Source organism: Candoia aspera, chromosome 3 (genome assembly GCF_035149785.1).
Source record: "Candoia aspera isolate rCanAsp1 chromosome 3, rCanAsp1.hap2, whole genome shotgun sequence".
NCBI lineage: Eukaryota > Metazoa > Chordata > Lepidosauria > Squamata > Boidae > Candoia > Candoia aspera.
The window spans coordinates 176,071,356-176,215,534 of NC_086155.1; the positions used below are offsets into that span (position 1 = coordinate 176,071,356).

General features: G+C 35.9%; 1 protein-coding gene across 1 annotated transcript; it reads right to left on the minus strand.

Moving 5' to 3' along the window:
* Positions 1-13,676: 13,676 nt before the first annotated feature.
* Positions 13,677-107,816, minus strand: EYA1 (EYA transcriptional coactivator and phosphatase 1). The gene is made up of 19 exons (XM_063299380.1): positions 107,615-107,816; positions 102,608-102,657; positions 100,991-101,118; positions 99,381-99,443; positions 91,031-91,108; positions 87,987-88,056; positions 87,567-87,712; positions 84,375-84,512; positions 76,145-76,227; positions 74,136-74,322; positions 68,705-68,841; positions 67,716-67,799; positions 52,572-52,661; positions 27,487-27,545; positions 27,137-27,297; positions 26,836-26,950; positions 24,792-24,913; positions 23,953-24,053; positions 13,677-17,032 (listed from the first exon to the last, which is right to left on the minus strand). The coding sequence occupies exons 3-19, from the start codon at positions 101,112-101,114 to the stop codon at positions 16,952-16,954; spliced, it is 1,839 nt and encodes a 612-aa protein (XP_063155450.1). The 5' UTR covers positions 101,115-101,118; positions 102,608-102,657; positions 107,615-107,816; the 3' UTR covers positions 13,677-16,951.
* Positions 107,817-144,179: the final 36,363 nt, after the last annotated feature.

Consider the following 144,179-nt stretch of genomic DNA (forward strand, 5'->3'; position numbering starts at 1 on the left):
TGTAAAAGTACATTGGGGGGAAAAAGTACAGTGCCAAAAGAAAAAGAAATATATACTGATCTTTGCTTAACAAACTGAATGAATTAATGTAATTAATGGAAGAGGCCTAGACATAGAAGATTAATGTTCTAGACATATATTTGGAAAATGTCTTTCTCGTTCTTCATGGAGTGATGAATATTACATTCACAGACAATCTACAAAGAGCGACTTCTCAGTGGTGTTCCCTCCATTTCCGAAATGCTGTTTTCAAGGAGGCTTGCCTAGCATTTATTTTTGGCACCCAATGAAATGGCTTTAGACTCCTAAGCCATTCAATGATTTAATATTGTAATACAGGGTTTCTCAACCAGGGTTCTGTGGAACCCTATGGTTCTGCAAGAGGTCACTAGGGGTTCCCTGGGAGATCATGATTGATTTAAAAAATTATTCAAATTCAGGCAACTTCACATTAAAGAGGTAAGTTTCATTCTTTATTTTTAATTTAAGAACACAGTTAATGCATATTTACAGGGCTTACAAACAAATATAATAATTTTGTAACTTTTGGCCAATATTTGAGCCTGAATGTACAGTGGTTCACAGAGGCCTGAAAAATATTTCAAGGGTTCCTCCAGGGTCAAAAAGTTGAGAAAGGCTACTGTAATATTTTAACATTTGCTCTGCAGTAGACATTTTAATTGATCTTTTCCTTTATTTATGGTATGCTGTTTTGGTGTAAATTTTAATTTTAAATTATACTTTTAGAATATGGTAAATCACACTGGTAAAGCTTGCTTTGAACAATTTTAAATGAATAAACATGTTTTTGAAAAGTATTCTACACTTTAATCATTTATATTTTATTATCCATATTAAAAATTCATCTCCTGGACATTTACCAAAATGGTTATTCTGGGTGTTCAGCTACAAGCCTAGGGAGCTTCTTGTAAAAGTTTTAGTTATCACATTAAATGAAACATCAATTATCTTTTTATAGGGGCATCAGTTTATAAAGCCTTTCTCCTGGGTTTTAAGGGTAAAGGTAAAGGTTTCCCTTGACGTAAAGTCCAGTCGTGTCCGACTCTAGGGGGCGGTGCTCATCTCCGTTTCAAAGCCTTGGAGCCGGCGTTGTCCATAGGACACTTCCGGGTCATGTGGCCAGCATGACTCACGGAACGCCGTTACCTTCCCGCCGAAGCGGTACCAATTAATCTACTCACATTTGCATGTTTTCGAACTGCTTGGTGTGCAGGAGCTGGGACGACCAACGGGAGCTCACCCCGCCGTGCAGTTTCGAACCGCCGACCTTCCGATCGACAGCTCAGCGGTTTAACCCGCAGCGCCACCGCGTCCCTGGGTTTTAAAAGGATAATAAAAGTGACTGGTAATAGAGAATTAGATTCTTTATATGATGGTGTTCAGTTAGTGCTGGGAATGTGCCTTGCAGTTTTCTAAGTAGAAAAAAAATATGTTTATTTGGTTTGGTTTTTCAGCACCACTCTAAGTAAACGAGGTAGTACCAGAGCAAGATTAAAGCTATACGTCCATTAGCAGTGTCTCCCCCAACTTGACTCTCACCAGATCTGTGGAGCTATAATTCCTGAAATTTCCAGCCAGGATGGCCACTAGCCATGATGGTTGGAGGATTATGGGAACTGTAGTTCAGCACCTCTGTATTTGTATCATTGTATTTATCTGTAGTTCAGCACCACCACCATACAGAGGACGGCTGATCTTGTAGACATTCATGATGCGTTTTGATGACTGTGTATTTCATATGTTGTTTAAGCTGATATGTGCATATGAGCCAGCATGTTGTTAAAAGTTAAGCAAATATCTTTAGTTTTGAGGCATAATTTTAGTGCTGCGAATGCATGTAAATCAGATAGAAAAGATAAAAAGATAGTGAATATATAAGAACACGACGTGTTTTTTTTAATTAGAACATAGTTTTCCTCTTCTACTGATTTAGAAATACCTTAGGAAACAGAATAATGTATATATGTGTGTTTTAAGGGCACTTATCCTGAGAGTTCTGCTAGTTTAACACATGAAATATATTTATAAGAATTTTTTAATGAGGTGGTCAAAGGAAAGATCATCTTGTATATAATTTAAGAATGGCTAAAAAAGGAAGGTTTTTCAAAACCATGTTGTTAAGCACGAATGGAATTTTATTTGAGCCTCTATTGTTTGTTTAAATGTATGATGTTTTCAAATGAAAGTTTGAATGATAATACAGTACAAGAAAATGATTTCATAAACTCTGATCTGGTCAAGAAAAAAGTAACCAAAATCGTCCTAAATGCATAATGCACTTAGTAAGAAAAAGCAATTTAAAACAGAAAAGGGTTTGAAAGAAGTCTGCATGAGTTCAAACTAGAGTATTTCAGTGATCTTGTATTTTCCCAAATAATGTATATACTGTAGCTCTCTACCACTGCACAAGGACTCTGACCTAGCTCCGGAGCTGAGAAGGGGGAAATTGACAAAACTCTTATATTTTCACCTCACCAAGGCAAGCCAGTAGTTGAGTGCAAAACTACATGGTCTGGTAAGACAACATTCTACTGTTCTTTAGAATACACAGTTCTGATCATTCAGAGGCAGGCCATCATTTTCCAGAAGTGGTATTCCCAAACAGGATGTGATTTATGTTTTTCCAGATGGAACCTGGTCCTGAACTGAGCCTGCTAGGGCAGTCTGAAGCTGAGGAATGGGCAGAGGATGAGCGTGCGCTCCTGCAAGTGGATGGAGACAGACCATCCACAAACGGTGCAGAGCTTCACCATTGCAAAAACAATGACTGCATTATTTGCAATTTGGATCAGTGTTGATAGTGTCTCAGGTATTAGTCAGTAGTTTAGAGACCCAAGTTGCTTATAAATTGGCATAGTACAGTACGTTTGTGTGGAAGTACTCACGTTTTATTCCTAAGATGGTTTTTAGGATGAGTTTCCTGCCCATGGCTATAGTACTGAAATGTTATCCATACATTTGCATCTAAATTTGATTCATTTCAATGTACTGTAATTTAAACTGTAGACATTGCCTGATATAAGCATTTGGTATTCGCTTGCATATTAGTTCTTGTTTTGCTGAATGCTTGATTTCAACCTTTCTATCACATCCTCTTCAGCAAAGGATCGTTACCTTGTCGTGGTGCTGGAGTTTGAGCACCTCAGTGATGCCATGAGCTAAACCATGAAGGGCCACCCAAGACGGGAAGGTCATGACAGAGAGGTCAGACTAAATGCGATCCCTGGGGAAGGTAATGGCAACCCACCCCAGTATTCTGTCGTGAAAACTAAATGGATCAGTACAACCAGAGATATGTTGGTATACCATCGGAAGATGAGACCCCCAGGTCGGAAGATGGTCAAAATGCTACTGGGGAGGAACAGAGGATGAGCTCAACTAGCCCCAGACGTGATGACGCAGCTAGCTCAAAGCCGAAAGGACAGCTAGCGGCCGACGGTGCTGGTGGTGAACGGCGAATCCGATGTTCTAAGGATCAACACACCATTGGAACCTGGAATGTAAGATCTATGAGCCAGGGCAAATTGGATGTAGTTATTGGTGAGATGTCAAGATTAAAGATAGACATTCTGGGCGTCAGTGAACTGAAATGGACTGGAATGGGCCACTTCACATCAAATGACCACCAGATCTACTACTGTGGACAAGAGGACCACAGAAGAAATGGAGTAGCCTTCATAATTAATAGTAAAGTGGCTAAAGCAGTGCGTGGATACAATCCAAAAAACGACAGAATGATCTCAATTCGAATTCAGGGCAAGCCATCTAACATCACAGTGATCCAAATATACGCCCCAACCACAGATGCTGAAGAAGCTGAAGTAGAGCAGTTCTATGAGGATCTGCAGCACCTACTGGACAACACGCCTAAAAGAGATGTTATTTTCATCACGGGAGACTGGAATGCTAAGGTGGACAGTCAAATGAATCCTGGAATTACAGGTAAGCATGGCCTGGGAGAACAAAACGAAGCAGGACATAGGCTGATAGAATTTTGCCAAGACTACTCAATGTGCATAACAAACACTCTCTTCCAGCAACCTAAGAGACGGCTTTATACATGGACTTCCCCAGAGGGACAACACTGAAACCAGATTGACTACATCCTTTGCAGCCAAAGGTGGTGGACATCTATACAGTCGGTAAAAACAAGACCTGGAGCTGACTGTAGTTCAGATCACGAACTTCTTCTTTCACAATTTAGGATCAGACTAAAGAGATTAGCGAAGACCCACAGATCAGCTAGATATGAGCTCACTAATATTCCTAAGGAATATGCAGTGGAGGTGAAGAATAGATTTAAGGGACTGGACTTAGTAGATAGGGTCCCAGAAGAACTATGGACAGTAGTCCGCAACATTGTTCAAGAGGCGGCAACAAAATACATCCCAAAGAAAGAGAAAACCAAGAAGGCAAAATGGCTGTCTGCTGAGACACTAGAAGTAGCCCAAGAAAGAAGGAAAGCAAAAGGCAACAGTGATAGGGGGAGATATGCCCAATTAAATGCAAAATTCCAGAGGTTAGCCAGAAGAGACAAGGAATTATTTTTAAACAAACAATGGAAAAAGCCAGGGAGTTTCAGAAAAACATCTATTTCTGTTTTCTTGACTATTCTAAAGCCTTTGATTGTGTGGACCATAACAAACTGTGGCAAGTTCTTAGTGGTATGGGGATACCAAGTCATCTTGTATGCCTCCTGAAGAATCTGTATAACGACCAAGTAGCAACAGTAAGAACAGACCACGGAACAACGGACTGGTTTAAGATTGGGAAAGGAGTACGGCAGGGCTGTATCCTCTCACCCTACCTATTCAACCTGTACGCAGAACACATCATGCGACATGCTGGGCTTGAGGAATCCAAGGCTGGAGTTAAAATTGCTGGAAGAAACATTAACAATCTCAGATATGCAGATGATACCACTTTGATGGCTGAAAGTGAAGAGGAACTGAGGAGCCTTATGATGAAGGTGAAAGAAGAAAACGCAAAAGCTGGCTTGCAGCTAAACCTAAAAAAAACCAAGATTATGACAACCACCTTGATTGATAACTGACAAATAGAGGGAGAAAATGTAGAAGCAGTGAAAGACTTTGTATTTCTAGGTGCGATGATTACTGCAGATGCTGACTGCAGTCAAATCAGAAGACGCTTAATCCTGGGGAGAAGAGCAATGACAAATCTCAATAAAATAGTTAAGAGCAGAGACATCACACTGACAACAAAGGTCCGCATAGTTAAAGCAATGGTGTTCCCCGTAGTAACATATGGCTGTGAGAGCTGGACCATAAGGAAGGCTGAGAGAAGGAAGATCGATGCTTTTGAACTGTGGTGTTGGAGGAAAATTCTGAGAGTGCCTTGGACTGCAAGAAGATCCAACCAGTCCATCCTCCAGGAAATAAAGCCAGACTGCTCACTTGAGGGAATGATACTAAAGGCAAAACTGAAATACTTTGGCCATGTAATGAGAAGACAGGACACCCTGGAGAAGATGCTGATGCTAGGGAGAGTGGAGGGCAAAAGGAAGAGGGGCCGACCAAGGGCAAGATGGATGGATGATATTCTAGAGGTGACGGACTCGTCCCTGGGGGAGCTGGGGGTGTTGACGACTGACAGGAAGCTCTGGCGTGGGCTGGTCCATGAAGTCACGAAGAGTCAGAAGCGACTAAACGAATAAACAACAACAACAACATCACATCCTACAATGTAATTTGATTTAATTTTTAAATGAATATTGGATTTCAGGTAGAAGATTTCTCTTCTGTGATCATTTGCAAGTAGAAATTGCAAGTGTCACCTGCTCTTTGACATGCTTTCCCTGGCCAATACTGAGGAGCACTTACTATTACATTGGTTTGGCCTTCTGAGAAGGCCTATCTTTTCATTAAGCTCTTTGTTTTCTCCCACCTGTTTTTAATGGATACACTTTATAAGAATGTACATGTTTTGAAGGTGATTTGGAAGAAATGCTTCGGACATTGTGCAAAAATCCTCTGCTATTAATTAAACAGCCTGTCTTTCTTCAAGCTTCTGTGAGAGCTAAAAAAAAAGAAAGATGTGGCTGCTTTAAGAGTTCCATTAACTTTAATGAGTTCATTTCTTAAGATGCTGGTATGTTCTTTCATGTTCACATGGAAGCTTAAAAAAGGACTGGCTGCTTTACTAATAGCAGGTACTGCTCTAATTCCAAATAATTGTCAAACCGTGCGCAGATATATTGCTTTACATGTACTACTTTATTTTACTCTTATTATTGTTTAGAAATTTGATTGTAAACCCCTTTGAAGCAGTTTATGGAAAATAGTATATAAATGATTTAAATAAATAGAAAAATATAATAAAGTGTTTCTTGGGCAATAGGAGTTTGGTTTTTTTCCCCATGCAACAGAACACTCACCTAAAATGAGAATTGATACTATAAAACTGCTTTACCCTATAAAATTCTGTTTTAACTTTACAATATTATCTCTATGTCTCCCTTGACTTAAATCTCCTTGGTTCAACAACCTAATCTATATTCTAAATATTTTTCAGTACAGTATTGACATTTGATACAATAGGAATGTAATGCTTTAGTCTGTTTGCAGTAATACCTTTTGTTCCATTCTAGCTGCATATGAATTAGAATACCTGAAATGAACAGGAACAATCTTTAACTCTGGATGTTTTCCAAAGCAGCTCAAACGCTGTTTTATCTGGCTCAATATAAATCCTAAACTTTAGAACTTGTGTGACTGGCAGGATTTTAAGCTCTAAAATGGTCCATGGTCAGTTTTTTTCCCTGAACCATGAGAGTTATGCTCAAAACATGCTGGCCAACAGAAACTGTTCTACAGGATATGCAGCCTTAATTCTTAGACTGTGGCTTTCTGCAGTATTTGTTTGTGGTATTCTTTCCGAAGAGTATAAGGACATGGTATTCGTAAGCCTTTAGTTTTCGGGTGATAATCCTCCTGAGTGCATGGTTTTGTAAATACAGATGGCAAACCAATTAGTGATGTCTTTATATAAATATGGATTTGTTATGTAAAAAGTTATCCAACTTTTTTTTTAATCGTTATGAAAGTTATAATTGGGATCCATTCATTCATTTGTTGGCTCACAACCATTACCACCAGCTACAATCAAAGCTACGTCATTACAGCTGGGTTCCTATGCTGAACTAAGTCACAATGTTATTTCCTTTGTTTTGGCACTGATTATCTGAATCCAGTCAACATGTGGAGCGTGAATGCTCCACCATTGAAGTGACATATCTGGGCATTAGAAAGGCATTTTGGCTAACATGAAACAAGTTATGTCCATTACTGTATGAGAATATCACATTAAAGCATAATTTAACCCTGGTTTGTTTAAAACTGACTGGGTTTGCACAACATGCTAAACCACAGTTAAAAACCATAATGGGTATATGCATTATGTTAAACCCAGGATAAAGAAGCCACTTGTCTTACCACAGTGAGTGCACTGAACCTATAAAACCAGTGGTTTCAAGTTCAGTATTAGAAACAGTTTAAGGTACAAACAGTTGAAAGATCTTACTTTTGTGGTTTGTGAGCTAAAGAGAAGTTCATAGTATTTTGCTGATTTTTATAGGCATTATTAAGTCATTTTGTTTTTTCTGGCAATATGGATCCAGAAAAGCTATTTATTGTTTGAAATAGAAGTGGCTGAAGCTTCCTTCCTTCCTTCCTTCCTTCCTTCCTTCCTTCCTTCCTTCCTTCCTTCCTTCCTTCCTTCCTTCCTTCCTTCCTTCCTTCCTTCCTTCCTTTCTTTCTTTCTTTCTTTCTTTCTTTCTTTCTTTCTCTTTTTCAAATTTCTATTACTGCCCATCTCTCCCAAAAAGGGAACTCTGGGCGGTTTACAATAAAATCAAGAGTTAAAAGCATATAAATTACAATATAATAACCAATAAATAAAAGTAAAATAGATATAAAATCCAGGAGGCGAAGATCTTATTTGTTGGGGAGAGATCTGCGATACTAGCCACTCCCAAGTAGAACTGTTGCTCCTCCCACCCCAGGCGAGGTGGCAGAACCAGGTCCTGCACTGTGAGCATATATAGTGAGTATACAGATATATGATTCACACTATATATTAATATATTAATAAAAGAATACAGTGATATTTCAATGACTGTACAAGTGGATATTTTATGGATTGCATCCAAACTTAGTCAAATTAGAACTGTTCCATCATTCAGTTCCTGCTGAGTCTTCATGAACCATTTCTTTAAAAAAATGTCTGTCAGGGACTTGTGGGGGAGGTACGGCAAACTGAAGATGGCTCTGTGAAAGCAGAGCCAACGGGCGTGACAAAGAGCAAGGAACCAATGAGTGGACCAGTTCCTTGGAACCTCTTTGGATAAGAAGAGGACAGGAGATCACCCACATGTGCTCCAGATGGCTGCTCCTCACAAGGAGACTGCAGGACAGCAGTTTTCTGTGGGTTTGAGTGCCAGGAGTTGAAGGGATTAGCCATCTTGCTCACAACCATGGTGGAGTCTTTTAAAGGACACTAAGTTCGCAAACCTCATTTTTTTGGAAATTGCCTATTAACCATTTAAAATCTTTTAGAGACCTTTGGAACAACAAGTTTGAAAAGTTTTCATTGGGTGAGTTTAGCTTCAACTCTGAACGAAAGAAAATTTAATGATAAGCGTAAGAATGTAAAGAATCTGAAATAAACATAAAAAAGCCAAATAAGATTTTGATCTTAGAAAGTTATAAACAGACTAAGGGTCCAGATAAATTTGGAATATTGAAACTTTTACAATAAGACTTTGGAATTAATTATAAAGAACAACAGCTTATCATGGGAAATAGATCTGTTTTGGTTTTTGGAAGACATAACAGAGATAAGCAATTTCATGATTTAAAAATTGGACACTAGAGGGGACTAAAGATTTTAGGTAGAGGGATAAAGAATGCAAGCCTATAAAATGCAAAACATTGTAACAATGAAAATACTGCAGGAGACTTTTGAAGAATGGAGTCAGAAATTAGTAGCCACAATATCAACGTCAGTAATGATGTCTGCTTCTATAGGAAGACTATGTCCAAAAGATGTTATTGAAGAAATGACAGATGGAGAACAAATTTTATCTGACAAGATAGAGATGGTATCAAAAGTAGATTTACAACTGACCAGCCAAAAAAATGACTTGGAAAAGGATATTTCATTGGATGTACAAAGGAAATTGGCTGATGTTTTAAAACTGAAAAGGGAAATACAAATGATAAGCCAAGAGACTGACCTAGACAATTTTTTGCTATTGGATTTACAAAAGAGGCTTGTTAAAGCCTTGAAGAACTTTGTGCTATGTGACAAAGAAGAAATAAAGAGAAATCAATTCCTACCACAATATTTGAAAGAACTAAAGATTAAGACTTTTAGAAGTAAAAGGAAGGAATATAAAGTTGATTTATTTGATCAAGTTTAAAACAAAATATGTTGTTACTTCTAGCAACCCTTTATGGAGTTTCTGCTGACACCAGGACTGATGCCTTATGGATTTATCTATAGATAAGGGATGGGATATGGGATGAAGAGATTATTGTTTGTAACCATAGAGGGGGGTGAGTCACTAAATTTGTTTATATTGTGTTGAAGGTTGGAAGTCACTTCTTTATATATTTCTTTTCTCCTTATTTATTATATTCTTACTTTTTCTTTCCCGTTTCCCTTATTCCCTATTCCTTCCTTCCTTCCTTTCTCGTCCTTTGTCCTTTGTCTTCTCTTTAAGTTTAGTTTGTATTAGATTTTACTATTATAATCAAAATTCTTAATAAAATTATATATATTAAAATGTCTGTCAGTAACTGCTTCTTTGAGTTCCTGTAAGCTCATGCTTCTGCCACAGTGATAGTTATCTAATCATGTTGTTTTTCATTGGCTTCTTTCTTGGTCCCCTTTGATTTTTCCAAACCCAGGAAGATGACTCTTGCTTTGTATTAAATGTCCAAAGTACTTAAGCTGTAGCTTCATTATTTGTTGTGGTTTACCAGTTAAAAGCCTTAGAATAATAACAATAACAATAACAATAATAAAACTGAAACAAAAATAGTAGAAACCTTTTGGAATTTAGTTGCCTTTTCCATTATCTGTTCAATGTTAGTAATATGGTTTCAGATCCATCTGCCTCTTCTGAATCCAGCTCCTTGATCTGGCAGTTCTTGTACTATATATTTGAAATGTGGATTGCAAAATCTTTCTTTGGCATTATTTTACTAACCTATGAGACAAGTTATGAACATTCTTTAGTATCACCCTTTTTGATACTGGAGTATAAATGGATCTTTTCCAGTCCTTTGGCCATTGCTGGGTTTTCCATACCTACTTACAAACCACATGCCACACTTTTAAGTGTAGCATTTTGTAAGATTTTAAATAGTTCTGCTGGTATTTCATCCAATCCTGCAGCTTTGATTCAAGTATAATTTTTTTAGGGGCCATTTAACTTTACTTTCCAGGACGTCTGGCTCTACTTCAGTTATTAAGCCTTTTATACATAATCTCAATTTGGGGATCTTTTTTGTACAGTTTTTCCATGTACAGTATTTGTGTACTTTCTTATTTGTATCTTTATCCAAGACCTCTTTGCCTTCTTCGTCTTACTGTGTATCATGCCATCTTTGAATAAAGGTTTCCCTTGACACCTGTAATTTTCTTAAAGAAGTATATTGTCCCTTCCCACTTGAGTGTTATCCTCATCTTCTTTGCATTGCTTATTTAGATAGAACTTCTTTCTTGTCTTGCCCTTATGTGGAACTTACTGTTTAGTTTGGGAAATTTGTCTCTTTGTCCACTTTTCTTCAGCTATTGTCAGAATGTTCACAGATAGCTGTTTCCCCTTTCCCTCCACATTTCAGGTTATTTTTGTTTGCTTTAATAATGCCACAAATTTCAGTTCAGTTCTTCTTTATCAAATTTACCTTCACTGTATAATCAGATTGAATATTGCAGAGATTCTGTTTTGTCAGTCTTATGATTTTGTTTACTCTAGTTTAAGTTGTAATTTTGCAATGACTTTGTGATCTGAGCCGCAGTCAGCACTAGATTTTGCTAACTGAATCTTGCTTCCAGAATATAGAGAATTCAATTTCAATGTTATTTATCTGGTGATGTCTATGTGTCCAGATGTCTTTGAGATTGTTAGAGGAATTCATTTGTTATAACCATTGAATTTTCTTGGCATAAATTTATTAGTCTGTCTCCTGCTTTGTTTCAGAACCAAGGCCAAATATTCCTGTTATTCCAGATGCTATTTTACTTCCAGCTTTAACATTCTAGTCTCTTACAAATAGTAGGGCACTTTTTTCTGGTATTATGTCAACAGGATGTTGCAAGTCGTCATAGAAGTGTTCCACTTCCTCTGCATTTGTAGTTACAGCATAGATTGGGATCACTGTAATACTGGTTGATTGGCTTGGTTTGGACTTGAATGAGATCATTCTATCATATTTTGGTTTATATCTTCACCTTTTTGTTAAGAACGACTATTCAATTTCTTCTATGTTTTTCTTGTCCTCAGCGTATCTTGATGTTCTTCTGATATGAAGTGACCCACTTTGGTCCTTTGCTGTTCACTGATTCCAAAAATGTCAGTGTTCTGTCTTGATAATTTGCTCTAACAGCATCACATTTATCTTGGCCCCTGGTTCTGACATTTTATGTCAGAATTTTTGTCCACATATCCTGCAGCATTTATGCATCCTGCAACTTTCATTTTGGTTCTGGGTATATTAGTAGCTGACATCCTTTCTGCTTTAACCCAGTGTACCCGGTGCTACTTATACTTACTCTCTGCTCTTCCTCAATAGTTTTTTGGATACCTTCATCCTGGGGCTCATCTGTAATATCATGATGACATTGTCTTGGTTGTGCATATCCATTTAGTATTCATAGTAGAATACTGGGATCAGTTGCTATTTCATTTTCTAGTGAATATTTTGCTGATAATTTGTTTATGACCTCCCTGTCATAGGTTACCATTCGCAGTCTTGCAGGTATAGCTCATGATGTCATGGGACATGCAAGCCCGCTTCACCAATACAAGGTAATAGTCTATGATGGGGCTTAAATATGCCAATTGAAATCAGTAGGGTTGTCCTATTGGTTTTAATACATCTGATCTGGGTGTGACTTAGTTTGGATTCAGTCCAATGTACTTTTCTCTTGATATATATCAAGATGAACATATACACTTGAGCAGCTGCTTGAAGCATATTTGTTCACAAGCACAAATGTCACTCAGAAAAAAAAGTTGTATATATCAATAGAAAGTATGCCCCTTTCTACAAACATAAATAGTAAAATATTTACATTCTTTGTATCTAATCTGCATCATGTTGGTACTTCTTTCCTCTGAAACCCATCAGTTTTGACCCATATATTTTGTCGAACAGGGTGTTTATTTGAATATATGCAATTAGAAGTGAAGGGGTGAGTTTCTGATATTCAAATAGTAAATAATTATTAATATTTTAAATATTTAAATATTAATGTATTGGGCAAAATATAAATATAACTCCAAGTTATTATGCATTTTGTATGAATATTAAGGTGAAGGGTTGAGTTTATGGTATTAAAATAAAATTGTAAATAGATAAAATTAATGTTCCTTGCAAAATACAATGTCAAATGTTTTTAGAGAGGTACCATTTACTAAACAGATTGTAGGTTTGTCAACTTCTAGTAGAAAAATTATACTAGGAAACAGACAATGGGATTGTGATCCCACTGATTCTTCTGGACTTCTCAATACCTTACAAGCCAAGGTTATCAATGAAGACATAACTTCAGTCGATTATTCACTGAAGTGGAGAACTTTGTGAACCAGTCAGCTCTGGTTTGCTCCTTTGAATGGGACTGTCCTCCCCTGAAAAGGTTGGCTTCATCTGTGACTAGATTTGTTCATCAAGCTATCTCAAAACTAAACATATTACATTATGGTTTAGTGCAATGGGGACACATATTTGAAGATAGTTCAGAAATGTAAATCAATATGAAGAAAGGTGATTATATTACCTGATTTTTTTTAAAGTCCTAGATAATAAACCTATGCAATGCTTTAGATTTGATAGCTGCAAAAGCTGCCACATGTTCCCAGTAAAAGATGTGCCTGCTTTAAAGAGTTTATTTATTTAATGGGCCGCCCAACTCCTGTATGACTCTTTAGCTTACAGCTAAAAAAAGCCTTCAACGTGTAAAATGAATACAACAGATCAGAAGAGCAAAACACAAAGACAAACCAAAACAGATAAAAACAAACCAAAAAAGAGGTGCAAAAAAGAGAATCTCTTGCAGAGTTCCAGATAGCTGCTATGTTCCCTTATGTTCCCAAGGACCTTTTTGAAACTGAATCCCAGCCTGGCAAAACATTCCAAAATACTTTGAAAATCTAAGGACGTGTCTTCTTTTAAGTGAGTTGTTTCCACTGCCCTCGCACCTGCACTTGAGTTCTTTGGTTCTTTGAGGCCTGATCCCATGACATTTCATCATATAGCCTTCTATAGCAGTAACTTTGGGGAATTCTCTACCAAGAGACAGACCCATAGAACTTACTACTGGATTTCTGAAAACTGGCAAAACTAAGATATTGTATGTTAAGGGATGGAAGAATTCAAATACATTCAAAATGGCTACAATATGTCACAAATCAATTTTATTAATTTAAACGCAAAATGAATGGAGGAAAGTTTCTGTACATAATGGTTGACACAACACACTTTTTGTACAATAAGGCCCAGACAAACTTTTTAGTCAGCATATAGACTACCCCCACAAAAAGGGAGGGGGGAGGGGAGGAAAAGGACTCCATTCCTATTTTGCTTAAAACAAAAAACCAGCCCCTGCAATTAAAGGACTTACGTGTCTGCTTAACCACAGCTTTTAAGTAGTCCTTGTACTGGCTTGCTTTTGGTAGATCAAGTTACTGAAGGTGAAGGGCTGTACTTATAATCAAATAGTTTGAAATAAGCCACAAAATAATGTAAACTGTAGCAGCAATATGCATCCTCCACGAAAAGGGAGTTGCCCTAATAAGGCTGTGCGAAGCTTTGATTCAAGGGTTCTGTTTGAGGGCAAATCATTAAATTCAATCAAACTTTCGCATAGGAACCTATCTGGATTTATTCAACTAAACCTACAGATCATGGATTTGAATTTTTAAATCAAATTGCAAGTTCAAGTTGGATCTTGGCTGAATCACACACCCCTATTGCCTAACAGCTACTTTGTTGCTACAAGCTGGCTTAAAAGCTGGTTTAGTCCACAAAAATAAAAATTGAGAAAATATAACTAAAATATGTATTTCTAAGGAAGCCAGCAGTACCTAGTATTAAAACTTAGGCCAAGAATTTAGACTCATGCATGTTTTGGTTAACAAGGGCTTTGTTTAACCATGGTTATAAACATGGAGGGTCACAGGGGATTACATATATTTTCTCAACCTGTGCAAATTTCTCCTTCTCATTTATCAAGGATTTATCAATCCTGATTAAATGTGAAAACACACTGGTGTTGGTATAATATAGTAGGAAATAATTTTTTGAGGAAGATACAGGATGCATTTGTTATTAACTCTGGTCAAGAAAGCCACACTGATTTATCTAAACCAGCTCAAAATAAAACTGTCAGGATTGTCACAGTTTAGTAAGAAAGGGTAGAATTAATTGAACAATTACAAACAATGAAAACGAAATTGGCAGTAACTATTTTACTGTGTCCATTGCCAGCAACGGACCAATACAAAAATCTGATTCTTAGTGTGACACTTTAAAATTAACGATGTACCAGACATTTGCCATTTTTAATTTCATTTCAGGCTGTGGGTTTACAAACAAAATTATTTCACAATGCTTGATTTTTCTAAAGTTTACAAATTTTAAGAAATACGCATTGCCATTTTTTCAATCTATTCTATAGCTTCTTATTTGGAGTAAACCACCATGTGGCTTGGGAGATATTGTGCCCTCACAGTAGAGTTAGGAAAGGTTTGGGGTTTCTGTTTCAGAGCTGCCCATCTTAAAACTCTTTAACTCCCACTGTGCATGGCCTTTTCCATAGCAGGTATTAATGAGATTTAGACTGAAATAGTTGACATGCTTACTTTGGAATTAAGCCCATTGAATTTGGTACTGGCAAGATATAGAAGATGGCTGTTAAAGTGTTTTAAATTTTTTTGCAACAAAGTAACTATTTTAAAAAGAGCAAGACTAATTTCTATAGTCAGAATGTATTGACTGAATCCAAAAAGCGTTCCCTGTTATACCTTAAGATAAAGTGGTTGATCTCATATTTAACTTTTGAGTGCATAAACATCTTTTTTATTCTATTAAATCATGACACATTACATGAGGCTTTTTTTTTAGTTCTCTATATTTCTGACAAAAAGAATAGATTATTACTCCACATTCAATATTTGCACAAGAAGACAATGACTTGAATGCAGAATATTTTTTCACTGGCAGAATTCTAGCAATATTGCTCCTGACGGTAAAAATAGAAGTAGGGAGAGGCAATTTTTGTCACTATCTCCTTCTCCTAAAGTATTGTTCTGGAACATCTCCCAATCCTTTGGAACAGATTTCTGGGGGTTGAAGAATAATTTCAATAAAATTTATTTCATCCACTAGGAGGATTCTTCTATTGTATCAACATCCTTCCATGGACAGAAACTGTTCAGTTTATGATTCAACCCAGTTAAATAAAGGAGCAGAACACTGTGCTCAGTTTGCAAGCAGTACTAATACATATGCTTCATATCAGTTAGGAATACATTTTCATGTTTAAACTGCTACTTTTCTTGGTAAAGTACACCGAAACAGTGGCAAATCAAGCCTCCATATGCAAGTACTTTAAATGAAAAGTGACAATTTAACCATGCAAATCTTTCTCACCTGATATGAATGAAGTATATTTTGCACTTGAACCTATGCGTTCAAGTACAAAATATAAATGAGAGGACAGCCTATTATAGGCAAGGTAAAAATAGGGAGTTGATACTGTGATATAACAGATTTGCAAAGAAAAAAAACGAAAAGAATGAATAAAAAGTGATTCCTTATTGACACTTGACAACCATGGTTTTGGTCTTGACAAATGATCTTAAAAATTTCAATTTACACATTATACACAATACTTTTATAAGGCACAGCACAATAGTTTGTGCACATACTGCCTCATACTTCACCAAAAATCCATTACTACCGTTCAATAATATTTGCCTAAACAATATGTAAAACATTGTCCATTCGTTAGAAATTTACACAAAAACATTCTTCCTGTACACGATTGTCTCAGTGATGTACCTATTTGCTTAAATTATACATACTTCAATCTACTTTGCAATGTGCTAAGACCAAAATCTTTTTGTGATCAGAAGGCAATGACTTGTTATAGCCTTCCCATTTATTGTACATATCCACATTTAAATGATGTCAAAACAGAATCTGTTCATAAATAAGTAAAGATTTACAGATTACCCTGGATCTGAGGAAAAAAGCAAGAAAAAGAAGTAAACCTTTAAAAATGTGTCCATGGTTTTTTTTTTTTAAGTTCAGTCTTAGTTGTGCAATCAGGTTTGCTGTATTTAAGATGTGTTCATACCACATTGGAGATTCTAGAAATCACAAGGCATTTCCCAGTCTCTTCACAGGTATGAACATTCAAATGTAGTGAATATGGTAAGAAGACATTGCTAAAACATTCTCATCATGGCTTGTTCTCATTGGATTCACAGTACTAGAATGAACAGCTGTTTCTGAAGAAAAAGATGTGCTCCTCCATTTACTGAAAGGGCAAAGGTTAAGACCAGTTGCAGCTGTACATCAACATGATGAAATCACAAAATTCTGTAGGCCAGTGCCGAAACAAGACTCAGGAACACCATCCATGGATGTGAGGGAGGTTCTGAGGTTACAAAGTGCTACTATAAGTACTCCAGTTCCAAGGCATGATGAAGCGCCATAAGGTCAGAGTGGCTTGAGATCCTCCAGAATGGCATGGCATGCTGTGAGGAATACAAACACATTGTAGAGAGACAATGTTACATGTTGTTTTATTATTGCAGCAGTATACTGGAGACCAAGTCAACAAGAATGCAAGAACACTGTCAAAAATTATCAAGCCCATAAGAAATGCATTGTTAAATATAAGCAAAGAAAAACATGAAAAGGCAGACCACACTGAGACCGAGTATGTAAAATGATTGCAAGCTTACTGTGCTGAAGGCCCTTCTATTTTACTTTTTTTTGCAAGCATTATTAGAAATATAGCTCCAAATGGATTCCATTAGGATAATGCTTTCTATTAAGAATTCTAGCTTTTGACAAACACAGATGCTGAGCCTAACAATGGAGCCAGGTACCCCTGTGGCCAGTACATCAAAGCTGCGATGCCTAAGGCTGTCTTTCTACCCTCTAATTCAGTAACACTTGAGAAAAGGAATAGAGGACGTCCAATATAAAGAATTATGCATTTACTCTGAAGTGTGAAGTACAATGAACTATCCCTCCAATGTAAAGTCATACTAGGATAATAATTTGCTTTGTACTTCATTATATATTCCAATTCAGGACTAACGTTTTGAGATTCCTTTGTTAAGTGACTCTCAGTCATACCTAGCATTTCTCTCATGTTTCAGAATACAACGATCTCAATAATAAATATGAAGTGCTTCCATTAAAAAAATGCTGAAACATCTTAGGGTGGGGGTGCATAAAGAGTTTCTCAAGGGATACCCAATAAAGACATTATAATGCCAACAATATATTTAAATGCACTAATTCTTGTCACTTGTACCAGTGTATAAAACAACAAAATAATATTTATAGTTGGAATCCAAAGAATAAATTACTAAGTGTTGCTATTTACAGTGTGCGTACGTGTGTGTGTGTGATTTTAAGCCACATCACTTTACACTCCATTTAAATTCCACTCCAGAAGTTTCCATGACTATCACAACCAAACATAAAATGAGTATGGGTTGAAATAAGAAGATGGGATAAATAACCACTATTGTTCATATGGAAATCCATGTGCAGCCCTGGGAATCCTAGCAAAGTTATTACTTCATCAAATTCCTAAAAATACAACTTACTGTTTCTTTACCTCAACCATTAATTTCTTAGACTGGTAATCTATTAAAATCCCCATCAATATGTAACTCTTTATTAAGAATAGTCTAATTTCAGAAGCAATTTGGAAACACTTTTTCACAGTAGGCAGGTAGGCCATTTTGTTAAACAAGCAGTACAAATAAGAACAAAATAGAGATTCATTTGGTCAGAGTACAGTGATTAATGCATTGTTCATTACCAGAACATTTTCTTTCAGTCTTTCTGTTGACAAATAAGTAGACTAAGAAAAAATAATATTATGCTGCTAAATTATGTTTAACATAATCCTTTCCTATTGCTTCATAATATATTGACATTGGTAATGTTAACCTTCCAACAGGTTTCCTATATATAATATTTTAAAGATAAATGCATAAATGTTCTTCTATTACTAAATGAGGAAAAGAACTGAACCTATTCCAAACATGACATATAAACGAATTAGAGACATGAACAATATGAAAACACAAACATTATTAAGACTGTTCTTCAGTTCAACACAAACCTGATCTCAGAGCAGACTGGTTAACATGAAGTAACATTTAACTCACTTAGGACAGTCATCTATAATGTATCTTGTGTCAGATTCAAAATCCTCCACACCTCCATCTACTAAATTTTTAGCATCAGCAATTTATTTGAATGGAATATTAGGAATGAATATAGTTAGCAAAACCAGTCTTCATGGCACCTGTCAGCCCCACTAGGTTAGTCCAGGCCAGAAAATGAACCCCACAGGAAGACCAGAACTACCCTTTATTGAGATTGGCTATAATCATGGAATCTTGCAAGTCTAATTGTGCTGTTCTTCCTCCTCCTCCTTATACTCCAGTGAATCAGGAGAGTGCTTGCCTGAGCTGCTTCCAATATTATTACTGTTTCCCAGAACTTAGAGAATGTTTCAGCCCCCTTTGCTTAGCTAATGGTTCTTGTATATTTCTGTCAAGATCATTTGCCTGATTCTCTACAGCACCTCATACCTCCCATATCAGTAGCAGATCTTACATACTACAACTCACAAAAAGAAACTCCAACTCAAAATAACTTTATTTCTATAAATGAAGAATCCCAATATTGCAATTTGGGAAAGGCTAAGCAAATAACTAAGCATTATGATAAATATTAGTAATATTTGGATGTAGTCATTTTCTGGCATGGTAAGCACACCATAGATAAAGTTCATATATCATGTTTCTCACCTGCATCAATTCTGTGAATTAGTCCAGATAGGTTTTCTCATTTATTATTACAACATAGCCAAATATTTTAATTATCCAATTGCCATATACCAATCTTGTACACAGTACTGATTCCGAATACCATTCATCTACTCTCCAATACCTCCTAGGCTCTGTGCCATAATATTTTAACAGCATACTTGAGCTAGTTTATTGGCAGGAGAGATGACACTAGACACATCCAGTTGAAGAGCAGCTGGCAAGATAGCTGCTTGTTTTTTGACTGTCAGCTGGTGGTCAGGGTGGAACTCTGACTTGACCACTTAAGCCAAATAGCAACTGGGATTGAATAAAATTAGTTTGTGCAGTATGTAAGAGTACCTCACTTAAATCCTTTTATTTTAGTTTGGGTTCTGACTATTCATACAGCAACAGAAGGAACATTTGCAATTCTTTAGTTATATAACACCAGCCGTGTGCTGTACATGTGTTATAAACAGTGCTGCCCTGGCTCCAGCAAACATCGCCCTGCAATTTCATCCAGGCTTAGGTCAAAAAGAATAGAGAAGGTGCATTTGCTATGATGGGCAAAGAGCCAGCACAGTTTGTTCCTCCCCAAAAGATCAGGGAGAACTGGATGAAAATCTCCCTGCTGGCAGCCTTGGGAGCAACAGATCCACAGGGTGTCCTTTATTATTCTGGCTTGAGAAAAAACCACAATTGAGACTTTTACATTTAAGGCATATAAATATAGTCACAGACAGCCTGAAAAGTAGTATTTTTGAGGTGAGGTAAGAATCTGAATGGTCACAGACTCAGGAGGATGTTTTTCTTAGGCATGAATACATATGGTTACCAAATTCATTGTTGATATAATCCCATTTAATTCACTGTTGTTTTGCCAGGAGAAAATGTGGCTGCTGCCTTGTGTCCTAGGCTGGAATTCCTTCCGGCAACAAAGAACACATGAAAGCAATGCCTCCCGAGGCTGATTCATATTATTTATTTATTTCACAAGCGTAATAGCTTTCTTAGCTTGCCATCCTATATCCAGTTACATGAGAAAAAGCTTCACTGAACTGCTGAGAAAACATGATCAGGATTGCACTGCAAGTTGTACTTTACATGAGGGCCACTTTAAAAAACTGCTTATTTAAATATTGGCACCAATTTAAATGCATAGTTCTTTTACCAAAGTGTATTTCTCTATCATCAAAATGCAAAAGAAACACTGTTTAGATTAAATATAGAAATGGATTACAAGCTAAATATTTGATTTTAAAATTTATACGTTAAGGCTTAAAAATAAGGTGATTTCCACCAGTTCTTCTCCAACAATTTTTTCCCTGAAAAGTAGCTATAGCAGCTGCAACCGGAAGGAGAAGATATCAGGTGTTGCTTTAACAACTTACTCCTTTCTTCATTAAAGCTTTTCTACTTAAAATTACTCCAACCAACTTTCTAATGAAGAAAAAGATGTAAGTATTTATTAAATCTCTTAGGTGAAAAGCAGCATGGGAATGCATTTAAGAATCAGACGTGCTAGACCAAGAAGGGGTAAGAAGTTATGCAAAGAATTCAAAACCTGTAATGATCTGAGCTCAAAACAGCCATTTTGACTGTTCTAAAATTGAAACAAAGCACTTATGTTCTTCATTATATTCTGACAAATATTTTCTTTCAAATGGCATTGTTTTAAGCATTCCTGGCTGTTTTAAGCACTGAGATTTTACTTCTGTTTAATGGTTTGTGACTGGATGTCTAGCCTAACTTTTGAGGGGAGAGATGGGCAGTGGCAAAAATTTGAATAAATAAATAAACAAATATGGCAGTAGGAATGGTTCCTGCCAGGCTTAGGCTGGGTAGGCTGATGAAGGTGAAGATTTATTATTACTATTAAAGTTTGGACACTACCCAACTCCAACTGACTCTTGGCGGTTCACAATTAAAAACATAAAAACATAAAAACCAAAACCAAGATGGGATCCAGGAACAATATACAGATAGAAAACAAAAATAACAAATACACCCAAGGGGCCCTATCTATCTCAACCCAAGGCCTGAGAAAAGCACCGGGTCTTCAAGGCTTTACAGAATGCCAACAGAATAGGAGCAATGTGGATTTCTGGGAGGATCTCATTCCAAGTCTTTTAAATAAAACCAACCAACCATGGGAGATAGGCTGTCCTTCAAGTAACTGCAGCGCTTTATAGATAATAACTAGCACCTGGAATTGCATCTGCAAGCAAAGTGGCAACCAGTGCAGTTTGTGGAGTAGAGGTGTCCCATGGGCATACCAAGGCATGCCCATCACTGCCTGCATGTTCTGGACCAGCTGAAGCTTCTAAGTGGTTTTCAAGGGCAGTCCCACACAGAGTGTATTACAGTAGTTGAGCCTGACTAGAGCAGGAATGACCATATGAAGAACCACCCAGTCCAGGAAAGGGCACAACAGGTCAGTCTTGGTAGGATTGAGTCGGAGTTGGTTCCTTTCCCCATCCAGGCCTGCTCAGCCTCTATGTGTCTGTATTTTTTGCATGCTTTTATGCTTTACTATAGTTGAGTTTAAGAATGTATTTAAATTTTCAGTGAGATCTATGCTGGTTTGGATTGATTTGAATGTGGACATTGTGCAAGCTCCTGTGTTCTGATCCTGTTGAACTTCATGGAGTCTTTAAATACAGATTTTGATGGTTTGTAGATCCTTGGGCAGTGGAGCTTATTTTTAAAATTTTTGGGTGCTGCTATAAAATTAACATTATTGCTCATGCAAGAGTAAAACATCAACATTAGAATTTTTGCAATTGTAATATGCAAACTGACACACAAGGAACAGAATGAAAGCTTTTGTGTATATTTTGCATGTGACTATGCAAGCTGTAAAATCAAATGTTGTTTGAAATTTTATGTGTGTTTGTGTGTGTGTGTGTATTGATTATGTGCCACCAAATCATTTTCAACTACTAGCAACCACAAATAGATTTTCTCCATGAGTGTATCCATGTGTGTGAATGTGTGTGTGTGTATGTATGTGTGTATATATAAAAATAAAATGAGGTGGTAATCCATGCTGACTGCTGTCTGCTACCCAAGCTACATTAAAAAATAGCCAGAAATCCCCACAGAAAACAAATGTTTCCCATCTTGTGCACACCTGTGATAAAGAAGTTTTTCTTCCCTCACTATCTTCTGCTCCAGGCATCAGCCACTATGGCTGCTTTTCAGGAAAATTAGAGAGAGAGTTTCAGAGAAGACAAATATGTACATTACCTGTGATAGCTTGGTCCTAAGAGAGAATGAAAGAAACTGTTCAGTGCAGTATGACTAAAACATCATAATTTTCAAAGGAGGGAAGCATAATAGACTGCATACTAGTTCACCACTACAAATGCATAGTCCTTGGAACAAGCATGAAGCCACCTGTATGTGTACGTGTGTGTGTGTGTGTGTGTATTATATATAGGCTGACCATATTTCCTTGAGACAAAAACGGGACATTGGGATGGCAAAATGGGACAGGGTTAAAAACAGGACATTGGGATGGCAAAACAGGGCAGGGCTGGGTGACAGGCTGGGTCAGCAGGCAGGAACGTCTGCAGTTTTCTTGGGCTGGGAATCTTTGGATTCCTTTGTTTGTGAGAGGTAAGGCTGGGCTGGAGAGTCTAGTGAACGGATGTCCCTGACAAGCCATTCCTCCTCTGGCTGTGCTTTTACGTTCTTTTCTTCCCACCGTTTCAAGGCAGGAGCCAATTGGCTCACCCTTTGATCACCGCCTATCAGCTCATCCTGTTTTTTTCTTTTTAGGTTTCCTGCCGGGTTGAGCTTTGCAGCTTTTTTCCTGCCGTTTCCGCTGAGCTCCCCCTCCTTCCACTCAGTCAGACTGCATTCTGACAGTTTCGTGGGAACTTTCAAATTTTTAAGTAAGGTTTTTAAGAAAACCGGACAAAATGGACATTTATATTAAAACGACGGGGTGGTCTGGAAATGTTAAAAAAAGGGACTGTCCTGTTCAAAATGGGGCGTATGGTCAGCCTATATATGTATGTATGTGTGTGTGTGTGTATATTTTATATGAAAGCAGGAAATGTTGATCTTTGGTAAAAGTTTTTATTTGATCTTGAGGTTGATTGTTAACATACAAGTTCATATTATTTGTAAGACTGACTAGTTCACAAGTTCTGAGTGGTTAAAAAAAAGGCACTACTTTGACTAGGTCTTCTAAGTGGCCAAAATGTTATTTGAGGCAACATATTAATTTGGGGGAGGGGTTTGGTGATTTCTTTTAAAATCTTCGGAGAAATGATTTTCATGTTCTAATTTTGGCTTGTAAGTGTAAAGCTTCCTTATTTTATTTACAAGGTTTATTTATTTACTAGGGTTATGAGTTGAATAAACTTAAAATCAACGATCATGTATAAAGGTGTAAGTTATACTAAGCATGATGGGACCTACTTCTGAGGAAGTATATATAACAACTTTTCTGACTTGATAGCTTCCGGATGTATTGGACTGTCCTTCCAATCAGCCCCAGTCACTATGGCCATGCTGAGGGGAGATGATGAAGACTTTAATTAAAATGATGTATAATTTATTTGAATAAATTATATAAGATTTTTAAAATCTTGTGTCATTACCTTCTTTGCTCCTTGTTCTTCTTCCACACCATCTCCTATGACAACATAAACTACTTTTCTTCCAAATCTTTGAATTATGCGCTCAAAACAGCTTTCTTTTCCTGGAAAGTTCAAGCATATCATCAAGCCCCAATTTGGGAAAGAATACTGCAGTTTATTTTGGTTGAGAAACCAATAAAATGGTTAGACACATTTGCTTTATAATGTGAAATAATTATTCCCAGAACTCCTGTATGTATTAGGTTAAATTCATTTAACTTGACACTAAAATAATTATCATTAAGGATACAAGTGGGCAACTGAAATAAATTTTCATATAGCAAAACCATAGATAATAAATGAAAGCATAACAAAAATTTAATGATCCGGGTCAGAATTATCCATGCTTATCAATAATGATTAGTTCTAAAGAATTATATAATCAATTTCAAGTGCTCAACAAGATTTGGGATTTGGAACTTGAATGGTATGTTCTCAAGGTACATGAGAAAGCAATACTTTTGAAAATAAAAGATCCATCAAAGTTGTTTTCAACATGGCATAAGTGGTTGACTGGTAAAAGAAAAACAAGTCTTAAGGGGGTAGAAAAGTAATTTATGGCTAAACCTGAAGTTGCTCTTAACACATGGCCTATGTATGGACATAGATTTAAATTAACTTTAATGCTTCCTACTATTAAAACAGGGTAGTGACATTCAGTCACAGCAAATTCTGCAACACAAAGGAATATACAATTATATTTCTGCATTAGTCAAAGAGATACTGAAGGTTAATCATTATCGCAGCTCATTTAAAATTAGGACATCAAATAACAGATTCCATTCACTGTAAACACTCACCTATTTTTGTTGCGCTGTAAATATTTTCTATTGGAAATACCACACCCAAACCATATAGCAAGACTTTGGCAAGAGCTGGGATAAGCTGAGTAGTTGTCACTAAAATATTGACACAATTTGTCCTAGAAGAAAGTAAAGAAGTATTTTATGATAATCAAACAAATACTGCCACGCTATAAGCAAATTATTATTTTCATTTTAAAACCAGGAAGGGAAATTTAGGTCTACAATTAAGGCTAGGAAGAGTTCATAGATGGAGAATTGGTATTCATATGCAAGTCCAGTGTACAACAACTAGGGTTCTCTAGTTCCTGCTCTTACCTGAGTTCTTAAGAGGATAGATACTTGGATATATTGTAAACCGCCCAGAGTTGCTCTTTGAGTGAGATGGGCGGTGACTAAATTTGAAATATAAACAAATATAAAATAAATACATAAGACAGACCACCAGTGATGGATATATAAAGGTAGGGATTGTTCTCAAGAATTGATGGAGAAGACTGAATCCACTATGGTATTAATGCAGATTCTATATGTGTATTACAGCATTGCCCCCCCTTCAAAAGATACCATGAGGAGGCTTCTTCTATTTCAGTGTAGGGACACATTCTTTACAATGGCCTAGGGCAGAGGGTCTCATCAGGTGGCACTGGGGGAATGCAAGAGTCTCGATGGGGGCAGGTATACTTGCTGTTCTGGAAATCCCAGTTTTCCATATCACAGAAATACTGTGCCCCAGTACTGAACATTTTGTAGTTGGTTGGAATATTACAAGTTGGACACTTGCTGTGGAATGCAGAACTTAGTGCTACCTGGTAGGAACTAGGAAACTGGATCAGGACTGGGAAGGGGCTATGTGACTGAGCAGAGTGGTAAGACTGGGGTCATACATTCTTTATCCAAGAGAAGGAGGAAGATGAGGAATGCTATCTAGGAAGAAAGAAGTAGATATGTCTATATGCCAACTACCTGCTGTGAAACTCATATAGGCCCAAAGATCACACTGGAACCCTATTTGGAACTTGGACTCCAGCAGATGATTCCAACTGTTAGCAGGTAGGATAGAATGGTGGAAGGAAAGCTTGAAAGTCTGTGAACATTCTTAGTCTGTCTTTTCCCCATCTTGGCAGGCAGTGGAGGGCTTATATATAGGGCTTAACAGACAGAAGAGGAGCTTTTTGAGCTCTAGCTGTAATCATGTAGATGTTCTTCTCTGAAAGAAGAGATCTCTTTTTTTCTGTCAAGGTGAGACCTAGGTTCTTTACTGAACTGCTTGGTGGGACATAATATACCAAAGGTTGAGAATTCCTGTCCTTATGTCCCATGTTTCACATGCATGGGAGGTAGCACTCATGTTTTCTCCTCTTCTGTCCTTGGCAAAGGCTACATTGGATGAGCAGCCATGCTACTGGTGTGGCAATTATGTTTCTCTGACTTTCGTTAATTATAGTTTAGAACTGCTCTGTATTCCTCATACGATAGAAACTAAACAGTTACAGTATATGATGCAGTGCAGTAGAAAAAGTGGGAGTGACAATTTATGAAATATATGGATGAAAAGATAGTAATTGGCTAAATCTACCTTATAGGGCTATTAATTGTGAGGAAAAAATGCATGTGGGGAAGTGCTCTGTATACCACCTTGAATTTTAGGGAAAAGACAGGCTATAAACATAAGAAATAAATCTAATGAATTAAGAGTTAAATTTTATTGCCACCATGCTTGGGATGTGGAAAAAGGATTCTATATTATCAGTTAAATGGAAAACTTTCTCTTCATCTGTCATCACTATCAACCTATCTACTATAGTATGATGCTATAGGAGGAAAAATGAAACAATTCATGTCCATTTTTATAATAACATTGCATATCAATTGACCATTTTTTAAAATGCCACATTTTAGAAAGCTATAATTTAAATTAAAATAGCTATTCCTAGCAGTGCATGATGTATTAATTATAACCCACAGAATATTGGAAAATATATATTTACATTATAGCTTTGGTTAGTCTGCATTACTACCCCATGTGAAATCTACTTACCTAGAGTGAATTAGCGTGAGTGCTTTCAGTGCAAGTGTTAACCACGAATCTGTAAGGGCTTCAATTTCTGCTCTAAGCTGCAACCAAGCTTCTCTCTTTGCTGGGCCCAGAAGACCTGTCGGGGGATGAGTGAGGGAGAACAAGCACTGTAGCATTTGCATTTCAACTATAACCTCTTACCATGTTTTATAGTTCTATAGAATTTACAGTTATAAGTAGGTGGGCAAACATAACCATGTTCAAAAACCTCACACAGCAATGAGACAGTAATTACATGGGAAGTGATACGATGGGTACTTGCCTCCAACATTATTTTTGTAGGTGTTATAGATTTCTTTTACTCTTCGGTATCGGAAAGCTAGTTTTCTCATCCAGTCTACTCCTCCACGCACCCCTGTTGCTAAGCATAGGTTAGCACTGGTAGCTGCTGCAGGGAACCCATCTGTCCCGAAGTTATAGGTGCTGTTTCGGTTGTAAGAAAGTTTTAAAAATTATCAGACTGTTCAAGATAAATATAACTGAATATTATACTGGTAATTTAGATGATTTGAAAAAGAACAGAAATAACAGTATCTAGAAGTCATTATAAACAAACAAACAATCAAACATCTCTCATTTTTCAATCACTGTTTTCTATCAGTTTAGATTTACCTTAAATCCTGGCCATTATCATCTGATGAAACATCATCAATATGAACTTGGTCACATTCCTGTAATGGGGGAAAAATCCACCATATTTACTTTGATTTGCCAGCTGCAATACAACAAATGCTAATAATTTTCAGGGCATGCAAATCAAAAATCATATTTACTTTTTTATATTGCTATAACTGAATTGATATAAATTATTTTAGATACTATTCTTAGAATTTATAAAAAAAGCTGCATTTGGAAGGAACGTTGTTAAAATAATTATCATGTACATTCTTATACATTTTCAGCTGCCTTCAAGTTTTAGCTATTCCAAAGGGTTTTCAGGCAGTGTGTACGTATAACTGGAACCAGACTTTTTGGTAAATGTAACTTATTAGAAAAATTAAATCTGATGCTAACCACCAATGAAACTATGACCTCTGATTGCTGTTGAGCCACACACTAATACAGCCTGAGGCCAATGTTTTAGAAAAGTGCAGACAAAAAAGAAAAAGTTATTTGTTTTCCACTGTTTCTGCCTCTTCTGGAAAGTGCAAACCCAGAGGAAACTCTTTAAACACTTTAAAGATTTACAGAATGCACTATTTTACTCCTTGAAGCCACTGCACTGAACAAGCCCTTCATACTTATAAGTTGGTTTATCTGCCCAGAACTGGGCAAATGAATATACATTGTTTATCTCAACATTAAATAACAGAATTACTACTACTGTTAGTATTGATATTTTACTGCTGGCATTTATAAATAAAACACTTTTCAGAATTGTGTTTAAACTAAATCCACAGTCTATAGCTCATTCGTTTTAAAAGTCTCCACTGCGTTTCTTAATGTGAATACCAATAGCAAAGATGATCCATTTGTACAGCCCTAATACTCCAGAGCTGCATATTTCTGTGTTACTGGTTCTCTCTGAACAAATTTTTCACTCTCTCTATGGGCTTGGAGGGAGGGAGGGGAGCTAGAAGTGGAAAGAAACTCAAAACAGCTGTTCTCTAACAGAATTAAAATCATGACCCCTAACCTTTTTTCTAAAACATCTATTTCTCAGCCAACCCTCTCCCAGCAAGCAGTGAGTTCCAAGGAGGAAAAGACTTTGACCCTATGACCTTCTTCCCCTCTCCTGAGGTCAACAACCTCAGATAAGAAAAAAACGAAGAATGGCCTCACATGATGACTATGTGTGTAAGTCTTTTAAAGAGAGAAAACACAGGCTGCCTTTAGAATAGCTGAAACAGCATTAGGACCTAAATCCTGAATGGGAAGGATGAGAAAAGAGAGGTTGGATTAAACAAAACAAAACAAAACAAAACTGCTACAATCTGTTTGAAGTTTAGTGAAATCGAAGGCACACACTTAAAAAAATAAAATACAATAAAAATAATTATTTTTAAAATTGCATATTTTTCATATGAAGTTTGTTTCTACAATTCCCTAGATTTATTCTGATTAAAAGTGGATTTTATACCTAGATGGAACAGAAATCCGAACAAAACAGAAGAACGAAACTTCCACTGTCCATGACGTTTCTCAGTTTCATGCCAACAACTCTGCACTGAATTAACAGTGTATTTAATGCAGATACATTTCCATCACCAATAAAATTAACGGAAGTACAACTGCTTGCCATTTACTTGTGTGCATTCATGAATGTGTGCACAAACACATATACACACTTTGCTTATTTATCTTAATTTACATTCAAATTTGGAAGCAGAATAGTTATTTTGGATAAAAACAATATTACTGGGAAAGCCGAAAACAACAAAACAAAGTCAATATAAAAAGTTCAAGGATCAAGTTTCTTTCATTGATATTTTCAGGACCTTTCAAGTGAAGAACAACAATAGGAAACAATTCTATTACCTACAACAGAATCAGCATTTTCTGGAAAAGGAGAAAAATACTGAGTTAAATTCAGATTCCTTCTGCAAAAGGAAGGGGCTTTAGATCCAGTAGTGCTTCAAGGGAAAGAAACGGGATGCGGTACAGCTTTATCCATTTCCTCCTTATCCTTGGAGCTTCTGGATTACATCCTACACTGTTTTGGACAGCTCTTAAAATCTCCAAGGAAAGGTTCTTTCCCCTGAAGCAAATGAAAGAAGAAAGGTGACTCAAGACCAAAATTGGCAAAGGACTATGGATTCAACCCTACCTTTGAGAAACTACAATTATTGTTTTTAAAGATACTTGCTATCTATGTTATAACCTTTATTATCATCATTATTTTTATTTATTGTAATTATTACTATTTTAATTCTTATCTCATTTTTTTTACAATGAGTGAAACTAATCATAGCAAATACTACATTCCTTGGGAAACAGTTACAAATAGCTTATTTTTTTTTAGCTCCTTATGTAGGTTATGTCTGCCACTAAACCCAAATTTTCTAAGCCCTGTTGTAATAGTAAACAAAATGTTCCATGTCAAGATAGATAGGTAGGTAGATAGATTTTTAAAAAGTGTAACTAAAATAAGACGTTTCTCAGCAACAAAACATTCCACTACTTGCTACTTAATGAATGTGAGATTTTTAGAAATGTTCTTTGACTGAACTTCAGGTGTTGAATGAGAACAGGCAAGTGGGATGCATTACTGGAGCACTGTTTTGGGTAGGAGGGTAATCTTGATGGCAGGGGAAGAAATTGTAGGAAAAACAATTCAGAACAAACATACATAAAGAAGGCTGAAAGAAGAATGATCGTGACAGAAAAGATGAGAAAATGGAAAGAGAAACCATTGCAAGTTGAGAAGACAAAGGGGAAAAATCCAAGTAGAGAAATTAGTCAGAGGATCAATGTTTAGCATCCACTACAAAAGACAGGTAGGAAACAAAGCTTATTTTACTCTGGTGGGATGATGAATAAATAAATAGAGAAATAATCACATAGCAAATTCAACTGGCAGAATCCAATTAGCCCTTAATTCTTCATTAATCCATTGTACCTATTCTCTAAACATCCTGTGTTTGTTTTTTGTCTTCCAAGGTTTTTTTTTTTTAATAGAAAGAGGTATTTCAAGTATTGTTCAGTACCTAAGTTAGGTATAATTAACTTTCAATAGGTTTCAAGACTTAATTTCTGAAAACCTTAATTTGCTGAACTGGGATAATTGAGATTTGATTCAAATTCAGAGGACTGACAACTAGATAATTCTTTTATTTTCATTAGTATACTTTTGGAAATTGACTTACTGACAATTTGAAAGGCTCTCAGAAAATTCTGATACATTTTAAATTAACCAAACACATTTTTAAAAGGAACTAAACAACAATAAAAGCATGTAAGTACAACTTTTGGAGATAATTTATGTAAAAAAAGCTGTGTGCATATTTACAATTAGAGCAAATAACAACACTTTAACATAAATAACTTAGACTATGCATCTAGAACCCTAAACAGAGAAAAAAATTAGTATCTAAGAAAAATGTGAAACTTTTGTAAGAACGCAACTATCTCTTGTTTTTATGTATGACTCCTATGCCATGGCAAGTATTTTTTACAATCCAATATTCTGGCTTTAGACTATGTTCATACATTATGCTAAGCCACGGTCATTTAACTATGATTTGCTAAATTGACAACTGGCTGCATTCACAGAGCATATTAAGGCTAAACTTAACCAAACCATAATATTCCACTAAAACTAAGCTACAGCATGAGGTAGACAGTAACAGAAACCAACACAGTGACCCTTTGTAAAAACTGATGGAGACCTAGTTTGAATGAATAAAAGGTATCACTAATTGATGTCCCAAACTGAAGTTAGTGAGTAGATAAAAGAAAGGGCAATGATGCTGATAGCAGGGCCTGTAAACTAAAAATGGGCAAAAGCAGATGCAAAATGTGTCAATAAGCAGGCAGGTGGTTATTGCTCTTGACAAGTGCCTATGCATGTTGGTCTCCAGAGACCTTACTTCCTTTGTATACAACATTTGTTTCCTTAGTAACTAGATAGCATTTATCTCTAAATTACATTACATGGATGGATGGATGGATGGATGGAAGGAAGGAAGGACGGACGGACTTTGCAAGAGTCGAATGAACTAATTATACAAAATACTCAATTACAGTATACAGGTCTTGCATTTTTACTAATTTAAAATAAATGTTAAATGTTATCCAAATATTTGCTTATAGATATATGTTAAATACAAAACAGGAAGTGGCAAATTCATAGCTGGCTTTCTCATGAAAGTGAGATCATATTGTGCATATAGTTACATCATTTTATTATTTTCTTCAAAGGTGTAGTGAATCAGGAATACAAACTCTGTTTTATTCTTCAACATGCTTTAGGAAAACAATGCAATAAACTTGTAACAGTGAATCTTCTTACTTCCAAAAGTATGTCATCTGATTTGATTAAATTATAAAATGTGCTTGAAATAAATAAAAAAATTAAAATAAATGTAAAGCAAAGTCATTCTCAATCACAGTGAAAAACACATAAAGGCACTAAACAACTTTATACTTGATTAAAAGGGACAATACGAATAATATTATCTATAAATCCTCTTCTGAGAATTGGAAATCATTACAGACTACAGATCCAAACATGCTGATTATAGCTAAAACGCAGCCCTGTGTTTGCTTAATCTTTCTAATTTACCATGAGAAAACTAACACCATGCTGTCAACTAATTGTTTCAGTGATTTGCTTTACAAAGTAAAATGAGCTGAGAGGGAAATACTCCATCAAAACTAGCTCTTTTCCTCTATCCTTTACACATCACAGTGCCCTTTGAGACTTGCTGGACATTGGCCAACTCACAGGAAATGATCAGTGGATTCTCTGTTCCCCTCCTATCTGTCATTATGCAATTATCTTGCCTGTTTCATTTTTCTCTACTGAACGAACAGTAGAGAAATGTGGTCCAAGTATGTGTGAGAACAAGTTGTTAAAATTGCAAAATTTACATGTCTGCAAAAGCTCTACTCAGTCAAAAAATAGCACCTTAATTTCAGAATACTTTAAAATGTTCATTTAAAAAAAGAGCTCCTAATTTTTGTTTCCCAAATATGAATATACCATAATCATTTATCAAACCTACTAGAATAAAAGTTTCAAGAAAATCCATCTCATCTCCAACTGAAACAACATCAAGTATGTGAAATGATGTACAGTTTACTCCATTCCTTTCCAGTTTTATTTTTCCTTTGTTGTCTTGCCTGACACATTTGAAAGGTGTAATTCTATGGGTATGTATTTTGTAGTTAATATATGTTTTCTAAATTGCATGGCATTTTCATCTGATAAAAACTGTATTTTCCTGCTCCAGAAAGTATACCCATTTCTGTATAATGCCTATTTATTGACACACTAGTGATTGATATTATTTTGCTATTATACATTAATTTCACCTCAAAAGTGAATGTACTATTTATAATATACTTTTGTATATGGTTATTTTTGCAAGGATTAAATGTATTTTATTGCACCTCTAAATTTTTTGTTACCCTGGAAACATATATATATATATATATATATATATATATATATATATTTTTCCTATCAGTAAATATAGAGGTACTATGTACAAGTTCATACTGCAATTAAAAGTTGGTCCAAAGTATTGGGCTGCAATCTAAATTGACCTAATAAATAAATAGCATATACTGAATCTCATGCTGGCAGCAAGGTAAAAGAAACAGATGCATAAATAAAGAAGAGGAGCATTTCTAGTTCAGGCACGTGGTTAGAAGGTATAAAATGTAAAACCTATTTTGCAAAATAAATTAGAAAAATTAAATATTTAAATATATATTTAAAAATTCAGTTCTTATAAGCAGTCATACAAAAATAAGTTTGCAAAAATATGTATCTTTATATGCAAGCATGATGCCAATCCATGAAAAAAATACTCTGGAAAAAAAAACCCTCTTATCTTTTTTTCAGACCTGTGCCCACTGCCTCGCAGTTGTGAACAATAAAAGCTTAAATGCTTTTGTGAACTGCATAACCCATCATCACAAATTTCTTCTTCAGATACAACATAAAACCATGTGAAAAAGGAGTGACTATAGTTTTCAGTTCCTCACTACTGGCACCCAATTGGTGAACCTGTCATCTTTGTCTGGACTGTACTTTGTGACCATTTTCCCACAATAATTATTCTGTTCAGAGAGTAGAAAAAAAGTACAGATTACCTGTGGGATAGGCACAAGATACAGAGAACAAAGAGAGCTCTTGAAATCCATTTCATTCCATTTGACAATTTGTGGATTAACAGTTAAGGAATTAAAACTGACCTTGAAGAATTTCCTTTTAAAAACAATGGAATGGACTTACACAACTTACATTCCTACAAAAGAAATAACAACAACCAACCCTGTTAGGATAAAGACTAAGGTGAAAATCAATTATATATTCCTGAGAGTGGAAATTAAATTACAGGAAAAGGCCTGATTTTCTGTTTCTGAAATCTGAACATGCATGCTCATACACACATACATACTTCATATAATATAGAAGATATTTAGATTAAGAATGATCACCCAGTAAACTAATTTCTTTATACTATATATTAAATATGAAGCCAGTATTTTGTGTATATATTGATGATTTTTATGCAGTAAAAATTTAATTCTGCTCTAATACGAAAATTATATGCACACAAAGAAAAATTAAGATGCGCTGGTAAATCAGAATTATTCATGCTTATGTGACAATGAGGGCATTCTGAAATACAGTAGTCTATCATTCCAGCTTAGCTTTTCCTGTCAGTAGACACTGCTAACAAGCCAGATGGCTCTGTTCATGTTCATTGTGATGCATGAATCAAAAATATGCCAAAGTCAGAAGTAATGATTCTTGCCCTTTTATTCTTATTCTGAGAAGAAAAATGAAAGAGATCTCATAATGACAATTCTTTTTTATAACGATTTTATTAAGTTTCAAGCAAAGATAAAAGCTCCAGAAAAAAAGAAAACTACAAATAAAAAAATAAAAAAATAAAAAAGTGTAGAAACACAAGAGAAAATTTTTCAAAATTACAAAAAGAGGTGACTTCTGACTTTTATCAGCAAGGATATACAACAATTTTCCATAATCAATCCCTTATCATTAAACCAAAATCACATTCCTATAAAACATTCCATTGGCACATTATAAAAATCACTAAATACAGTTGCTCCCTCCCCTTATATTAAAAGGAAAAAAAAATAAACCTCCTGATCAACTTCCCCCAAAGATAACATTTATTTAATTATTTCCTTCCTACTACTACTCTATACATTCCTGTCTATAATAAAGATCAAACTAAAACATATAAATTGCCACTGCACTTGATAATACAACAATTTTAATAATCTTAATCATATTAAACCCCAAACCAGACATTTATTATTTTTTATTATACCTTAATAATCTTAATTCAAATTGTTAAAGATAAATGAAATCAGCCAAACCCTAAAAGCAATCCAGACAAATATTCTTAAAACCTTATCCCACTTCAAAATAAACCAGAACATTTACATATCCCCACAATGTGCACAGAGCTCTTTTATTTAAAAAATCGAACAGCCCAAATGCCCCCTCAAAAACTCCAACTTCTCTTCAGGAGACGTACATAATAACCCCTTCTTTTCCATGATGTTCCATCAGAAGATCAATTTCACTTATGGCTTGCAACTCGATCTCTCTTTTCAATTTCTTCAACTCGACTATCTGATCTTCATCCAGCATTTCAACAGAAGTCCTGATCTCACTCTTAGAAGAAACATTTCTGTCGCTGTTAAATTTCTCAGTTTCATCCACGACATCCCCAACCAGATGACACATTTTAGACCTTCTATTTTCCACAATGTCCTGAATGCCTTACATAAAAACTTGGTAGGAATCAGAAAGAATCTGTTTAAAATCTCGGTGGAAGTCAGAGAAAGTTTGTTTAAAATCCTCCATGTTTCCCGCAGTAGATTATGGCACCCCCCAGGAGCTTAACCACGGAAAGTCGAAGATATGAAAGAATTTGTTTACACAAGCAAAAGTGAGATAGCAGACAGCTCCCCAGGGAAAGTAGAAGCAGAAAACTGAAAGTTCAAAACAGCTGATTCAACATGTAGGAAAATGCTAATATGCTAATATCTTCAAATTTAGTACAAAAATAGTAACAGGGAGACAATTATTTACTCTAAATCCTCCTTAATATTTGGATGGAAAACAAAGTCCAAAACTTTAAAAGAAAGTTTTTTAAAAAAATCGATCCCAAAAATAATGATAAGCACCAAGAGAACCCACTTCTCCTTGCTGCAGAAAGCCTCTCTTAGGGTATGTGTACTTAAAAGAAATATAAATTGGGTGATTTAGAAATGGGGTGACCGGTCTTAGTCTCCCTTTAAGGCTACAGCACGGCTTGGAAGTGGTGACATTCCAGCCTCCTGGCTAGCAATTACCAGGCGAGCATGAACGCTGTTTGAGTTCTGGCTGCGAGCAGCCGTCCAGGGGACAGATGGGGTGATTCCAGGTGTTTTCCTTTTTCTAGAAAAACACTCCTGGGCTTCAGGAAAAACCTGCCTGAGCCCGAAAAAACTGCCACGTTGTCAGTTCTGCCAGCTGTTCAGTCCACCATATTCCCACTGGAAGTCTCATAAGACAATTCTGACAGATGCTTGGGCTTGTTAGTATTGGTCACCAGTCAAAAGTGCTAAGTAGGCCCAATGGAACAATGCATACCAATAGACTATCCATTCTTGGGTAATCCATAATTCTTCAGAATTCTACATTAGCAAGGAGTGTGAATACTTTCACTGTTGTGTTTAATATTCCTGGAACTTCTTAAGCTCTTAGCAGTGATACAGGCAGCTTGTTTTAACAATAGGTTTAAATTGTGAATCAGAGTTCACATATTATTTTATTAGCCAGGAGATGCCAAATTATAATTTTCACTCACACTTTTGAAAAGTATTTTTCTTGTGAAATTGTTCAAGGAAAAAAATCAGATGCAACCAACTTGAAGGTTAAAATTAGTTTCTCTATTTTTTTTAGACAGTAAACATAGATTTTTTCCTCAACATACGTAAATATTGATAGCAATCCTATATATTCTAATCTACATAAATAATCACACTGAATAAAATGTATTGTATTTCAAAATAATGTATAGAACTAATCATCACTATTGTTGAACTCAGTTTTTGTTTTGTGTTTTACAAGAAGCTCAAACTGAGTTTAAAATGATAACAGAAACTAGCTAACAGAGTTTTAAATACATTTAATTACAGGTGACAATATTTCAGGAGTGCACATTTTAAATTCTATACAATTCCTGCAATTAGTATAATTGCAAAATACCAATTACAGAATTCTTGGCAGGCCACAGAAAAGTTACTATTCTGTGGACAGCCATATACTGAGAATTACACTAGATGCAGTGCTGGAAAAGTAAGCAGGATAAAGTCATGACTAAAGAAATACAGGTAGTCTTCACTTAACGATCACACTTGGGACCAGCATCTCTGTCGCTAAGGAAAGTGGTTGTTAAGTGAGACATCACGTGACCATGACAGGCTTACGACCTCATTTCCGCTATGGTAATTACGTGAGACACCATGTGACCATGACTTGCAATTTTACTGCTGGCTTCTCCAGTGACTGCTTTTTGGAAGCCAGCTGTGAAGCACGCAAATGGCAATCACGTGACCGTGGGATGCTGCAACAACTATAAACACCCACCAGTTGTGAAGTGCCTGAATATCGATCATGTGACCACGGGACAATGTGAAGATCCTAAGTGTGAGGACCGGCTGTAAAGTTACTTTTTCAGTGCATCGTAACTTCGAATGGTTGCTAAACAGGACAGTCATTAAGTGAGGACACCTGTAGAACTTTCTTTGAAGAAAGTATGTACAGAATATGTTTTCACTCTTTGTGGAAAGAAGTATGTTGTAACACTGTATTATTTCCAATTTATGTGGTAAGTTCCTTTCTTCTATTATCCTTCTGTTTCTCTATCAATGGATTTTATAGTTGTTTCTGACCTCAAGTTATTAATTTCTGCTTCACAAACATTTTTTCCTGCTTTTTCATAGTTTCATAGAGCATATTAGCTAAAGTATGAATTAAAAAATCCCTTTACTTACTATACAGTCAAATATGAAGACACTTTAACAAGTTATAAATGCAATGCAATTGGAAAAATATATTGACTTTATTTAATGTTCAAATGACAAAAAGAATCCATGGACAATATTGTTCAGAATCTTAATAAACACAATGTACAAACTTAAATTTCTGGAGCATCATTTATACCTAAAAATGTCATCCAAAGGGTAATGCAAAATATAGTCTTCTGCATTCCACTTGCTTGTAGAACAGGACTGTAGATCAGTACCAGGAATTTTAGATACTGTTTCATAATTTTTGCTTTTGACAAAACAATGGCTCCACTTTTTTATATTTAGCTTCTTTGTATTTTAGGCCAAACCTTTTTTAAAAAACTGTTTATATTCATGTTGATAGTGATAGAAATCTTTTGTTTTTATGTGCCTGCAAAAATACATTTTTCAGCTGCAGAGGTATCATAAAATCAATTTAAAAAACAGATCAAGAAAGCACTTTCATTTTATTTCAATAATATTATATCAAAAATTAACTCACTATTTTAGCGTTTTTTTTTTAGGAGGGGGGGATTTAATGACACAGGTCAAGAAGCTTAAAGCTATAAAATACTTAAAAAGGGAGAGAGAAAGAGAAAGAAGCCATTGCTTCTTCATACCTTCATCATGTGCAGTCTGACATCTTCTTGTCCCAGGCACTATCCATGTCAATCTGCAATTCTTCAATTTGAATGCCTGCTGGTATATACCTTAATATAGAATTATCCTTATAGCAGTGGCCCATTTATGTAAAAAATTAGGACTTGATAGGTACCAAGATACCCCTTTTTGTTTCCTTTAAGCAGGCATATATAGAACATTTTTATTCCTTTCTACTTTTTATGAAATTTAACTCATTTGAGATTTTTAGTTCTGATTTTCAATTCTTTTCAAACTACTTTCAATGTTACATGTTTTAAAATACATAAATAATTTAGGTACTTTTTTACTATAAACCCTCTTGTAAAAGTTTTTCACATAAAGCAATGTATAAACTATATATTTAATCTTAGCATACTTAAAATTTGAAAAAATATAGGACACAAAGGGATTTCTGAATAAACAGACACACATGCAAAACACTTCCTCTACTCTTACCTTCCCACTATTACCAAATGCAGATTTCATCATATCTAGTAAAAGCTTTTAATCTTTTTTTCTCTCTCTTTGACTGTGCCTCAATAATAGTTCTAATCCTTCTGATGTACGAAGAAATGGAAATTCCCACTACAAAACATAAAATGCCCTGCAATATTTGAAACCTTTGTCCTGAGAATGCTGATCCTTACTCAAGTTCATCCCCTCTTCATACTGCTGCCCTCAAATTTCAAGTTGAAATCTAGCAAAGTTGAATAATTGACTCATATCTAATAATCCATCCGGGGGTCTGTCTATTCAGTTGTTGACAGAACTTTAATCAGCAGATGTTTACCTAGATTACTTTATTCAGCAGCAGTGGTAGATCAAAAGCAAACTGCTGCTAAATCTGATCAATGTGACTATCAGGTAACAAGTCCGGATGGTAGCATCTCCTTGAATACCAGACTTTTGTGTGGTTATGGGGCACTATTAACTATGGTAGCTTTATCCAGTAGTCCTTGTATAGCTGTTTTTTTCCCCCTAATGTTACTGTCTTCTGGGAATACAGAACAAGTAATGGCTTATCTACCTCTTTCATTATTATGCTAATGTCACCAATCTCTGCCTAGTCAGAGCCAACTAAGGGCTTTTGGGTGTGTGTGTGGAAGTTTACTTCAGACTTGCAATTATCTCTTCATTCAACTGGCCTGTAAAAAACCTGGCCTCCCTAGCTCAGAATGCACTGTGTACTTTTTCCACAAGATCCAAAATAGGAGCAGCTGCAGGAGTCAATTTACCCCAGAAAGAAAAGTCTTTAAGAACCAGTACCTTAGTCTGCTCTTTTATCCTCCCTTCCTACTCTTTTCCTTTTATGTTGCAGCTTTCAGATGATAAAGGACAGAAGTTGTCTTATTGATCCTTATAAGGTGATCTAGAATTCTTCAGGGATGAAGACAAATCACTCATAGATGCCCATCCAATTGTTTTACAAGCACCTTTAAAAGTGATTATGTGAAGGAATGTGTTCCTGAAGGAGGGGTTGATGTGGTGGCATTCAGTGCTGCTGCTGATTCCCAGGACGGAGGGAACACATTCCAGGCTGATAAGAGGGCTCACAGTCTAAGGAGTCTTGGCAGGGGGTCAAAGAGAGTCAGGGTAGCCCCGCCCTAGACTCTCCTGGGTTATTTCCCTGTAGGTTAGTTAGGATAGCTTTAGTCTGGCAAGATTCTCTCTATATGGTGAGGACAATAAAGAACTAGAGTGCAGAGTACACTGATTCAGCGTCGTTCTTGGTCCAGTCCCAACAGATTTTAAAGTTTTTAAAGTCTGTATTTTTTTCATCATTTTAATATGCACCTTTCCTATCGTCATTAGTACTATCCTGTTATAACTCTTTGCCTCTTTAAACTTTCATTCATCTTGTAATCTTACTAAGAGCATATAGTCCAAAGGAACTATTCATACTTACATAAAATATAATGTTGCCATAAAGAAGTACATTCCAATAATGTCAACATTTTTTTTACTGATGGCAGACTATGAAAACTAGCACTTAACAAAACTTTTATCCCTTGCTTATTTTAATACATTGGCTTTAGAAATCAAACCATTAAGTGTTACAAATAATCCATTTCCAGAATTATAATGCTGATCTTAGAGTAAACATGGTATTTTATTGGCAGTAAGAACTGAAAATGACATATCTTACACCATAATTATTTTGTAATGATTTGAAAGATAGGCAAAACAATTTATTTTTACAGTAATTCTGGATTCAATGTTTTGTTTCTACGCCATGAATCTAAGCTTTGAACAGATGGTTCTCATTCACTGCAATCTAAAATCCACATAAAATCATGCACATTCATAGTGACAGGAAAAAATGAGCATCCCACGCAAGTTATTCTTCCAACTGTGGGAATGTTCATATACAAATAACCCTCCCAGAGAGGAGCATAGAAGAAATTGTATTTATATGAGCATATTTAATATTAGGGCCTGCTGATACGGGCAAATAATAATAATAAATAAGCCTTATTCCAGGAGGAATAAGTGTTTCACACATTAAAATGACCAAAATAACAGCTGACTTTGATAATCCACATTCTTTATTGAATAATAACAAATCGTGGAAGAATGCCATTCTTCTGAACAAGTTGTTAGGGTTATAGCATAACAATTTTTGTGATCTCATTTGATATCTTAACTATAGTTCCAGGTTGAGAAAATAACAACAGCTTTAGCCAGAGGCAGTGTGGTTGAAGATGGTTGCCGACAAACTGGAAAGAATTCTAAGAATTATGGAGATAATATAAACTGAAAAAGGTAACAGAAAAAGCTGTAACATACTAGCTATTTTAAGCCTAGTACCTTTATCTTGGACTAAGAACAAATGGACAAAACCCTAGATTGGAGACAAGGAACTCACAATTGTAGACTATATAAAAACTTCCATTTTTCTTTTTATTTTTTTGCAACAATTATAATCTACTGGAAAAGTTCAGTGGGCTTATCTTTCAAAGTCTAGGTTTGTGACTTTGGACCATTTATTAAGAGTCCATTCAGGAAGTATAATCATAGAGTATCTTTAAACAATAGGTTGTTCACACATTCAGATCTATCCCCACTCCCAAATAACATTTGACTTACAAAATAAAATTAAGTACTCCTTTAAGTTTCTGAGTTTTCTAATTTAGTCCATCCCACCTAGATCATTTTTGCTTGATGGTTTTTAGAAGTGGTTTTATAATGCTATGTTTAGTCCAGGCTTGCTGATTTCAGAACGTTTTAAGATATCAGAAGCATGATGGGCATTTGCAGGGGGTGTCATGGCATAAAGGATAACAGGAGCCTAACTATATTATCATGCAAATACTATGACCTACATCCTTGTGTCAGACATGAGAGTAACATTTGACTGATAATATCACCATGTCCATGTCATTTTTGTCTCATCATTGTTGTGGATGCAGTTGAACAAAGATTTTCCTAACTTATTTCCTCTACTGTTTATATTTACTTTTCAAAGGTTTACTTGACTTTTCCATTAAAATATTCAGGGTGGCTTAAAGTATAGTAACAAGATAGCCATAGTATTACTACCTTAAAAAAAAAAAGTGGGGGGACCACAATTCATAAATATTTCAGGTCAAAGAGAGCAAGATCCAGTTCTCTCAGCAGGAAGTTCCAGAAATTAAGTGTGGCTATTCAGACTTGCCATCTCCCCTATCATTACCAAACGTAGCCCATATGCTGATAGGATGTAAAGGAAAGTCCCTGCAGAAATCCTTAATGGGACAAACGGTTTTATAACGGTAAACTTTTCAGCTTTTCCAGTTTCAAGGATGCTTAATGCTTTAAAAGTTGCATAGAACCATTTTAATTGATCCTGAAAATGAACTGAAGTCAGTGGAGCTAGAGTTTTATAAGCTCCCAATATCCAGTTTCTGTCAACAGCTTAGAAAAATGTTTTGGAGCAGGTGAATTTTCAGACACCTGTCAAAGACAGTACCATGCAAAGCACCTGGCAGCAGTACAATTATGATGTAACTGCACCACCTGGAAATTAGGCCTGTTAAGAAACTGAAGACACTGAGTTTTATATGCCACTCTAACAAAAAAGGTAAAAAGCTCATGTATAAGATGAAATTGGATAAAGGTACTCTGGCCATGACTGCTGCCTGAATGTTCAAAACTCAGATTCAGAGTTAAGCTCTGTAGCAATACTGTACCATACTGTAAATCTGTGTTAATACAGTAACACCTAATCCAAGGAAAGTTACATTCTTATGTCAGAATCAGTAGTTTTATCAGCCAGGGGCACCTATCTGCTTTATGGATTACACTCCAATTTGTTTACTCTAATCAGTCCAACCTCAAAGAGTTCAGCACAGAAAGCACAGAATTGCTATTATGATGATGAAACGATTTCCCAAATACCTTAGTTACTTGATCAGGGCATAAAGGAAAAAACAGCATTAGGGGACTGGTTAGAAATAGTTGGAGACCCTATACAGTAGACAAATAATCAGTGTCAGCATGAGTCACTCATCACTATCTTCTGAAACTATTTTTCTAGGAATGATTACAACCAGACGAACAAGTTATACATTAAAATACTTAATAATAAGTTGTGAATATTGAAAAAAATAAACTGATGAATTTGTATTTTATTTTTCCCCTCTGAGATATGTTATACTGAGATAATTTCTTAAATATAAGCCTAATACTCTATATTCTACATTGTTTCAACATGCATTTTAAGATAACCACAGAAACTTCTCTGCAGGAAGAGTTTCCTAAAAAAGGGTTTTAAACCAAAGAATGCAAAAGACGCAGAAATTTGACAAGCAAGAGAATCTTTTTCTTTACATTAAATTATAAAATTTATCTTAATGTCTTTTATTTCTGCAATAGAATGCATATTTTATCTATACATGCACAGGCACACCCACCACACTATTCCTTTCAAGCAACACAGTGATTAATTTAATGTAGATACTCACAGTAGAAAAATAAATAAGACAAACAAGCAATTTAATGGACATAAGCAAGTGTCTCATTCTGATTTAATAATAAAACTTTGCTTTCTAAATATTTTTATATTAAAAAGATATATCATGACCAGCTCTTAGATCATGAACTGCAACACTGTGAACTGTATTTATCTTTTAATCTACTTTTGAAACACTACAATTAAGGTAATTATACCTTTATCAATAAGACATTGGAACAGAAATCCCAGTAATGTCATTAACACTACTGAGCATACTAGTAAGACCATAAAAATAAGAAATCCATAAATTTAAACTTCTAGATAGAGTATATATAATTTCACCCTAAATTATAATCAATATCAACACACAATTATTCTAAAAAAATTGTCATTTCAAGATTCTCTAATTAAACTGATGACGTTAAAAGAGTTTCCTAACTAAATTGCTGAATCTTTTTTTTGCCTTTAAATGAGCATCAGACCTAAAAAAGTTATATATGATATTTTAATTAATCTTAAATACACTTTCACATTAAAATACAATTTGTGAGTAACAGTGAATTCTCTTTTCCAATATTTCTTCCTATATCTTCTGAATATTTTATACACGAATGAAACTCAGATTGTTCCTTTATAACATTCTTAAAATATAAGGATATTCTAAAAGCTGTGAAACTGGAGCTAATTCTCAAAGTCTGAATTACATCACTCATTCTTTCTGTTAACCAATGCTCAGATAATTTTATATTACCTAAGTATCAAAAAATAAATATATACTTTACTTCCTTTCATAATGTGTATGGAAATGAAAAGTTGTATGGACCCAACAAAAATGAAGATATTAGTTAAAAATAATTTTAAATGCGTACTTAGGAATAGCTTAATTAATTTTTAACATACAAGTAAAACTGAATATGAATCAAAGCTAGAAGAAATTTAAATATTTCTTTTTAAACTGTAAATGAACTTGTTTGTTGATGTCTGTTGATCTAAGCACTGAACCTTTATTGAAACCATGTTTTTAAAAATCAAATTCTTTCTACTCCTTGAATTCTGGATTCAAAATGAAATATGTCAGGGGCTCCAAATGCCTTCTTTCTTTCCATTTCCATACCTGTTAAATGCAACGAGGGTACTGCTATTTTAAAGATTTTTATTCTAGTTTTCAAAACTACAGACACATGAATCAAACGAAGGCTTAACATTTGGTCATACTTCAGGTCATAACAACATTAACTGCCTAGCATCATTTGTACTGCTTGTAGTGCAGCATGCTATTTATTTATTTATTTCTCACATTTCTTCATGGCCCATCTCAGCAAGCGACTCTGGGTGGTTTACAATCAAATTAAGATAATAAAGGATTAAAATATCATAAAAACAGATTCATTATAAAAATAAAAATATAAAATCCAAGATGGTGAAACAACAGCCTCAATAAAATTTCCCAGGTCCTCATCATGGTACCAACCACCCGCATGATTGACTATCCCCCCCCCCCCGCCCAAGTGAGGTGGCACAGCCAAGTCTTGACTCCGTTTTGGAATGCCAGGAGTGTGGGGGCCTGCCTCAACTCTGGCGGTAACTTATTCCACAGGGCAGGGGCCACAGCAGAGAAGGCCTCTTCCTGGACCCTGCCAATCGACAATCTCTCATGGACAGGTTTCATAGCATGCCCTCTCTGCCTGACAGGGGGGGACGGGTCGATGCAATGGGGGTGAGGCAGTCCCTCAGGTAACCTGGACCCATGCCATGCCATGTAGGGCTTTAAAGGTGATAACCAACACCTTGAATTGGACCCAGAAGCAAACTGGCACCCAATGCAGCTTGCGCAGCAAAGGTGTTATATGTGCCACCCTTTGGGGTTCGTGTGGCTGTAGCTTCCAGATGCTCTTCAAGGGTAGCCCCATGTAGAGAGCATTGCAATAGTCTATATGGAAGATGACTAGGGCAGGAATGACTGACTGGAGGGCCTCCTGATCCAGGAAGGGGTGTAGCTGGTGCACAACACGAAGTTGGGCAAAGGCTCCCCTGGCCATGGCTGCCGCCTGCTCTTCGAGCAGGAGTTGTGAGTCCAGGAGAACCCCCAGGTTCTGCACTGGATCTGTTGGGGGCAGTGCAACCCCATCCAAAACCAAAGATGGTTAAGTTCCTGGATACCAAGGAGCCCCCAACCCAACCCACAGCCACTCTGTCTTACCAGGTTCAGCTGAAGCCTGTTGTTCCCCATCCAGACCCGTACAGATGCCAGGTACTGAGAGAGAGTGGTCACAGCATCACTTAGATCATCCAGGATGGAGATGTACACTTGAGTATCGTCAGCATATTGATGATACCTCATCCCATGGTGACAGATGATCTCACCCAGGGTTTCATGTAGATGTTAAAAAGGAGCAGAGAGAGTACCAAACCCTGCGGCACCCCACAAAGGAGGGGCTGTGGCTGGATCTCTTGCTCCCTGTCAACCAACTGGCACTGGCCCCAGAGGAAGGAGGTGAACTAGCACAAAACTGTGCCACCCACACCCAACTCCCTAAGCTGACCCAAAAGGATACCATGGTCAATGGTATCAAAAGCTGCTGAGAGGTCAAGAAGAGCCAGGATGGATGCACTGCCCCCATCCTGCTTCTGCCAGAGATCATCCAAAAGTGCGACCAAAGCTGTTTCCATCCCATATCTGGGCCTGAAACCTGACTGAAAAGGGTCCAGATAATCCGTTTCATTCAGGATCCTCTGGAGGTGCAACACCACCGCTTTCTCAACCACCTTCCCTAAAAAGAGGACGTGGGAGACTGGATGAAAATTGTCCAGCACGGTGGGATCCAGTGATGATTACTTGAGGAGGGGGTGCACCAGTGACTCTTTAAAGGCAGCTGGAAACACCCCCTCCCCCAAGGATGAATTCAGAATCTCCTGGACCCACCCACACGTCACCTCCTGAGCTGCCTTCACCAGCCTGGAGGGACAAAGATCTAATTGACAAGGAATAGAATAGAGTAGAGTAGAGTAGAGTAGAGTAGAGTAGAGTAGAGTAGAGTAGAGTAGAGTAGAGTAGAGTAGAGTAGAGTAGAATGGAATGGAATGGAATGGAATGGAATTTTATTGTCATTTCACTATACACCAAAGCGTACATTAAAATGAAATTTTGTTGCAATTGGCTCGAGCAATAAAATAAGAATACCATAATTACTATAATATGTAATATATATTCTTTACCCATTCCACTCCTCTAATCTTTATCCGTAATAAATATCAGTCCTACACACAGCATATGTACCCAAGGAGTGAGAAGGGATTATTAAGAGTTCAGGGGTCTAATAGCCCAGGGGACAAATGTATTACCTAATCTGGGTGTTCTACATTGAATGCAGCAGAACCTTTTCCCAGAGAGTAACGAGGAGAAAAAGCCATAATGGGGGTGGAAGGGGTCACTAAGCGTGCATGTGCTATATCCTGAATGAGAGGAAGTGAAATCCCAATTATCTTCTCTGCTGCTGTCACCACCCTCTGCACAGGCTTCTTATCCGAGGAACCTCAACCTCCAAACCAGATAGAAATACAGTTGGTCAATATACTCTCTTGAGTGCCTCTATAGAAAGTAAGAAGGATGGGAGGAGGAAGATGTGCTTTCCTCATCCAGCACAAAAAATACAAATGCTGCTGTGCTCGTTTTACCAAGGATGCAGTATTAAGAGACCAAGTCAGACTATTTGTTATCTGCACCCCCAGATACCTGATGTTACTAACTGACTCTACCCTATGCCATTAATGAAGAGTGGTGTCTGGCTGGGCCATTTCTTTCTAAAGTCGATAATAATCTCCTTGTTTTTTTCAACATTTAGAACCAGGCTGTTTATATTACACCAATCCACCAAACCCTTCACCTCCTCCCTATAAGCCCAATCACTGTCATCCCTGATATGAGCTATAATATTGAAAATGCTTCTTAAAATTAATAGGCTCAATTCTAGCTGTTACAGAACACTGAAAGATAGTAATTCACGATGTGAACATTTTTATAGTCTGAAACAAATCTTTCAAATTAATTGTGTTGAACCAGCATATAAATTTAGAAATAAACAGAATATCTAGTATGTGTCCCACAGATGGATCTTACATATTTTTTATAAGAGTTTTTAATAATTTACAACAGCATTTACTTCAAAGCACATTTGTATAGCTTTGGAGACCAATTATTTTTCTGCTTCTCAATGGTTACCTATCTGAATTTTCCATTAAATATGCCTACAATATACAGGTAGTCCTCATTTAGTGACTGCCTTATACAGTGACTGTTCAAAGTTATGATAGTGATGAAAAAGTAGCTTCATGTGCAATCCTCTCATTTATGACCCTGACAGGTCGGTAAAGCAAAAGAAAGCTGAAGTAAGATCATAAGCACAGTGGTGGTTTCACTTAGTGACTGCTTCACTTAACAATCAAGTTGCTGGTCTCAATTGTGGTTGCTAAATGAAAACTACCTGTACTTTATTAATACTGAATTTACTGTGTGTGGTACATTTATTTATATAAATTATATGTGGCTCTGTTTCTATATCTTTCTGCCAATATCTGTGAAAGTATAATATATTTCCCACATCCTCTGCATACCATATGTCCTGTGTCATGTGTATGGTATAAAGGAAAAATTATTTGCAAAAATATACAAACAACAGTTGCATAACTGAGTTTATTCTTACTTTTGTTATGTTATGATTTATGACAGTTTTTTTTAAAATGGGACTTACTTTCAAGTAAAATCAAGTATGAATGGTCTATAAAAAGCATGGACTAGAAGCTGGGAAGCCATGATTTCCTGTCCTGCCAAATGGGTGCATTTGGGCCATTCATATCCTCTCAGCCCTAGAAAGGCACCTATGGCAAACCACTTCCAAAATGTTGCCAAGAAAACTGCATGGACTTCTCCACATAATTGCTAGGAATCAAAACTGACTCAAAGGCATGAGCACATACATGCACACAAAGTATTTTAAGGACTAAGTCATATTACGTTAAAACTTAACTCAGTGAGAAAGTGTTTACCCACTGCCAATGTATTCAGCATATCTGTCTGTTCCATCATAATTCAAAACACAAATATTGGTGTGTAGAAACCTCATAGATATAATAGTGTTTTTTCAAGACTGTAGGATATTACAGAGAAATCATTTAGATTAAAAAAAACACACACAAAATACGATATTGCTGCAATTGCACTTGTGCCACACTATTTCTTTAGGAGTTTAATGCAGAGTTACAACTATTTTTGGAGAGATACGTATATACAAAACTCAGAAGCCATATGTTTGTATCAACTTGCTGTCACTATTTGAGAGTGTAGGTGTGCAGACCTAGTAGATTTGTTTGCTATTTCCACAAACCTTCAGGCACAATACCAACTGTGTGTGAAGTTCAAATCAGAAACATTTACAAGTTGGCTAGTGAAGAAAAGAGAGGAAGGAAAGGGATAAATTATTTTTAGGATGATAAGGAGCATTTCAGCTCATGTCATACCATACCAACTAAAATGCCTTGTGCAGATAATGAGCCTCTAGCTGAAACCAGCATGGATGTATATGGATTGATACTGTTCTTACCCATTACAGTTAACAAACCAAAAGGTCAGATATATTGTATTGCCAGCCCATACATAATTCAGTGCTTTCAGACAGCCAAATAAGCTGATGCTGAAAACACCACAGGAGCTACAGTGTTTATTCATTGCTGCTTGGCGTTCAGTTTATCTATAACAAAAGAAACTTACGGCCTTACCACTGGTCTACTCCAGAAAAAAAAAGTAGGTGCCAAAGGTCAGCAAGATCCAGAGCCAAAGGCATCACACTACTAAACTTACAAAGGTTCATCTACTACTGATTAAATGAAAAGAGACTCAAAGCTCAATGCAGAGGGGAAACAAAACTTTTTAAAGGTTTCAAAGTCTCAGATAACTGCCCTGCCATTGTTTTACATTTTTTCATGCCTCTACACTTCCTGGTTCTGCCTGAGACCAGATGTGCCAAAATACTCTAATAAAGAGTGTTGTCAAAACTCAGCAGGAAGCAGGAAACTCAGGTAATCTTGTAAGCAGAAATAAAATTCTCAAATTTAAAACATCTGCATATATTTTCATTAGAACTAACTTCTCTAGAATAGCCACTTTGCCTGCCCGCCCGCCCGCCCGCCCATCCATCCATCCATCCATCCATCCATCCATCCATCCATCCACCCCTCTTATGAATAAAACTAGCATAACATGTCTGCAATTTCAATTATTTATTACAACATGCTGTTTTTCCAAAGCTATATTAAACAGTGTTTCTGTGATTGTTGTGCTGGCCACATGACGCGGAAGTGACCTTAGACAACGCTGGCTCTTTGGCCATGGAAATGGAGATGAGCACTGCCCCCTAGTGTGTCATTACACACAAATAAATGGGAATCTTTACCTTACTTTATATTAAAGGGTAGGTGCAATAAAAGTGCCACATCTTTTTACTGTTTTCAACACAATGTGGACCAGGTTAGATAGGTGGCATAGAGAAATTATTTCCTCTGCCCTATTTATGTTCAAAACTATGGAACAGGGATAGCCTGTTTTTTTGGGCGGGAGGGGTTGTTGAAATACAACATAAAAGAAGACCACTGGATCAAACAAAAGGCCTCTGTAATCCAGCATTCTGTGTCATATAGCCAACGAGATGGCTTTCAATGGCATTTAAGCAGAACATAAAGCCACAGCTCTATCCTAATGTTCATCCCTACCATGTTGCCTCTGAACTTATTGGCTGCAGTTACAGCCAGCCATTATGATTAATAAGGACTAATACTTCTACTTTTCATGAATCTGTTGAGCTTATGCTAAAGTCAACTAAACTAGTGACTATTACCACACTTACATGTAGTGAAACCTATAGGTTTTCTTGCTTATCTGAAACATTACAAAATATTACTCCTTGAGATATACCCTAATTAAAAGGAATAGCATGACCCACAGCACTATTTCAGACATGTTCATTTGGGATCATATTCCTTCATGCTATATCAGAAATTGCTTTTTGAAAGATCCCTCAGTTTCAAAACCAATTTGCTGGGTCAAGTGAGGAACTACTGCTCAAAAAATTAAAATTTAAAAGTCACACTTGTTACACAGTGGAGTTGCTCAAATCTCTGGAATGTTGACATTTAACAATTAAATTAAGAAATTTATGGTCAATTTTCATTAACTTCAATTATAATGATATGTAATTATAAGAAACATACTGTATGTATGTTCCATCATGACTGGGAAAAACTATAAGCTATTGGACACAGGATCAAGATAGAATACTCTTTGGGCTTGGGCTAAACTTGGGCTAAATTATATATAATCGGAAAACAGAAACAGAATCCCATATATGCCCTTCGTCAAGTTATCTTGTATCCAAACGTTAAATATATTTAATATGAAATTGCCTTACTGGCAACACTTGAAAATATATTTATTTTACACATTTAAGATACAAAGGAATAATTTTCTTATGGTAACTTGCCAATGTATCAGTGAGTAGTTTTTTCACAGATAAAATAGAAAAATAGGACAGATGTTTGAGAAACCACATTTAAGGGTTGTTATACACTAATTTTAAGTAATATCAGCTCATCTATTAAATAAGGTGCATTTTGTTAGATTTTGAGAAAAGGAAACATCAGGAAATATTTAAAGGCCAATTGCTGCCAGTTAACTTTGATCAACAAAAGCTGTATGTGAATCTTCAGGATTCTTTTGCCTGCCTAGAATAACATATATTTATACTTTCTAACAAACAATACTGTGATGATTAATGCTTATTGGCAATCCTCCCCAAGCTTGCTTAGCGGTTCAGTTTTAAATAAACAGTTGCCTTTATTATGACGGAAGCAAAGTCTGACTTTTTAATCTATGTTTGAAATTTTATGAAAATATCAAAAACTCTGTCATTCCATTGTTCAATGAAAGAAACCCACCTGAGTAGAAACTACTCTTTATAACCAAGGGAATTTTTTTTTTAAGTATCAGGACCAAAGATTTTAGGCTTTTGATATGGTTCTATGAAGTTTGACATTACAACTAACTGCTAGAATTTCCTATAGTTCATGCAAAAGGCCTATTTATATTTATTATTTACATAAACAGTGTGAGTTGAAACAGTGTGAGCTTAAATCATCGCTTACTATAAAGGTATGATTGGTGTCATATGACTCAGGTGTCATTGTGTTGTTATTGTGATATTGTTATTTGTTATTATTTGTTCTTGTTTTGTTGGTTTTTTAATCTTGTGTTTGCTGCCCAGATTTGCAGTTGTGAGATGGATGGCTATATAAATCAATATAATAAATAAAATATATTTTATAGCAAAATACATCACCCAGGAGATGCATGACTAATAAAAATAGAATAGTATAGTCTAATGGTATTGGAGAAGACACAAACTCTAGAAATAATAGGCAATTAATATGTAGTATTACTGAATTCACTTAATTTCAACACAATTTCTCACTCTGATTTGTAATAGAACAAATGATCTATTTAAGTAATTATTAAGAAGATAGTGTGCTTTTATACTCAATAACTATCATATAGGATTATATTTAATATTTGAAATTTAGTCTAATATTAGAAATTGGTAACATCTTAACAATACTAAAGGAAACTATGATGACCATTAAAATTTCCAACAAGTTTTTCAGGTCTTATAAGCACTAAGCACAGAAGTAACAAATGATAATTTATATTTTTAAGAGAATATATATTCATACAACAGTAGATAAAGCTTAAGTTTCTTTAAATGGATAATACAATTTGTTGGATGCGTTGGGTAAAGATTATGAGGCAGAGGACTTATCACTTCCTAAATTTGGAGGCCCCTATCTTCCTTCACATTGATATCCCATGATAGAAAATGAATATGGAAGGTCCAGTTTAGCACATGTACCATATGGATATAGCTTTGTAGGCCCCATCCATGAATACATTACAGGAACAAAGTATATAAACATTGGAGGGAAGGAATTATTTGTGGAGAGACATCAACATCAAGGGATAGAAGAATTGTACCTATCTCAACCTATGCTGTCACCCTAGAGTTCAATGGACAACTACTTGAAGCCAGTGGTAAAAGGCTGACTAGATAACGGGTGGCAGCACCTAAAATATTAGTTAGCTACACCTGATTGTCCTTAGCTGATCTTGAAAAACTAAGCAGACAGGAGACTACCATGAAATCAATGTAAATAAGCTGATGAAGAAGGACTCCAGAGCACCAATCATTTTGCCAGTGTAAGTCCTCTCTTATGGAACAGAACTTCCATTGAAAGTAGTGGTCACTCAGCCATTTTTTAGCCTACAAAATCAAAACTTTCAAAAAGTCTGTGTCCCATTCGAATAATAATTACTTACTTCTAAATCATTAAAGAATAGATGTGTGTCTGCCAAGTTGAAAATCATCTCCTCCATCCTTAGTCCCAGTGAAACAGAAGTAGGGGGGTCCTCAAAAAAGAAAAGAAACAAAGAAAAAAATTAGACTTATTAGAGAAAAGAAGCTAAATTGCTATGGTTAAAAAAACGCCTTCAGGGGGAGGAGGACTTTTATGGGCCCAAAACAGTGTTCTAGGAAGCATTTTCAATTACAAATTATACAACAAAAATAATAAAAAGATAAATAATAAAACAACTACCATATACTATGGCAATAAGGAAAAGCAACAAATCATTAGAGATAAAATTCATAGTTTAATACCTAGGGATATAAAAATGTATTTCCCTGGTTCTGAAATTAAATTAGAGTAGGCTCATGCCAAGCATCACTAGGAATAGTATTCATGACAGGCTTTGTCCACCATAGCTGTGATGAAAATGTAGTTATTTATGTTTACTAGGAAGTATACCTTATGGAGTTCAATCAAACTGATTCTCAAATATGTATAATAAGCTCTACTGAATTTAGGGATATCTACTTTTGAGGAGACATATATAATGTGCCTCAGCAGTTTGCAGCACACAGCCTACTTTGGCTGTGTTCAGAAGCTAAACTGGATTCATCATCCCTGGTTAGAACCTGAATGGAGGACCACCAGGGAAACTGGAAACAACACTGTAGAAGAAAACAATGGCAAACAACTTCTCTAACACTGCCAAGATAACAGCAAGGATGTAGTCACCTGGAGTCAATCTCAGCTTGACAGTGTCTTTATCATTATATAATGTTATTTTGTTTGTACATTAACACATTGTGTGTATATATTATCTCTTATATCACATAGTTAAAACTAAAGGATGGTGGTAAGAACTAATCCGACGTATGGTTATGGATGGGAGAGTGAGGACCAAGTAGTTTACCGAGTGAACAGCTGAAGGTGGAAAGGAATGGGGGAATACCTCACTCAGTGCAGTCCAACTAAGCAAGAACTCTACCTTGGTTACAGGAGAGATTCTATGCTTCTTACAAAGATTTCCGCTTAATTTTATAGATTCTTGCCCATACTGCAGTTTGCAGTAGCTCAGGAATGTTACATCAAGCTGAGAAAAAGTATGTTTTTATAGCAAGTAGTGATACATTGTATATTAATTCTTAAAGATTTTTGTTCATAAATGCAGAAGAGGGAATCCAAGTATCATGGAAAGCTAAACTATAGGAAAGCATGAATAGTGTTACTAATCTTTCACTGGATTTTCCATTGGAGGGGAAAATGAAAAGCTATGTTTTTCAGACTCTTATCCCTAAGGGTTGCATAGTGCTGGACAGCAGAAAAAAAAAAGATTACAGGAAGCTGGGGATGGGTAAGGTAGAAAGATCTGACAGTATTTTCAGCAACATTATAGGAATATAAAGAGGAGCTCATGATAGTTATGCAGTGCAAGTATATCCTATTTTAAAAATAGATACAGAGTCCAGTTGCATCTTCAAATCTAACCAACGTTATTGGGGTATGAGTTTCACAAGCAGCATCTGATAAAATGAGCTGTTGCTTGCAAAAGCTTATATTCCATTAAAGTTAGTTAACTCTTGAAGATGCTACAGGACTCTGTCTATTTTTGGTCCCAGAGACAAATATGGATCTTCCCCATCCATATTTTGAAAAATACATTTTCTTTATAGAAGTTTTTCCAAATATCTAAGCCTGTTCCATTAATTATTTATAACACCTGATCCTGATAATTTGTGAGCACTGAGGGGCTGTCCACGACCAAAACCAGTAAAGAATGTAAGGATATTTCCTTGCAATTTTTGAATGCTGCTTTCAAGTTATTTATGGAGAAATGCTGTTCTTTCAAAAGGCAAGAGAGACAGCAACATAGCAAAATGCAGTGCAATCAACTATAAAGTAGCAGTATGTTTCTTTAAAACTCTTGCAGCGACAAATCCTGTTTGAGTATAACCTATGTAATTAGTGCCCTTGCCTGTGAAAGGGGCATGGAGTGTTTTATCTCTAGAAGGGAGTAGAAATTATTTAAAACTTGTTCAAGTCAGATCCATCCCATTGTTTCTGATTAGTCCTACAATTCTGAATAGAAATTAATTAAATTACATTACTAACTGTTGTGCTAAGTAGGATTGCTAACATTTTCATACTGTAATATCTTTGGGTCAAAAATGGTGTTGGAAGATGTATGGGAACAAAATTATATAAAGCAAAACTCAAAAGATGACAAGACAGCTGCATATTGCTTAGTTCCAAAGCTCAAAATAACAAGTCCAAGATTACCTTTTTAAGAGAAATGGTAAACTATTTAAACATTTTTATATGAATAAGTTTTAAAGAAAAATATCAGGTCCAGAATTTAAAAACATACATCACTGCATCTGTTGAGTACAATACCAGTGTGTGGATTTATCATTTATTTATTTAAATAATTTATATGGTTGCCATCTCACAACAGTGACTCTGGGCAGCGTACAAAGATTAAAAACTCAACAACTGCAGAGGACTAAAGTTCATAGGGTTAATAAGCATCTTAGACAAAGCTATAGTGTTGAAATGAAAAAGCTACAGCAGCCAGTCAAGCTTGGGACTAAACAAAGTTGAAAAATTTAAAGTATGCTGCCTTAACTTAAGATATGGTGAACCATGATGAAAAAAAAAGTTGTAGATTTTATATATTTGCCCTAAGAAAGCTTTGTTTTATATTCTATTTTATCTTATTCATTATTTTAGAATTCTTGAGGTAAAGTATTACAGAATTTTCTCAGACAAATGGACATCTGGACATTTATGTAACAGTTCAGGACTGTATTATTGTTTTAGAATCTTCATGAAAATGACAAAAATATATACTGTGATATATATTGTATTGTATTTATTATATTAGTGGTCAGAGGCACCACACTTACAACATAACAGACTTTAGAACAATCATACTATATTTATTTTCTTGAAAGACTGGCCTCTAAAACAAGAGTCGTTACAGCTTTAAAAAGAAGCCACTATTGTACAACTTCCTTGTGGACACCTGACTAACAGATGCTTCCATATGCAAACCTTTAAAGATACTGAAACTCTAATTATGCAGGGTAACAGCTTATGTAGAAGTCTGTATGATCTCATATTACTACTCAATGTATGAATACTGCCTCCTTTTCAGGCATGCCCTCACTTCCTGTTAAAATATAAGAACGAATGAGGTCATTATATTTTTAATTGGGTAGGCCAATACAAAACTCATCTGGAAGCTCTAAAGTTGGAAACTGATTTTGTAGAGATTGTTACGTCAGAAACATATTTTATCTAAGAAGCCTTAAGATACAGAAAGTTTCAAGGCCTCTTGTTTGGGACCACACACATGGCAAGGGTTGTTACTCTTCTATATGCTATTTCCTGGCACAAATAGGAGTTGCAAACTATGAGTTTTGTTCACTTATATATGCATACATGGAGACTTCTCACACATGGGAGAAATTTTATCTGTACTGGAAAGAGTCAAAGAGGTAATTATTTTATTACATCTGAAGATGACGATGGAATAGAAACCAAAAGCAAAAGTTGAAGGGAACTACACTTTTATTTTCTTGGATTAAATCCCAATGAATTCAGTGAGAAAGCAAAAAAGCCATTACACTAAAATAAATATTGTGCATCAGCCCTTTCAGGATATTTTAAGCCAATATAAATGCACTACTGCCCAATCCAGATTAGGATTACCACACATGGGGATGAGGAAGACTATTCTTTCATTGTAGCCTCCCTTTTTGAGAAACCCCCTCCCCCTACAGAGCCTTGTTTGACTTCTAAATAAAGTACATAGTGGTGAGCCGCATTTAATTTAAACTTTTCAGCTGATTATGGCTGTATTGACATACCATCCCAAAATGTAAATGAGCCTTTAGAATAATAATAACAACAAAAGCAACAACAACCTATTTCTCAGTACCTTGAAATAATCAGCATACATAAAAGCAGTTTCCTATCTTACATTATTGAAACACAGTTTAGATTACATAGCTTCACAATGAAGATTAAGACAGTCTCAGAAGAAACTATCAAAAAGAAATGTATGACAATCATTTACACACTAATTCAATATAATAGAGTAAAACTAAAAAGTAGAAGATATAGGAAGGTATAGGACTGAGGATCTGGGAAACAATACCTTAAAACAAATATACTTTGGATTATTAATTATTGTATTTCAATGTTATGTTCAAGTTTAAGAGACTTTTAGAGTGTGTCAGTTGATAAATAGTGTAAATATTGCAGATTTAGAATATATCTGAACACAGTGATGTGCAAGCATCTAGATTGTACAGAATTGAACAGATATGCCTCTGAATAATGTGCCTGAGAAATTCTGGGGCCAATCTAAATTATACTTAAGTGATGTAAAGTAAGCTAGTTGAAATGCTAGCTATTCATAGACTGTCTTGCAACTAGCTTTTTTACACAGTGGGATGATTAAAAACAGGTAGTTACTACCTGTTCTTAAGGTTCTATCCCATTATTTTGCTCAATATTTAAACTTAGCAAATTATAAACAAGTAAAAGGGAAAAGCAATCTACATAAATTCCTATTTGTAAGCTTTTAAGAGACAACTACTGGCTGTTGTTGAATTAAAACAAATACTAGACACATAAATCTAATTGAGAAAGGAAATCTTACATTCATAACTTCTGATTCCACTGGTGAACAAAACTTTTAATCCTGAATTCTTGTCTAAATCTAACGTATTGTCTACAAGATTAAATTATTCCCATTTCTCCTATATCACAGAGTGACAGAACCCTATTATTATGGTTAATATCAGTTCTCCACTACAGACTCTCCTATATACTAGAATAGAAATTTTAGCTTCATTACATTTAGAGCTGACTGTGTTTTAACCCTCTGCAAGTCTCTTTGCTCTCCTAGACCCTGCGTAAAGGACAAATGTCCTGACAGAGAATCTAAAGAATAAATAGCACAACCAATTTTTAAGCTTGTATACTTGAACACAAGTACAATAGTGACTAGAATTGGAATATGGACTGAGTTGAGATAATTGAAATCTTTTTATTTCTTACTTTAATTCATTTCTGAATAATTACTGCAAAATTAAATGTTTTTTAAAAGTGCCATGATCCATTTAAAAAGTGCCATTTATGAATATAAATTGTATATTTATTAGGATCTATTAGCATTTTTAATAAGGGATTGCCAAAATGAGGTACAAATTTCAACTGAATTATAACCAGCTTAGTTAAAAAGCAAATACCAATATGCTAAACTACATATCCTACACACACACACACACACGTGTCTTCTTAAAATCCTAGCTGCCTTTGTTTTCTGGTGAAGTAGAAGTTGGAAAACAGGAAAGTTCAGTTTTTGTGCCTGCCTCAGCTTATTTTCCAGTTAGCTGGAAAGCCAGAATTGAATACTTCTATGAAAGAAGTTGGGTTTTTTCCTTCTTTTTATGTACCATGTTATGACATACATCTCTTACAATTAAATCAAAGAAAAAAAATAACTCTTCATATGAACACTACAAAACTTCAAATGACACTGAGCTGTTGAACCATAATTGCCACTACATGAACAAGCTATCAGAATTTTAGTTAAGTACATACACTTTATTTATTTACTATCCTGCCTTTATTATTTTTATAAATAACTCAAGGTGGCGAACATACCTAATACTTCTTCCTCCTCCTATTTTCCCCACAACAACAACCTTGTGAGGTGAGCTGGGCTGAGAGAGAGTGACTGGCCCAAGGTCACCCAGCCAGCTTTCATGCCTAAGGCGGGACTAGAACTCACAATCTCCTGGTTTCTAGCCCGTTGCCTTAACCACTAGACCAAACTGGCTCTCTTTTAATGTTCTTCTGCACAGTGATTTCCTATCTTTTTCTTGATCTAAAACAAAGTAGTTACCATTTAATCTAAACTGGCAAACAATGGGTTTTCCGTTTGAAGAATTAAAAATCATAATTTGACAATGAGAATAGGAAAGAGTCAATATGTAAGCCTGACATTCATTTACATAATGCCAATACATAACCTGATGTTATATTTGAATCATCTTATTTTTTCTACTTTCCTATTCTTGCTTCATGTTTTGCAGGAATAATTTGGGCTCCAAAGAAACAGTCATCAGGCAGGAGGCACTGTCCAGTTCACAATGCATCCCAGCTGCTCATGGGTGAACTTAATAAGTGGTAAACCAATAGCCAGTCACAAATGCACAGAAGCATCTCTGTTTGCTTATTTATTTATTTACTTTTCAAATTTCTATCACCACCCATCTCTCCCGAAAAGGGGACTCTGGGAGGTTATTCAAAGAACATATCCCACCACTTCTATACTTCCTTTTTAGTGCAATATCTACACAGCTGTTAATTACTTGTTCTATGTGATCCATATTCAAGGTAGAGCTTACAGAAAAACTGTTTTTCACCAGCATTCAAATTATATACTTTATTCCTGAGAAAATATAATTCTCTCCTCTGAAAAAATATAATTCTCTCCTCCACAGCTTTTACAGGTAGTCCTCACTTAATGACCGTTCATTTAACGATGGTCCAAAGTTATGATGGTCTCGGAAAAAGCGCTTTACAACTTGTATTCACACTTATGACCGTTGGAAAACATTGCACCACCCCCACAGTCATGTGGTCGCAATTCAGGCACTTGGTAGCTAATTCACATTTACGACCAGTTGCAGCATCCTGCGGTCACATGATTCTGATTTGCGAACTTTTTTGCCTGTTTCTGGCAAAAAATGTCCATTGGGGAAGCTGGATTTTCTTGACAACCATCATAAAATGGTCATAAAATTGGGTCTGGTCACATGGTGACTCACTTAATGACCATACTACTTAACAACCAGTTTTCCAGTCCTGATTGTGGTCGTTAAGTAAGGACCACTTATACTGCTATCACGATTAGTGTGCTAAAACTGACTGAATGAGTTTCATAAATAACTCTTCGTTCATGTCCGTATCAGTAATGACATCCAATATTGTGCAAGCAGCCTTCTGTTAATGTAGGCTTGCTACTCCAGAATCTTTTCTTTGCCTCCCCCCCGCCAGCTTTATCCAAGGCTATTGCTGAAAAATCTGTGTAAAATTTATTCCATTTTGAGATAGGAAACTCATGAATCCTATAATGTAAATCCTATAATATACAGGATTAATATATTAAAGCAATTCACAAAGTAAAATCAGCTGCAAACACATTAATTCATCATCCCAGTAGCTGCTAGTATTCCCAAAAAATAAACAAATCAAAATAACAATGCAAGTTAAGTAATACCTTCAGCAAACAAATCCTTCTGCAAAATTTTCATTTCAGCCTTCTGCACTCTCCCCACATCTGTATCAGTTGATTTCTCACTTATCCTCAGCAATTATGAGTAGCAGGAACCCATAGAAAAGGAATCTGTTCCACTAATCACTGCTGTACCATTGAAGGAACTTTTTCTCATGTAATAAATACATAAAAAATGATCAGAGCCACTGCATATAACCTACTTTGTAAATATATTTCTCATCTTACTCAGGTCTGGTGTGTGTGTGTGTGTGTGTGTGTATACAGAGAGAGAGAGAGAGAGAGATATTTTATTTTTCTGTTAGTATGAGCAAACTTATACTTTTATGGAAGTAAACTATGATCAAATTGACCCTCAAAAAGTGAATGTATCTGAGAATAAGATACAAGTTTGAGCCATGTCATATTTCCCTTCCCGCTTGTAGATACTGTAACTTTATTACTTTATTCCCCCTTGATTAATGGCAGAATATCAATTAGGTAAGATATAATAAATAGTAAACCTGATTTTATAAAAAGTAAAAAAGAAGCTGAATCCATGTAACGTCTTATGTGACCAGTATTATATTGTATCTATACCATAAGCTAGCTTTTAGTGTACAACAACTATGCTGAATACAATAAACTACTGCATAGATTTCTACTCTAGTAAAAAAAAGAGGACAGCAACTGCATCTTACACCAAGTTAATTTTTACTTGTGCCTCCTACTTCAGGCCATACACATCTGTGCCATTTTTTACAGAGATGCAACCCTAAATTGGATCATTTGTTATTTGTCTGAATTTCATTTCTACGGGTAGTCCTCAGTTACTGACCATTTGTTCAGTGACCGTTCCAAGTTACAACAGTCCTGAAAAAATAGCTTTACGGCTCATTTACAACCCTTGTAGCGTCCCTCAGTTGTGATCACCATTACAGCCAGTACGCATTGTTTTGTGCCTGACCTGTTTTTTTTTCTTCCACACCTTGCAGAGCAGAGAGACTGGAAAGGGATTTCAAGAGAGTAAGGTGTTTGCTCTTTTACAGATCGAAAACAAAGTGATTGCACCAGCAGCCTGGGGCTGGGAGCTGCAGGTGTCCTACACAAACAGCTTACAGTACTTTCTTGAAATCTCTTCCTCTCCAATCTCTTCATTTTGCAAGGAGAGTGGGGAGAAAAAAAAGCAAGTGGTTTCTGTAGACAAATCTCTCCTTTGCCTGACCCTTTCCCGCTGCTGGTGTGATTGCATTACTCTGACCTGCCCCCCTAGAGGGATTGGAGAAAAAGGGATTTCAAGAAAGTAAACTGCGTAGCATGCCTGCAGCTCCCAGCCCCAGGCTGTGGTGTGATCTTATTGCTTTCGATGTGTACAAGACAGTAAGCAGGCACTTGAGCATTCCAAAGGGTGGGGAAGTAGTTAGGAGGCAAACAAAAGCCAAAGGTGTGAAACTGAGTAATCTTGTCTAGCTGGAAAGCACACTCGTGGCCATGTGATTTCCCACTTAGCGACTGCTTCGCTTAGCAGTGGAGTCACTGGTACCTATTAGGGTTGTTAAGCGAGGACTACCTGTACTGAGCATGCTGAATTTTTTTTTTTCATTCATGGAAGAATTAAATTACCTAAAAAGAACTGTGATCATATGAAAGTTACCTATAACAGGTAGCCCCACTAAGTCCTGCTATGTTGTTGTGGTGTGTGTGTGTGTGTTTCTGGAAGGGGTAAACAAAGAACATCAGGAGTGTACACCAAGGATATATATTCCCAACAGAATGACCAATGCATGAAGATCATCCCAGCTACCCAGTTAAAGCAAGCAGGAACCTATGTTGGGCAGCAGCGATATAGGAAGATGCTAGAAGCAGATGGTCACTTTAGTGATAATGGCAAAGGGATCATTTCATATGGCATGGGAGAAACCAACAGTAAACCACTCCTGTATTTTACCAAGAAAACCACGTGGACAGAAAACAGAGTGATTGATTATACAGTGTTGATTGATAGGCCAATAAGTCTGGATGGGACTCAAAATGCTATTGAGGAAATGCTGAGGATCTTTCAGCATACTAAGTGATATTTATGATGAGAGGAGATTAAAGCCTTTGGGATGTCTACTTGCTGATATTTTCATGCAGGAAAAGAAAATCTGAAGCTTTAAAGACAGAATTACAGTGGTAACATGGAGCTTTGAAAGAATAAACATGGGAAAGCTCAACACAACGAAAGTTGAAATGAACTGACTACGCGTTGACACTTTAGCCATCAATGAATTGAAATACACTGGAATTGGACACTTTCAGTCAGAAAATAATATTGTTCACTAACAGGACTTGAAAAACAAAGAAGGGACAGCACCGCTTTCATAGTCATGAAGGATATAGCAAAGACAGTGCATGCAGTTAATGATTGAATAATATCAATTAGACACTGCTGCCTGACAACCCTTTAATATGATGGTTCTCAAAGTTTATGCTCCAACTACTGATGCAGAGGAGGTTTTGTGGTCAAGTTGAGTCTGAAACTGACAAAATATGCACACATGACCTGCTGTTTATAGTTGAAGACTGGAATACCAAAGTTGTAAAGAAATAGTAGAGAGGAACACACAGTTGGGCTTGTATAGCTTAGGAAAGAAAAATGAAAAAAATACTGAGGAAGGCTAGATTGGAAGATGGGCATGGTTTTAAAACTGGAGGAAGAATAATCAGTAACCCACATTGTGCTCATGACACTACAGAAAGTCCTCATTTAACGACCACTCATTGAGCAACCATTTGAAGTTACGATGGTGCTGAATGAGTAGTACTTATGACCGATCCTAGAAGTTCTGGCCATCCCAGCACCCCTGCAGTCACATGATCCCAATCTGGGTGCTTGGCAACTGGCTTACGCTTGTAATGGTTGCAGCGTCCCATAGTCACATGATCACCATTTGTGACCTTCCCTGCCAGCTTCCCACCAGCAAAGTCAATAGGGAAGCTGGCAGGGAAAGTTGCAAGTCACCTTACCACAAGTACAGGTAAGTCATTCACATCCTCCCCCACCTGGCAGCAGCTATCCCTGGACCTGCTGCACTTGCGCTGGCCACCCGCACACCCTCCCCTGCCCAACAGCAGCCACCCCCAGCTCTGCTGTGCTTGTGCCACACCGGCCACCCATGCACGCTCCCCTACCTGGCAGCAGCCACTTACCTGCCTGCTGGCCTGCTTGCAAGCCACCTGGGACTCTCTTAAGGACCCACAATCCTCACTTAATGATGGCAACGGGGAGTGCCAGGATTGCTGTAGCTAAGTGATACAGTCACATGTCATACTTTACGACTGCATTGCTTGGCAACAGAAATTCCATCCCAATTATCGTTGTTAACTGAGGACTTGCTGAACTCTGATTGCTGAAAATGCAAATGATCTGAAAGCTCTAGTAATGCAAGTTTAACTATAAAGAAGACCAAACTAATAGTATAATAGGTACAGCAACCAGCCTTAAAATTGACAATTAATATATTGAAGTGGTAGCTGGCTTCTCCCTTTTAGAATCAACTATCAACAGTAAAGGAACCAGCAGTCAAGAAATATGCTACAAATTAGCACTTGGTAGGAGCAATGAAGGCCTAGGAAAAGATATTCAAATGCTATGATAGGTCTATACCTACAAAGGTCAGAATTTTTGCAGGCAAGTTTTCTCTGCAATGCTGTATGGAATCAAAAGCTGTACAGAAAGAGTATTGACACTTTTGAAGTATGATAATAGAAAAGATTCCTGAGAATTCCATAGATAGGCAAGAAAACAAACAAATGGATCAAAGAACAAATCAATCCAGAGTTCTCACTAGAGGTATAAACAACCAGGCTCAAATTATCCTACTTTGGACACATTATACAAAGATCTAGCTCTTTGGAAAAGGCTCTAATGCTGGGAAACGTAGAAGGAAAGAGAAGAAGCGGACACCCAGCAGGAAGGTGGGTGGATTCAGTTGCAGTGGCGATGAATGCACCATTGGAAGACCAGGTTAAAGCCATATCGTCATGGAGAAAATCTATTTATGTGGTCGCCAAGAGTTTTGATGACATGTAATCAATCAATCAATGAAATATTTTATCGCATCATAACAGCTGTACCATGTAACCAATTTTCATCAGCCCATTTATTTAATAGCAAGATTTCATTTATTTTTCATTACAGTGATATGATATTAATACAGTATGTAATATACTTTTGTTGTTTATTCGTTTAGTCACTTCTGACTCTTCGTGACTTCATGGACCAGCCCACGCCAGAGCTTCCTGTCGGTCGTCAACACCCCCAGCTCCCCCAGGGACGGGTCCGTCACCTCTAGAATATCATCCATCCATCTTGCCCTTGGTCGGCCCCTCTTCCTTTTGCCTTCCACTCTCCCTAGCATCAGCATCTTCTCCAGGGTGTCCTGTCTTCTCATTATGTGGCCAAAGTATTTCAGTTTTGCCTTTAATATCATTCCCTCAAGTGAGCAGTCTGGCTTTATTTCCTGGAGAATGGACTGGTTTGATCTTCTTGCAGTCCAAGGCACTCTCAGAACTTTCCTCCAACACCACAGTTCAAAAGCATTGATCTTCCTTCTCTCAGCCTTCCTTATGGTCCAGCTCTCACAGCCATATGTTACTACGGGGAACACCATGCTTTAACAATGCAGACCTTTGTTGTCAGTGTGATGTCTCTGCTCTTAACTATTTTATCGAGATTTGTCATTGCTCTTCTCCCAAGGATTAAGCGTCTTCTGATTTCCTGACTGCAGTCAGCATCTCCAGTAATCCTCGCACCTAGAAATACAAAGTCTTTCACTGCTTCTACATTTTCTCCCTCTATTTGCCAGTTATCAATCAAGCTGGTTGCCATAATCTTGGTTATTTTGAGGTTTAGCTGCAAGCCGGCTTTTGCACTTTCATCATAAGGCTCCTCAGTTCCTCTTCGCTTTCAGCCATCAAAGTGGTATCATCTGCATATCTGAGATTGTTAATTGTTTCTTCCAGCAATTTTAACTCCAGCCTTGGATTCCTCAAGCCCAGCATGTTGCATGATGTGTTCTGCATACAAGTTGAATAGGTAGGGTGAGAGTATACAGCCCTGCCATACTCCTTTCCCAATCTTAAACCAGTCTGTTGTTCCGTGGTCTGTTCTTACTGTTGCTACTTGGTCGTTATACAGATTCTTCAGGAGGCAGACAAGATGACTTGGTATCCCCATACCACTAAGAACTTGCCACAATTTGTTATGGTCCACACAGTCAAAGGCTTTAGAAGAGTCAAGAAAACAGAAATAGATGTTTTTCTGAAACTCCCTGGCTTTTTCCATTATCCAGCGGATATTGGCAATTTGGTCCCTAGTTCCTCTGCCTTTTCTAAACCCAGCGTGTACATCTGGCAATTCTCGCTCCATGAACTGCTGAAGTCTACCTTGCAGGATCTTGAGCATTACCTTACTGGCATGTGAAATGAGTCCCACTGTTCGATAGTTTGAACATTCTTTAGTGTTCCCCTTTTTTGGTATGGGGATATAAGTTGATTTTTTCCAGTCTGATGGCCATTCTTGTCTTTTCCAAATTTGCTGGCATATAGCATGCATTACCTTGACAGCATCATCTTGCAAGATTTTGAACAGTTCAGCTGGGATGCTGTCATCTCCTGCTGCCTTGTTATTAGCAATGCTTCTTAAGGCCCATTCAACCTCACTCTTCAGGATGTCTGGCTCTAGCTCACTGACCACACTGTCAAAGCTATCCCCGATATTGTTATCCTTCCTATACAGGTCTTCTGTATATTCTTGCCACCTTTTCTTGATCTCTTCTTCTTCTGTTAGGTCCTTGCCATCTTTGTTTTTGATCATACCCATTTTGGCCTGGAATTTACCTCCAATGTTTCTAATTTTCTGGAAGAGGTCTCTTGTCCTTCCTATTCTATTGTCTTCTTCCACTTCCACGCATTGTTTTTTTAAAGATAATTCCTTGTCTCTTCTGGCTAACCTCTGGAATTTTGCATTTAATTGGGCAGATCTCCCCCTGTCACTGTTGCCTTTTGCTTTCCTTCTTTGTTGGGCTACTTCTAGTGTCTCAGCAGACAGCCATTTTGCCTTCTTGGTTTTCTCTTTCTTCAGGATGTATTTTGTTGCCGCCTCCTGAACAATGTTGCGAACTTCTGTCCATAGTTCTTCTGGGACCCTATCTACTAAGTCCAGTCCCTTAAATCTATTCTTCACCTCCGCTGCATATTCCTTAGGAATATTAGTGAGCTCATATCTAGCTGATCTGTGGGTCTTCCCTAATCTCTTGAGTCTGATCCTAAATTGTGCAAGAAGTTCATGATCTGAACTACAGTCAGCTCCAGATCTTGTTTTTACCGACTGTATAGATGTCCGCCACCTTTGGCTGCAAAGGATGTAGTCAATCTGATTTCGGTGTTGTCCATCTGGTGAAGTCCATGTATAAAGCGGTCTCTTAGGTTGTTGGAAGAGAGTGTTTGTTATGCAGAGTGAGTTGTCTTGGCAAAATTCTATCAGCCTATGTCCTGCTTCATTTTGTTCTCCCAGGCCATGCTTACCTGTAATTCCAGGTGTCATTTGACTGCCCACCTTAGCATTCCAGTCTACCGTGATGAAAATAACATCTGTTTTAGGCGTGTTGTCCAGTAGGTGCTGCAGATCCTCATAGAACTGCTCTACTTCAGCTTCTTCAGCATCTGTGGTTGGGGCGTATATTTGGATCATTGTGATGTTAGATGGCTTGCCCTGAATTCGAATTGAGATCATTCTATCATGTTTTGGATTGTATCCAAGCACTGCTTTAGCCACTTTACTATTAATTATGAAGGCTACTCCATTTCTTCTGTGGTCCTCTTGTCCACAGTAGTAGATCTGGTGGTCATTTGATGTGAAGTGGCCCATTCCAGTCCATTTCAGTTCACTGACGCCCAAACGTCTATCTTTAATCTTGACATATGTAATATACTATACCAATCTAATAAATAATAAACAATATTGATGGGCATATATAAGAAGTTCTTTATGTAGTTCCACCTAGAATATCTGATTTATATCCAGTATTAGAAAGCTGGAACTGAACAATTTTTATCCTCACCATAAATTGGATTTACTTTGTTTTAGAGTTCTACCATAACAAATTTTATTTAATAATTTTCTATCTTTTTTCCTTTCATCCAGCAGAATAAAGGACACTTTATTTATTTATTTAGAAGCATGCTATTATTTAGAGTGGTAAACATTTTTATATGAAGAATTCAGTAGGGAATTTGTACAACAGTAATAACGAAAGTACATAAAGTTTTAGCATATTCACAATTTTTGAATATGTTAATATGAGGAGTACTTGCAGCATGGATTCCTAGTGTACTGTTATAGGGACTCTACACTGAAAATACAAAAATGTATTTAATTTTTTGGAAATCAATATTAGTTTATAAATAATTTTATTTTTCAGAATTATTTGTAAAGTTTTCCTGAATTCACTATCAACTCCTGGTGACTACATGGACACATCCGTATTGATTTCTTTGCAACAATATGGATGTTTCCAGGATGTTATTTCTTTTCAGGCTTCCTGGTGGTCTCCCAAATAGTAAATAAATCTGACCTTGCTTTGCTTTTCTGAGATCAGCTGCTACTGTTCAATAACAAGAAACTGACAATTTTCTTTAAGCTTCATAAGCATTGAAACCCCCTTGACAACTACTGTTTTTAATTCACTTTTAGCTTCAATAATTTATCCTATGATACTATTACTTTTTTCTATAGATTGCTTCTGCATGAACACATGTACAAATATATTGCATACTTACTCTCCCATATCTGTTAGCATACGATCCTGTGAGAAGCGAATGGAAAATGATGATTGTCTCATCCAAATCCCAAATGAATACTCTCTATGAAAAAATGAAATCAAAATATTTGCACCTGTTATGTTTTATAAAGTTGGTAAGTATAGTAGACATACCGTATATATAAGGCATTGCTCTGAAAGTTGTACTTGTGTTATAAAGCTATCTATTTTTTTTATTCAGTTTCAAACCAATGTCCATACTACAATGTAACATTTCAAAAATAATGGCATAATGCAATGTCTCTCAAGATATAGAATGGACAGTTGCTTATTAAAGCAGCCATATCTTTTTTCAGATTTATGCTGAAGTATTTAAAAAAATGCAGGAACTTTGAGGTGCTATGTTCATGCTCCTCTGCCTTTCAAAATATCTCTTCCAAATCATTTTTGAAGCAGGCAATCCTTAGTCTATATATACATCTGTCATAAAATGAGTTCAAGCTGGATTTGTTTCTAAATGTTTATAGCAATGCAGGTAGAGTCAATCAATTGTTGAATGCTATAAATTCAAAAACAAATTATACAATTATAAGTTGCCTTTCATATGGAAGTCCACCATCTTAGTCCACTAGTTCTTGTTTGCTGCATCCATAAACTTCCATAAACACAATCCACTTACTAGAACATTAATTGTAATTTAATTCTTTCTTTGGAAAATATGACATTTAGGGTTTGAACCTCAACTATATAAGGTCAGTCATGAAAGAGTTATGTAACTGTTTACCTTGAGAAGGAAACAACAGGAGTTCAGCTAGAGATGAATAATTTTGTAGAAGAAAACTCACTTGTAAAAGTACAGAAGTGTTACTAATGGAAATTTCAGCTAATTTTACTTTGCCTTCAACAGTTTTCATGAATTCAGTTTTGCTTTTCCTTATCAACTGTCCCTAATGCTGCTGGAGAGGATGAGTCAAAATATAAATAAAATAGCTGCTTCATATCCAATACCTCTAGGTCAGAGTCAGGTGGTGGTGAAGGATTATTATTCCTTCTGCCTCGGCCACGCGATTTGCCATCTGAGCTGCGACGCAACCTGTCTGCCTCTGAATCTTTAATAGGTGTTGTAGGAATTGCACTGTACTCTGCTGGAGAAGAGAAGAAAAATTTGCTCATATTTTAATTCAGTTGTAGCTTTCTGAATTTCATTATTTTAAGTAGGCTGCACTGATTTGGCCAATACAATTATCTTGTGATACACTGCAGTATTCATCTTGTGTTAATATTAGCATGCTTGGAAGAGCTCTTCCTAATCTAATCTATGCAACAATCAATAGATAATGAAAGTTCACTTTTTCTCCATTATCAAAGACTGACTGCTTGCAAAAAATTGAGTTCTAATTTTTAAGAATTCAGAATATGTTCCATCCAAAGCTAAGAATGTCTAAATTCCACTGATTTCAGTTAAGTATACTTTTTTGTTCACCATTTTTTGTTCTTAAACAAAAACCATCACCATAAAGAACTTTCAGTTTAAATTGGGCTAGTGATGAATGAGGGGCCAAACTGATCTGACAAATTTTGTAGGGACAAAAAAATAAATTTTGGGAGTGTGTGGGAGAAATTTATTTGAGGAAATCCTTCCAGTTACTCTCCTTTGCTACAAAATTCCTGGAGTGGTGTTTTTCAGTAGCCAAAGGATCTGTCCTTTATGCAAAGGAAATTTGGGAAGAATTTGGTTTCAGTGCTTATCAAAATAAAGTTAGTGAATGTGTGGCTATGGAGTCCCTGGTGCTCTCTGAGCCTTGTTGTTTTCTTGCAGATGTTTCACTGCCAGACTAGGCAACATCTTCAGTGCGAAAAAATGTGTGGCTAACTTTACATTCTTACTCATGGCTTAAACTCATGATCAATCTTACCTATGTTATAGTATTATTAAAAAGTAATATATGGCAAAAGACCAAACAGCATTTCGTTCTGTTATACATAGGGTCACCATGAGTCGTAAACGACTCGATGGCAACTAACAACAACAACATATAGATACTTCAGGAAAGTCAGGCTTCATAATATGATAGATTTATAGTTTCAGTTTAGCTTTACATAATTAATTCAATGTCTTCAAGAAACTGAATTAATATATTTATTTCCCTTATATTTAGCCAGAATTATCTTCAAACTGGCTATCAATCTATAGATTGCCAGCCCCCACCTTGAAGCTGATGAAATTTTCATTTTTGCTGTAATGGGTGAATATTCTAAAATAAATATTTTGTTCTCAATCTATGCATAACGTATGTCAGTCAGGTTTTAAAAATAACTGCAGCAGGAATGTGAAGTGAGGGGGAAAAAAAGGCAATGAGACGTTTGATGCCAACAAAGATGTACCTTTGATCTTAGGCATTTAGATCCTGATTCTATTGAGAATCTTAAATGCCCTAATTTGGGATTGCTATTTTTATCTATAACCTGTCCAGAGAGAATTCTTTATATGCTTTGAAAATCTTGTTTGTGTTTTTGTGTGAGATAAAAAAAGCCATTGCTTGTGACAGAAATGAGTGATGTTTTATATGTGAGAGGGAGAGGAAAAGAAGCAGAAAGCTTATATGGATACTTTAAATAAGAAATATTGTATATGCCAGTGTTTCAAATATGAACTCGGAAAAAAGCAGAATGCCAATTCCAATAAATCTTTGAAATAATTTAGTAATCAAGTATATAGGCCATATGAAAACACATAATTATATAGTCAATATCTGTTTTGTACACAACTCAGTATGGAAAGTTTAATTATATAGGAAGTATTATTATTTCCAAACAAAACAACCTTCATGGTGAAAAGCATAAAATGTTCTGCCAACAATCCAAAGCACTCCACTCCATAATATAGTTTGAAAAAGGTGCTTTGCAAAGCAGGTTAGTAGAAGTGAAGCATCTCTCCTCAAAACCATGTTTCAAGTACTTATATGGCTGCTTCAAAGGTTGTTCCCAACTGTGTGTACATGTATGTGCATGTACAACCAGTGGCAGTTTCCCAGAGAAAATGGACACACAAACATGAGCAGATAACTGTCCCAGACACAAGCCTTCCAGAGGGCCCAGCTGTTTTACCATTTCAAGAAGGAATCATTTAGTCACAGTGACATAACTTTGCACAATTCAATAATGTATACTGTTTCTTGTACTGGTGGCTGTATCTAGAAGGTATCCTTATGACCATCAACCAACATAAGCATCTGTCTAAAATATTCATTCATCCAAATAAATTCGAATTATCATTTTGTGGGGAGGCAAAAAAACAAACCAAACCAAAATAAAATAAAACAAAAATGTGCCACAGGTATGTGGTTCCAGTGGCATGCTCCAGCCCCCTGGTCTCAACTAAAGGTCCTGGCTGGCAGACCTTCAAAGCCCTGGGCTTTCAACTGTTGAACCTGAATGCCAGGTCACTCTGTAACAAAGCTGTCCTCATCCGTGATTTGATCATGGATAAGAGGGCTGACCTAGTGTGTATTACCAAAACCTGGCTGTGTCCAGAGGAGGGTGTCTTTTCAGGCATGGCCCAGTGGAGTTTCAAGTGTGGTAGTAACCGAGACCTCAAGATAGGAGTTGATGGGTGGTGGCTGTCATCCAAGGTACCTGGGAGGTTTCCAGAGACACTGCCCCCTAGATTACTGGGTGCAAGACCCTGTTTCTTAGATTAGGCTCTAGGGTTCAGTTGGGACTGTAGGTTGGAAATGTAGGTATTGTACCAGCCTCTCTGCTGCATAGCAACCTCCCTGCCTGAACTCGACTCCACAGCCCAGTTGGGGGAAATTTTATTTGCCTTCTCTGGATGCGGGGTCAGAGGCAGCTCAGGAGTTTATGGCCAGAGAGTGATCTGACAATGATAGGGGAGAAACTGAAAACTCCCCTCCTAACAGTGAAGTGCAATACCATGATCTTCCAAAGAAAACAGTGACAACAGCACTTTCTGCCAGCTGTTTTCATCAGGGAGAGTTAACAGACCCAAGCTATAAGAGTTGTTCAGGACACTTAATGCTCAGTGAAGAGGGACATTTCTTATATCATTATGCTGGCAGCATGTTTAGCTACCATTGGCTGGGATGCAGAAGAGGCCCATGGGTCTCTTTCCTAGAGGGACCCTTCTGTAATCTATTGCACTTACAACCTATACTCAATTTATCCTGAGGTAGGCATTGTTCCCCTTGGATAAGGAGACAAAGAGTCTCTCAAAGTTTTATGATGATTTTCAGGTGAACACTAGACTGCTTGTTCATTTGCAAGTACTGATACCTAACAATGTCAGTCAACTATAGCTACTTGATACCGTTAACTTAATAAAATAAACATACTGGCCCATGTATTCACAGAATGAACTCACCTTAGTACATGATACTCTTATCTGACTATGCCAACTCTTACTTCTGCAATGACTCAAATTCTAATCATACATAAGCATGTTCAGCCACCAAAATCTATGAAATGAATTTTCAATCTTTTCCTTCTCCCTTCTGCCAATCAGAACAAAATTTCTTCATAGGTGTATAATCTGGTATGTTGACTAAGTCCTTATCTTAGAACAAGCATAATAAAAGAGAAAATGGGAACAGAGAAACAAGGTATTCAACACATTTTACTCTCTTTAGAAAAGTGAACAAGTTTTGATCCTGACTTGTTGGAATTAAATTTACTTTAAAGCCAGACATGTTCTAGTTTGAAATTTTGGTTGTGTTTGTAGTTCCCTAAATAGAGTAGCCAGAAACACAATTCTGCATCTTTCCCAAATTCAATAAAACCAGTATTCCCTGCACTTTTCCAGATTCAACACAATGAGCAAACCCAGCAAATGACCATGCAATAGATGCATATAATTTCTATCTTTGGCCATGAAATTCTGTAGCTTTCAAAACAGACATCTGCTGAATAGTATAATGCATGCCTTGTATACAGAAGATCCCAATATAATCACTAGTATCTCCTGGTAAGCCTGGAAATTCATGAATCATTACTACCTATCAATGCTTTTACTGTACTGTTTTTACCTGTTGTGAGCCACCCAGAGTCACTTAGATGTTAGCCTGTTGTAACATCTTTGTTAAGGAGATGATTGCCAAATGTCAAGTAGGTGAGAGGATACCCTCAAAAGCTCTGGGCACACCGCCCATGGACCTTCAAAGTTTTTTTTTTTACCAAATTGGATTTTTCATGTGATATAAATTATTAAATATATAATAATATACTATACTGCTGATCGGAAGGTCGGGGATGCGGTGGCACTGCGGGTTAAACCGCTGAGCTGCCGATTGGAAGGTCGGCAGTTCGAAACCGCGCGGCGGGGTGAGCTCCCGTTGCTAGTCCCAGCTCCTGCTCACCTAGCAGTTCGAAAACATGCAAATGTGAGTAGATCAATAGGTACTGCTTCGGCGGGAAGGTAACGGCGTTCCGTGTCATCATGCTGGCCACATGACCCGGAAGTGTCTATGACAATGCCGGCTCTTCGGCTTAGAAACGGAGATGAGCACCGCCCCCTAGAGTCGGACACGACTGGACTTTACGTCAAGGGAAACCTTTACCTTTACCTATACTGCTGATCATGATTTTGTTTTTTTAACTGATTATGGAAAAATTTTATATGTTTGTATATTGATTTTTAACTTGCTTTTATTGTATTGTTTTTACCTGTTGTGAGCCACTCAGAGTCGCTTAGATGAGTTGGGCAGCCATACAAATTCAATATTATTATAATAATAATATGCATTAATTGTATTAAATTTTAAATATGTGTAAATGCAAATGAAATTATATCAAACTGAGTTTTTGACTTGGCCACATACATTATTTTTGAAGTATGGTAGTCAAAGGTCAAGTACAACATTTTGCCCAGGAAAGTTGTTTACCACTTAACTGTAAAAAATGTCCTTAAATATGTGAAAGCCATTGAACATAGGCTTCAATTAAGTAATACGCACATAAGTCAAGATTTTTTACCAGATAATCTATTCCATTACCTTGTCCTTGTGTCCACCCCTCCCCCCTGGGAAAACCTGTACTCAATGTTTTGTGGCCAAAGGAATGCTTTTTCAAGAATTTCTTGTCCTGGAACTATTTTTATAAGCTTATCTTGAAACAAGTCCCACTGAGTTTGTTTGCACATACTTACATATAACAGCTACAAAACTGCAACCTTAGCCTAGCACCTAAAATAATTTAGGTAAGGAAGTCAGACTCTTTAAATACTATTCTACATGTTGTAATTTTTAGTACTGCAAACTATGATTATTTTACAAGAATTGTAGGAAATCATGCATCTGAAAATTCATAGCTCTACATTTTACCTTTAACCTACTTTTTCAGTACTGACAAAACATTAGCAAATTTAAATTTATGTCTTTATGCATCAAATAGGTCACTTATAGGGACAATAAAATAGAACAATTACCTGCTGTAGGATCTGTAATAGCTTGATTTGTGATGCCAGATGGTGGTTCTTGAAGTTGGTAAGTTGCATTGGAGGAAGGAGTTGTTGGACTGGTGTTGCTGCTTGTCATATAATGTGAGGGATATGGAGAACTATTATAATACTGTGCATACTGACCCTGACCAAAGCTTGGATAAGATGGATATTCCTACCAGAGGGGAAAAAAAAATGCTTAATTAGACTTTCCCATCAGCACATTTTACTTATTTCTAATATAAATGCAAATACTGTATGCATTTTCTGTTACCTTAGCTTTAAAGAACAATAGAAATTACTGTTCCCACATTTACTTTCAAGGAACAGAAAACTGCAAAGGCTTCTTCTACATAAATTGAAATGAAATTGAACAATGAAAGTCATACACTGACATTTTTTAAAAAATAAAATTCTGTTACTAAAATAAAAGTAATCCCCAAACTAAAAAATGTCAAGTTGTATTTCCCTAGGTGAAGTATTTGTTTTATAATCTTTTTAAAAAGATAGTTTTGGTACCCTTTCAAGCCACAGCAGAAGGAAATGTGTTGGAAGGAGATGGAAGGAGAGCTATTCCATTAGTGCTGCTGAAATACCAACCTCTTCAGGCTCTTCCTCTCCCTGGACTTGATGCAGCTGATCGTTTTGTCAGAACTACTATTACTGTTCTGTGCATGGAATGACTTACACATTCTCAGATATATGTAGAACTGAAAGGAAATCCATAAACGTAAGTGTCCAAGATGTAATTGATGGGAAGGAATAATGATTGCTGTAAGAATGTTAACATGGTAAGGCTGCAAGAGAAACCGGTATAAATGAGCAAAAGTTAGAATATGCACACGGTTTCTTTTTGAGTGGTAGTTCAACTTGTTTAACATCTATGTGAAGACTGCATCTGTTACATGTTATTGGAAGAATGTTTTTATTGCATCCTTGTAAAAGGGAAAGATAATAAAAATAAACAAAGAACTACATTAGTTAGGTTTGCTTTGGAAGGTCTTTGATAGTATTCTGATTATGAGTATTAGAAGTGACAGTGAACAAAATTTGGAAAATTCAGTTAGGTTTTATGCTGGATATGGAATGTGTAGACTAGATATTTGCTGTTCAGTACGTAATTCAGAAATGTACAGTGAAGAAAGTTTATTGTACATTTGTTCTGTTGACTAGAAAACATATACTAAAGCAAATAGGCTTTAATTATGGAATTTTTTGAATGAATATATGAGCTGAAAGTTGATTGCTGAATGCAGTAATTCAGTATATAATGGAAATAAAACAAGGATAAGAATAAATGGAATGGTTCAATGTCAAACAGAAAGTAAGCATGATGTCCCCTTGGTGGTTTAATATGTATATGTACATGTATATGCATATATATGGATAAATGTATAAGGAATCCTTGTGGCAACATTAGAGGTGTGTTCATTGGAGACATGAATGTACCTGAAATGCTGTAGGTAGGCAATGCCATGTCATTGTTTGAGAATCCAAACAATTTGGAATGAATGTAAATTTTTATGATGCAAGGAGTATAGATCTAAAAATTAATGTATCAAAGAACAAGTTAGTTGTTCTTGAGAGTGAAAATTGAATTAATGACAGTGAAAATTGAGTTAATGATTGTAAATGGCAAAGCTAGAGCAAGAAGATGAATGTATGTATGTGTGTCTATGTACACACACACACACACACACACACACACACACCTTGGTAGAATATTTAGTACAGAGGGATAGAAGAACTTTAATACCTTCAAATGCCTCTTGCAAGGAATGTTTGTTGAAAGAAACAAAAATGGCTAAAGCACATGTCAACCCACTTTGGTACACAGAGATAAGAGTTAAGTATGTCACGAAAAACATAAAAATAAGCTGAATGCCATGGAAATGTGGTTTTTAACAAATGTGTGTGGTAAAAAGAGTTAAAGCTACACTGAGACTTTAGTGAAAAGTGAGAAAAATGTTTCAAATAACCCCACCTCTCATATTTACCTGCTGCGAACCATTGAATCCAGTAGAATTTGTAAGTGAATTATTTCCAGCATATATTCCAGATGATGTTGTGAAACTGCTTCCTGAAACATTGAAGAGAAAGTTTATGAACAGTCTAATGTCTTTGAAAAACTCATCATAACAATGAACCATACATCTTTAATGTAGTAACTGCATTCAACCAGGCTAAAGACATGCCTAACAAGGATCTGCAAAACATTTTGAATTTGAAATGTTCTGCTTCAAGTTTGAAGAGTAATTTCAAGATCAACATGTTTGTTCCAATCTTAATGAAAATGTTGCAGTGCTGTTTTGACAATTCCATTTTGTGCTCAACACATCAGCCCCATTTGAACTCAAAACACCAGTTGCAAATCAGAAACAGAGCTATTCCAAGCTCAAAATAGTAAGGTGAGAATAATCTGTTCTGAACTCAAGATAACATGTTTTAAGATTAAAATGTTTTGAATTCGAAATATATTATATATTATAATTGTTTTATGTGATTTTAATGCTTATGTTTTATGGGGAATTTTATTGTAAACCGCCCAGAGTTCCTCTTCTGGGAGAGATGGGCGGTGGCTAAATATGAGTAATAAATAAAATAAATAAAAATATTGTACATTCCTAATATTTAATCCAACATTCTGCTCCCATAGTGGCTAACTAGGGGACATTCAAATGTAGGACATAAATGAAAAAGCATCTCTTGCTTGCTTTTCCCACAGCTGGTAGTTAAGTGATAGAAGTGTGTATGTCTATGTGTATGTGTATGACATCCTCCTGACTTAAAACAGTAATCCAAGCAAAGTTGCATAAAGTGATTTGTCTGAGTAGATATAGTATGTAATAAGAAAAGGTTGCATCAATATCACGTGTAAAAATAACTACAAACTATCTTAAAATTGGTTTTTGTTGATCCTGGAAGGAACTAGGAATCCAGAATTTTCACTTCAAGCCACTCCACTATAATATTACTATGAATTCCTTCTTGCTATAGAAACAGAAAAGAGTTTTTAGCTAAAGGCAAACCTGTGTTGTTTCTAATAGTGGCACAGAAAATTATAACTTATTAAGTGTTCTTGACTATATTGCCTTGGGCAGCACTTTTCTCTTTCTTTTTTTTCCTTTTAATTCACAAAGCATTATTACATGGCATTTCAAGTAGAAAGGCCACTGACTAAATGGGTCTGGACACTGCAATTCACTGTCAACTTAGCTTCCCAACTGGACAGATGGCCTTCTTGTTTTAATGCATTTATCTACAAAGCTATACTTCTGAAATAGTAGCAACTTCCTTTTAAGCCCAAAAGCAAATTTGAACATATGGATACTTAGAAAGAAAATGGAGAATGGGTAAAGTAAAAAGGAAGGAATATAGAAAAAAGCTGTAATTGATGGAAATACATGCAGCAAAGTTGCAAAATATCCCTATTATCTGTCTTAATCATTTGATAACTTTGTCAGATGGGGTTATTAAAAGGAAGAAAAATTTAGTGGAATTATGACCAAGATTACATTTCAGTTAAGTTTGCCACCTTTACTGGAATAATTAGAATAACCAGAATGATCCATATATATATATATATATATATATATATATATATATATATATATATATATATATATATATATATATATATAAATATATTTCTTATAAAAGCTATTAACAAAAATGCAAAATAACTTAGCAAACAATATCTGATAATTAAGTAGGCCCCAGATGCATGGATCTGTATGCATAAGCAGAAGAAATGACTAATAAGGGCATGGTCAAGTGTGTGGTCCTGAGGCAATTAATTATTACTTATTTAATATATTGAAGCATTTCCTTCTTTCTGTCTGTATGTCTTCAAGTCAGAGTTGACTGGGTCACATGGACAAGTCCAAGTTTTCTAGGCCAAATTTTTGGAAGTAGCTTTGCTAGTGCCTTCTTGCTAAGATTGAAAAGGAGTAACTGCCCAAGGTCACTCAGTTGGCTTTTGTATTTAAGGCAGGACTACAACTCAGGTTCCCTGTTCCTAGACCAGCGTATTAACCACTAGCCAAATTGACTCATCCATCCATCTGCAGACATGTGCACACATACACACATACAATCACAACAGAAAGAATAAATTAAACAGTATAAAGCCCCATATTCATTACATATCCATCCAACATTCATACTAGAAAGCCTGAGTAAGAAAATTTTAACAGGATGAATAAATGATGTCATAGTAGATATTTAATGAATTTCAAGGGAAGGGAATTCCAGAGTGCATCACTGTATAGAAAAGGCCTGCCTATTAATAACCGCAAAATGGTAATCTCAGCACACACAGCAAACAATTAGACGTTAAATCCCCACCAAAACACAGAAAAATGGGTCAAAGAAATATTAAGCCAAGTAGTATCAGAGCAGCTGGTAAAATAAGAATGTTTAGAAAAATCTGAATGTGTTTGATGTAGACTACAGATATAGATTACAGTAATTGGATATCACCTCAACTGTGCTAGATAATGAGATAAAAGTTCTGGTTTTAACTCAGGAGTATGCAAACACAAAGGGTTTTTTAAAAAAATACATTTTTAGTTAACTTTAGTTGTAACATAAACCATGCCATCAAGGTCATTCTGATGATCCTGATTTAAACACTGAATATCTGAAATACCTAGGAGATGATAAATGTTTCACAATTTTGTAAATACCATCTTAAAATACCAGAAGCTATAGAAGCTCTTTCTAAAGTTACAGTTTAACACTTGTTAAAAAGGTATAAAACATATATTAGACTACTATGCTTTAGATAGGTATTTGAGGAGGTAATATAAAAATTGTCTTCTGTACCGATACAGATAATCAAGATACATGAACAATTAATGCGCTCTGTCAATACATCAGGGTGAATTTTGACAATGAACTGACACAAGATTATTGAAAGCAAGTTTCTGTTTCACTTTCTTCTGTTGCACCATAGAGAAGCAGCTCTTGATGGAAACTTGAGAAGGGAAAATAATTGAAAACTGGGTTTTGTAAGACGCCTCTACCACATACGCTGAAGTTATTCTTCCAATCATAGCTACTGATAGCCAATTCCACCTTGTCTGGAGGGTCTTGCAATCCTCAGGACAAGATGGGAGGGGATAAGAGTAATTCAATGAGGCAAGGAGGTGGTAAACACCTCTGCAAGCTTCTTTCAGAGTTCCCAGAATCCAACACATTCTCTGTTGGAGCAACTTATACCTTTGACATAGCCTTGTAACTATTTTTAAAGGAAACTAAACTTATACCCAGACATGAAAAGAAAGAGGTATACTAATGTTTTAAATGAACAAAGGATGCTGGGAGGAAATAAAGATCCTTAAGGTCCCCAAATAGTGTATTCTTGACACACTATTGTGTGTCAAGAATATTACTGAAACCTGAGTACAAGTGAGTACAACTAACCAACACATATACTTAAATATGTGGAATTAGATAGCAATGTAGAACATGACTACAGATGAAACTAACCAAAATGAATAGTTCCAATAGGGTTTGTTGCATCTTGATTAACTTTTTTCTTGTGCTGGTTAATGACAACAATAAAGTTATTTCCGATTAACTTTTTTGATAACGTGCTTAAAAAGGCCTTATGCCATACTTACAGTCTAAAGGACTATCAGTTTTAAAATAGGTCAAAAAATGAAAATTGATTATATTTTGACTGATGTAAGCCCCATTCACTCTATTTTTCCAAACCACCATGAAAGTCTGGAAGTGGCAAGATAATCCCAGTAGTTTCCAGGGATTCAGAGATCAGGAATTTAACCTACCATAGAGCAGCTTTGCACTGACTGACTTCATGGACTACCATTCCATTTTTTTTCCTGTAACCTCCAAACATCTCATGTATTCACACATCTCTTTGGTGGCAAGAAGTATGAGTTTCACCCTCATCTGAAAATGATGCATCTCATTATTGGTGCTAGTATATTATATGATAGTCCTTTATACAGCAACTGAAGTTACTTTTACAATGCATTGTTACAGATGCCCTTGCCTATGTAACCACTTTTCTTTAAGGAGCTCATTTGACTTGCTCCCAGGTTAAAGTTTAAAGAATTGCATCTTAAGCATTGTATATGTACTTTCTACGGATTCATCAATTAACAATAATTTTCAAATGCATATTAATTAGTAATGCATTCCAGAATGTTTCACAAAATCATTAATAAATGCATGAAGCAACTATGTCTCATTTAGGCTTTATTGGTATGGAAGAAAAAATTAAAGTAAACATCTGGGCATTGGAACAATATTTAGGCAATTATTAAAATAAGTGTCAAATATTTCTTGATTAAAATTCCTTTAACTTTTACTTTTGGTATTGTGCAATGGTCTAACAGATATTCATAACTCTAAAAGTGCAAAAAAGCAATGAAAATTGTTACTGCACCTAGAGTAGCATACAATAAAGAACAGGTCTTTTATGTTATAGCCATTACTGACTGCTACGGAAAATGGGTAGGGCTCATAGACTGTAACAAATGGGAAACAGGTTTCGAAACCTGCTATTAGACCACCCAGGCTGACTAGATTAGAAGCACATTAAAAATTCTTTCATGTTTGCCATATTTTAACATGGTTTGTCATGACATAACAGCAGACTGCTCTTCCATTAGCTGATTAAGAGCAACAAAAATAGTAACTACCCTATTCTAAAATACAAAATCCTTATTGTAAAATTAAACATACAGTTTTGAGAACCAAAGATACAATTTAGAAATGAAACATGGTAAATTGTTGGCACATGAAAAATGCTGTGACTATCAGCATTTACCTGTAAAGAGATGTTTGCTCATTACTTCCAGAAAGAATATCCCATTAGTTCTATGTTTGTTACATACACTATGGGCTATATTTGCGATTAAGGCCCAAAATATATGAAACAAAAATCAGCACTTGTGTTTTAAGGCAAACCTATCACGGGCAGGCAATATTATAAATGTATGATTTCTGTCTGTATCTTTGCTATTTTTAAAGTACTTCTTACAACCTACCTTAGCTTCTACAAATAAGTGTCATCACCATATACATACACATGCACACAAAGATAATACATTTATACTTGGAGTTATTTCTAAAACTTCATGCAAGCGGTATTAGATGCAGCATCCAATGTGTTGTAATATAGTTTTTTTTAACAGTAATTATATAGGCACATCTTTAAACCCACACTGGAATATAACATACGTGTAACAACATATGCATACCTTACAAGTCTTTAATGAGGAAAACAGAGAATAAGCAGAAAACCTATTCTTTTGGTAGCATTAACTTAAACAATGAGAAACATGGGCATCCCCAGGGAGGCCATATGACAAAATATGCATTTTAACATAATGATGTAAACCATAACCATGACTTATGTACTTGCATTTGACATTGTGATGCAAGTACAAAAATGCCTGGGGATAGGTTGTGACATCACAACACACATTTTATCATTTCTGCATAGTTTCTACCAGAAACCTATTACGAAAAATGTGTCTTTTTCACTATTTAAGCTCAGACTTTTACATGCCTTCTGATTTAGCTCTCCTAATTTCCAGTTATAACCCAAATTGCCCACATTATCCTATACATGCCACTATGTTTGGCTCCCTCTAGTATTTCCCATTTTAATTATTATAATTGTAAATTCCCTTTGTTTGGGATTAACTGTATTAAGATTCTCATTTTATGTATTACATAAATTTGTTACAAAATTAATAACTACAATTACATAAAAATGATAAACAGAATACAAACCACAGGGATTCATAATTAGATTGCACCAAAATATTATGGGTTTCTTTTACACAAAGCTTTAATAAAACAGTTAAAGATAAAACTTATCAAAACAAACACAAAACTGAGAATGGATTGACCATCTGACAATTTCAAAGCCAAGTATATTAAATTGTCAGTGTTACATTAGAATTTAAATGTGTTTGTTTTGTACTGATGAGTGACATAGATTGAACTTTCTCTGTTGCAGAGTAACATGATGTCATCTTGTAACCACAGGACAAGGAATAACAGCATTAATAGACCTACCAGACTGGGATTAGTTTCTGGGTAAGCCCTACTGAATTCAATAGGACTTACTATCAGGTATGTGAGTATAAGACTGCAACTACTTAGCAATCCTATGCATATTTATGATTGTGTTATTTGGTTCAACTAAGCTTACTCCCTAAATAGCTATTTAAAACTGCAATTTAATGGAGGGATATTAACACCCTAATGACTTTCCAGAAATTATTAACAACCTGGTTGTTTCCCTAGGTCTTGGGACAGGATGGCTGAGGAGCCCCATGGTTTTTGTTCTTTTGTAATACTGAGGTAGTCTTCTAATTGCTCTTGTTGTCTGTTGTTTTTTCTTTTCCTTTTAACTGCATGCTGCCCAGAGTTACTAAGGATTCAGGCGGCCTCTAAATCAAATAACTTAATAAAAATAGAACAAGCGTTTTACACACATTTGCAATGTGTGTAAATGAGAATGAATCTTTGGACAGTTAAAGCAGCTACTTCTTTGGTAAGGTTATGCAGCTTCTTTGAAAGTTTCTTGCCTGTCTCCATATGCATTTATATGTACAGACAATACTTCCAGCAGATCTACCAGGAAGCAGAATGACTATGCATGTGGACATGCCCAGACAGAACTTTCAAAGAAACAAGAAACACAGTTTAGACAAGTGCTTCATTCATGCAAACATGTGTTGCATAAACACCTCTTTTGAATGACTGACACCAATTCTATAATTCTTTAGGCATCATATAAATACCTTTCTATTCTCTTAGCTTTTAATAATTCTGAATAGGAATTGTAAGAGCTGTAATATGTAATGCACCAGTATTGGGTTAGCTGACAAGTTTTAATTAATAAAAAGTGTATTTATCTTTGAAATTGTTTGCTTCATGTGCAAATTGTATTTAGTATTCACAAGGGATAAAAAAGCATTCAAATATAAATAAAAACAGTATGGCACATGCATTGTTGCCTACACTGACTTTATTGCTTTTACTCTCAATCACGTTGTTATTTAGCAAACTCAGAATAACTGTATGATAAAGCCATAGTTCCCAACAAGATGAAAGCAGCCACTGTATATCACAGATTAAATATATAGTTTAGCCTTAATTCTCAATCATCATGTTCACCATTAAAATTTACTATCATTTCAGAAGGTGAATATTAACCTTGCTTTCCTGCTAAGGATTCTGTCTATATTTCCTAAAAGCTAAATTTGGTCTAGTAATATGTTAAAGTTTCTTTACTTCATAACATTCATAATGTTTCTATAAGCACTCAATCTATATAGTTCTCACTGGCCCAGTTTAAATTAAGAGATTATGTTTCTTTTATTTCTCATTTCAAAAGAGAAGTATTTTTTAAAAAATACTGGCATAAAAAAATATACATAAAAGTTTATTAGAAAAAATTTGTGTTATTGAAGACACATTTAAAATGTTTAGGGGAACAAACGGCAATTGGTAATATCATCTACTTAAACAAATTCCAAAGCTTTCTTCCAACATTAACTAAACTATTCTGACAAGTTAATTTGAGAGATTATTTTAAATTTTCAGATAACAAACCCATACCTATGGACGAAACCTAGATTTATATTCCTGACAATTTTCCACACTGCTGTTTCTATTGCAACAGAGAACTAGCCTTTAAGAAATGGAATTTTAAAACAGAAATAATTTTGACCGTGTTGATATTGCAAAATCATTAAAACGGGTGACCTGAATGAAAAATGCTTGTTCACAAGCTGTGTTCAGATGTTCAGAAACAAGAACCATGAACTTGCAATAAGCCCTGTCCAGCCTACTTACAACCTACATGAATATGTACAGATGTTTGTAACAGTCAAAACATGCGTAAAATTGTACATGTCTTGATTTCCAGACAATAAAAGACCTGAACTATCACTGTTTCTGCTCAGCTGGAGGCCAGAACAGCCACAATTATACATACAAGTTATTTTTATCGCAAATATCTGTGTTATATTCATAAACTGTACATCATTTATGCAATGTTGGCAGACACAGGGCTTATGTGGAATGATCCTTATTTATGAATACCAAAATACAAAATGTGGCACATATATGTACCACTGCCATCAACTGGTTCACTGAATGAATTAAAGTCCTGAATTGCATAAACCAAAACAATATGTTAAAACCAAATGAATTCTGATCAGTTATACAGACCTTGCATCTGGTAACTGTATGGAGCCTGTCCTGGCTGGGGAGTGCTAAAGCTTGCACTGTAGCTCAGAAAGCCTGTCTGACCAGGTGACTGTGTTTGTGTCAATCCACCTTCTGTCTTGATGCCTGCCCACAATGCACCTAAATCAGTTAGTGATAGCAAAGCTATTTGTTCATTTTCAACACTTAAGAGGGCATTAATAAATCACACAATGATCCATGCATTTGAACTGCAAAGGCATACTAAATCACAATTCAGTAACTATTTCAAATAATTTTATCATTACAATTTAAATGCTTAATCTAAATTTAGCATCAACAAATCCTAGATTATATTATGTACAGTGCAATTCTATGAATGTCTACTAAGAAGCAACTTCAGCTGAGTTCAGTGGGGCTAGTTCTGAAACATGATCACAGAATTACAGCACAAACACATTACACAATATGCCCCATAGAATTTGGTGGGACTAACTTTTGAGTAAATAGAAAATAAGGGACTTGTGAATATAGATCTTAGTCCAAAAATCTCTATATAGAGAGAAACATGATGGACAATTTGAAGTGGCAATAATAAGCATCATTTTAGTTTAAAAGCATGAAGTATTTAATGAACTTTTAATTTTTCTCTTCTCATTCCAACAGATATTAATTTGTTAATATATTTCTTCTAGGTGTTTCCTATTAAATACTTTATGACTAGAAACTGATAAGCACCAAGTAGTAGTAATACTATGGAGGGGAGAGAGGGAAAAGATGTGGTTCTAAATTGCAACTCATAATAGGAGACTTGCCTTGAATTAACTTAAAATTGATTTTTAAAATTTACTTAAATATCATAAATATAAGAATGCTGTATTTTTGCCCTAGTAACCAAAATAAATTCAATATTTTGATTTACTCAGTCTATGAACTTTAATATGGTTAACTGATGGATTACTCAAACCATGTTTTCATTTCTTAATTGCTAGGACCAATGTACGCACATTTAAGTTTACTGCAGTTAGTACTGCTTCCAACCCAAGATTATGATGAGATAGCCATTTAAAAGGGGAGAAATTGTCTTTTTCAGTATGGAATGGACTTAAGAATTCATGTACATTGGGGCTGTGTCAGGCTTCAGAAAAAACTGGGAATATATGCTTCAAACCCATCTTGCTATTCATTAGAGCAACTTATCTTTTTTCAAGCCTGCAGCCTTTTCTTCAGATTCTTGAGGAATAAGTTAAAATAGGTATATCTTAAACAGGGTTTAAATATTTACTAAAAACAAAATTCATATCACCACAGTCTTAAAAATGAATGTTTTCCTTTATTAAGTTAACAAAATTGTTTGCAAATACATAATATAGAGATGCAATCTAGAGGAAGTTTTTTCCCTTCTAGCATAACAATATGAAAAAACTTTTTTTTAAAAAAACTTTTTTTCCCCTTTTATACGGGGTCAATCTAGAGAAAGTTAAGATGTCTTTAGTCAGATTATCAAACAGCCAGCCACAATCTTTTGCAAAAAAAACAACAACTCTTTGGAGTAAATAAATATAGTGACCCAACATACAGTACAGAAGAAACACATCAAGTGGAACATGCCAGATTTGTTTCAAGGTATACATGAACTACTTTTATGCTATGAGTAGGCCTGAAAGTTAAAGCCTTCTTCACTGCTAATCACCTTCTCCTGGAGGTTTATTGAAAGAGGAAAGCAGACATCATGGAAATATTACAGCTATGGTGTAAATTTTCATTTGGCCTTGTAAGTCTATGGGATGGCTTTATTTCAAAAGATTACCCTAACTTGTTTACTTTCTTCTCTATCTTTAGAGGAAGAAAACATAAATGATATTATTAGAATCTTGATAATGATAATAATGGGAATTATGAGGATCTACATATACATACTGAAACCTAATGCAAATAAAATAAAGGTTCATTGAATATGTGGAAGCCAGGATACAAAAAAAAATTCCAAATTTTAAGAATTGTCTAACATCTTTGTGGAAACATCACAGACCAGAATACTATACATTGTTACTAGCCTTCCTCATTCCTTTAGCAATACTGCATTGCATAATGGGTGAATGGAAAGGGCCCATTGCAAAAATGCCCCACACTAAGTAGGCTAATATATATTTAATTAAGATTTTACATTGGCTTGTGGTTACTGTTACCTTTGTGATATTTATAGTATTTTAAAAGACTTTTCTGCTCACCCATGCTTTTACTTAGGGGTATATATGCTTATTGCTTTTTTGCTATATTTTTTTCTCATTTGGCGAACATAACAGCTTCATGTTTGAGTCTAATCTTTGTTAACGTTTTTAATAGTTTATTAATGTAAACTACCTAGACACATATATCATTTAAATACTGCAAAACTGGATCAAATGACCAAATAACAAGATTATCTATAGATTTACCCTGATCCAATTTTGTATTCAAAATGTATGTTAAAAAAATACTTTTATTCATTCTAATATTGGATACAATTTGTTTTCATTTAGAAGTAATATAAGACGATATCTAGAACCATTGACTGTATTTATTACCCAGGGCATTTTTACATGACTCAGCTGTCTTTCCATACATTTAGGCCATATAAATAAATTTTAAAAAATGCAAGTCTGTGCCGCTACTGGCCATCAGCTGCAAAGAAAGTTTGCAATTCAATATTAGCTAGGGAAAATCTGTTTTGCGTTTACTACATTTTCAAATCTCAAAACTTTTCTATTATTTAAAAAAAAACTCTGAATTTTAGTAAGCTGCTCAGAAAAGAAGTAGCAACTTGATCCAGGAATATTATATTAATTATATCTTGTACTTCTGCTATTGCACGTTACTGATGTTCTTGCATTGGCTGTGGCAACTGTGTGCATTCCTAGAAAAAGATACAGCTGCTTTAACAATTCAAAAAGGCATATATGTGCACCTGTTTGTTCCAACCCACTTCTTTTGAAAGATGCACATAGGTTTAGTGGTTACCTCAATTTACCACATTACTTGATTTAATGTGCAGGTTTCAAATTCTCAAGGCTAAGTAAAATTTTCTTAAAGTTTTACATTTATATATTTTTTAATCTCAAGGTTTTTTTGCCCCTTTTAAAAAGATATTTGCAGATTCTGTCACCTGCTTAAATAACATTCTTGTTTATCCCTCTCCAATAGGGATGCCTGTTGCCATTTTCCAGTTTCACTCACCATATGATGGGATTCCATAGTGCTGACCAGGCTGTGGGTACGTTGAATAAGCAGTAGCTTGTTGCATTCCGGTGGTAAACTGTGTCTGCCCATATGTAGCCATGGTTTGCGAAGAAGGAGCAGGGAGAATATGTGGGTATGGTCTGCTGTTTGGTGCAAAATGACAGAAAATAGGAGAATCTTTGCATTAAAACAACAGAATGATACATTGGTGAAATTGCATGGCACAATCTAAACATTTTGGTGATGTGCAAATACATTAATATAGTTTCTATATATAAATATTTTCATTATTTTGAAATTCATTCTTTTGCAACAGGAAACTAATTTTAGCTACAATTTAACAGATGGACTCAATTACAGTGATAAAAAGCTAGGTATAACTCTACTTTTTTTCTTTTTAAAGAAAAGATATCTTACTTGGAAGGGTATATCTGAGGTGGGGAGAATGGGTGAGTTTGTCTTGGGCTGAAGCCACTGCTTCCAATTGCTATATGGAGGAGAAAAGAAAGCACATGGAAGTGTAAGCACACACACATCTAATCTAATCTAAATATTATTTTTGTTAAGGGAACTTTAGACATTTAACAATGTTTAATTAGATTAAACTAGTGCCAAGTAATACTTCATTAGAGTCAGGCTAGCACGACAACTCTCTATATCTTTATTACAAATTACGTTTTTTCAGTTGCTCCTAAGGGGTCATTCATGACTTTTTAACTCCCTGTCATACTAGGCTCTATTTAATTAATGTTGAAGTTTCTTTTTTTTCTTGAATTTCCCTCTTCCTTAATACTCTACATTTTATATGAGTGATATTTCAGTCAGAAGCTGATGATCTTTAACTAACAATCTGTCTTCCTCTTTCTCCCTCACATGCTTAAAAACCTACAGCTGAAATTAAACACTTATTCATGTAAATGAATGATATCCTTCAAATCTTTCATGACTTCAATCTATTTGTATAACTCAGGATGTTCTTTATATTACTGCAGATTTTTGATCCATTATTACCTAAACCAAAGCTGAGGAGTGTTTTTCACCGAAGAGCCATGTTTGTTGTGTTTAATCTTGGAATAAATCATAGAACCGAAACAATCCAGAGTTCCCACTCAAGGCACAAATGACTAGGGTCAAATTACTTTATTTTGGACACATTATGTGAGACCCAGCATTCCTGAGAGTCTGTAATGAGTAAAGTGAAAGGATAGAGAAGAAGACAACAACCAGCAGCAGGGTAGGTGGAGTTGATTACAAGGGGTGAACCACTGGAAAAACTGAAGGGCTAGGCTGGGGGACACATCAGCCTGGTGAAGGTCTATCTATATGTTTACTGACACTGACTTGATGGCACATAATCAAATCTTCTTTGAATCACAAACTGGCAGTACTGATTTTGATATGCACAGACTGGCACATAGTACAAAAATTCTTACAGGACATCAGACAGCATCAAAGTAATACAATTTAAAAAAGAGTAAATTCAGATATGAATGTAGCAACATTCTCAATTTCCTACATATTCTATCTATCTTCTTTGAGATAGCAAGAGAGATTGGATGAATTAATTGCACAAGCAAGGATCTCTATTCATGTATTGCTGGTTTGCTACTGAAGAACTAATGAATTAGAATTAGAGGCCTAGTGTACAGTATTTGAGGTTTTCTACTTAAGGGTCAGACAAGACTTGGTGCTTGCCCAGGGGACCTCTCACCTTTCACTTCTGATGCACACTATTTGACAGTAGCCTCCCAGGAACATAACTGGGTCTTTTCAATGACATATAAAGATCTAAAGATTAAACATGGGTCCTTTTGCATACAAAGTACATGCTTTTCTACTGTGATTCAGAAAGACTATGCAGAGTATCAAGATGCTAAATATAGAATTTTCAAAGAAAGTTCAGTGCTGACAGAATCTTAAAACGTAAGAATATTCAGATCGAAAAGATGTAAACCATGTATTTTCAGAGGAAGATAGTTTAGTCCCAAAACATTTGCAGAAGCAGCAGACTACAGAAGTTGCTGTTTGGCTGTTACCTATGAAATCAACAAGAAACCACCTACTGTAATATCTGGGCCTTGATAATTAGCCTATCTTTATTCTACAAGTATCAAAGGGTACAGGAAAACTATTTCCAGATTATATTTGAAAGAACTGAATTTGACGGGCAGCTGATTGCTTCACAACAGCTGCCGTGAGAAATACAGAGTTCAGTTGGATCAGATGAAACCTTTTCCTATCCCAGTATTCTGCTCCTACTATGGATAAGCAAATGGTTATGAGAAGTTCCTAAGTGGGATAGGCAAATGATACCACCTTATCTCACCAGCAACTTTATTTTTTATTATTTTTTTCTATAGTATTTTTTTCCACTGATTTTTAATCACTTGTTATATAATTTATTTATTTAATTTATTTTCTACCCCACCTTTATTATTTTTATAAATAACTCAAGGTGGGGAACATACCTATTACTTCTTCCTCCTCCTATTTTGCCCACAACAACCCGATGAGGTGAGTTGGGCTGAGAGAGAGGGGGTGGCCCAAGGTCACCCAGCCGGCTTTCATGCCTAAGGCAGAACTAGAACTCACAGTCTTCTGGTGTCTAGCCCATTGCCTTAACTACTAGATGTATGTATCTTTCTGTTTTTGAAATTTTTATTTATTTATTTATTTGTCATATTTCTCTGCTGCCTATTTTGCATGCAATGACTCTGGGTGGCTTTTTTTCCTTTTTTTGTTTTCTCTTTTTTTGTTATTACTATATATTTTAAAAAAAACAAACCTAATTTTACCAGCAACTGAGACATATAGCTTTTGATACAGAGCTAATCTATAACTATTAAAAATAATGGTCATTAACATACTTATTTTCTATACATTTGTCTAACATCTGTTTAGGGTCGTCCAAGTTGGTGATCTTCTAGATTCCATAGTTTAGCTATACACTACATTACGTGAAAACAAATCCTATTATCTGTTCTGAAAATATTGAGAAAGGTCATGGACCTCTCCATATTATACATTGTACATGTTCTACATGTCCTTCTCTTACCTTGTTTGCCAATACTGTAACTCTTCCCTAGAATCCTAATAATTTTTCTAACTCTTTTCTGCAACTTTTCTGGTTCTACATTAATATTTTTCAATAGCAATGATTAGTGTATCAGTATGACTTAAAACTATTATGAAATTGGCAGATTTATTTTTTATTCCTTTCCTAATGAACCCCAATGAGAAATCTGTCTTTCTTATAGCAGTCACACAGTAGAATATTCACAATCTCCAAACTTCATTCCTAGCCAGTTATTTAGCCCCAAGAAAGAGATTAAATATATATAGAAATTATATAACATTCTGCCATTAAAAACATTTTGTTAATTAAGTATCAAAACAATTGTTTTTTTTTTTCCATTTGTGGGTCAGACATTTAGATATGGTGAAAATATTTTATTTCTTACCTGATCCTGAGAAACTCTCTAAAGACCCGTCTGCTGTTGTAGTAGCAATTTCACTGCTGCTCATTGGCTCTGTTTTAACTAAAAAACACAAATAACATGTGTTCTATATATACTACTATTTGGGCACGAATCCATGCATACATGCAAAACACATACTGAATGTGATCATAAGCAAAAATGCAACAAGTCACAAACCATAACAAGTGCATTTATAGAATACAGACCCCAAAAATGCTTAAGTTCATAATAACGTAATTCATTAATAAGTAGTTTGTTTATTTATTTATTTATTATTTATTTATCTAATTTATCCCCGCCCATCTCCTCCCGTCGGAGGACTCTGGGCGGTTTACAACAATTGATCAAAACCATCGCCATAAATACAAAGAGTAAAATACAGTAAACAATAATATAAATAGAAGTAAAAATAAAAAATCCAAGTGGTGAAGAATCTAAAACAGTCCAAGTGTGGGAGGAGTGGTCTATAGTTAAATGATATATTATTTTTCTAGAGAAATATCAAAAGTGATGAACATACAAGAGAGTCAATATTCTCAGATCTGAACAATATTAGTAGATCAATCCAACTGCATACTTTTGTTTTTCATCTTTCTAATCTAATCTATTTTGCCATATCTTTACAATATTGAACATATTATATCATACCATATTTAGAGACCAGTCTGCTTTAATTCTTTATATTCTGCAGGCTTCTTGTATATTCCTGCTCCAATTGCTCAATACAAGCAATTTCATTATATGGAGTCAGGCATTGCATCCATTCAATTCAGTATTATCTACACTGATTAACAGGAGCTTTTAAGGATTTCAGGCAGGAACCTTCCCTATTCTGTGAAGTGATGACATAAGTTAAATTTTAGGACCTTCAACAGACAAATCATGTGCTTTATTCCTGAGTTACAGCACTTCTCCTAACTGTAGTGTAGTTTATGCAGCCTACTTGATCGTGAGGAGATAAGCTTATTTATTTAAAACTCAAGATGCATTACAAAAACTAATGTTCTCATCATCTAGCATTAAAACCTTTTGTATGTTTAAAGAAAATATCTAAAAAAGCTAATTGGGATGGTTGAATATAATGAATCACTATAAAGATAAGGATTTCTAAAGATGCTTGTTTAAAGTGAAAAGCTATAGCCACTTTCTCTGAACATAAGTAGTCTAACTATAGCTACCTTTGATTGGATACTCTCCTGTTTGAGTTACTAAAGGATACATTGGGCTTTCCCTTGGAATGAAATCTCTTATTTCTACTGGCTGGTCAGAAAGTGTTTTATTCAATCCTGATGAATTGTTTTTATAGCTTTATTCACTGTCAAGGACCATAATACTTATGAGAACTGACAAACTAAGCCAATCATCATAGGCATTTTTTTTTAAAAGGGCTTCCTTGCCCCACATTGCATGTTATGATAAAGGTGCTTCAGGCTTCAAGCACCTATGAAATATTAAACAATTAACACTGTTTTTGATAGGATGGAATGTAGAAGGTACAACAGTACTTGCATTTATTTCTACTAGGTCTGCACTGAGCTAAGAAATATGGAACAAGACCAGAACACGACACTCTACTTTGTAAAATATGAAGCTGGGCTTTTCTATATTAATTTTTCCTAATATTAAGGAAAGCCTTAACCACCAAAAACTATGAAGGCAACGAAAAAAAAAATCAAACTCAAACAAACACAATATACAGTACACTTGTAATGTTATTGCTTTCTTAGATTGCTTGGGATACACAAGCATTAAGAAACACAGAAACAAATTGTTTTGCTGCACATAACAATTGCTGCAATTAAGAGTGTACAACACAGGAGTAAGAGCTTGGAAGAATTCTCTAAAGTTTGGCAGCAAAATGACATATTCTGAAAGTGGTCTCAAGAGTAAAAACAAAAAGATATTGTAAGTCATTCAACATGCATTATTTACTCTAAAGAAAAATATGCTTTGGAATGCAGCAAATGTGTACAAAAAAACCCACTTGTACCACATTTAAAAAACTCCACTATTTGAGTAAATGGAAACTTTATTCAATCACTGCAGGAATTTTGCCTAGCTTTGACTGTATTTTTCCTATATTGCCAATTATTCCCTTTTCCAAATCTAACTTGATCTTTCAATATTATATTCTCCTTATCTTAATTTTATCACTTTTATCCTGACCTTATTACAACGGTTACTACATTGCACAGGCACATACACATGCACAAACAAATGTTTGGTAAAGATCAAACTAGGCTTTATGCTAATTATATATTCATCAGTTCTCTTAAGCAAACAGGATCTAAATCAGAGTGGGGTCAGAGCAAATGTACTGCAGAGATAATTTTCTCCAGGATGTGACACTTTAATAAAAGTACAATGTATCCTTCCCTTCCCTTTCCAACAGGCTGTTTTTTGTTTTTTGTTTAAAATAAAGATGTGGGCCTAATCTGAATCTAGACCATGATATACAAGAGGTGCATAGAAATGGAAGTCAAATGAAGACTGGGCATGTGTTACTTTAAATCAATGCAAAACAAGAAACAGGGTCACATGCTACACAATGATGTAACACATAGTTAAATACCAAGATAGCAACCAGATGTCTTTAAAGCAGGTGTGCGGGTTAGTTCTATATGTACCCACCTAAAAAGTTATCCAAGTTATTTTATGAAAAAAGAAAACTCTATTCTAAGGAACATCTGTTGCATTTGTTTCACAATACAGAATTCTAGAACATGTAGTAAAATATATATATTTATTTATTTATTTTCTATCTCGCCTTTATTATTTTTATAAATAACTCAAGGCAACCAACACCAAATACTCCTTCCTCTTCCTCTTTTCCCCACAACAACCCTTTGAGGTGAGTTGGGCTGAGAGAATGTGATTGGCCCAAGGTCACCCAGCCAGTTTTCATGCCTAAGGCGGGACTAGAACTCAAAGTATGTAGCATTTGTTTTTGGACTATTCATGTTTATGAAATTTATTACTATCTTCTCTGGCATGCCAATATGTTCATCTTGTAATGCTTGACAAAATTGCAAAATTGAGACCATTCCCTCTCTTCCTCCCTCCCTCTTCCTCTTGCATGCATGTCTGTATTCCTTCCTTCCTTCCCTCCCAATATTAAACAAATTTACCCACAGATGCACAGCAAACATTCAGGAACCTGGCAGGCAAAATTAGCTGTTTAGCTGAATGAGTAAAAATTATTTAATTATTATGAAGCTCACAACTGAGTATTGCAAAATACCACACATATACTGCCAACAAGTTTTCAGATACATGTGCAAAGTTTTTTTGTTTTCTCTTTTTAGATAAATTTATAAACAAATGAAATTCTTAGATATAATTGTCAAGTCCATGTGTCCTTACTAAGTAAGTTATTTGATTAGTCTTTTCTAAGAATGTTCACTTAGAAACAAAGAGTACTGATGACAAAATCATCTCTACACATAAACAGCAGGATGCTAACAGGAGCAGTTTTCAGCCATAAATAACAAGGTAGCGTTTAAATAAAAAAGGCCTAGAATAAAAATACAATTAATAAAAAAAAGTTTAAAAACTGCTTTGTATTAATTTCAGATTTCATTCTAAACAGATTAACATTTAAATATAAACTTAAAAGTTTAAACTCTTAAGGCTTTTAATACATTATACTTCCCTCTATAAAAAGTACTGAATATTTTATACAGAAAAAAGTTGAGTTAGTTGAGTTTATTAAGCCTGAATATTTCAACGATGCTATTTGCCTTTTATTTTATTTATTTTTGCCATCATCAATGTATATGATCCTATCAAACAAACAACACGGCCTTTTACTTTTCATTCCAGTCTGTCCAAAATTGAGAAGCTCTTATTTAAAACATTCTGACGCTTAGTGATACAGTAATCTAATACTTTCAACGGTGAAACTACATTCTTATACTTCTGGCCTGAAAGTATTAATTTCAAGGAGTTTCTATTGTATCCATATAATGCCTTATATGTCATAAGACAAGTATTACGGTTCCCAAATTCCTTTCAGGTTTGGATTTTAATTAATTTTGGTAAATCTTTGTTGGAATCCTTTTCCTCATCCCTTTAAATAACTTGCAATTAACCACTAACTATGGGAAGAATAAACAGAAGTATCTCCTCTTTCTTACTCTAGTACCAGGTATTCTGCATTGCTGCATGTCAGGCGATAAGACTTTAAAAATAGCCAATGGGGAAGTGCTTCTTCCAAGGTATTACAGCATCTTACAATTCCCAGAGGGAGAAGATCCCTTTCTCTTCTTTTATTTTTCATTCTTGATTGTGGACTTCATACACATTAAATGCATTGTGTGAAGTGAGAACAAACCTTTAAAGATTTATTTATTTATTTAATTTTATGTCCCATATTTAAATCTTTCTAGCAATTCCAAAGTGAGGATAAGTTCTATAAAGAGAAATTCCCTCCACAAAATTTAATCCAGTTAATTATTTTTTTAAAATCCTACAAAGCTCATTTAAAATTAATAAACTCTTTAAAATTCTATGAAAACAGCAGTACTATCCAAACAGAAAACGCAACAGTGTCAGTTAAACAAAGGTCTTGGAATAGCTACATTAACGGCTAGTATTGGATGCTTATAAGGGATAGCATCAACTATACGTGGACCGAAACAGAATTTTATAGTCAAAGCAATAAAAACAATTTGTTCAAGATTTGGATTACAGTGTGTGGGAAGAGGAAATATAACTCTTTTCATCAATGCTGGAACTCTCTCTCTCTCTCACTCACACACATACAAACACACAGGATTTAAATAGTATTTAAAAAAATAGGCTGTGGTGGAATGGTATCTGATGGGCAGATTGCATGCCTTGTCTATTAATGTGACATGAGAAGGCCACTCAAAATAAGTAAATTATATTTCTGAATGTAAGATCAACCCAAAAATGTATTATGGAGTACCATAGATCACTCAGCATAACAGTATTGAATATATTCAGATTGAAATATGTGGATTGTTATGATGTCTGTTATTATGGATTGTTATGTCTGTTCCACTACAGTGCACATCACATTTATTTGGCTTTGATAGCACAAGTACATTTTTGCTGTTTCAGAATGAATTATTAATTATTTTAAATTAACAGATAAGAATGAATGTTATTTTTAATTTGTTAAATTTTTAGAATATATGTAAATATTGGTGTATTTTAAATATATAGAAAATGTTGGAATATTCATAAAAAAAGGAATTTCTGATGGAATTAGATGAAGCTTAGCAGAACTGAAAAACTCAGTCAGCTCTGAAATACCCTCAAGTACTCAGGGAGAACTGCAGTTCTTGCTTTTGCCATAACACAGCTATATGTAGTATAAAAGTCTAGCAGATTTTTTTATGCTATCATAATCTTCAATAAAATTAACATTTTTATTAGTAATAAAAGCAAGTATCACAGACATTTATTAAAGACAAAGGGTCTTTGAGCACTCTATGAAGTAACTTCATTATCATATCTGGTATGGAACATCTCAAGTTATCTATCTGCTATATACTTAATGCATTGAAATGCCTCAACTTATAGAACAAAATTTTAATAACTTTAGAGGAGGAGCTAACACACTAGTATCAGTATCCTACCATTCTGTAATAATTTTAGATTAGGGAGCAGATTTCCTTGGGAGATGGCTTTAAATTCCAGAGAGAAACAGGTCTGTAAGTAGGCAATATCATTTTCCTTATCAAGACCTTGATGATTTTATTATAATATATAATTATATTATATATATTATATTTTATATATATTATTTATTTATTTATAAATTTATTCACCACCCATCTCCACCTCATGGGGGACTCTGGGCGGTTTACAATGAAATGAAGTTAAGATTTAAAATCATTCCAATACAACAATAAAATAAAATAAAAATATAAAAAAATTCTTCCTCCTATTTTCCCCACAACAACAACCCTGTGAGGTGAGTTGGGCTGAGAGAGAGTGACTGGCCCAAGGTCACCCAGCCGGCTCTGATGCCTAAGGTGGGACTAGAACTCTCAGTCTCCTGGTTTCTAGCCCATTGCCTTAACCGCTAGACCAAAGTGGCTGTCATGTGTTAATTACTGAAGTCCAAGTGATCATCTAGTAGTTTCAGATACCTTGCTCTAAAGTGAGATCCCCCTTACAAAATGGGCTCCCCTGTAAATTGCATCTGTTGCTGAAAAGAATCCACAATGCTGGACTAATGGGGACACTGCACTTCCCCTGTAAAAGGTATCTACTTCCAATGTAAGACAATATATGGTATTTATCAGAACAATGCTACATAAGCAGGTGCACAATAAAAAAGAATAAAACCAATGCTATGATAAAAATGCAAAATTTAAATCACTAAATAATCAATAGATTTCAAAACAACTGATACAATAGCATATATAGTCATCATTTTTTATTATAGTAATCCAAAATCAGTGTCTAATATCAACTAGTTAACTTCAGTATTATAACCATTTTAAATCTTTACTATGAACAACGTGCAATTGAAGAAAACTGATACACTCTAGAGAGGATAAAAGTAATCTTTAGTGTGCTTCTCCTTTCATAACACTGGAAGTGGAGTCTACTATGATCCCCAAATGCTTTTACATCACAAGTTTAGACTCAAAGTCCAGGGTGCGTAATCCCCACTGTACTCAGGATCACCTGCCAATCATATTTCTCATACCAGCTTGTACATTGAAACTCAAGCCGTCTGAATAGTCAAAGTTTTCTCTACCAATCATAGTATCACACTGTATATCAGAAAATTGCTTTATTGTGAGGAACCTAAGTACCTCTGCCAACTTTTAATTAAGCTTTAGTTTTCTATAACCCATCACTTTCTCACCTGGGTTAGGAAAGAGATATGAGAAGGGAAAATATGCAAGTAATAAACCAGAGTTACAAATCTTTTCTTACTATAAGTTCAAGGGGCAAAGATCTGATGTACAATAAATTCTCAGTGATTAAGGCATAATGAGTTTCAATTACTTTATGTTAAAACTTACAAATATATAAATACCTAAACTGCTATCTCAAGCATATGTAACGCTGAAGCAACTTATGTCAGGTCCTATTGATGTGATCTTGGCTTCCTTCTGAATAAACATATTTATGCACAGGCTAAGAAAATGTTCTCTGCATGTTGCCATATGACATTCAGATACTTTGATTCACTGTGAAGTTCTATGCACAGTGAGTCTGATTGAGTCCTGTGAGGTTATTCCCAAGGCAGTACATACTGTATAGTATTCTAGCCTCAGTTTTCTAAGAATGCTACAGGACTAAACTGGACTATACCAAATTATTTTTTCTTCCACCTAACTCACAATATCTTGGTGTAAAAGAGATAACAAACAGCAATATCTTGCAGTTTAAAAGGAATTAAAGAATAGGGGTTTGAAACAGAGCAGTTTCTTTTCCCTCTGTTAAATCACTGAAAGCAGTATGGCCTGTATAAAGTTCAGAAATATTCAACAGTAATATAACTTTGCTTCAGAATCAGTTTTACAACATGCAGAAAAGTCCCTATACAAACGCAAACTTCTTTCTTTCATATATTATAACATTATTACATTTCTATTAAGAGAATAAGTATTACACAAACTATTTACTCATCATTAATTAGCAATAACCAAAACTAAGCAGGGTTGGACCAAATTAGTACTGGGAGGGAAGGCCACCAGAAATTCACAAGGCTGTAGGCTGAAAAGTGGAAAAAATATTATGGAAGAAGGGAATGGAAAACCACTTCCATATGGCGGATAAGAAAAACCAGAGGGACATAGTCACCAAGAGTTGAGTTTGAATCAACTCTTTACCTTTATTATTTTTCATATAACCTAAACAGATTACACATTCCTTATGCTATAAATTCACATGAAGCATGTGAGAACAAAATATTGACTGCATCTCCAAATCCAATAATATTATTTATTTATTTAAAAATGAATACTATTTGTCTGTCGTAGAAAGCTGAATATCCTCCAAATCCTATAGTTGTCAAAATACTCCAAGTAAAACAAAAAGGAAAGGAAAGGAAACCCCTCTTAACAAATGTCAAATTAATTTTAAGGAGATAAAGCAACTCTCACTGTATGCCATGGGTACGACACATTTTTCTATATAGGCATACATGAAAATTATGTAGCAGTCAGTGGAGCTTACTTCAAGTATGTGTACATAGTACTGTGAACTTAATTACCTTTCAATGAAGTTAACTAGCAGCACTTGTAATTTTATTACAAACAATAAACAGTCAGAACCTTTAAACTTCGCAAAATCTTAAAATGCATGCTAACAATTTCACATTCATCTTGGCTACACAAACCTGCAGTGGTCTGTGTATTAGCATTTAACAACCAGTCTGCAGTGCTGAGCAGAGTCATGTCACCTAAAGGAAAATTGCAAAGAAAATAAAATGCTAGTGGTTTTTCATATATGTCATAGAATCACATGTATAAAATATCCAGCAGAAAAGTTTTATTTCCTTTAAATTAATATTAAAATATGGTATTTTAGGATCTCGTCCTACTCTCAATTACTTGGAATTGTTACATTAAAATCAGTAGAACTTAACATCCTGATAGGTTTGTTTAGATAGATAGATATACTTCATTAATTAATCAGCTGATCATATCAAAGGATAGGTTTGTTTAGAAAGAGGAGCAACGCTTCTGGATTTCATTAGTTTAAGTCATTAAACCCAGAAGACAATAGTTACCACCATAATATACTTGCAGCATATATATGCAAATCAGAACTTTTTTTTTAAAGTAATCCCCCCACCCCCCAATTTAGAGGTCCTTATTCCCAGTAAGTATACATGGAATTGTAGTCCCAAACAGATACAAAGAAACACTGTTTAACTATATATTTATGGTTTATATCTGGCAGAGGATACACATGAAGCTCTATTAAATTCAAAAGGAATAATGGATTAAAAAGTACAAATGAAAAATAATCTGATAAGACATGGTCCAAGCAATCTTTAATTAAAACTGAGAACCATGGTGTTTGAGATAACAGGGATGATAGTGGTTAATCAATAGATATCTCTCTCTTAAAGGAATGCAGTACATGTGTGAGTGTAACAAAACCTTTTTTTGTTTTAATATACAAAGCTTTCTTATAAAAAAGGTTAAATTGTCATTATCACCTTTTTCAAATATTTCAAAGGAAATTGTTAAATACAGCATATGTATAGTTTCCCTAATAATATTGCCATGCTAATATGCTTATTCAGTGCATATCTGAAGCTAGGAGGCCCTTTATATTTGCATCTCCTATAGCATCACGTGCTTATGCATTCTAAACTATTAAATTGTAACTCTTGCACATTTTCATACTAAATTATCTTTTTGATATATATACCTAATTTGGAGATAGCAACAGAGTAGTCCGTATTAATTACTTTCCTTATATATCACAATATTTCATTTAGTGGTGAATTAACAATATAAATGAACATGCAAGATGAAAAAATCCTGAAAAGTTACCGGCAGCAAGCTTCAAAACGTCTATAAATATACTACTGACTAATTATAATTGGTCTATATTCATTAAAACCACATTATATTCATTAAAATGTACACAGTAGCAGAATTTATCTAGTTAAACATCCCCGCATATCTAGTAGAGAAGTCTGGTTTCCAGAGGTGCTAAACCTGTAAGTCATGATAGTAACTTTCAGATGCCAAAACAGTGCTGCTGCTTAAAATCAGCAAACAAACAAACAGCGAGATAAAAAGGTTAGTCCCTAGCATATTTAGACTTTATACAGAAGACTGGAGGAGCATTCTAGCATATGACCTCCACTTTCATTCAAATAGTAAAGCCCAAATTTAATGGGTAAGTCCTAATATAAAATTACATATTATGTTTGTACTTATATATTGCAGTTTTATACATTACAGGCAATATACACAATATGGAACTCACCTTCTGTGCCATTGGGTGTCATGGAATTATTATTTAGGTGAGAATTATCAAGTTTTGGACCATTAGGAGACTCACTGCCAGCACTCAGACGGCTATGCGGGCTGGCTAAATCCTGCATTTCCATAGACCTAAAAAAAGAAATAATTTAAATCCAACTGTAGAAAAACAGTTTAAGCCTTTTCACATGCTACGTCTACAATTAATTTTTCTAACTCAAATACATAATTGTTTCTATGAGTGCAAATCTATACATATTTATAGGTTTGGAAAGTCTATAAGAAATAAAGTCCAATGGATCTTATTCCCAGGTAAGGAGGTTTGCACCTTCCCATACACAATGCATTAATGCTTGATATGAGAACCTTAACATATCAAAAACACCTTGCCACTTATATCCATATATTTTTATAAATTATGTGTCAGAGGCAATAATAGTACATTGAAAAGTGAGTACCCAAAGCAATATGTTAACACTGCTTGCTTGCATATAATTTACCACCCAATTACAATTTAATGGGCCTCCAAACCAAAGAAAACACTTGAAGCAATAGTTGAACCTACAGTCTACTGACAAGGAATGAGATATTCCTGATGTATGTGTTTACTCTAGGCAAACTACTTAATTGTTCCTCTGTTTCCATTGAAACAAATGCAGCATTAAAACATTATTATGTCTGTTCTTGTGTTTGCTTTGTGGATTACATAAAGTGTGCCCCACTGAAAAGGGATAAGACCAATACACAATGAATGGTTCTATCATTAATATACCTTAACACTTTGTGGTACTTGAACTGTCACTTAAATAAAATAAAAACTGAACTAGGTACAAAATTGCCATTTTTTTTCCTCTTTTAACTATGCTTCAGTAAAATGCTAACATTCTTACACATAACAGTTTTTATAGCAAATTTCAATTTACTTTTTTAAAAAATTAAGTATAATATATACAAGATAAGTAGAGGTAATACTCAAAACATGTATTCTTGAATAAAATTATTTTTAAGTAAAGGAATAGTTCTAGAGGATTTTATTCATTTTTACAATATGAAGACATTATTGGTATCAATTCTAAACTTTCCAAAATGCTAATAAATTTACTGGTTTTTGGTTTTCAGTTTTATTTGGGGTTTTTTTTTTGGTAAAATACTATCTGGAAAGATAGTTACAGGTAGCTAAAGTTCAATAGTGCAACTGAACTGAATCTTTCCAGATTTACCTCATAAACTGTCAAACCAATACAGAGTTGTCAACCATATTTTTCAAAATTAATTGTGATGTACTTAGCTTTCAGTAGTGATATTGCTTTCATGTGATAAATTCTTTTGATAGTGGTGCTCTGTTATAAAATTTATGTTTAAAAAATTATATTTAAAAATGCACCCATTTTCCACTGTGTCACTGGATGAAAAAATTCCAACCAACAGAATAAATTTTCAATTCAGACAAGTATTTTAAAAAATAATCATTTCAGAATATTTAAAGTACTTCTCAAATACTGAAAAAATTTATCCAGTTTAAAATTAACAAGCAGATCGTATTTGTCACAGGAAGTAAACAAACACAACTTCATTCTAAGCTTTTCTTTCCATAGAGAAGCAACTTTCACTTTATCCTTACCTGCGAAAGGATGAAACAGCAACATCTGAACTGTCTTGGGATTTTTGCACCTGCAAACCAGGGATACAAACAGAAACCTATGTTATCCTATGTTCATGTCAGGTCTTAATCTAACTAAACAAAGAAATCTTCCTGGGGATCGTAATGCTGTTTTTTAACCCAAAGAGGAGGGGGACAGTACTTCAGTGAAAGACATATTGTCTTTAAATTGAAGCTTCAACTGTTGTTTCCTCCAGCAGGTCTATCCCCCTCCTGCCCATGTCATGGGGAAGGCAGCCAAATGACGGGATAGTGATTCATCACTTGTCTATGACAGCTGCACACTGCATTACCCCTCCCCCAATCAACATGTAAAGCTGTCTTCCTAGAGTAGTTTAGGAAGAAGTGCCTAGGTAAGGAAGCTATTAACAGAGCAAGCAATTTTAAGGAAAGAAACTCTAACACCCCAACACCCTCTAAAGATCTATCAGCCAGCTTTTATTATCACTAGTTGAAATACATCTCCCTCCCACTCCTTAACTCTTGACAGTCTCTTATCCCTATCAGGTTAGTTTTTATCTTTTCACCCAATTTATGTTTTAAAGTCCAGACTCCAGAGAATTTTAAAAGATTGCAACTCAGTGCTAAGCATGTAAAATACAGCTATGTTACACTTCTATAAATTGACTGTGAAGTTCCTTCATGTCTAACTGGGCCAGAGATCCTCTCGCCTTCGATCTGGTCCCTCCCCCACTAATCTAAATTAAGCTAAAAATAACCATACATGCCTCAGAAAAAAGGAACTTTACATACAATCTTTTAAAATACAAATCCTACCCACAAAAAAAGAATGCATGTTATTAAATGAGCTACTATATGTTCTCAATGAGTATCATTTTTCCAGACAATTAACTTTAAAAAAAAATCAGAATCCTTTCAGACTTGTACAGTACCTTTTTCTTTGGAAATAACCTGTAAATAATCTGTATGTAAGAACAGACTTTGATAGCAAAGTTCTTTCCAAAGAGCAGGTGATATATCTCAGGTGAAGATTGGCTACTAGCTTTAAAGCACAAACAACACTTCTCTAGCTATGACATATATTATCTTAAAGTCTGAATTCAAAATTCCACCCAACCTGAACTGACATCTCCTAGATGATCACAGAACAAAGACAAGAGAGATGAGGTATTTTAAGTGCCATAAAAGTCATCTAAGCAAATCTCACTTGTGTGTCTGTAGTTTTTGTTATTTTTAATCTTAGAATTACTACTTTAGAAAGCACACAACACTCCTATAAGCAGCCAGACAACATATAATGTTACACATAAGGGAAAAAGCATGCTATAACAGAGATAGAAAAACTGCAACATTTTTCTTGGGCTGTTTTAAAATGCTGCATAGTGTATTTTTAATAGGCCATAAAAAGCCAACTCAAACTAACTATCAAATGTGTGTTTGCAACAGCTAAGCCATATTCTTTCAAGATTTCTTTCAAGACTTTTTTTTTAAAAGACTAAGTATAAAATGGAAACTTTTTACTCTTATACCCAAAACTGCACTGCAATGCCTTTAGGATATGCTCCCTTATGCGTCTTGTGTGCACTCTGAATAAATTATAGGTGGGAAAGAAGCATACTTAAAACTATCTGTTCTTAAGAATATGGTCATTTTAGTATTTTAAATTAGTTACCATAATATATATTTACGTTTTATATTGTTTGTATTATAATATTTAATATATAGAATATAATTTGTTAATTATGTACGATTAATAATAAAATACCTGCATCTTTTGTAAGCTACACTTAATATTTATATATGATACCATATATAATACAAATATTTGCATATCTTTTTAATATTATATAAACTGTGAGAGTTCATCTGCAAGACTTTCATTTTCATTAGTCATACTTCAATTACAATCCTTTGCCTATTAAGGATTATTTAAACCATGTGTTATGCATTATACTATTTAAAAATAATTCTTTAATCAAAATAACTTTAAAACTACTAATGTTTCGTTAGATTGGTCAAATGAATCCACATAGTGGTACAGGAAAAATAAATCTACTCTCAAGAATGCAAATGCAGGCAACAATTAGACACAGATGTTGGTGACATTAGTTACAATTTACAAAATACTACACTTCATATGCTTTTGGGGGGTTTGGGGGGATGCAAAATTACACTGTAGTGAGTAATTGCACTGTGATGGCCAGTTTATAGAGAACAACGCATGTATGAATGATACTGATTAGTACTTTAATTAATATGCATCTACTGTAGTAACTTTATTCAAAAAGTGTAAGGTGTTCAAAATCTTAGTTTTACCACTCAAATATTCCATATGGCAGAGGCTTGCAGCAATAATTAGAATCGACTGAAGAATGAATGCACTAAAAATGGAAGATAGGATTGCTGCAATATGCAAAATCCATAAAATCATGAAATCAGACCAACAAGTTTTGAAATGGCTAATGTTGGAACTTCTTGTCATATAAGTAATCACCATATGATCATTATTCAAGAAGTGAGTATATGTTAATAAAATGCAAAACTGCTTTGTAATACTACATAAAAAGAAACAATCATTATGATGGAATTTTAGCATTCATTTAGTAACATCATAATTACATTTAGGATGGTGATAATAGTCTCTATCAGTTCAGTAAGATTTACTTGTGAGTAGGCATGGACAGAAGTGCACTGTTACGTATCTTCACAAATAACACCAAATTGTGACCAGCTTATAAAATCTTTTCAGTTGGTCTTTTTTTCCTAATTAACTTCATAATTCTTCGCAGATGTAGGTTTTGTTGATATTCAATTTGTCTCTCTCATTTTGTTAAACCTCACATAGTACTCCAACAATCCAATGAATAGCCACATTAAATCTGTTAATACCATGCTCTTCAACCCCAGAAATTATTTCCAGAAGGCAAACTTGCTTTAAGAGTTCATCAAACAGAACTTAAGGTACACATTTTATCACATTTTCCCTACCACAGAGCTCAGGATGCAGGAGAAAATTCATGACTTTTGCACTGTTTATTATACTTTGGTAAATTACAAATCAAAAGCATCTGACAGAAAATCATGTACGAAGCCAGAAACTTAATAATGTTCCGTGAAAAGTAAACTGTAAATGGGAAGGGTTTCTAAATCTCAGCAGCACAGAGCAAGTAAAATGAAGGTACTTGTCTAAATGATTGGTTTTCCAGACTTTTAAAAAATTGCTAGAAGCAATTCTTATAAAATGTTTATAACTTAAAACATTTCTTCTAACCAAAAGGAATTTCTTTGAAGTAAAAATACTACATAGCTCATATGTGAATTAATAACTTATATTCAGCCAGTTATAATCTAAACCCCAAAACAGTTCTTAACTTACTAACTTTTTTCAAAAGAAAAACTGTTTTGAAAAATTGAAATACTATAATCACAAAATTTGCCATTTTCAAACATGGAATTATTTAAAAATTACTTTATAATGTATATATCAAAATTGCATGAATTATTAAAACTGGATTTAACTAGTATTGGATCTTCACCCAACAGCATATTGGCATTATTAATGAAATATACTGACATATGACTCAAATATAAAACAGAAGACTAGTGCTTCTGAAACAGACATGGAAGGTAAAATAAAATCTCTTGCTTTGTATAGAATGGACCTTTTTTCTGATAAATATACATAAGATCTTGAGTGAGGGATATTTTTAATTCTATGAATAATTCCAAAAAATCAACAAGAAGCTACTCTTTCATTTTTTTCTCTGCCATTTAGATTCATGTGCATCCCTGCTGTGTTTACGAAAAGTGAAACAATGGCTTGTTTTCTAAATCTGTCCCTGTACAGTGATTTCAGCTTCCAAAAGCAAAGGACAGGTCATTTAAAGGGAATACTACAACCCAAGTAATGCTAAGATTCAATAAATACTTATTTTGTTTTAAACATAGTGACATGGATTAACATAAACTATAATCCCCTTGAGAAAAGTAGGGGATAAAATGAGCAATGTTAAAATGCGTATTATAGCAACTATGCTTTAAAGAAAAAATAGAAATGTGAACAAAATATTCCAATTTTTAGAAAACTGTCCTTAAAATGTGTCAGTTCAATTTTCCTTTTGCAGAAAAATACATTTAACTGGATAATTGGTTTAAATAGTAGTCAAACGCTGAATTCAGATTTTATCATTTTCCTTTTAAAGTGCACTTAGATTTGTTATCTGAGGCTAATTTAACATGATTATGGTTTGGGTGTTTTAAACATCTGGTGGCATTTATAAAATAAGTCAAAAACGAAACTTATGCTTGCATGAATGATGCAATTCAGAAGCTTCATAAAAATATGGTGGTGCATTAATGCTAGTTAATTGTAAGCATTTAGTTTCCAGAAATACCAAAGTCCTATATAATCTTGTCGGGTAGCTGTTTTGTTGCCATTTTGATAAAGTCCTCCTTTAATGCTCAGCAATTTTGCCAGGATTTCCTCCTTCAGAATGAGCTGTCAAAATTTCTGCGACACATCCTTCCTCCAAATTTATTTTCTTTCCTTTTGAATTGTCTTTCATCAATTCAGGGATCTTTTTTAAATCACTCATCACTGGGTTATTTATTTTCAGTGACCCGCGAACACTTGAGAAAACTAAACAGTCATATCAAGCAAATTTAACACAATAAATACTTTAGAAGCACAGAACATCTGACTTGAAAGACGTCTACATAGAGAGGCAGGAAGCTCAGCCAAAATTTACTGCAAAAAAAATTGTGACGTATATTAGGTATTAACAGGAATGGGGGGAAAGAAACATGCATATGATCCCATGGTGGGGAATCACTTAGTTCCTTGGAAAACTTGTTTTTGCAACACAGGGCATTCATGCGGGTGCCTTCCTTATAAAGCTTCAGCCGGGCCCCCCCCAAAAAGGCGGGGGGCTTCTCTCACCGTTTTACAAGAAAGGGCAGCTGTTGTCAAATCCATGCAGTTTTCGAAACAGACAGGTTTGTACTTACAGCGAAGGCTTTGCAGCATCCACCAGGGTTATGTACTCCCTTCACGTTAACCAACCAGCGTTGCTCACATCGTTTTATTCTTAAAAGCCAAACAGCCTGCCCTGATTGAAAAACAACAAAACAAACCAGTAACCCCCGTCCCACTCCAAGCGCAGCCTAGAAGCGCCGCTCGCTCTGGAGGACAAATTCGCATTTAGGGCGAGGAGCGGGCGGGGGTGACTTCTGCCGCCGCCGCGGGCTGTGCTTGCCAAGCGTCTGTGTGAGGCAAAGGAGAGAGGGAGAGAGTGAGGTGGCGGCGGCGGGAGGGGCGGGGAGGGGGGCCTTTGGGTCTCCAGAGCGAAATTGAAAACAGCCACCGAGGACTTTCCCAGGAAGGCTTAAAGTCGGAAGTGGCACCGAGAGGTCCGTCTGCAGCAGCACCCTGTCCCCAAATCGGCGCGCGCCTAAGTTCCCGCTCAAATCCTATCTCGGCGAGCCAAGGCTCCCGCTCGCTCGCTCTTCGGCTCTCCGCAAACGCGGCCGGAGATACGATCGCGGAAGAGCAGACAAAGGAAAAGCCGAAGCGTCGTCGCGCTCGCTCGCTCGTTACCTTTATGTTGGCCCAGGCTTGGAGGTCTGCCCCAACCTAGCCTGAAGGCTTTTCCGCCTCCCCCCCCAACACCCCCCTCCTGCGATTCGTCCCCTTTTGTTTATTCCTAATGCAAACCACAGCTAGTCTCTTGCCCTTATTGGTTTGAAAATGCGAACAATCGAAGTCAGCCCCGGGCTGGCTTGTCGGAGGCCACCTTTGCTGGCGAGCAATTTTGGTATGCAAATGAAGGATCCCGCGGCATGTGCATAAACAGCTGGGGGGAAGAATGCCGCCTGAGCGCGCCCTGTCAAGCGGCCCGGCGGGCTGGCTTTGCGCTGCTGAGGCACCGGCACCAGCGACCCACGAAGAGCTTCTCAGAGCAGGCGACGCGGAAAAGCCCCCTCTTCACCGTCCAAGCGGGCTGCGAGCCGGGCTCCTTAGCAGGGAGCAGGGCTGGGGTATGGGAGAGGTGAGGAAGGATTTAAAAGCCGTGGCCCGATCCCCGAAGCAGGCGACCAGAACGGCGTTCGCGGCACCCTCAAGATCTGCCTAAGTACAGCTAAGGAAGAGGGCGATCCAGCAAGTCTATCGGAATATAAGCAGGCAACTCTCACGTCTGAACTTGTTTGGATGTGCAACCGATTTGTTCCCGACTGTTCTTTAAAGAGGCGAAAATGCGAAAGAGAGAGAAGAAGAAGGCTAACGCTAAACGCTAAACCCCTAGCCCCGCGCCAACCTCGAGCAATTTGACAGAATAACCACAAACCTTTCAACAGTTCATAATGCAGGGGTAAAAACGATGGTGGGAAAAATGAATCATTCAAACACACTTCTACGTGGATTTAATCCTTTGGGGGAAAAGTAATTCTGCATTATCCTTATTTCTACTCATCTTTTTTCTGCACAATGACTAAATTTGTTTATATATTTGCCTTTGTGTGTGTTAAACGTTAACGTTAAATGGGAATATTTTAGTGACTGTTTTTTAAACTAATTCTTAATTGCGCTTTAAGACAATTCCCTGAAATTCAAATGGCATATATATGTTGTTTTGAGCTATTTTAACCAATCTCACAATACAGACACGCTTCTACTGTAAATTAGTACTGCTCCATCTCCTCTACAAATAATGTACTATCAAAGAGAAAACGATTGTTTGTTAAAATATGTTAAAATGTCCGTAAAAACTGTTTTTGAATGAAATGTATAGTTTTGCCTGAATGTATTGCCATATTGAATAATATGAGTTCAGAGCTGAGTACTGGAGTACAAAGTTAGCTTCAACTAATGGCTGTTATAAATAAAAGCTTACAACTTCAAAATACTTTGCAAAAATATTGCGCAATGCCCAGCTTATATATTTTCAGAAGAAAATACATTGGATAAACCTTCCACAAGGCAAGGAAGTTGTGCCATGACAGCCTTGAGCTGATAGATCTCCCTGGTTGCTTAGTGAAGGCAAAAAGTCATGAGATAGACACCTTCCATATATGGAAGGTTAAGGTCAAAATCCACATATGTCTGTTGTGTCTGCCTGTGTAGCATGTATTAACAGATATCTGTCCCCCCCCCCTTTTTTTTAATTCTTAAATGTTCAGACTGGAGTTTGTAATGTTAGATTACATTGCACTAGCAATAAAATTATGTGCAATATTTTAATTTCACTGAAAGTCTTTACTAAGGTAAAATATTTTTAGGAGGACACAGAATGTTCCTTACTTTGGGAGTTCTTTTCATAAGTAATTTAACTAATTTGTTAGTAATATATACAATAATGACTTACTTCTCCAACATGCGGTTAATACAAAACTGTTTCTTGGAAAAAATGGGTTTATATTTATTTTGAAACACACATAATGAAAATAATTTTTTCAGTAGGCAAGAAAGGAGAACTCAGGCAGTATGGCAAACACTAGACTTGGGCTAACCACAGGTTTTAACAGTGCAGTCCTATTCTGGTCAATTCAGAAGTAAATTCACTGGGATTTATTCCCAAGAAAGTGAGTATAAGATTGAGGCTAAATCCTTTTTAAAAAATCCTTTCATTTTTACCAATGAAAGTATCATGTTAGTCATTTTGCATTTTTCAATGTTCCAAATCAATGGTAACTTTATGTATTTGATAAATTCAACCTGAATTTATCTATGTTTAAATCATGTCTATATACATACTGCATATATTTACAATGATTAACATACAAGCTATCTCAAATAAGACAGGTGCATATGGATCTGGAAATAATGATCTGCTTTTGATTTGCAATTCTGTGAATTTCTTTTAGTAAAACAATGACGTATACTTAATATACACTGACTAGAGCTAACATACTGCTGAACAGTTATACTTCTGGGCTAACAAATATTTAACAAAGTGTTAAATGTGCTAGTAGCATTGGAAAATGTGTTTCAGGCTAACTATTATTTGTTTTAATATAATGCTTTGGAGCCATAAACCACATACAATGCCATTAATTGAGGGGAATAGAATTTTGACTATTTGATTTCATCTTGTCCTTTTTATACTAGATGAAGCTCTCCCATTTTGTGACTTTTTATAACTTGATCCTATATTCTTTCGTGAGAGGGGTGTTAACTCTTACTTCTCATGCATTCTACCTCTTTGTCGCTGATTATCCAATCCACACTCTCCAATTCATAGTACTTATGCATAATGTATTTAGCAGCAAATTCTATTGAAATCAACGGGAGTGTCTTAATTTTATTTATTTATTTATTTATATTTCAAATTTCCATCACCACCCATCTCCCCTGATTTTAATGTATTTAAAATCAGAGTGTCAGACTTCAGTGAACTTCCTTGTCCACTAAAACAGTTAAATCAGGCATAAGTGTTTTAGTTTATGAGGCGTATCTGGAAAAGGCTCTCTACAGTTCTGCTTAGTAGTCCATCTTTTAAATATATTTAAATAGTTACTTTCTCCCAAGGACAATCCAGAATGTCATAAAGCAACAACAATAAAGGGTAAATAGAAGCCTATTTTTTATTTAAATGTTTTGTTTTCAAGAATGGTATGCTTCCATTAAAAAGTTTTGGGGAGGTTTACACCATCTCTTTGGACTACACAAATCACTAAAATATAGCACAAGAAAATGCTATTAAAAATTCAAAAGTCTTATCATGTGCTGGGCTAAACCAAAAACTTTTTGTTTGCTAGTAAATAACAGGAGGGGAGAATTCAGCCTGGCTTCTCTAGGGTAGAACTTCCTGAGATGAACAACAGAGAATGCTCTGTCTGGTATTCTTGCCTATCTACATACGGAGTATTGGGATACAGATCTCTGCCTATGATGTCCAAAGCCAAAAGATCTGGAATCTCTTACATTTCAAATATTGAAACAAAGGGCAAAGATGGTTAGCATAAGGCGACCTCAGATAATATCTTGCTATCTTTGACTTTTTAAAATAGCAATTTACTCCATAAACAGCTTTATTTAATATTGCATAATCATTTGCTGGCGTGCAGATGTTGCAATATCAATACTGTACGTACAGGGAAACATAAAATTAAGTTACAACATTATAGCATGGCCTACAATATAAATATGTGAACACACAAGGAATATTAGAGCGAGTATTAAGAAAATGCTATTTTCCTTTCCTTAAAAATGTAAGCTCAGATAAAAGCTAGGCACATTCAAGCATTGCCAATACTGTATTCAATGAAATGTTTTTGAACAGCAGTCCCTAGTGCTGTATCACAAAACTGCTTCTGAAATACTATGAAGTTTCAAAACCTGATGCTTCTGTTTGAGAATCCCCACAGGACATATGGAACTGACATACTGTCAGTACCCCCAAAGCAGATGCAGTACTTGGGAGTTCTGATACAAATATGTACCAGATCAGAATGTGAAGACAAGGATTAAGCAAAATTATTTTAATTTTCAGTGTTATTTGAGTTATATTGGATCCTAAAGTTACCCATATTGATCCATCAAAACAATCTATATATGGAAGCAGAACTGTCCACATGCCAATACATTTATTTAAAAGAAGCTTAATTGATTGCTTCAGGTGGTAGTTTAAGAGCAGATTCTCATGTGTGCCTTGAGTAGTCAAGTAGACAAAATTAGGTAAGGACAAATCCACCATTTCCCTTTTCTGGCTTTTTAAAATCTCAAGTTCCATTTATTCCAGTTATGAAGAAATGTGTAAATTTCAGGATGTTATTTGGAACACTCAATCTGAATGATATCCTCACCCACCTTTACTGGCCAAATTCAACAGATATTATTGTTATCCACATGGGATGCTGTAAAAGCAGTGGCATCCAAAATAATGTATCTGAACCCAAACTTTTAAGAGATAAATGTTTAACATTGCTGTTTGGATAATAGGAGCATTTTTCTTTCACTGGATTTTATTTTACTCTCAAGCTGTTTCCATTCTTTTTAATGCAAATAATAATAAAAAAAGAATGTTTATAAGAAAAAAAATGAGCCAATTACAAATCTTAGTCATATCTTTGCAGAATAAGCTTTCAGATCCTTCCCAAGACCATAAATCCCCAAATTCTTATTTTATGGTTTGTTACAGTTTCTTTTAGAACAGGGAATCAAGAAAGAAATTCTGTATATCGATTGATTAATTGATTAGTGGTATTTTTTTCTTCTTTTCTCTTCAAAGTACTTTGAGAATGGCTTGCTTCCAGTTAAAAATAGGAACATTCAATCAGGAAAAAATATGAATGACAAGCAACAAAATATGATAGGACGGATCCACACAGTTATATTAAGGTAGACCTATTGAATTATTAATCCTTTAGCTGGGATATTGACTAACTTGTTTCACCTACAGAACTAAAATACCTGGACAAATCAAAGGGCCTGGTACCAGAAAATTGTCAGTGTTTTGTCAATGAACTTTAGCGGGAAATTATTCTATAACTATTCAGAACTTTAGCCTGTGTTCAATTTCCTGTGATGGTGGAACTTTAAGCAAGGGTGACCAAAGAATTATTTAAAAATGCAAATTCATGTGTGGAAAAGTATAGCATTGTGTATTTCGCCAACAATTGTCACTTCTCTCAGAACTCATTCCTGACACTTTTTAAACATCCCAAACTTCTCATGGTTCTTTCTTACCTGCATCTATAGAATTAGAATTACAATTAGAATGTATTTGACAACTAAGACCTCTTTGCTTGTACTTGAGGAAAGGTTGACAGGATCACATTTGTTTAATTAAGCTTACAGAGATAAAATGTGCCTGATGCTATCTTGAATAGTATTTGCATTAGACCTTTAAAACTGAGAAAGCCACTAATTTTGTCTTTGTGATTCTACTATAACATCATGAGAAATTAAAGTTATACACTCTTGGAGTCTATAGGTGCTATCAGTGTTATATATGTAATCTGTCAAGAACTTTTAAAATATGACTTATTTCCAGAACAAAATGTTTGAGTTATCTTGATATCGAACAAACAGTAAAATCTGGTTTAGAACCTCTAGCTTTTTAAAGTAACTTCAGTCGTATGCATAATTCCTCAGAGGTTTAAAACATAAGCAGTGTCTACACTTTATTGCCCAGGAAGTCAAGATAAAACAGGACAGGAACACTGTAAGCTTTCTGTAAAACATTGCACACAAAGATTTATAGAAAAATTTTAATGTACTATATTCCCCAAACAGAGAGAACAGTTAATATGATCATTTACCAAATAAGTTGTCAGGAATTCATTTTAATAAAGCAGTCAGCATAGAAAATAATAGTTTTTCATGATTGATCATAATTATTATGGATGTATACTTAATTATACAAAAACCAAACAATTAAATTATAATTATGAGATAGCCAGATCTTTTAAATACTGTATTGGTTCATTGGCTTTTATCAAAAACACAGGGATTAGTATCCATGTGATTATGAAGTCATGAAGTTTTTTAAAATATTCCAGAATAAAAATAAGAAACAGATTTCATCTTTAATATGGTAGAACTAGCAATGGATGTGATCTTATGACATCTAAGGACATTTAAAATAGATCTCAGCCATTGATTTCAAGGGGAAAGATAAAAGCAAGTGCTTAACTCTCATTGAAGCCAATAAGATTTTAAAACCTTTAATTGCATTTACCATTTATTTATTAGATTTACATCCAACCTTTTTCTCTATGAGCTCAAGGCAATGTACACAGTACTACTTCCTCCAGTTTTTTCTCACAGTAGCAATACTGTAAATACATTTGGCTGAGAGTGATTTGGCTGAGAATGATTGGCCACAGGCACCAAGTAAGCTACCATGGCTGAATTGGACTTTTATCAGGCCTTCCCTCTCATAGTTCAGTGCCCTGATAATATTGATTGATGGATTATGTGCCATCAAGTTGTTTTTGACACCTAGCCACCACATAATTATGTGCCATCAAGTCATTTTGACTACATAGATGGATTTTCTCCACGACGATCTTCCTTAACCTGTTCTTTCAAGTCTTCCAATGGTGCACTCATCACCACTATAACTGAGTCCATCCACCTTGCTGCTGGTCGTCCTCTTCTTTCCTTTCCTTCCACCTTTCTCAGCATTAGAGCCTTTTCCAGAGAAGTAGGTCTTCACATAATCTGTCCAAATATGTATCCATTCAAAAGAAGGGCTGCCACTATTTCAATAGGGTATTGATCATCTCCCATGACCCACACCCCATGACTCATTTTTCTCCATCTGTATTCCTGTAATTTGTTATTGTATAAAATAAGAGACGCCTTTTGTTTTCTTTTCAATGCATTAAGCAAGTTCCCATCTTTCACTATCTGCAAGAATTTTATCCACATAAGTGGATCACAATAACCCTTTATCAGTTAGAAGATTTGTTTTATAATTATTTCCTATTAGTTTTTTTTACAGTACTGATCATTGGAAGCAATCCAGATCTAGTATTTACATTTTGAGCACTGTTTCTCACATTGATATCTATAATACTTCACAAATAGGAATTCACCATTGATTTTTCACTGTAGCATGGATTTCACTTGTTGTTAAGCACTTCTGTGACCTATGAATGTAAAAGAAAGAATTAAAGTATGATTAATTTCTTCCATTTCAATCAATAATTTAAATATTGGAGAATCATACATTAGGAATGTTTGGATTGGATTGAGCTTGTAATAGTGGTATCAAAACAGACCATCAACTCACCAAATAGGAAGTCCTCTTGACAGATATACTTATCTACCTAACATCAGTTAACTTCAGTTAACTATCATGACTTGCTTTGATCCTTCATAGCATATACATAATCTTATTTTATGTACAGTCATCAGAGCTCCATTAGTCTGCCATTGATTGCAATGGGAAATCTCCCACTATATTCAAAGCAAGCAGAATAAGACATTAGAATCAAAGTAGTAATAATATGAGAGCCAGTTTGTACTAGCGGTTAAGGCATCAGGTTAGAAACCGGGAGACGGTGAGTTCTAGTCCCACCTTAGGCACAAAGCCAGCTGGGTGACCTTGGGCCAGTGCCTCTCTCTCAGCCCTAGGAAGCAGGCAATGGCAAACCACTTCTGAAAAACCTTGCCAAGAAAACTACAGGGACTTGTCCAGGCAGTCTCCAAGAACCAGACACGACTGAACAATTAAAAAAAAAATTAATGATATATACAGAACTTCCTATTTTACTTTTAGAAATACTTGAAGCCTGAGCAGCTATATTTGCAAAAACAATGTGAGTAGGGAATCTAGCAACTTCAAAGATTCTGCCCTCCCCCTTCCTTTCAGGAGCATTAGCTCCTTTTCTGCAGTCTCACAAATCGGAAAAAGAGTAACCTCTAAAGCTGTTTTAGACTGAAGGTCAGAATTCAAAGGACTGGTAACTTAATCCACAGAACACTGTAATCACATTGCTATTGGAAACACACGAAAGAGCACCCGTATTCTAGATATTTTTAAGCAATGTCAATAACTATACAATCTGTACAGGCTTTTTTTCAACACTATGAAGCTTAAAGTTTACTTAGACTGATAGTTGCAGGAAATCAAGTTGCTTCATGCTACTGAATTTGACTTTATGCTCTGAAAGTTAAGGAAACCAAACTGTGTATATGCTAATGAAAACAACAGCTTTGGTTTGTTTATCTAATACTTGGAAGAGGCACCTTTTTCAGCCAAGATGTAAATAAAACTTTACAATACAACTATTATTAGCCTTTAGACACTTTCAAGGTACTAACAATTAAACATAGTAATAGTTAAGCACATTTCTCATCTAATGCGAAAACAGTTTCCAGATCTCTTTGTTAACTCCGGTCAGTCAGTCCATATGTATGTAAAATTAAATAAAGCTTCATCATAGGTATAAGAAATAGTGGCTATGTTTTCATCAAACTTAATTCAGGAAACATCGTATACATCTCAGAAGATCTTGTCTTCCGTGCACTATTATAAATGAATGAGTCTAAATTTTAAAGAATTATAACTTTTTCTCTAAAACAAAAGGTGCCACTGTATGGGATAGTGATTACCTAAGATACAGGTTACTTCAGGAAAAGAAGTCACTGAAAAGTGATAATCACATGCTGTTATCATGTAAAATCCTTCTGGCTCATCAATAGAGCTCCAATTAGCTGAGGCCTAATCAGAAAGTTGATCATTCTTCTTTCCCTGCCAGTCAGAGATGAATTTGTTCCTAACAGAGGCTATAGGTTGGTGGTTGAAAAATTACCAAAATGATCTTATATAGAGACTAATTTTAAATGTAGAATCTATTAAAGAACATTTTGGTAAATTTGTTTTACACAATACACTATTTTTTATTTGACAAACTGAAGGATTAAATTAGCCCAGGCCCTAATTTATATTACATTGTGATGGATATTATGGCAACTAATTGTGAAAATGTGCCCGACTGACCGCAGACTGATATAATAAGAATGTGGGACTATTGAGATTTATTTATTTGTTTGTTTGTATTCATAGTACCAGAAAAAAACAAAGAGCTGATGGCAAGCTCCTATGTGTTTAGTGCTTTTCCCCAGGGACAGGACAGGACCAGACCAGAAGTCAGCTGGGTTGAAGGACTGGAGGAGAATCAGCAGTTAGAGGCAGAGTTCAGCTGAGGAAGCACAAGCTGGCAGACCCACAGAAAGAAGCCCCATAGAAAGGTGAGACCAGAGAGAAAGAAACAGAGTTCAGCTGAACAACCTGGCAGGTGTAGGGCATTCTTGGGGCCCTGGGGCATTGGTGAGCCAATAAAAAGGAAGAAGGGCAGCTTAAAAAGGTCCCATCTATTAAAAAATGACATCTAATAGGACCCAGCATATCTTCTATGCTGCAGTGCCTACCCCCTGGAATACCATTCCCCCCTGAGATTTGTGGAACCTCAAACCTGCTAGCATTTCAGAAGGCAGGAGGGCTGGAGGTTAGGTGAGTCTGTCACTATGAGTTTGTCTTTCTTATGACTGAGTTTTTCCCCCCACAATTACTTTTCTTATACTTTTGTTACTGAGTAATGTGCTGTTCTGCTGGTTTTAATCCTATGTGTGCTACCCAGAGTTGCGACTGTAAGACGGCTGACTATATAAATTGATATAATCAATCAATCAATAAGAGCTGAAGCCACACCTGAGGAAGGGATGAAACTGCAGTTGAATAGTTATCCCCTGCCCATCAGAAAGAAGAACATTCCTGATGAGAACAGCTGACTAGCATGCGCTGGCAGGCCCAGAAACACAAATGGCCTCCATAACACCAGTGATGCTGTAACTGGCTTCAGGAATCCTGCAACACAGAAATGGAGGGTGAAAAGGAAGAAAGTCCAGGAAGCATGAAACTCCAAAGGCCAAGAGTTGGCAAGATGAAGAAATGGAAGGAATCCTGAAGAAGTCACAACCATCAACATTCAAGAAAGATAATCCTCTTACAGCAGCAGCTACAACAAAGGAGACACAGACCACACTAGTCTCCACACAGGACCCAGTCTGCCTGGGGTCATGCAAGTCAGTGGAAAGGACTAGAGGAAAAATTGAAGGGCTCAACAAAAGTAGCCCAAAGAGAGTTAAAAAGGAAAATAGTTTGGGATTGTTTAAACAGATAAATATAGTTAAAAATATTATAGAGTATTGTATTTAGAATAAAGAACTATAAGTGTATAGAGCAGTGTTTCTCAACCTCAGCAACTTAACTGGCTGGGGAATTCTGGGAGCTGAAGTCCACACAGCTTAAAGTTGCTAAGATTGAGAAACACTGGTACAGGGTGATGATGATGCCATCTGTTCAATCTTGTCCGATTCTCGGCAATGTATGGACCAGCTCTCTCCACATTTTCTGGTCTGGTATGGCTTCTAAGTGTATAGGGTATAGAATGGTAAATAAAGTAGAATTAGATAGGCAGGGAAACACAGGCTAAAATAAGAATAATTCCTGGGAATAAGGAAAAAAAGAAGCCAAACTCCTTGCATTCTACAGGCATCTTTATTCTGAAGTATACTTTTATAATAAAATTCTTTTTGAAGAGTCTTGTTCAACTTTTTGTCTGGTTCTGGCACCATCTCCCTAAGAGAATCCAGAACACATAGTCAAAAAACAGTAGTACAAAATATAGTAAAGGATATATTTAACACTAAACAATATAAAATATTATTAAAATCAACTATTAACCATTCCTAAAGGCCAGATTAAAGAGATGTTTCTTAAGTCCTTTCTGAAATGTTATGAGAAGGGATTTCACAATTTGGAATCAGTGCATGAGAAGGCCATTTCCTGTAAGCATAATGAATTGACCTTTATGACTTGAAGGATCCTCAGAAGGACTGTTCACATTGATCTTAATTACTAGGCAAATTAACACAGTAGTTACCTCTCCAATGGCCCAACCTTAAGCTATTTAAAACTTTGGAAGTTAAGACCTACACCTTAAATTTAACAACTGAACAAACAATTGGCATCCAGTGTAGATCTTCCAGTAGCAGTGATAGGAGATTGCATACCTGTTGTCAGTTCTGCTGTAGCATTTTGCACCAAATGCAGCTTCTGCCACTGGAAAAACCTGATTGTCAAGCTTTTCTCAAAAACATTATACCTCAAAGCAGGCACAAGCAGTCATTCAAGGATGCAAATCTCTGATAAGCAGATTTACTGTTTAAAAAAAGGTAATGAAAATAACTGTATAACTGCTATATATCAAATGCAAACCCTATTTATAGTGAAGCCAAGGTTTAAATCTTGTGCCTTTTTCTCCTACTCATGCTGTGCAAAAGTGTTGAACCTACTCTTTTTGGAGGAGGATGCTTTCCACCTGTCCTTTGTTTCAATAACACACTGGTCTGGTTTCAGGCTACTCTGGGTTCATCTGCACTACCTGGTTGCCCCTCTACTGGCCAGCAACTGTTTCTGGGTGATGGGAACAGATAATGTCATTCTGTACTCACCCCTCACCCACTGTGAAAGCTACCTCCAGGTGTGTTTTTTCTGCATTTTCTAAGTCTTGTTTTCCTGTTTCAGTTGCTTAAACTGATGATGTCTGTTTTGCCTGTTTTTTTTTAGGACAATTCCTTTACTTTGATTGGCTACTTGGCAGAGGTAAGATTGCCCCCTCATCTGGTTCTATGGTTGCTATGGAGTCCCTCCGGTTGGAAGAGATGGGTGGTGACAAATTTGATAGATAGATAGATAGATAGATAGATAGATAGATAGATAGATAGATAGATAGATAGATAAGGTCTTCTAGAATGACCTTTCAGAACAGTGCTGCAGTAGTGTAGTGGATATAACATTTGCCCTCCAAATGAAACACTGCTGGATCTGAACCCAGCAGAAACTAAAAAAATATATAAATCTTTCCCTGAGCTTCCTACATTTTCATTTAGCCCCCCCGCCTTTTTAAAGAAAATTAATAACTTGATTGATGCACTGTTTTATCATTTTTCCTGTCACTTGAGATAAAAGTGTTCTACCTGGAAGCTGAGAACCTTGCTATTTGAAAGCTGGTTGTGAAACTAGTGCAGAACTTTCAGTATGGGACCAATTGCCATCCTAGTTGCCACAATTGGAACCTATTGCAATTTCTGGCCACACATACCATGCATTACAATACTCAACATGGGATATAATCAAAGCATGAAATTCTGTTGCCGTATCTCAAGAACAGTAGCAGCTGGTGCATTGGGCATAAATGTAAAAAACACTCTTCTCATCACAGCTACTACCACTGAATCCAGTGACAGCTGACGATGAAGAAGAATCCCTGGACAACCCACCTGCACCCTGAGTGCAAGTGTGCTCAAAACAGACCAAACCACAATAACTGAATCTGGTTTCCTGTTGACCAATGGTACCTTCATCTGGAATTAAATCACTTGGATTTAATTTCAGTTTGTTCACCCTCATCCAATCTATCACTGCAAGACAGAATACAACGGTCAAGAATATCACTTGATTCTTGGACTTGGATGGTAAAAACAGAACTGGGCATTACCAGCATACTGATGGCAACCAATTCCAAAACCCTAAATAATATCCCTCAGGGGTTTCACATAAATTTTGAATAGTTTGGGAGACAAAATAAATCCACTGTGATATCATAATTCAGCACTCTTGATTTTGAAGAGTAGTCCTCCACCATCACCTTTGGGACATCTGCTCCTTCATTCTCCTGCTGGTTATTGTTGATCCAAGCAGGATTTGAACATTTCGACCAAACAGGTGATATAAATAAATAGAGCTAAGTATTATTTCAAATATTTAATAATATAAGGAGCAGGATACAATGCTGACATGCATCTTGGGCCATGTCTATGTTGCTAAACCACCTTCTAAACACAAGCTGATGGGACAATTTAGAATAGCTACAATACTGTGCCCAATATACTAAGAGGTCCACAATATTATTATTAATTATTCATTATTAACACATTTAAATCAGCCAGCGAGCCCAAGAAATCAGCTTTGCCTTATCCCAATCTAGTTCTAAGCACAGGTCATCCATCAAAGAAATATTAATACCATTAATTTTACTTTTTCTTGGATTGCTATTGTATTTGAGTGGTGCAAAAAAGAAGAGCAGGATTTAAATAAACAAAACCCAGAATAAATATCCTGGCTCAAAGTCATATTGAAGTAAGAGAATCAGTGTGGTATGTTGCTTATAGTGTTTCAGTGTTTAATTAGGATTAGGGACACCCATGTTCAAGTCCTTCATCAGCCATGGATTTTGAGCCAGTCACTCTCAGCTTAAACTATTTTATGGGATTTTTGTGATGAAAAACTGGAGAAAGGAGTGCTAGGTACAACACTGATTCCTGGAGGAACGACAGAATATAAATGTAACAATAAACTTGATAATCTTGATGCATCTCAGTTGTTTCAGAGATATACTTCTACCACCTTCCCAATTACTCTGACTAATATATATATATGCAAGAAAGGCTTTTAATCTTCCAAATAAGGGTAGATTTTTAGAAATGAAATTAAATTTCTTATTACTTTTTTTTTTTGGAACAAGAGGGAATTCACTATCCTCACAAGAAAGGCATGAATCAGTTTTATTAACCATAAAGGAATTTGACCAGCTGGTATCAAAAATTAATTTGTAGACATAATCAGGAGGGGGCAGAAATCAGGAGGTGGCAGATATACTGTGTGTGTGTGTGTGTATGTGTTATTGCTTGATGCTTTTTTCTCTGGGTTAAATCAATCTAGCTCTTTCTAGAATTCCTCCTAGGACTTGGTGTTTAGATCCAGTACTATCCTTGTTCTCTTTCCCTGGCTACATTTCAATCTGCCAATGCTATTTTTACAATGTGACCCACAAAACTACAGGCAGTTCATATCTGAACTGTGTAGAAGAATGTCATTATTTCATCTTTTAAAAGGAATGGAGAACACAGATAATTTAGCCTGTTGAAATCTAAAGCCTCAATATGACCTAATACTTAAATGAATATCACTTTTTCATCAGTGGTGAAGTTCATCAAAGTTCATTAATGATCATCCTGTTATGATTCCCAATGCAGTCTTTAAAACTTGAATATTGAACTGTTGGAATATGAATTCCTCACCCTACACACACACATGCCCAACAAAGTTTTAACCATACCAGCAGGTGACCATTTTCTTCCATAACTGAATCCTAGATTATACTGTAAAAGCCTTATCATTTTTTGATCAGGTATATAGTAGAAACATTTTAGATGCATATGTTGCTACCACAATAGCTATGAATGCATCTTTTAGGTGATGAAGAACAGCCAGTTGTTTACTACCTCTTCTCTACTAAACATATTGGTCACTTCTCCCAACTCATGCTCTCCATTCCACTTCTATAACTCATCTTACTAACCCTGGAAAAGTTAGATGGCAAATGGACTTTAAGCAGATGTTCCAGTTGCCAGGGGACCATTGGCAGGAGTCTCTATTTTTATATTAGCAAGCTAGGGAGGGGAGACATGCCATCACAAGTCTCTGAAAGGGATGACACCTTGAGCAATAACCCATTCAAGGCATTTCTTTTCATAATCCTGTAGAATAGGAATGCAGCCTGAAATAATTTGCTGGAAATTGTTGACTGAAGTCAGGTCAGAACTTACCTGGTAGGCAGAGTTCTCTGGATTTGCTCATATAGAAAAGAACAAAGTTAAAAGAAAATGAGCTGAATGCAAACATCCACTTACATATTTCCTGACAGAATGGCGTTTCCTTCTTTATTTCCTTTAGCTGGTATTGATGTTTAGGGTGCAAGGGAACAATCTTCTTTGATTCTGAGGCTCCAGAAAATGTAAACCCATATCAAATCCTGGTTATTTCTGTTGGAATTAGTTTTCTACTTCCTTTGGGACATGAAGACAGGCTTAAGAATACAGACTGCTATACAGCTAAATTTAGAGATAGGCAGGATAAGTATGATACAGCTGATTCCTCTGGTCCTCAGAGAGTGGTATTTGACAAGTCCTTGGGAGTTAGCCAGAAAATTGTCACAATTCCTATCTAGTTTCCTATATTATCCAGTATCTATATGTGGCCTATGATTTTCAATGTGTTTCACCACAGGATAAAGTTATTTGTTGAATTAATTTTTAATATGGTTGGTATGATAGTTCAGTTTCAGCTAGGAGGCCCAATGGTCCAGTCCAAAGTTCTTTGCTTCAGCAGTAACTCTTGTCTGTTTTTTTAGGAAAATGGTCATTATTCAGTGGAAGAACACATACATGTGTGCCAAAGGTCTCATATTCAAAGAATGGCATCCACAGCTTTAAATACGTTTCTCCTAGAAAATTATGTATAAATTTATATGCTTTGAGTTTTCTGTTGATATTATATTGTTATGAACTACTTCGCATACATTCAGGTCAGGACAGAGTGGCTTCTACTATAATAAAAAGTCAATGCAACTTTATTTGAAGTAACACTATAATCTTGCACATCTTTTTGTTGTTTATTCATTTAGTCGCTTCTGACTCTTTGTGACTTCATGGATCAGCCCATGCCAGAGCTTCCTGTCGGTCGTCGACACCCCCAGCTCCCCCAAGGATGAGTCCGTCACCTCTAGAATATTATCTATCCATCTTGCCCTTGGTCGGCCCCTCTTCCTTTTGCCTTCCACTTTCCCTAGCATCATCTTCTCCAGGGTGTCCTGTCTTCTCATTATGAGGCCAAAGTATTTCAGTTTTGCCTTTAATATCATTCCCTCAAGTGAGCAGTCTGGCTTTATTTCCTGGAGGATGGACTGGTTTGATCTTCTTGCAGTCCAAGGCACTCTCAGAGTTTTCCTCCAACACCACAGTTCCAAAGCATCTATCTTCCTTCTCTCAGCCTTCCTTATGGTCCAGCTCTTGCAGCCATATGTTACTACGGGGAACACCATTGCTTTAACTATGCGGACCTTTGTTGTCAGTGTGATGTCTCTGCTCTTAACTATTTTATCGAGATTTGTCATTGCTCCTCTCCCAAGGATTAAGCGTCTTCTGATTTCCTGACTGTAGTCAGCATCTGCAGTAATCTTTGCGCCTAGAAATACAAAGTCTTTCACTGCTTCTACATTTCTCCCTCTATTTGCCAGTTATCAATCAAGCTGGTTGCCATAATCTTGGTTTTTTTGAGGTTTAGCTGCAAGCCAGCTTTTGCACTTTCTTCTTTCACCTTCATCATAAGGCTCCTCAGTTCCTCTTCACTTTCAGCCTTCAGAGTGGTATCATATGCATATTTGAGGTTGTTAATGTTTCTTCCAGCGATTTTAACACCAGCCTTGGATTCCTCAAGTCCAGCACATCGCATGATGTGTTCTGCGTATAAGTTGAATAGGTAGGGTGGGAGTATACAACCCTGCTGTACTCCTTTCCCAATCTTAAATGGGTCCTTTGTTCTGTGGTCTGTTCTTACCGTTGCTACTTGGTTGTTATACAGATTCCTCAGGAGGCAGATAAGATGACTTGGTATCCCCATACCGCTAAGAACTTGCCACAATTTGTTATGGTCCACACAGTCAAAGGCTTTAGAAGAGTCAATAAAACAGAAATAGATGTTTTTCTGAAACTCCCTGGCTTTTTCCATTATCCAGCAGATATTGGCAATTTGGTCCCTAGTTCCTCTGCCTTTTCTAAACCCAGCATGTACATCTGGCAATTCTCGCTCCATGAATTGCTGGAGTCAGCTTGCAGGGTCTTGATCATTACCTTACTGGCATGTGAAATAAGTGCCACTGTTTGATAGTTTGAACATTCTTTAGTGTTCCCCTTTTTTGGTATGGGGATATAAGTTGATTTTTTCCAGTCTGATGGCCATTCTTGTGTTTTCCAAATTTGCTGGCATATAGCATGCATTACCTTGACAGCATCATCTTGCAAGATTTTGAACAGTTCAGCTGGGATGCCATCGTCTCCTGCTGCCTTGTTCTTAGCAATGCTTCTTAAGGCCCATTCAACCTCACTCTTCAGGATGTCTGGCTCTAGCTCACTGACCACACCGTCAAAGCTATCCCCGATATTGTTATCCTTCCTATACAGGTCTTCTGTATATTCTTGCCACCTTTTCTTGATCTCTTCTTCTTTTGTTAGGTCCTTGCCATCTTTGTTTTTGATCATACCCATTTTTGCCTGTAATTTATTTATTTTATTATTCACATTTCTATCACTGCCCATCTCCCCCTAAAATTTACCTCCGGCATTTCTAATTTTCTGGAAGAGGTCTCTTGTCCTTCCTGTTCTATTGTCTTCTTCCACTTCCACACATTGTATCATGAGTAAGGATGGCGAGCAGGGGGCTCCCATCCAGACTGTCAAGCGCATGCGTAGCACTGAGGAATTGGTCAGCCATTCAAAGAGACACAGATCGGGACCGCCTTAACCCTTGGAGTTTATATGTCTGGGTTTTCCCACGCTTCTTCAGTTTGTTAGGATTCCTGTTAAGTACTAGCAATAAATATTAGAGACCAGTTCCTTGTCTCAGTGCGTTTCCTGGCTGTTAGGACACATTGCTTGTTTAAAAATAATTCCTTGTCTCTTCTGGCTAACCTCTGGAATTTTGCATTTAATTGGGCATATCTCCCCCTATCACTGTTGCCTTTTGCTTTCCTTCTTTCTTGGGCTACTTCTAGTGCCTCAGGAGACCGCCATTTTGCCTTCTTGGTTTTCTCTTTCTTCAGGATGTATTTTGTTGCCGCCTCCTGCACAATGTTGCAAGCTTCTGTCCATAGTTCTTCTGGGACCCTATCTACTAAGTCCAGTCCCTTAAATCTGTTCTTCACCTCCACTGCATATTCCTTAGGAATATTAGTGAGCTCATATCTAGCTGATCTGTGGGTCTTCCCTAATCTCTTTAGTCTGATCCTAAATTGTGCAATAAGAAGTTCGTGATCTGAACTACAGTCAGCTCCAGGTCTTGTTTTTACCGACTGTATAGATGTCCGCCACCTTTGGCTGCAAAGGATGTAGTCAATCTGATTTTGGTGTTGTCCATCTGGTGAAGTCCATGTATAAAGCCATCTCTTAGGTTATTGGAAGAGAGTGTTTGTTATGCAGAGTGAGTTGTCTTGGCAAAATTCTATTAGCCTATGTCCTGCTTCATTTTGTTCTCTCATGCCATGCTTACCTGTAATTCCAGGTGTCATTTGACTGCCCACCTTAGCATTCCAGTCATCCTGTGATGAAAATGTCCAGTAGGTGCTGCAGATCCTCATAGAACCGATCTGCTTCAGCTTCTTCAGCATCTGTGGTTGGGGCGTATATTTGGGTCACTGTGATGTTAGATGGCTTGCCCTGAATTCGAATTGAGGTCATTCTATCTTTTTTTGGATTGTATCCAAGCACTGCTTTAGCCACTTTACTATTAATTATGAAGGCTACTCCATTTCTTCTGTGGTTCTCTTGTCCACAGTAGTAGATCTGGTGGTCATTTGATGTGAAGTGGCCCATTCCAGTCCATTTCAGTTCACTGATGCCCAGAATGTCTATCTTTAATCTTGTCATCTCACCAATAACCACATCCAATTTGCCCTGGCTCATAGATCTTACATTCTGCGTCATCACGTCTGGGGCTAGTTGAACTCATCCTCTGTTCCTCCCCAGTAGCATTTTGACCATCTTCTGACCTGGGGGTCTCATCTTCCGATGGTATACCGACATATCTCTGGTTGTACTGATCCATTTAGTTTTCACGGCAAGAATACTGGGGTGGGTTGCCATTACCTTCCCCAGGGATCGCATTTAGTCTGACCTCTCTGTCATGACCTTCCCATCTTGGGTGGCCCTTCGTGGTTTAGCTCATGGCATCACTGAGGTGCTCAAGCTCCAGCACCACGACAAGGTAACGATCCTTTGCTGAAGTGTACATCCTTACCTGAGAATGTAAGGAATGTAAATTAATAACTATCAATCCCCAAAATGGGAGGGCTTTGACCAACGAGAGATGCAAGCAGATTTTATTCAGTGTTGCTATCTATACTGGTAGAATCCATTTCTGCTCTGCCATTAATTTATTCTCTGCACATCCTTACCTGAGAATAAATTAATGGCAGAGCAGAAATGGATTCTACCAGTATAGATAGCAACACTGAATAAAATCTGCTTGCATCTCTCATTGGTCAACCCCCTCCCATTTTGGGGGATTGATGGTTATTAATTTACGTTCCCTAGAAATAATTTCTGAAATGCAGGTTTCTCTGATGTCAACACAGAATAGAAAGCATTGTGGTTAACATGAATTCTTTCTTTTCAAAAACATAGATCACTTCTCTTCACCAATATCAATGGTTGACTGGCGTTTCATCCTTTAAAATAAAAGTGGCACTACTATGCAAGCTTTAAAAACATGCTTAATGTAGCTGATGTTTGATTTCTACATGTAACATTGTCTCCTACTAATGTATCATAGCTGATTGGAACTCACATTTGTGAACTTCCCTGTAAAAGCAGATTTCAGAATATATTTTACTTTTGCCATTGAAAAATCAATATAAAATTTATACTATATTGCTTTTACATTGGGATTGATTTGGAAACCGCAACTAGTACAGAATATAATTGGCTAAATGCTTGTCTACTTCATGCTGGTTACATCTGTGCTAGAAGAACTGAATTTGTAACTTTGCTACCAAGCAAGGTTTATAGTGTGATATTAGTATATAAAGCCCTAACAGTTCAAATCCAGGATTCCTCAAAAAGATCTCCATCTCCATTACCTTCCTAAGCCTCAATGACTCTCGCTTTTCAATTTTTTAATTTGGTGAAATATTATTATTATTATTTTAAAATTAATACGTGTTTATGATTAAAATACTAAAACTAAAAAATAAGCCATATACTATCAGCATGTAACTAATTTAGTCCTTTAGTATAGTATTAAATCTAGACCATATCGAAACAAATTGCTCCCTCTTCTCATTTTTACAATAAAAAGACATTTCTCCAGATCTTCTCTGGAGTTTTTGCTGTCAGTGTTGTGCTATACAGATTGCTTCTTTGTGTTTTCTTAGTGACACCTACTCTTTAGAATGATCTCTTCATGGTACTTGAAGCTCTAGAGCCGGTGTGCTTTGGGTATTTTTTTGAAAATTTGAATTTTTGTAATGGCATTTTTCAAATCCCTGCTTCTAATATTTATTGTCTAGTTTGTCTTCATATAAATCACATGAACTGTGGTCATAATTACAGAACAAAGGGCTGGGGATAATTGGTTGCAGAATGAGGTACAAAAGAGGGAAAGAACCTCATTTTGCTTAGGAGCCAGATCTGTAGTTTCTTTCCAGAATGTACTTCCAATGGGCTGCAGGCAGGAGGAAGAGATCAGCAAGATTGTCTACAGGAGCAAAGGCCAGATTCTTCTATGCGTGGTAAGACGATTGGATGTTCACCTCAAAAGAAGCATTGTTCTTGTCAGTTGTTAACTGGAGTTTTATGTTACCTTTCCTCCAGAAAGCTCAAGGTGATTCACACAAAAACCGTAATAAAAATACAGAAACAAATTAAAAACACAGTTTAAAAATTAATTAAAACATTGTAAACTAAACCTAGTAATATTCATACAGTATAATTTTAAAAAATACATTGGGACACGGGTGAGCTTTGGAGTGCAGTTTCAAATACATGTTCAAGTGCAGTGTGGAGTGACAGTCAAATCTATGGAAACCTATTTCCACTTACACCCTGATGTTGGAAGACTAAAGAATTATTTTTTTTTTACTGGCAAATCAAGTTATTTAATTTAAAAATCCCTATGTTAAATAGGCAGAATCAATACTTTCATCATGATTTCCATATTGGTGAGTATATCTGCATATGAAATAATGTGTTCATCTTTTATTTCTCAGTTTAAATACATAAGTTCTGATGTTCCAGTATATTTCATATTCCAACACTTTTCATGGCTCCTGTTTTTAGCCATACGTTTCTCTTTTCAGGTGCTTACGAACTTTTACACGCAGGCCATTGGTAAAAAGATGTAAAAAGATGCAACACTGAAGCAAACTATGTATTTTGAGAATTACAACATTTCTGCAGTCAGCATAGAACATCACCTAAATAATTAATAATACATTGACCAAATTTTATAAAAGTGATGCTCTGGGTTGCACAGATGACTTCCTGGAGGACCAACTAGGAAATATGTTTTTATTTGGTGCATATTTTGTAAGATGTACATACATGCATACTAACATACCTATCATTCCCTTTCACATTATACAATGTAATGCAGAATGCAGAAAAGGAATAAACAATAAGCAATAATAAGAAATTAAAGGATTGAAGTAAGAAAAGGGAAAGGAAACATGGTTTAAACTAGTCACTACTAACATATTCACTATTCTTCTCCAAGTTCCATCCTTGCAAACTATTCTTGATTTCACCATGTCCACACCTGGCTTCATACATTGCTTTTTGTTCTTTTTTTCTTTAAATTTCTCACTTCTCTCTTTTTGAGAATCTCAGCTCCATCTAACTACAGCTTCCTTGGTTTACCCTTCCTCTTGACTCATTTAGTCTTCCTTCATATATTCGTTCTGCAGTTCAGTCTTCATTCATTGTCTTTATATGATCAAACCACCTCAGGTTATTTCTTTTGTACAGGTTACTGTCTTTCTTGTCTTCAATTATCCGTTCATTCTTCACTCAGTCTCTTCTTGTTTTATCACATACACTCCTTAAGTATCCCAGTGTTGAATCATTCACTAAGCATTCCATACAGTATACTGTATTCTCATGCAACTTATACCACTTTTACTGGATTCACCAGTTAACCTTCAACTCTACATTTACACCAAACAGTCTAGTTCAAGCCTATTCTTTTAATACACATTATCTCTAAATTCCACAAATGAACAAAAAACTTTCTCACATTCCAACAAAAGATTCTGCATTATTCCATGCCTGCTTTAATCTTACTGTTGCTTGCCCATTTGACTATCTTTTTTTCTTTCTGTAACCAGTTAGACTATAACTTTCTCTAATCCTGATTTTTGCAGCAGTCTCATAAGAATCAGTCAGATTCAGAAGCTGAGGAACTTGACCAGAGCATCAGTGTGCACAAGAATTAACAGAAGAAAGTGCACTCAATGGAAGGGTCAGTTGAGCAGGCATAAATACAGGCTGAGTCATTGACTTGGCCTGAGTGAGGCAAGGTTGTGAGCCAGATTATGAAGGGAAGACAGTCAAATCATCTACTTGAGAAAAAAAAAAAAGCTTGACTCAGCAAAGAAAGAAAGAAGGGTGAGTCAATAAATGAATCAAGTCAGGGCTATAAAAAAGACAACACTTTGCCTGGCTCTTTGTGACAAATAATGTTCTGCTTTTCTATCTGCAAGTTTGTTGGCATGCTTTGTTAGATTACCTGGAACTTTGGACTGGAAACTATTTTTGGATCCTCCTCAAACATGAGACTTGTCACTCTGTTTCCATGCAGAAAGTTTTAACTTGCAACTGTTAAAAATTTACAAGTACAAATCTTACTGCAATTGAGTTTGTAGTAGAAGCTGGCTGTGTGTGTAAATGGAGACATAGAAGACAGTTACTCTCTCATATTCATATTTTCATCCACATCTTTTTTTCCTTAAGTATTGCACAAAGCAACATTTTTCATAATTCCTGTTAGCTTAATTCCACTTACTACCTTGGCATTCTGTAGTTGTCAGCCCTTTGAGGAAGGCCAGGTCAAGAAACAGATATCACGGGAATTCCAGAAATAGTATTTTATCGTTGTAGAGTATATTAACAGAATCTTGAAAGCCCGACCTCCTCACTATTCCTTTCAAAGGACAACAAATTCAAGGTGGGACTACTCTGAGTGTCTTTCTCATGCTTTCTACCTTCCCAGAGCTCAGCAATCATTTCACCTCTCTTACCTCCTTCTGAAGGCCAGAGCTAAATTCCTATACAGTGATATAGAAATTTCTCAGTCTTCCATGTCTTCTTTCTTCATATCCATTTTCTTTTCCTTCTATTGGCTGACTAATCTAACTTCCAAATACTGTTTCATTCAGAACCTGTACTTTCTCTTCCTGAAGTTGTTCTACATTTATTCTTGTTTTTTCTATTTCTTTTCTCCCATGTCTATTTTTATCCAAGATATATTCCAGACACTACCATGAAATAGCCTTTCCCACATTCAGGTCTGTCATCTTTTTATTCTTCAGTAACTCTCTCAAGCTTTCATCATAAATAATCATATTAAACATACTTTTAGATAAATTCATTCCTTCATCACATATGCATATGGATAAACTAGAGAATATTGTATATATCAATAAAAATAATATTCACCATTTTCTTTAAAGTTCTGCATTGTACTTGTAACAATCTGTAGCACGTTGTTGTACATTCACTGTCATAGTACTTCAGCTGCAGTTAACAAATTGCACCTTCCCTGAAAAGAAAAAGTGATGGATTGAAAAATGTTTAGCACACCCATACATAATTGATGGGCTCCCTAGTGCAAATAAGTGTCTACTAAATAATTAAATTTAATCTCATTATAAGAGTTTTCATAATGGGATAATTTAATTAAATGAAAGCCAAAGGGTTTCTATGGGTTGAAAGATGCTCATGTTGCTATATTTGGCTAATGGTCTGGGGATGCTAGAGTGAAGAAGGGTAATTCACAGAGGTGCATGCATTATTTAATGAATCCCTCCAAGAAAGAAGGACAGATCAATGATAAAATGACAAGTTATCATTGCTTACAAAGCACATTTAAACAAACTGGTAAATGTTTAAAAAGAAAAAGTTTGCAGTCTCTTATAAGGCAGGACTTTTTGTTTTACTCTCATTTACTCATTCTTTTCTCCTCAGATGCTTAATTTTGCTATATTATCACATTATAAAATTTGTCTCCATATCAGAGTGAAAATAAAAGCAAAACCTTACAAGCTACTGGACAGTTAGCTCTAAGTGAAATTATAATGGCTGCATCATGTACATATGATACTAAAAATGGATAGCTGTGTCATGTGGGACCCATTAACAAGCTTTTTCAGTGGGCAGAGTTTGGGGTTGTGTCTCCAGAAGCACTTATCTATACTAGAATTTTCAATCCATATAGACTAAGTAGTTGTTTTACAGGTGATCAGTTATGAATTAACATGAAGGGCAAAATGTGCATCTGAGGATGAGAAAAAATTATTCTGTGAACCATTATGATCACAATACAAACTCATAAAATGTAAAGGAAGTGATCCAGACTAAATTAATTGCTTAATTATATAACTACAAATGCAACCACAAAGTCTGTGCATAAATAAAAATAGTGGTAGATCTCTGTAGACTATAAGCATAAGATTTCTGCATGTGAGCGTACTGTAGCTAGTGGGATTTATTTCAGATAAAAGTTCAAGAAAAGAAACCACAAACATAAGAAACTGAAATAAGTTAATGGCTTTTGCACTAGAGTATCATAATCCAGAAACAGAGTTTTTGAAAGTATCTCTAATACCCAACAATGAACTGTAACTTTTCTGGAAGATTGTGAAAATGTTTGAATATCTTAAATTTCCTTTAACTAAGGAGGAGCTTTTTTATATATCAGACAGTCTGTGTCAATCTGTTTATCCTCTGTTGGGAAGCTATGTTACATCATCTGTTTTAGTCATGTGATCAGATCTCCAGAAGATATCATATATTCCTGTATTCATGTTGCTAAAGGCCATTGCAACAAAAAATTAAGCTTTGACATTTTTTCTTGTGTCAAGAAGGAGATCTAATATAGATATACGCAAACCTTCACTTTCAGGGATGTTGCATCCATCTCAGCATAGAAAAGCATACAAACACAGGTCTCTCCATAACTGCTAGAAATGGGAAGCCCATAAATATGGGAAGTTCTACATCATTCAACATTTAATTGGAGTAATTGAATTGTTTAATTATTACTGATAGTTACCATATTAAGTTGCACACTTTGCAATTGCAATTGTTTATTTTTTCCAATTTCTTTGATTATTTACTCTGGGTCAGCCAATATTTGTATTTTACAAATTATACAACTTTCAGGCTGAGTTCAAAAGCACCATCTTAAGTATATTTTTTATCCCCACTCAATGTTCTATTGCCTTTAAAGTTATATAATATTGTTTAAAACAAACCATATAATCTTGGAACTTTATATTGTCCATTCAATGTTAGTATTCTGACTTAACAGCCCATTTGGGGGAAGGAGTGTCTGTTAATCATGCCATTTGCAAATTTATATAATTCAGAAAAATGATGTCATTTGCAGTAAAACCTCTATTTAACGGACAAATCCTTGATTCGATTGATACCTATTATGTGAAAAATACTGTATGTCTACTGCATTTGAAGTCTGATAAATTGAAGATTTAATATATTTAGTATTACTGCTGAACATTATGTAATATCAAACCATTTCTAAAATTGGTTTAGAACGTAGTTTCAGTTTATTTCCAGAAGTAAATGAGTGTGATAAGTCTGTTTGGCATTTACAGATAGTTTGGTCTCAGTGAGAAGTGTAATTGGCTATTATCATGATAACATGATATGATTTACTACTCTCTACTGCTTTTCTTGTTGGAGAAAACCTTACTCTAGAATCTGATATAACACTTACCTTTGTACTACATCATAATTAAAAAGATAATTGATTGATACTCATTTATTATGTACATGGTAAGTTAGAAGAACAAGATAAAAGGAAATATGGTTTTGGATGTTAACATAGAACAAAGAAACTGGTCTGGCATAATTGCCTGTCTTCGCATTTGGGACCTCTTTATTCCGCATTATTTCCTGCCAGGTATTTTGAAACATTCTGGTTTGGCAGCCAAATGGTCATTTGATCACCTTGATATTGATATTAATAGTTCCAGATAGTTAGAGTTCCAAGTTATCTACATAAAAAGAAAAAAAACCTTCTAGCACTTAAAAATGCATTGTAGTAGTACATTTAAGTTTGTTTTAGATTTTATTTCAAAATTGTGGATTTTTCTTTCTTTCTCTTTTTTGGCAAGTCTTTTTCATTTATATATTTCAATGCACTAGAATTAATTAATGGAAGTGAAGTAAATTCAGATTTCTCTTGTATTCAAGGGTAATAATTCAAGGTGAAGGAAAGTAATTGATCAGATTGGCATTTCCCAATTGACAATAATCAGCCTCAAAAAGCTATTGTCATGAAACAATTAGAATATTCTGAACATGTTTGACTGCTTAATAATACTGTATTTTGCTTAATAAGGCATTTGCTGATTATTTGAGTTAGATAATTTCTGCCCTGAAAAAAGTTAATCCAAATACTTTTACATTCATTAACGAAATATTAAAAAACTAAAAGCGTGTGTGTGGTGTGTCTAATTTTGTAAAGGTGTATGCATTGTAATCTTTATATCTAAAAACATTTATACATCATATATTGAAATAAACATTTAATGAAAAAATTGACCTACACCTGATTTATAATGTATATAAATTATTCCTATTTACCTTTAAATTGCTGGGACGCGGTGGCGCTGCGGGTTAAACCGCTGAGCTGTCGATCGGAAGGTCGGCGGTTCGAAACCGCGCAGCAGGGTGAGCTCCCGTTGTTAATCCCAGCTCCTGCTCACCTAGCAGTTCGAAAACATGCAAATGTGAGTAGATCAATAGGTACCGCTTCGGCGGGAAGGTAACGGCGTTCCGAGTCGTCATGCTGGCCACATGACCCGGAAGTGTCTATGACAACGCCGGCTCCAAGGCTTAGAAACGGAGATGAGCACCGCCCCCTAGAGTCGGATTCGACTGGACTTTACGTCAAGGGAAACCTTTACCTTTACTACCTTTAAATTGCACCATAAAATTTTCTCCTTAAACTTCTAGGCTAGTTTCCTGTCAGTCCCAGATTTTTCTTTGCTCTTGTGTCAAAACATCCAGACTTTTCTTCGCTTACATAACAATACCATTCTGAACTCACTCTCTTATTCCTGTAACAATTCAACCTTCTTTTCCTTGTATCTTCTTACAGTGTACCTGAGACTGCCTCTAAAAACATCTCCATGAGCAACTCCCTCACATGGCCCAAATTGCTACTTAAATCTAATTTTGGAATTAGTTCCTCATCTTCATATCATAGTGTAGCTAAACTGGGATTTGGGTAAGTAAATGATTGCATATGCTTCTTCTCCTAGCCCCAACCCCATATTGTTTCCTTTCTTCTGCTCTTTCCACTATCTTTGTTTGGATATAAGCCATTGGGTACAGGGATCTGTAAAAAAGTCTAGAATTCTCTTGATTTGTCTTCTAAAGAAATTACTGTAATCCAAGTGAAAAACTACCTATTAATGTTAATAAAGATATATGTTTTCTGTTTTGGATGTTTTTAACAATGCGTTATGGCTCTGAGTGCAGATATGTCTGTTTTTCACTAGGATCTGCCGTTCTAATATTCTAGCACAGCCTGCCCCAACCTGGTGCCTTTCAGTTGTGCTAGACTTTAACCATGCTGACAAGGAATTATGGAATTGTAGGCCAACCTATTGCAAGGGACGTGGTGGCGCTGCAGGTTAAACCGCTGAGCTGTCGATCGGAAGGTCGGCAGTTCGAAACTGCGCGGCGGGGTGAGCTCCTGTTGTTAATCCCAGCTCCTGCTCACCTAGCAGTTCGAAAACATGCAAATGTGAGTAGATCAATAGGTACCGCTTCGGCGGGAAGGTAACGGCGTTCCAAGTCGTCATGCTGGCCACATGACCCGGAAGTGTCTATGACAACGCCGGCTCCAAGGCTTAGAAACGGAGATGAGCACCGCCCCCTAGAGTCGGACTCGACTGGACTTTACGTCAAGGGAAACCTTTACCTTTACCTTTACCTAGGCCAACCTATTGGGAAGAAATAAGGTTGAAAAAATATGCAATAACAAGCACAAGAACATAAAGCATATCAGAACAGCAATGCATTTCTTCAGGAGAAACTACAAAGCTAATGTGCAATGCATTTTCATCAGATTTCCTAACAAATTTCAGAACAGTTTCCACTATTTATCTTTTTGGGTGGGAAGAGGGGTAAGGGGGACCCTGAAGGCTGTTTGTTTTCTTCACATATACTTGTAAAGTTTTTGTTTATTTAGTTAAAGAACTTATATGGCTGCCTAGCTCACCCAGTGAGCCTAGGCAACTCACAGCAACCAGTAGAAATAACACCGTAAAGCACATCATACCCTTCACACCAAGGTGCGAGAACCATCCATACTGTTGACCCCCTGACCCAACCCCTTCCTAGCCCAATACTTGGGGAAAGAGCCAGCTCTTCATGGGCTTCCAGAAGATGAAAATAGTAGCTCTGCCCTCCAGTCTCAGGTGGGAGGCTATTCCAAAGGGTCAGGGCTGATACAGAGAAGGGCCATCCCCACACTTGAGGGAAAGGACTTAGATGTTCACTAGAGCTGCATGCTAATCTAAACATTGAAGCAAATGTCCTTGAGAACTGTTTGCAGGAGGGCAAAGAAAAAGCTCAACTTTCTTAGGAACTATTGGTAACAGCACCTTTGATAATAAGGTGTGGCTAATTCTCAGCAAGCCATATGAAACTGGAATAACTAAATTATATTCTAAAATTTGTATGGGTCCTCTTCCATAGATGATCAGACTTCAGATGGTTTATGGACCAAGTTCTAAAAACCACAAAGCACAGACTAATACTGTTGTTATAAAGGATTAGTTCTGTGATTTTCCTTTGTAATAAATGTGAAATGTTTTTTTTTAGTTAATTGATCTTTGTTTTATGAAAAAAGCAGATAAGTTTAAAGCAGTTCTTTGTTTCTAGGGATGGGAAGGAATATTTTGTCAAAAATAGTGGTATAATTAAGAACAGCAGTTGCTAATTTAAGGGAAGATTAGGAGCTTTCTATTCCAAATTCTTTAGGTTTTAAAAAAAAAAATAGATTTGAAGTTAATATGCAAATGTGTGTTGGGGAGGGACATCATTATAGTTCACCATTCACTTGAACTTCAGACTTGTATATGCAGATACATATTCAGAAACCTGTTGACAGAATTGTCTGTTTTCAGTTTTCCAGTCGCAAGAAAAGAAAAAGTCCCCATTCAGTTTGAATATCTGAAAGCACTTTCCATGAAGAAGTGCATTATGCCACCAATATATTTATTAATTTACCAAGGGGAAAATTCTCCATTATTAATAGCGACACTGTAAGCAAGCACAGCTTAAAACACTCAACATGGTAGAAATAATTCCCTTTCGCTGAAAAAGGCTAATGTAGTAAGATTTTTTCCTGTATTCTTTAAGACTTACTAAACTTTCTAAATGACTCTATAAATGGAATGGAAGGAATTTAAGATTTAAAAAAAAAGTTGTAAAAGAAAACAGAATTGACAATACACATATCCTTATTTCCAATTGGCCTCTGTTTATGTATTTCAGCCTTCCACAAGTATTGGGACAATTAGCTGTACTGGCTGAGAATTCTGAAAGTCATCATCCCAATGCATCTGGAGAGTGCCAAATCCAGGAATATTGCTGTACGTAGATTGGTTCTTAACTTGTCGTGTTGAGTTAAGTATGAAATGCAACACATATATGGAAAAGATGAGATGATTAGACACTTATGTTTATTAATTCATATATTTGGAATTTTAAAAAAATTGGCAGTGCATTGAAGGCTAAGGGAGATTCCAACTTGTTTTAAGCCAATATATATTTCAGTCCATTTTCCATTGATGTAATCAGTATTTAGATGTTACAGCATTTCAAAGCCTAGTCCTTCTGCAAAGCATGTAAGCATATTTGCACAATAGGTGGTCATGCTGCCTGTAAGCACTGTACTGTAGAGCCTGCTAGATCAGAGTTGCAAAAATTTGGGCATTAGATTGCAGCGAAGAGATACAGAAAACTGTAACTCTTTACTGCTATTTAATAATTTTATTAGTTTTGGCAGCCCCGTTCTGCCTAGTGCTACAGCAACTCAGTGAGAAACACAGAAATGCTCTTGCTAACTTATTTTCCAAGGAAATCCAAAAACCACATTAGAAAATCTATTATACATATTGTACAGCCCGTACATAGAATGTTTTAAACAGTCATATAGAAATAACTCAATTGTATTTAACGTGACTTTATCCAGGAGAGCAGGTATAAGATTGCAACCACAGACAGTCAACTGCAGTTTGATCAGCAGATTGAATGTGCTGGTATTTCTTTCCCAACTTTAGATAAAAAATTATGTAGCTCATTGCATGTAATAACTGACTCAAGACATATACATGTGTAGCAGTATACAGTACATTGTATAGCCATTGTATACAATTGACAGTTTCTTTGATAAGATAAATTTGGGGCAATGCAGAGAAGATTAAAGCCAATGTCCTGACGTCAAATGAATTTTTTTTAAACAGGATGACAAATATCATACCTTTGATAATAGCACATATGAAGCTGCCTTAGACCAAAATAAGACTATCGCTGTCTCTTGGTATCAGGCAAGGAGGCTTATCCTAACTCCACTTTCTGCGACATTTGACTAGGAGCTTCAGGAATCAAATTTGTGCTTGCAACTTTGTTATGGCTTCTCCCTCACAGCTGTCTAGGAAGGAATTCATTAGGCAGTTGCATGGTTTAAAAACATATGCCTTTCCTAATGCTACATTCACTTAGATTGGATCAGGGAAGGGACTATACCCATAGAACGCCTGTTTGCATATGATATTCCATATCCAACTGGAGTGCATGTGTGACCACTGTGAATAACCTGATTGTGTTAAGCTAAAGGTGATTTAAGAAACAATTGCAGTTGATGGTCCTTTATTTATTTGTTTGTTTGTTTACTGTATTTTTATACCACCACACTGACCAGGACTCATTACCCAGCGCCAATGAACATGCACAATGGAGTTCATATTCTATCTGCTCCTGAATCCATGAAAAGCTTTACCTAAAATCCCACAATTCTGTCATTTCTAGTTCACAGAAATATAGATTAATTCATCCATCCAATGAGATTGCTTTTACTGATGCTTTTGGATTTTTTTAAAAAAGAAACCTCTATAACAATAATTTCATATGCACACTTTCATAACACTTTTAGTCAACATTTGATTTATGTGATCCATTTATAATATGGCACCCTACTGACTAAACGTAACCATTTACAACAAACGGAGAAATAATTTGTTTAGCTATATAATCAGAGCAGAGGCCACACACAATAAAAGAAAGCATTCTGGTTCTAAAATGAATAAAAATTGATTGTATCCCTATAAAAAGTAAATTGGCAGAGTGTTAATTGCATTTCACATAAACATCTGCAGCAGGCTGACTCGTTACTAGGTTGTAATGCAATACAGGACACTCAGGAATAAATGCATCCTTCCAGATGAGTTCATAGATATATTCTAAAAGCGCCTGATGAGATTGTAAAAATCTGATTAGTCAGAACTGCTAATGACACTTAAAACAAAGGGAAATCTTTAAATAAAGTTATTTTGCTTTCCTTTCCGCCTGACAAATGATATGCAAATCAGCTTTGATTGAAAAATGTTTGCCTCAAGGTAATTCAGAATAATGAAGAAAAAGGCTTCCAACTTCAGCAAAAAATACAGTTGGCAAGTTGTTCTATAGTTTGTAAGTCCACTCATTTTTTTCACTGAGTAGTTTACTCTGAATTATGATAGACCTGCATACTTTTGTCTAGTTCTGTTTTCAAAGCACATTAATTCATTTCTTAAAAGCTTGTATTTTGATGCTGAATTCATTTTAAATTCTTAAGTCTGCTCCTCTAAATCAAACAGTAATGCCAGTATAGTAATATGAAATTCAGATTTCACTTTGCAGAAACCTGCATTAGAGAAACTTACATGGTTTCCTTAGATTCCATGAGTTTTTGTTTCACAGAACAATAGTACGGTTTCCATACAATCATGACCCATTAACATTTAAAGGTTTGTAGTCTTCCAAAAAAAGCCCCAAACAAAGTACTTTAAGACTGTAACCCTACGGACTCTTGATTTCATAACATTGACTTCAGTGGATGGAATCAAACATTACTGCATCCCTCCTTCCTCTCTGCTCAAACTTGGCTGTTTCTACAGTTAGAAAACCCCAACTTTCAATATCTCAAAAGGCAGCAGTGCTAGGCAGCAGGCAGGATGGTAGATTTCATTCCAAAACATCTCAAAACCTTCATATTCCACCATGCCCCTTTTTGAACCACTGCAAACAAGTTTTCTAAAAAATGGGCAGACAGCTAATCTTGTTCTTTTTACCATAAGTGGTATAGATTCCAGTTGAAGGCTGTCTTGAGGAGCATCTTTGCAGATTTACATCTGTTATACTATCTGTGACCCTTCCTCAGCCACTTGGATCTGGTAATTGGTGACTTTCCATCTTGGCTACTGCAATACACTCTACGCAAGGCTATTCATCAAAATGAATAGCAACTGTTAATTAATGAAAAATGCAGCAACTAGGCTGCTGATCAGTATGAGGTATAAGGTTGAGCCATGGCTACAAGGAAGGATCTACATCGGTTGTAAATTGCAAACCAGACACAATTTTACTAATGGAACAAATTAGTAAAATGCCCATTATGTGTCATGAGTAAGGATGGCGAGCAGGGGGCTCCCATCCAGACTGTTAAGCGCATGCGTAGCACTGAGGAATTGGTCAGCCATTCAAAGAGACACAGATTGGGACCGCCTTAATCTTTGGGGTTTATATGTCTGGGTTTTTCCCACGCTTCTTCAGTTTGTTAGGATTCCTGTTATGTACTAGCAATAAACATTAGAGACCAGTTCCTTGTCTCAGCGTGTTTCCTGGCTGTTAGGACATCATGAACCTGTCTACTTGTTATAATATTGATATTCTAGAGGTGACGGACTCGTCCCTGGTGGAGCTGGGGGTGTTGACGACTGACAGGAAGCTCTGGCGTGGGCTGGTCCGTGAAGACATGAAGAGTCAGAAGCGACTAAACGAATAAACAACAACTCGTTATAATCTGCAGAAAAGGTCTTTTTGAAGATGACCTTTTGCCAGAGCCCAGTTTTTCAGCTCACAAGTTAAGATACATGCTATATTTGAAAACCTGTAAAGATGCCTCTCTTTTTTTTAAGGTTTTAACTGTCCCGTGGTTTTAGTATCAATTTAAGTGCATGGAAGGGAGGTCATAGAAATGGAAATAATAAATATTTTAATTTAGGTTTTCATTTTCTATTTTTGTTTTAAATTTTGTTAGCCATACTCTTCACAGCAGAAAAGTAGAGTATAAGTCAGGTAAATAAATAATGCATACCCCATAAATTGTCTGTTTCAAAATACAGTGAAAAATTTCATAGAATAAGACCCTGCAGTTTTTATCATTCATTGACAATAGCCAATAAGAATTTGAATGAATGGGAGAAAAAAATCAATTCATTATTTGCTTTTTTCTGAGGAAAGCTGGGGTTGGGCTTTTCACCTTAAATAAAAGCTGGCTGAAATGTATGCAGTTATGTTGTGGAAAAGACAGATAAGGAAAAAGTCTTTCGCATTGCATTCCCATGAAGTTAAATGGTGGGAGAGTCAAGGCAGATAGAAGGAAGTACTTCATATTTCTTTGCACAGTACATGGTAAAACTATGGAATTCACTACCAGAACTTTTAATGATGTTTATGAAGGATAAAGTTAAAAATGGCAAGTTATGATGGCTCCCTGTTTGCCTTTCAGTGCCAGTTACTGTGGAACAGATATAGGAGGATGCTTACAGATTTCCCAGGTAGTTCCCAAACTGTGGGCCGCAGAACCTGAGAAGCCTTAGAGTTATTGCAAGTAGTACACAAAATCCACCAAAAATGGAAAACGAAACAAAACACTCATATTTTTTCCATTGGCACAGATGCTGACTGAAACTGCAATGCACTCTGTATGGGGCTACACTTGAAGAGCATCCAGAAGCTGCAGTTGGTACAAAATGCAGTGGCACAGGAAGTTATGGGCACTTCTTGTTTTGTGCATGTTACACATCTGCTTCATGGACTGAATTGGTTGTTAGTATTCTTCTGGCTTCAATTAGGTGTTGGAGGTTACCTTAGTGTCATGAGCACTGATGGTGAGCTGGAGGGGGCCCCTATCTAGGGGGGAAAATGCATGCGTAGTACTGAGGAGTTAAGCAGCCATTCAAAGAGACACAGAACAGACCTGCCTTGACTTTTGAGGTTTATCTGTCTGGGTTTTTCCCACGCTTCTTCAGTTTGTTAGGATTTTCTGTCTTATGTAGCAGTAATAAACACTATTCCTCATCTCAGCGTGGTTTCCTGACTGTTAGGACACTTAGGCTGACCATATTTCCTTGAGACAAAAACGGGACATTGGGATGGCAAAATGGGGCAGGGCTGGGTGACAGGCTGGATCAGCAGGCAGGAACTTCTCCGTTTTTTTCGGGCTGTGAATCTTCAGATTCCTTGGTTTGTGAGAGGCAAGGCTGGGCTGGTGAATCTAGTGAATGGTTGTCCCTGACAAGCTGTTCCTCCTCTGTCCATGTTTTTATGTTCTTTTCTTCCCGCTGTTTCAAGGCAGGAGCCAATCACCATCTATCTTTGATCACCATCTATCAGTGATCCTGTTTTTTTCTTTTTAGGTTTCCCACCTGGTTGAGCTCTGTGGCTTTTTTCCCGCTGTTTCTGCTGAGCTCCCCCTCCTTCCACTCAAAGTCAGACTGCATTCTGACAGGTTCACGGGAACTTTCAAATTTTTAAGTAAGGTTTTTAAGAAAACAGGACAAAATGGACATTTATATTAAAATGACAGGAAGGTCTGGAAATGTTAAAAAAATGGGACTGTCCCATTCAAAATGGGACATATTGTCAGCCTAGGTTACCTATAAAGGCCTTCATGGCATGGGGCCAGGTTATTTGCAGAACCACCTCTCCCCAATTGTGTCTACCCATCCCATCAGATCTGGAAGGAGAGGCACATTACAGGTCCTGTCAATTAAAGAGTGCCATCTGGAGAGTCTTTTCTGTTGTAGTCCATGCCCTGTTGAACATCATTCCCCTGGAGATCAGGTGGGCCCTGACCCTGTTGGCCTTTCACAAGGCCTTGAAGATGTGGCTGTTTTCTCAGGAATGGAGGTTGAGTTTCAGTTGGGGTCCATGAGGTGGTTGTGTTGATGGTTATAGCTGTTTTTATCTTGGCCACCAATTATGTATTTCTCATGCACTTCTCTTGGGCTTTTGCAGATTTTAATTGTTGTTAGCCACCCAGACTCATTTGTTTGAGATTGGCAGCTGTATAAAATAAATAAATAAATAAATAAATCTTCACTGCCTTGGGCTGGTTCAGGAGACAGATTTGAAGGAAGAGTAGTCACCATCACATACACATACTAGTGTTCATCTGAATGGCTGGTGTGAATTCCCTACTATCTTGCATAAATAAAAACAAGTTAAATTATATGCCCAAGGATAAACTTGACAACTTAAAAAGTTAAAACCCCAAAGAAAATGATAAAGCTAAATGAAAGTTATAAAGAATATACTGTACACATGAAAGTTACATAGCAAACTCAAATTCTTTTCTGTCATCTAGTAATTTGTTTGCTGTCCAGATATGGTAAGCCTAATTATGAGTCATAGAATTCATTCAGGATTCTAATACAGTTTGATGGCATTGTGTGTGGAATTTAATATAGATTATGCAACCTTTGGTGATGTGGCAGTTGGACTGATGCCAATAAAAGAGAATTAAATTATTGTTGTTTATTCGTTTAGTCGCTTTGGACTCTTTGTGACTTCATGGACCAGCCCACGCCAGAGCTTCCTGTTGGTTGTCAACACCCCCAGCTCCCCCAGGGATGAGTCCGTCACCTCTAGAATATCATCCATCCACCTTGCCCTTGGTCGGCCCCTCTTCCTTTTGCCCTCCACTCTCCCTAGCATCAGCATCTTCTCCAGGCTGTCCTGTCTTCTCATTATGTGGCCAAAGTATTTCAGTTTTGCCTTTAATATCATTCCCTCAAGTGAGCAGTCTGGCTTTATTTCCTGGAGGATGGACTGGTTGGATCTTCTTGCAGTCCAAGGCACTCTCAGAGTTTTCCTCCAACACCACAGTTCAAAAGCATCGATCTTCCTTCTCTCAGCCTTCCTTGT

Bases quoted from the DNA above. Each gene is read 5' to 3' on its own strand.
- EYA1 (XM_063299380.1), bottom strand. From the start codon at position 101,114: ATGGAAATGCAGGATTTAGCCAGCCCGCATAGCCGTCTGAGTGCTGGC. The intron at 68,842-74,135 runs GTAATTGTTCTA...TCTCTTCTCCAG, and splicing joins TATTACAGATCCTACAGCAG to CAGAGTACAGTGCAATTCCT. The intron at 24,914-26,835 runs GTAAGTAGATTT...ACTTTCTTCTAG, and splicing joins CTCACGCTAATTCACTCTAG to GACAAATTGTGTCAATATTT.